This window comes from Oncorhynchus nerka, linkage group LG11 (assembly GCF_034236695.1).
Source record: "Oncorhynchus nerka isolate Pitt River linkage group LG11, Oner_Uvic_2.0, whole genome shotgun sequence".
Lineage (NCBI taxonomy): Eukaryota > Metazoa > Chordata > Actinopteri > Salmoniformes > Salmonidae > Oncorhynchus > Oncorhynchus nerka.
The window spans coordinates 51378686-51522864 of record NC_088406.1 but is presented as its reverse complement, the minus strand read 5'-3'; the positions used below and the strand labels follow the sequence as shown (position 1 = coordinate 51522864).

General features: G+C 44.1%; 5 protein-coding genes and 1 long non-coding RNA gene across 9 annotated transcripts; 5 read left to right on the top strand and 1 right to left on the bottom strand.

Annotated features, from left to right (window-relative positions):
* The first annotated feature begins 5324 nt into the window (after window positions 1–5324).
* On the top strand, window positions 5325–28980 carry LOC115137507 (calpain-9-like). Of its 3 annotated transcripts, none has more exons than XM_065024637.1 (22): window positions 5327–5803; window positions 7737–7806; window positions 8749–8867; window positions 18783–18916; window positions 19235–19406; window positions 19861–19944; window positions 20069–20154; window positions 20229–20306; window positions 22067–22260; window positions 22402–22604; window positions 22702–22713; window positions 22931–23010; window positions 23112–23234; window positions 23318–23354; window positions 23445–23519; window positions 23613–23658; window positions 24250–24311; window positions 24563–24631; window positions 25204–25282; window positions 25485–25601; window positions 27429–27481; window positions 27852–28980. In XM_065024637.1, the coding sequence occupies exons 1-22, from the start codon at window positions 5606–5608 to the stop codon at window positions 27876–27878; spliced, it is 2118 nt and encodes a 705-aa protein (XP_064880709.1). In that variant the 5' UTR covers window positions 5327–5605; the 3' UTR covers window positions 27879–28980. The 3 variants fall into 3 exon arrangements, with proteins under 3 accessions (XP_064880710.1, XP_064880709.1, XP_064880711.1); XM_065024639.1 differs by lacking the exon at window positions 5327–5803 and adding an exon at window positions 6922–7561 and having other exon boundaries at window positions 27852–28979; XM_065024638.1 differs by lacking the exons at window positions 25485–25601; window positions 27429–27481; window positions 27852–28980 and having other exon boundaries at window positions 5325–5803; window positions 24563–24646; window positions 25204–25285.
* Window positions 28981–36798: 7818 nt separating this feature from the next.
* Window positions 36799–69803, top strand: LOC115137099 (calpain-9-like). Its single transcript, XM_065024636.1, has 21 exons — window positions 36799–37147; window positions 45481–45550; window positions 46779–46897; window positions 51221–51354; window positions 51507–51678; window positions 52195–52278; window positions 57438–57523; window positions 57783–57860; window positions 57968–58152; window positions 58667–59004; window positions 59175–59254; window positions 59561–59683; window positions 59772–59808; window positions 59899–59973; window positions 60067–60112; window positions 60821–60882; window positions 65102–65170; window positions 66608–66686; window positions 68536–68652; window positions 68744–68796; window positions 69052–69803. Exons 1-21 carry the CDS (start codon window positions 36950–36952, stop codon window positions 69076–69078), a joined length of 2232 nt encoding a protein of 743 aa, XP_064880708.1. The 5' UTR covers window positions 36799–36949; the 3' UTR covers window positions 69079–69803.
* LOC135573997 (uncharacterized) lies at window positions 54622–97026 on the bottom strand. 2 transcript variants are annotated; one of them, XR_010465100.1, is made up of 4 exons: window positions 95375–97026; window positions 95183–95256; window positions 83492–83592; window positions 54622–54906 (listed from the first exon to the last, which is right to left on the bottom strand). It is a non-coding gene; the product is annotated as an uncharacterized LOC135573997 (long non-coding RNA). The 2 variants fall into 2 exon arrangements; XR_010465101.1 differs by lacking the exon at window positions 83492–83592 and having other exon boundaries at window positions 54623–54906; window positions 95375–97016.
* On the top strand, window positions 78906–85684 carry LOC115137100 (protein FosB-like). The gene is made up of 5 exons (XM_029673152.2): window positions 78906–79531; window positions 79752–79930; window positions 81434–81784; window positions 81976–82083; window positions 82464–85684. Exons 1-5 carry the CDS (start codon window positions 79468–79470, stop codon window positions 83085–83087), a joined length of 1326 nt encoding a protein of 441 aa, XP_029529012.1. The 5' UTR covers window positions 78906–79467; the 3' UTR covers window positions 83088–85684.
* LOC115137101 (uncharacterized protein C19orf47 homolog) lies at window positions 88477–95803 on the top strand. The gene is given in 9 exon segments (XM_029673157.2): window positions 88477–88527; window positions 89778–89865; window positions 91851–91965; window positions 92791–92872; window positions 93079–93204; window positions 93399–93545; window positions 93807–93880; window positions 93983–94221; window positions 94223–95803. Coding segments are annotated over 9 exon segments (1176 nt in total). The 5' UTR covers window positions 88477–88508; the 3' UTR covers window positions 94509–95803.
* Window positions 97027–103554: 6528 nt separating the features above from the next.
* LOC135573996 (tetratricopeptide repeat protein 9B-like) lies at window positions 103555–143251 on the top strand. Its single transcript, XM_065024635.1, has 3 exons — window positions 103555–104321; window positions 138308–138490; window positions 138831–143251. The coding sequence occupies exons 1-3, from the start codon at window positions 103955–103957 to the stop codon at window positions 138923–138925; spliced, it is 645 nt and encodes a 214-aa protein (XP_064880707.1). The 5' UTR covers window positions 103555–103954; the 3' UTR covers window positions 138926–143251.
* The last annotated feature ends 928 nt before the right edge of the window (window positions 143252–144179 follow it).

The following is a 144179-nucleotide window of genomic DNA, read 5'->3' as shown; positions in this document are numbered from 1 at the left end:
TCCTAACACCGGGCTTCCCAACCTCAGTCCTGGGGACCCCAAGGGGTGCACTACCTAGCTGATTCAAATAATGAACTAATCATCAAACTTTGACTATTTGAATCAGCTGTGTAGTACTAGGGCAAAAAAACAAATGTTTTTTGGGATCCCCAAGACCGATTCCTCATGGAACCTTGCACAACGGGCATCAACCTTGTAAGGGCAATTGAGCCTAGTCCGTCACTTATATATGAATAATTAACCTGCGGATTACCTATGCCAGTGTTATGGAACTGAATAGGCTAGGCTACTTAGGGTCAATGGGCCTAGGCTACATGATCAGTTCATGCATGTAAGCCTAGATGAACATAGGCTATAGTCATAGAAGGAAAGAAGAAATAGCTTTGGCCTCTTCGTAGGTATATTCTGCATCTCTCTTTTCCCATTTATGGCTAGCTAATAACATTTGCGGATTACATAACTTTTCTTGCTTTATTGTCTCTTAGTGCTGCAAAATTGTATAGGCCCCAACTCCAGTTCCCTCTCGCCCATCTAGTGGAGACAGACTGCCCTCTAGTGACGAAATGTAGTAGACAACTATCGATTGCAGTCTGGTAGTGCGAGAAAGGTGCTCACATCAGGAGACCCCACATGTGGTAGGCCTGATCACCGACAACGACGAGACAGTCTATAGGGAGGAGGTCAGAGACCTCGCCGTGTGGTGCCAGTACAACAACCTCTCCCTCAAGGTGATCAAGACAAAGGAGATGATTGTGGACTACAGGAAAAAGAGGGCCGAGCGCGCCCCCATTCTCATCGACGGGGCTGTAGTGGAGCAGGTTGAGAGCTTCAAGGTCCTTGGTGTTCAAATCACCAACAAACTAACATGGTCCAAGCACACCAAGACAGTCGTGAAGAGGGCACGACAAAACCTATTCCCCCTCAGGAGACTGAAAAGATTTGGCATGGGTCCTCAGATCCTCAAAAGGTTATACAGCTGCACCATTGAGATCATCCTGACTGGTTGCATCACTGCCTGGTATGGTAACTGCTCGGCCTCCGACCGCAAGGTCGCTACAGAGGGTACTGCGTAAGGCCCAGTACATCACTGGGCCAGGCTTCCTGCCATCCAGGACCTCTATACCAGGCGGTGTCAGAGGAATGCCCTAAAAATTGTCAAAGACTCCAGCCGCCCTAGTCATAGACTGTTCTCTCTGCTACCGCACGGCAAGCTGTGCTGGAGCGCCACCCCCCCCCCTTAACCTGTATATAGTCTCGCTACTCTTTAATTTCTTGTTACTTTTATTTCTTATTCTTATTCATATTTTTAGGGACTCGTAAGTATTCACTTTAAGGTTGTATTCGGCGCATGTGACTAATGCAATTTGATTTGATTTGACTGGTCTGATTGCGAGGACAGTTTTAGCAAAGATTATCTATTATATTGAAAACATAGTCGAGTGACCACTCTAACAATGGAAATGCATGTCCTCAAAGACGGAAGACAGGCGAGAGGAGGCGAGATCAGGTGGCACCATTCTAGCAATGAGAGGGCAGATACGCATGTGAACAACAGGCACAACTCCGATATAAAGTAGTATTTTTTCAAAGTTGACAAAATGCAACATGCCTCCAATTATATCAGTGCATTCCTAACAACCGAACCATTACAAAACTTAAATTAGATCGAATAAGCCTCATGTAGAAAATTAGCTATTACCTTTTTGGTTGAGTTTGACACTCTCATTGACCTACATAAAAAAATGCCCAAACTTCGTGGTCTTATTTTCGTGGACAGGTTTTGGGCCGAGTAAACCCTCTCGCTTCGCCTCTCGCTTGCCTCTTTACTCTCTGGTTTTAGCCAATGATGTGTAGGCCTATAAACGTTGGATGACTGACAGGGGGCGACGTATTAAAGCCACCACACAGCCATTTTGGTACTCCTCCCAAAGTAAAAAAAATATTTTGGAATCTATAGAAATGCATTAAGGTCTACTATCTATTCGTTTTTATTACGGACACCTTAATGCTTAGCCTACTTCTAAATTATATTAGGATATGTGAACTGAACATAAAAATATATATTTGCTTATAAAAACCTATTCCTTAGAGTATGTTTTTAGAGAGTAATAACGTTACTGTCCCCACAACAACAAAGAGGAACATGTACTTTTGAATTCCATTTATTCCTATGGAGGACTGCTACCAAAATGGCTGCCGGTGTCTTCAAAGCCTCTTATTGGCCAAAATATAACATCAGCAATTCAGGGTTTATCAGTGGAGGATGTTGAGGCGAGGACGGACTCATAATAATGGCTAAAACGGAGACAATGGAATGGCATCGAACACAAACCTTGTGTTTGGCATCGAACACAAACCATGTGTTTGATACCATTAGACTCATTCCGCTCCAGCCATTACCAGAGCCCTTACTCCCCAATTATGGTGCCTAAATATAGGCTGTGTGAGTGAGTGAGTGAGTGAGTGAGAGAAAGAGAGAGAGAACGAGAGAACACACACAGCCTGTTCTTCATACTTTTTAAATCAACATTCACATTTAATCGACATGGGATTGCCTGACCACAGAAAATTATGTAAATGAGCTATAAATAATAAGATACAGTTCAAAGTTAGTTCCTGGCACCAAGTAATTACCCAGACTCCAGCTGACTAAAAGATAGTATGAAAAAAAAAAGAATTTACTTCTGAGTAAAATCTATATTCATAAATGTACATTTTCAAAGAAGCCCAGATTTCAAGTCTTAATTTATGAATGTGTAGCCTAAGTTCCCTCAAGTTACATAGTAACAAAAATAGTATTTGCGCTGTAGAATTGTATAATTACATTTGATGTAGCCTACCGGTATGTTGAAATGTGATCTGTCATCTTCTATTTCTATTTATTTCATTTATGTTGGTTCATATTGTACATTTCCTTTACCTATTTATTTATCTTTTTTTTCAAGAAAAACAAAAACAAAATATATATATTTTTTTAAATAGTTGCGGCGACCGTTTTCGTCAGACGGCTGCGGTTCGTGGGATCAAAAGAGTCGCAGAAGGCGTGGGAGTGTCGACATGGGTAGGGCGGGTCGGCGATCTTTGTTATTAGGGATGTGTATAATCCCGGCCTCAAAGACCATACGGAGATAATGGGCAGGCGGATAATGGAGTTAAAAGGGACCATTCTATGGGTTTGAGTCGCTATTCTTTGTGTCTGTTTAGCTCTGGTCATAATCATTCCTGTTCTCATCGTCGATTTAATCAGGCGTGATGGAGAACGGCCCAGTGACAGACTGTAGGGCTCTTTGAGAGTCCGAGTCCTCGTGTGGACAAAACAAGTGTCAGATCCAATGTTCCCTCAAAAAAAAATTGGGGCACTGAGCAAATTTCAGTTCGGCAAAACTTGAACGTTGTGAAAATTCTGTGCAACTTCCGGTGCGCGTTTACTATGAACACTGAGGCTGAAGCCTACCTGCTTTTAGTAACAGTTTTAACTGTGGCTAGGAAGGCTACTGTGGCTATTTGATAATCGTGTAGGCCTATCAGTTGCCTACTATCAAAAACAATGGAGAAAATGCATGCCATAACATTTTAACAAGGAAATAGTAATTTAATTCAGCCAACAGTAATAGCCAATCCGGGGTGTTCAATGTCGACAATCCATTACACCTTTGAAAAAACGTGCAGGGTTTGACGTTAACCTGTTCATTCACTTGTCCTCCAGACTAAGAGGTAACTGAACATGTTATTGTATTGTGTTTGATGCAAGAAACCATTTAATCAAATAAAATGCATTATTATTCCCTTAAAATTATTATTATTACCAGTGGAGATTTTAGCATGTAAATCTTGGTGGGGCAAACTCGGCATTTTTTTTTAGATGCATACCTACACAACACTAAACAATACATTAATTGCACTATAACGGTGACAAACGGTGCCCACAAACTGTTAATGCCTACATAAAGCTGTCCCAGCAGCAGAGCTTTCCTTCAGCACCATGGAGGGAATCCTTACCACTGCTAAACCTGGCTATCAGCAGAGCCTTGTCTGGCAGTGATAACAGTTCATTCAGCCTCATTTACTGCCTTAAAAAAAACATGGCTGATATGGCTGACTTGCTTAAACAAATGTGGTTACTACTGACTCCTTGTGGATTTGTGTAAGTCGATAAGAACTACATTCTCCTTCAATAACAACAAAGGCCAAAAGGATACACAAACATGATTACATTTCTTTTCAGTAAATTCATAATGTTTATACTTATATCATTACAACGTTGCTCTAAGTGCAAGCAAACTAGCTGCAACGAGGTAGGCCTATTTGTTCAGCACTTTCAAAATGGACACCGACAGAAATTCAGATAGATGTTAATTCAGATAAATGCAGCAAGATGTTGAGGCCTTAACTTGACTCTTCTTTGATTAAGTCACCACATACACAGAGAGAGAGAGAGAGAGAGAGAGAGAGAGAGAAACGGTTAGCCTAGCATATGTTATTAGGTCTATGTGATCTAAAAAGGAAGGAAAATACAGTCATGAAGATTCACTTTTATATACAATATGCCGACGTCAGAGTGTATTGTGCAAACAAAACAACCCTCACAATATCAACTGGAATTACATGGGTCTATTACTGAACTTTTTGTTGAAAACAAATATTTTAATGGGAAAAGACGGTCACTGGTAAACATGGTTACAGACCCAACAACATTATATAGTATCTCCTCCTAGTCAAGAAAAGCACATGTGCAAATTATAATACACAAAGTCAGCAAAACAATGAAAACATTCCAACATTGCCTAAAATTATGAATAAGATACTGATGAGATATACCTAAAGAAGCAGTAGGCTTATATCAATTTAGATGTGCAAACTATGGCATAAGGGAACGATGAGAAGATAAGAGGCAATCCTTAATTTCGATTAAGATATTAACTTTGTCGTGAGAGTCGGTCGTTCTCTGGATTTATGGTGCTTTCAAGACAACTGGGAACTTGGAAAAAACAAGGTCGAATCATGACGTCAGTGATTTTCAGGTCGGACACATCTGCATTTTGGAGCTGCCTTACTCAAGAAAGCAAGAAAAATACAGTGTTTGTACGCGGCTTTATTTTGCAAACTGATATGTGACACGAATTAACGCTAAAATAAAATGCAAAACAGGCAACAAAACCGGTGGGGCTTATGATCTCAACACAAGAGTAATCTACTCGCTTGTGCCAGTCAATGCAATTGAATCCCACTCCGATGCGCTCTGCACAATCTCTTGTGTAGGCGGGTATAGTTTGTGGAAAGTTCCATAAAATATATGGAACTTTCCCCCCACACACACACACTAAGTCTGGCATAGTTCGTTTTGTTTCAGTATGTTGCATTGAATGTGGCTAATATTATGTTGATTCGATCACAATTGACGTTGATAGCGTTAAATACATGGGAGCGTTCCAAACTTCCCGGAGGCTCTGCATACCTTGCTGGAATGGTTCGACTAAGGGAGACGCCCGTATGTCTCCATACGGGTGAATGAGTGTGTGTGTATTTAAGAACTGGGATTGTTGTACAAGTCCCCCCAAAATAAGCATAGACATTTGCTATTTTGATCTCAACTTTACCATTGAAAATGGAGACTCGGAGGTTCGCAACTGGTTCCATTGCCAACCCTGTTCAATTTCGGGACCAGCACTATATAGCCCTCCTAGATGCGTGCGTTAAATCCGGTTCACTGTTCTCTGACCCAACCTTCACCCCGGACCAGAGCTCCATCGGTATGCCTACCGACCCAGACCCCAAAAAGGAGATCAAGTGGCTGCGACCCAAGGTAGGCTACCGTCCTATCGATGTTTACATCAAGTGAGTCGAGATCACTTTCGCAGTCAAAAAGCAAGTCGAGATCTACCGCACAGAATGTTTAACCTAATAAAAACGGTTCTGTAGGAATGAGGGTTGTGCAGTAGGCCTAATACATGATCACAGCATATTGGCTATATGCCTGGCCTTTCAATATTGTTCTCCTCTGACCATATTATATTTTAAAACTCGAGGAGTTTTGATAACAAAATAGTTCAGTTTGTGTAGCAACTGAAATTATTAACATTTTTATTTTACTGGAGTGATGCTAGCTGCATCTGGTGGTCATGGTGCTTTCAAATCATGACATCAGTGATTTTCAGGTCGGAAAGTCGGAGTTCTAGATTTTCCGACTTGGAATTCCGAGTTAGAAAACGGTTAAACACGACTTTTCCTAGTCAGATTTTTTTTCCCGAGTTCCCAATTGTCTTGAATACACTGCAGTCGGGAGATTTCCGTTTTCCGAGTTGTTTTGAACCCTGCATTAGTCTTTAGCGGAGGGTGAGAGCAGCAGAGTCCCTGATATCTCACCGCCCATTGCTCTCCTTCCTTTCCTCTGGTGAGACTGACCAGAGAGAGAGGACACCTTCTTCCACCTGATGGCAAAACTCAAGTCACACTGCCTCGGCCTCATGCACACATTCATGTTGTTCCCCAGAACAGAGGAAGTGAAATATTCCTTGAAATTAAAATAGACAGGACGAAATGGTAATAAAACATTTGGCTACATTTGCAGCTGCAGCGCCAGTGAAAGTAGGGAGAAGCACGTTTTGTTTTAAAATAGTGTTACATGAAAAACGTTTTGACACTACTGAATAAACACGTACACGTGAACTCACTCGGAACAGCAGCTATTTGCTGTATTCTTTGACAGTCTCTCTCTGGTCATCGTTTTAAAAGTTATTACATCTCACATAGGCTAATATCAAACGTTGCGGTGGCCAGGGTGTGGGAGCTGTAGGCACGGTGATTTGTGCTATCCGATTGGCCAGCGCAGTAGAGGCGCACTCGATTTAGCCACAGATCTCCCGGTCGCCAGGGTGACGTTGTCCGGCCATGTATTTTCAGACAAATGAAATGTTTCAAAATGGAACACTTTGCCTACCCAGTGCGCAGGGCTTTTGAATCAAGTGCATCTACCATCAACAGCGCAACAGGAATAACACAAAAAAAAGGCGCGGAAGCCTTTATCGTTGGCTTTTCTATAGGAATGTTTGGTTATCGAGTAGGAATACCTTGAAGATGGACCAGTCGCGATCGACATGTTGGTGACCACTGGTCTACATGATAGCCAGCCATGTGGTCACGCTCATAAACATAGCCTACCTGTATATTGCAAGTCCAGTTTCTTACTCATGATAGTCATGCTTATCTTACGGACATCTGCAGCCTATGTTCTAACTTTTATATTGACCTTATGCATTGAGTTTGATGAGGATATGAGTAGATCTCGTTGTGTACAATTGGGATGTTGCTCTTGGACATATGTAGGCTACACCTGTGCTGTAGGCTACACCCGAGCTGACTCACTGTCAGGTGTGGTCTAGTTCCCGAGGAAGGTAGATTGATCTGATGGAGCATGTTCCGAGAGAAGAGAGGGAACTGACAGAACGGATCACGTTGAGAGAAAAGAAAGAGAACTTACAGAGCAGATTCTGAGTCTGAGCCAAACAGCTGGACAGGATATATCTAACAGCGGAACAGAGATGGAATGACGAGATAACAACCTGTGTGATGCAGTTTAAATCATTAACATTGCCTTGTCATCGTCCAGTCAACTGTTATGTGAACGAAATGAGAGTGTTGTATTGGTTTCACATTCCTTCAGACTAAAGGGCAATATGTGCTGTGGGGTAAACTGTAGTCTTGAACTCTGCCCCTTGTCTCTCTCTCTCTCTCTGCAGGAGATCAGTGCCAATGCTGTGTTTGTGGAGGACACGACATGTACCACCGATATCTGCCAGGGCCAGCTGGGTAAGTGTGTGCTGTTTTAAACATCATAGGATGGAGTATCATTTCAGTAACGCGTAGACAATTAACTCCAACTCACAGTTTTCCTGTATAACCAGATTGCCCTCACTTCTCCAAACATATTCTCCTGGGAATGGGCTTGAGAGATCCTGGTTCTCTTCTCTGTATGGTTCAGTTTCTCAGTGATTCTGGAGGATCACTATCAATCACGCTGAATATGTCACCCCTCCACATCGCCCCAGGGCTCCAAACACGTTGCCCAATGGCAGGGGAATCGGGGTCTAAAGGGAGTCGGGACCCTGTGATCACACCCCCTTTCTCCCATAAAAATAACTCTGTGATTTGTTTGTGACCGCTTTTCATGTGATGCCCAGTCTGTTTTTGATTTGTGTGAAATGGTGAGAATGCTCATCTTGCTTTCTTGTTGCTTGGTTCATTTTGTCCTCAAGGTTTGTGTGATGAATCTGATGGCAATGTGGCATTCCTTGTGTGTGTGTGTGTGTGTATGTGTGTGTGTGTGTGTGTGTGTGTGTGTATGTGTGTGTGTGTGTGTGCATACGTGCGTCAATCATCAACACCTCTTTACATTTACATTTACATTTAAGTCATTTAGCAGACGCTCTTATCCAGAGCGACTTACAAATTGGTGCATTCACCTTATGACATCCTTTCTTTCCTCTACATGAATTCACAGAGCAGCTGTTTACGGTTAGAGAGGAATGGGTCTGTGTGTGTACAGGCATGTTTGTGTGTGTGTGTGCATGTGGGTGTGTTTGTGAGGGAGAAAGTGTGAGTGTGGGAACGCTGCAGTGGCATATCTCCCACAAGCCCCAGGAAATGATTTGAAATGAAATATACATGTAGAATCAATTGAAATCAAATCAAACCTATACTGCTAGTTAACATGCATATTGCCTCTGACCTGTCTCTTTCTTTTTCTAATAGGTGACTGTTGGCTTCTGGCTGCCCTGTCCTGCCTTACCATGCACCCCCATCTCTTTGTCAAAGTGGTACCACCTAATCAGAGCCTGACAGAATCCTATGCTGGCATCTTCCACTTCATGGTAAGACGTGTGGAGGGTTCATGAGCTTGCAGTGTTCTGCATACTCACTTTTTGCGAACGCATTGAGAATGTTCCTTACTATCTTATCAGAGTAGCATGTCTTGCAAAAGAGCGAGAATAGTAAAAGCAGGGCTGAAGATTGCAATATGGTGGAAATAAAAAGAGAACAGAGGAGTGTGTTATGACAGAGAGTGTGTGTTATGACAGAGAGTGTGTGTTATGACAGAGAGTGTGTGTTATGACAGAGAGTGTGTGTTATGGGAGAAGGGTGGTGTAACTAGATCAGGATTTCCCAACTGGCAGCCCGTGGGCCAAATCTGGTGAACACATTTTTTTATATATATATTTTTTCATGGTTGGACATAAATTACTATAAAAACAACAGCAAATCAGCTCCAAGTGATTTTAATTTTGGAAATCTTTTCCAAAGTATTCCCACGCATAATAGATTAATAATGTGATCATATACAAGCAAGGTTTGAAAACAAGGTTTGAAATGCTTATGTTTTAGTCAAATACTATATCTGTTTGGGCTTATTGTGGTCAATTTGCAGTCTACAAATGATTTGTAATTATGTTCAGGCCCCCTGACCATGCGCTCAAAAAATCATCCCGAGGCAAAATCTAGTTGATGATCCCCTCCCCCCTCCCCCTACCTCTTCACTAATGAGGGCGATCTTTAATTACCCCCCCCCCACACACACACACACACACACACACAAACACACTCACGTTGTGCACACACCTCCAACCCATTCGCTCTCGTCTCTGCACACATGCCCCTATCGTCATTATCATTTAATAATTTACTTTTGCCTCAAAGGCTTCTTCTCTGGACCAATTGTGTCAGGTTAAAGAGATTGATAATTAAAACATTGTCTCACGAAAAGCATTAAAACATCATAGAGGTCATGAGTTATGCCTTAGTGATGTTCTCTAATTGCTTTACCCCTGGGGGGGGGGGGGGTTCTAAGTTTACATACGGAATTGTTTTAAGATGGTCGTACTATGGATCATTTAGCTATTTGATTTAGAATTTTAAGAATTTTAGGACCCCTTTGTGACCGGTCGGCTCGATTCTGTCATATGTAGCAAAATTTGAAATTGTGTTTTTTTTATACATTGGATAAAAGTAGAGGTTCAGAGATAGAAAATTGTATATCATACACTACAGTTGAGGTACAATATGGTAAAGTAATTCTGCTTTGAAAGTTGATAAACTTGTAACATCACTTTTGAGAAAATGTCCCTTGAATGTTTGGATACACCTACTGGAGAGCTCTTCTTTTCTACACCCATTCAGCATAGTTCACACCCTCTTAAACCTTAGCCCCACCCATCTCTTTAAGGATTCACATGTAAGGCCATGTACTAAACAACCAAAGATTTCAAGACTAAAGGTTGTTTTATACTACGGGTGTGTTCGTGAATTCAATCTGGAGTGCCAGAGTACACTCAGAATGTTGTCAGGTTGTCCATTCGTAAACTCTCGGTGTGTTCCGAGTGCACACCGGACACTCTGGCCGAGGCGTAGAGTTGATCCGAGCGTTCAGACTTTTGAAAAAAAAGAGAACACCACGGTGTTCGTGAGAATCTCCCCTTTCCACGGTGGGGTCACATTAGTTTGTAGGGCGCGGTTCGGACGCTATAGACGTTTTCGTGAGAAGACCGATTTCTGGGATGTCTCATGGTCTGACAAAACATCACTCTAGCTCTGCCACCTTTCACCTCAGATGTGGAAGTGCGACATCGGCAGATGCGTTGGATTGAGACTCAGCCAATGCAAAAAACAAACAGATATCACTAGCTTAAATTGACGGATTTTGATGGGGATTTTTAAAATGATGTTACTTAGATTGATTGTTAATTGTTAATATTTTCTCAGGTGACTTGGCCCTCTCAGTGAAGTATGTGTGGCATGACTTAACGCATTGGTTGGAGAAAAAGGATACATACAGTGCCTTGCGAAAGTATTCGGCCCCCTTGAACTTTGCGACCTTTTGCCACATTTCAGGCTTCAAACATAAAGATATAAAACTGTATTTTTTTGTGAAGAATCAACAACAAGTGGGACACAATCATGAAGTGGAACGACATTTATTGGATATTTCAAACTTTTTTAACAAATCAAAAACTGAAAAAATGGGCGTGCAAAATTATTCAGCCCCCTTAAGTTAATACTTTGTAGCTCCACCTTTTGCTGCGATTACAGCTGTAAGTCGCTTGGGGTATGTCTCTATCAGTTTTGCATCAGTCGAATGAAGCACAGCGACGGGACGCAAACCAAAGTTCGCAGAGCATCAGCACCCCTGTAACTGAGGAGGATAACACAAGCACAGAAATGCCGGTGGATGAACTCACCCAACCACAGAGACCTCTAAAAGAGGAAAAGATCAAAGGGCACAGACCGAGTGTGAAGTGGCCCAAAGCTGTTGAAAAGAGAGAGTTGGAAACAATCAACAACGACCTGACAAAAATCTTGGAACAACAGGTAGGAACAGCAGAGAAAAAGCTTGAAAGGATGGGAGACATTATCTACCACTACGGAGAAGAGCGCTTTGGAATAAACGAAAGGAGAAGTGGCAAGACACCTCCCCCGCCAGCCAAATCTAGGAAGCAGCAGGAGATCGAGATACTTGTCAGAGAGAGAAGGCAGCTGAGGAAGCAGTGGAAGAAGGCCTCTGATGCAGAGAGAGAAGGTCTCATGCTACTCCAAGCAGACATTAAATGTCGGCTGGCAACCTTGCGAAGAGCGGAAAACTTAAGGAAACTTCGTAGGAAGAAGGAACACTCAAGAACACGGTTCTATAAAAAACCCTTTAAGTTTGTCAAAGATCTCTTCGCAAAGGAAAAGTGCGGAATCCTAAAAACTCCAAAGCCTGAACTGGAAGAACATCTGGAAAAGGTCCACCAGGACATGAAAAGGCATGAGCAGATAGTCATCCCACATGACATCCCACCTATTCAACCACCAGAATTCAATCTGGACACTGACCCTCCAAAATGGACGGAAGTAGAGAACGTTGTCCGAAGAGCAAGAGCGGCCTCGGCTCCTGGGCCTAATGGAGTACCATACAAGCTCTACAAGAACGCCCCGGATGTTCTACGCTTTCTTTGGAGGCTCATGAGGATAGTGTGGCAGAAGGAAATAATACCAAAGGCATGGCGAAGGGCTGGTGGTGTGCTAATCCCGAAAGAGAAGGATGCGACAGACATCAGTCAATTCCGACCAATCTCCCTTCTCAACGTCGAAGGGAAGATCTTTTTCAGTATAATAGCACAGAGGCTGTCCACTTATCTGGAAAGGAACAAGTACATTGATACATCTGTACAGAAAGCAGGCATTCCTGGTTTCTCTGGTTGCCTGGAACATACTAGTATGATTTGGCACCAGATCCAAACAGCTAAGAAGAACCCATCACTACACTGGTAAAGGCCTATTTCCAAGACCTGCGATTGTGTTTCACAACACCTGACTTCACAACAACATGGCAGCGCTTGGAAGTAGGCATAATGGCAGGCTGTACAATTTCTCCTCTGGCCTTCACTATGGCCATGGAAGTCATCATCAGGGCATCGAGATGGGTGGTCGGCGGTGAGAGAACTAAGGAAGGGCTCCGTCTCCCACCTATCCGAGCATACATGGATGACATGACTACACTGACCACCACTGCAGCATGCACCAGGCGGCTACTTGCAAAACTGCAGGATAACATCAAGTGGGCCCGGATGAAAATCAAGCCAAGCAAATCTCGAAGCATCTCCATAGTCAAGGGACAGCTTAAAGATGTGAGGTTCTGCATTGGAGATGACCCGATACCAACGGTGTCTGACAACCCATCAAGAGCCTGGGTAGATGGTACAACGAAAGCCTCCGGGATAAAGATCAAGTGCAGCAAGTAAGGCAGGACATCGCCGACGGTCTTGAGAACATCAACAAGACCCTACTGCCTGGGAGGCTCAAGCTTTGGTGCCTACAGTTTGGACTTCTCCCCCGGGTAATGTGGCCACTCACCGTCTATGAGGTCCCAATAACAACAGTGGAGAAGATGGAGCGAACCATTACCTCATACGTGAAGAAATGGCTGGGTGTCCCACGATGCCTGAGTAACATCAGCCTCTATGGCAAAGGGGTCCTTGAACTACCTCTTACAAGTCTAACGGAGGAGTACAAGTGCTCTAAAGTAAGACTTCAGATGACATTGAAGGACTCCAAAGACCAGACCATTAGCAAGGCTGCACCTCCCCTACAAACTGGACGGAAATGGACATCATCCAAGGCTGTGCAGCAAGCAACATCAGCCCTGAGACACCAAGACATTGTGGGGAATATCCAGCATGGAAGAGGAGGCTTTGGCCTGGCAGCAAGCAAACCAACGTTCCATAAGGCAACAACAGGAAGCTGGAAGCTGGTGGTCGAGGAGGTGCGCAGACAGGAGGAGACTGCAAGAAGTGCAAAGGCTGTCTCTCTTGCTAAACAAGGGCAATGGACGCGGTGGGAAGGCCTGGAGAGGAGAAAGATCAACTGGAGTGAGCTTTGGCAAATGGAGGCAAGCAACATCAGCTTCATCATAAGAGCTGTTTATGATGTGCTTCCATCACCAAAAAATCTACATCAATGGTATGGCGAGGACTCGACCTGCCCCCTCTGCCCAGCTCCAGCGACTCTCAGGTCATATAATGACAGGTTGCAAGACCAGCCTCTCACAAGGCTGCTACACCTGGAGGCACAATCAGGTCCTCAAGAGCCTGGCTGCAGCACTTGAGACCAAGAGGAGTGCAACCAATTCATTACTTCCAAAAACAAGCAATCCCGTCAAAACAACAACATTCATCCGGGAGGGACAGAAAAGGCCCAAGTATCCTCCTACAAAGCCAGAAACTGGACACCTAGCCATGGCCCGGGACTGGAAGATGCTTGTCGATATTGGCCAGCAACTCATTTTTCCACCTGAGATTGCTTCTACCAACCTTAGGCCAGACATGGTACTCTGGTCCCCTTCACGAAAGGCTGTGTACATCATAGAGCTCACAGTCCCGTGGGAAAACTCTGTTGAAGAGGCCTACGAGCGTAAGAAACTGCGTTACACAGAGTTGGCAGCAGACGCAACTCAGCGTGGCTGGAATGCAAAAGTCTGGCCAGTTGAAGTGGGATGCAGAGGATTCGTGGCTTCTTCCATCATCAGGTTGCTGAAAGAACTTGGAATCCATGGACAGGCTCTGCGGCAGACCGTCAGAGCAGTTTCTCAAGCAGCTGAAAGAGGCAGCCAGTGGATCTGGATCAAACGGAAGGACCCTTGCTGGGCTATAACTTCATGACCCCCCACCCCCACCTGAGAACTCAATTCAGATCCCTCCAACTTGAGGAGGGCATATGAGGTATGCGGTCAGCTGTATGGCTGGCTCAGGGAAGAGGACGCCCCTGCCTTGCATAGTCCCGTGGGACATCTTAATTGGGCATGGGACACAAGCTAAGGCTTGATCACCCTTTAGCTGGCCACCTTTGATGAGGGTGTTTAGTGATTAATGGCCGAAACACCCACTGATTCGAAGGCACACTACTGAGGATGTGTCCCAAAAATTGACATCTTACCCCAGTCTAAGAAATAAACCTCCCATGCCACTCTGTCAACATCACGGCAAATCTCATGCGAGTGCATTCCATCTATTGGCACAATGGACAGTTTTTAACATCTCGTCCCGTGTTTTATGATTCTGCACATCGAGAGACTGAATTTTTTTTCCCATTCCTCCTTGCAAAACAGCTCGAGCTCAGTGAGGTTGGATGGAGAGCATTTGTGAACAGCAGTTTTTAGTTCTTTCCACAGATTCTCGATTGGATTCAGGTCTGGACTTTGACTTGGCCATTCTAACACCTGGATATGTTTATTTTTGAACCATTCCATTGTAGATTTTGCTTTATGTTTTGGATCATTGTCTTGTTGGAAGACAAATCTCCGTCCCAGTCTCAGGTCTTTTGCAGACTCCATCAGGTTTTCTTCCAGAATGGTCCTGTATTTGGCTCCATCCATCTTCCCATCAATTTTAACCATCTTCCCTGTCCCTGCTGAAGAAAAGCAGGCCCAAACCATGATGCTGCCACCACCATGTTTGACAGTGGGGATGTTGTGTTCAGGGTGATGAGCTGTGTTGCTTTTACGCCAAACATAACGTTTTGCATTGTTGCCAAAAAGTTCAATTTTGGTTTCATCTGACCAGAGCACCTTCTTCCACATGTTTGGTGTGTCTCCCAGGTGGCTTGTGGCAAACTTTAAACGACACTTTTTATGGATATCTTTAAGAAATGGCTTTCTTCTTGCCACTCTTCCATAAAGGCCAGATTTGTGCAATATACGACTGATTGTTGTCCTATGGACAGAGTCTCCCACCTCAGCTGTAGATCTCTGCAGTTCATCCAGAGTGATCATGGGCCTCTTGGCTGCATCTCTGATCAGTCTTCTCCTTGTATGAGCTGAAAGTTTAGAGCAGGGGTGTCAAACTCAAATACCCAGTGGGCCAAAATGTAAAACCTGAACAAAGTCACGGGCCAACATTGAACAAATTAACCTTTTAATATGGACCCAAACAAGTTTTGCTTTAACATTGAATATGGAACAAGCATCACTTATTACCATACAATATATAATTTAATAGTGGAGACATGCAAAATCAAATTTCAAATGAAAAAACACATCAATGGCATTCATTTATTAAATAAATAAAATTTAAATAAAAATTGTATGGCTCTTTTCTATTTGCAGCCTTCTGATTTAAATACCAAAATAAACTTTTTCCACTGGCTAATAATTTTACAAATAAAATGATAATAAATCAATCAACCATTCAAGCCCATGCCTTGTAGCAAGAAAAAGTGCATAAAGAAAACGTTAATTATTGCACACTGGTCTAATCTGATGTGCCCAAGCCAGATACCTGGCATCTCTTCTTGGATGCTAGTTCATCAATGTCTGGGCTCAAGCTCTGAGCTGAAGAAATCCTCAGTATCGAGCGAAGATGTTCATCAGTCAGACGTCTCCTGTGAGTTGTTTTGGTCATCTTCATCGAGGAGAAAAGTTGCTCGCATAGATAAGTGCTGCCGAACATGGAGAGCATCTGAGCAGCTTGGGTGCGGAGCTGAGGCATTGTATCAGGGATGAACCGTGGAAACTGTGCGGCGCCCACAGCATCATACTTTGACTTCAGCGTGTCGTTGCACTGGAGTTCAATCAGCTCCATTTGGATGTTGGTTGGTGCATTTTCCACATTTACATTTACATTTAAGTCATTTAGCAGACGCTCTTATCCAGAGCGACTTACAAATCAACTGCAAAGGGATTACTAAGCAGTTCAAACTTGCATTTCTGGGCATCGAAGTCGGCAAATCGCCGGCTAAACTCAGCGGCGAGAACACTGAGTTTTTCAGCAAACTGTGCGCATGGGAACACGGCGGTAGAGATCTGCGCTTTTATGGATTGGCAGCAGGGAAAATGGCAAGGGTTTCCTTGCAGCATCTGATTCTCCCACAGGCACAGTTTAGTTTTGAAGGCCCTCACTGCAGCGTACATGTCTGTGATGATGCGCCCCCGCCCCTGAAGCTGCAGGTTCAGCGCATCAAGATGGCTCGAGATGTCACAGAGAAAGGCCAGCTCACACAGGAACTTTTGCTCCCGGAGCTCTGCTGTATCCTTCCCTTTGGTTTCCAGGAATTGACATATTTCCTCACGCAGCTCGAAACATCTGTTCAGTACTTTTCCTCTGCTTAGCCATCTCACCTCTGTGTGATACGGCACGTCTGCGTATTCGAACCACACTCCTCCAGAAAAGATTTAAACTGGCGGTGATTTAGACCTTTGGCTCTTATAAAGTTAACTACCTGTGTTACTGTGGTCATAACATGTTCCATCTTTAGGGCTTTGGCACACAGTGCTTCCTGATGTATGATGCAGTGGTAAACAGTTAGCTCACCTGCACAGTTCTCTTCCCGCATCTTCTCCCGAACCATGCCCACCAGTCCACTCTTTTTACCGCACATCGCTGGCGCACCATCTGTCGTTAATCCAACGAGTTTATCCCACGGCAGCTTTATTTCAGTTACACATTTGGAAACCTCCTCAAAGATTTCCTTTCCTGTGGTTGTGCCATGCATTGATTTGAATCCTAATAGCTCCTCCGTAACACACAGATTTGAGTCCACTCCACGGATGAAGACTGACAGCTGAGCAGTATCAGATGCGTCGCAGCTCTCATCCACAGCGAGGAGAACGCAACAAAATCTTTTCCCTTTTCCATCAGCTGGTCATACAGATTGGTGGCAAGATCACATGTGCGATCAGCTACTGTGTTCCTGCTCAGGCTCACGTTTGAAAATGCTTGTTTTTTCTCTGGGCATACGAGGTCACAAACCTTCATCATGCACTTTTTCATGAACTCTCCCTCATTAAAGGGCCGGGCTGATTTTGCGATCTCTGCTGCCACTATATAACTAGCCTTTACAGCAGCCTCGCTTTGTGATGTGGCTTTTTTAAACATATTCTGTTGTGAAACCAAACTTCTTTTCATCTCCTCTACTTTCTGGCTCCTTTGAGTCATGTCCAGGTCCTTGTATTTGTCATGGTGTTTCGTTTCATAGTGTCGTCTAATGTTGTACTCCTTACTTACAGCCACGTTGACTCCACAAACAAGACAAACAGGTTTGTCTTTTACATATGTAAACAGATATTCTGCCTCCCACTTGTCCAGAAAGCTCCTGTTTTCTGCCTTTCTTTTCGCCATTTTTGGGAAGGGTTAGCTCGCTGACAGTTGTAGCGTCTATGTTGCTATGACTACTGTCACAGAGGAGAGAGCATTTCTGGGTCCTGTCCTGATTGGCACGCGAAAACAGCAGAGCATTATGGGATTCGTAGTATTAGTGGTGAATGCACTGTATAATACCGGCGGGCCAGCTCTAGTAGTAATTTGGTATTGTCTCGCGGGCCAAATATAATTACCTCGCGGGCCAAATTTGGCCCACGGGCCAGAGTTTGACACCCATGGTTTAGAGGGATGGCCAGGTCTTGGTAGATTTGCAGTGGTCTGATACTCCTTCCATTTCAATATTATCGCTTGCACAGTGCTCCTTGGGATGTTTAAAGCTTGGGAAATCTTTTTGTATCCAAATCCGGCTTTAAACTTCTTCACAACAGTATCTCGGACCTGCCTGGTGTGTTCCTTGTTCTTCATGATGCTCTCTGCGCTTTTAACGGACCTCCGAGACTATCACAGTGCAGGTGCATTTATACGGAGACTTGATTACACACAGGTGGATTGTATTTATCATCATTAGTCATTTAGGTCAACATTGGATCATTCAGAGATCCTCACTGAACTTCTGGAGAGAGTTTGCTGCACTGAAAGTAAAGGGGCTGAATAATTTTGCACGCCCAATTTTTCAGTTTTTGATTTGTTAAAAAAGTTTGAAATATCCAATAAATGTCGTTCCACTTCATGATTGTGTCCCACTTGTTGTTGATTCTTCACAAAAAAATACAGTTTTATATCTTTATGTTTGAAGCCTGAAATGTGGCAAAAGGTCGCAAAGTTCAAGGGGGCCGAATACCTTCGCAAGGCACTGTATGAGTAGACCTGGAGGGGTTATGTTGGGAGTGTAGTACAGACTTGTAGGTAACTACTACCCTGACACACACACACACACACACACACACACACACACACACACACACACACACACACAGCCTTGCTTATGGGCAAGTGATGCAGGCTTGTACTTGCCCACTGTTATGCAAGATATCAAATGTATATCTCTCTCCATCCCTCTCCCCGTCTCTTCCTACATCCTCCTCCTTACATCCTTCCCTCCTCCCTCCCTGTCCACCCTCTTTATGCCTCCCTCTCCATCCATGTCCCCCCCTTGTGTAGTTCTGGCAGTATGGTGAGTGGGTGGAGGTGGTAGTGGATGACAGGCTACCTGTACGCGAGGGTCGCCTGCTCTTCAGCTACTCCTGTACCCGCAACGAGTACTGGAGCGCCCTGGTGGAGAAAGCCTATGCCAAGTCAGTCAACCGGGGTGTGTGTGTGTATGCGTGTGTCCATGCACCCGTGTGTGTGTGTGTAATGTCGTACATAATTTGAGCGTTCGTGTGTGTCTGGCTGTGTGACTGACACTGCTCTTATGAGGTCTCAGCCTCGTTTGAATGTGTTTATTGTACAGCTCTTTGAGTAGGAGCATCTGCTAAATGACAGAACATGTACATCTATAAAATGTATCTCCCTCATTTCTAAGTCCTTCCTCTCCCACACCACTCTCTCTCCTCCCCCTTTCTCTCCACACACCCCTTTCTCATGCTCCCTCTACTCCTATCTCGGAGCAGGCTGATCGGGTCATATGGAAGTCTGAAGGGGGGTAATATCTCAGAGGCTATGGAGGATTTTACAGGGGGCATAGCCTACTCCCTCCCTGTCTCCTCCCGCGCCCCCAGGGTCATGTGGAAAGCCCTCTCTGCTGCCCTGTCCCGTGGCAGCCTGCTCAGCTGCTTCATACAGGTACAGCACATACACACACACACTCACACCCGATGGGGAGGCAGGTAGCCTGGCAGGTAGGAGCTTTGGGACAGAAACCGAAAGGTTGCTGGATCGAATCCCAGAGCTGACAAGGTAAAAATCTGTCGTTCTGCTCCTGGGCAAGGCAGTTAACCCACTGTTCCCCAGGCGCCGATGACGATTAAGGCAGCCCTCCGCACTTCTCTGATTCAGAGGGGTTAGGTTAAATTCGAAAAACACATTTCAGTTAAATGCATTCAGTTAGGTATCCCCTTGTCACTTTCCATGGAACAAATATGACTCATAGACTTTATGATGAATGCTGTACCAACATAGCTGCATACCTTCCTCACACCTCTCCTTCGTCAATAGCTACTGTGATGGCAAATGTGATTCTTACTGTGTATGCAGCACCTGTGGTGAGTTGCTCTCTATGTGCTGTGTATCTCCACAGGCTAGTAACTATTGTGAGATAGGCACAGTGACTGCAGAGGGACTGGTGAAGGGCCATGCCTACGCCATCACAGACACTGACACGGTATGTATCATACTGTGCTTCACTAAGCTAAAGTCATCAGAAAACAATCCACTTTCTCATTTTGCTCAAATAATTGTTTGTCTGTGTGCGTGTGCATGTGTGTGCGCGTGTATATGTGGTTCAGGTGAAGAAGCCGGCTGGTGAGGCCTTGTTGCTGAGGCTGAGGAATCCCTGGGGCTTTGTGGAGTACTCTGGACCCTGGAGTGACAAGTGAGGAATTGTGTGTGTGTGTGTGTTTCATTTTGTCATTACACAGGCATGTAATCCTGTGTGTGTAATTGCAGGAGTAAAGACTGGGATGATGTGGATGCTGCTGAGAAGAAAAGGATTGATCTGAAAAACAGTGAGGACGGCGAGTTCTGGTAGGTTCTGGTTACAAACACACGTAGACACAAACATACGTAAACACATACATACACATACAGTGCATTCAGAAAGTATTCTTACCCCTTGACTTACTCCACATTTTGTTGTGTTACACCCTGAATTCAAAATGTATTAAATAGCTTTTTTTTCTCAACCATCAACATGCAGTACCCCATAATGACAAAGTGAAAACATGTTTGATTGTTTTTGTGCAAATTTATTGAAAATGAAATACAGAAATGTTGGTGTTGGTCATCGCTAGACAACCATTTTCAGGTCTTGCCTTAGATTTTCAAGCAGATTTAAGTCAACACTGTAATTCAGCCACTCAGGAACATTCACTGTCTTCTTGGTAAGCAACTCCAGCGCAGATTTGGCCTTGTGTTTTAGGTTATTGTCTGATGGAAAGCTGACTGAACCAGGTTTTTCTCTAGGATTTTGCCTGTGTTTAGCTCCATTCCATTTATTTTTTATCCTCAAAAACTTCCCAGACCTTAACGATTACAAGCATACCCATAACATGATGCAGCCACCACCATGCTTGAAAATATGGAGAGTGGTACTAAGTAATGTGTTGTATTGGACTTACCCCAAACATAACACTTTGTATTGAATTGCTTTGCCACATTTTTTGCAGTATTACTTTAGTGCATTGTTGCAAACAAGATGCATGATTTGAAATATTTGTATCCTCTATAGGCTTCCTTCTTTTCACTCTGTCAATTAGGTTAGTATGTGGAGTAACTACAATGTTGTAGATCCATCCTCAGTGTTCTCCTATCACAGCCATTAAACTCTGTAACTGTTTTAAAGTCACCATTGGCCTCATAGTGAAGTCCTTGAGCGGTTTCCTTCCTCTCTTGCAACTGAGATAGGACGCCTGTATCTTTGTAGTGACTGGGTGTATTGATACACCATCCAAAGTGTAATAAATAACTTCACCATGCCCAAAGGGATATTACATTTTTACACATCTGCCCTTCGTTTTTTGCGAGGCGTTGGAAAACCTCCCTGGTCTTTGTGGTTGAATCTTTGTTTGAAATTCACTGCTCGACTGAGGGACCTTTACAGATAATTGTATGTGTGGGTTACAGAGATGAGGTAGTCATTGAAAAGTAATGTTAAACACTATTGTTGCACACAAAGTGAGTCCTTGCAACTTATTATGTGACTTGATGAGCAGATTTATACTCCTGAACTTATTTAGGCTTGCCATAACAAAGGGGTTGAATACTTATCGACTCAAGAGATTTCAGATTTAAATTTTTTATTCATTTGTTAAAATTTAGAAAAACACAACTCCACGTTGACATTATGGGGTATTATAGGCCAGTGACAAAAAAAGATACATTTAATCCATTTTAAATTCAGGCTCTAACACAACAAACTGTGGAAAAAGTCAAAGGGTGTGAATACCCTCTGAAGGCAGTGTACATCGACCAATCTCGCCTTTTATCTATTGTACTTTGTTTTTGTTTATGCATACATGTGTATATATAACGTAATGTATAATAACTGAACGTATTATAGATGACTCCAAATGAAATACTGTACCATGTTTGACTATGACTGCTTTTCGTGTCTCAAAACGGTTTGAGTGGTCCACAATTGTGGCTGTTAAAATCTCTACTGTATCATTGTGAAGTGACACTTTAATAAATGCTTCTCACTCTAACTCAACATCTCATCTAGTTTCATTACTTTGCAACAACAGCACACGAACACATTCTGACAGTGTGTATCCGCTCTGTGTCAGGATCAGTGCGGAGGACTTCAACAAGCTGTTTGACACAGTGGAGCTGTGTAGTGTGGACCCTGACCCCATAGTGGAAGAGGACACATCCACTGACCCCGACTCCCCTGCTGACCCCCCCTCTGCCTGGACCCTCAGCTCCCACAAAGGCTCCTGGGTATCGGGCTCCACTGCAGGGGGGAGCTGTAGTTACCCTCGTGAGTGTGTGTGTGTGTGTTTCCAAAAGCAGAATGTTTGTAATTTCATCCAGTTGTCATTTACCACTTTCCTTATCAACATTCCCTCCTCTACCCCTCCCTCTCTGTGTCTCTCTCTTTCTCTCTCTCTCTCTCTCATAGGATCCTTCTGGAAGAATCCCCAGTTCCAGCTTGTCCTTGCCGAGCATGATGATGATATAGAGATGACCCCGGGGGAGAAGAAGGTGGCAGAGAAGCAGAAGGAGAAAGCAAAGCAGTGCACCGTGCTGGTGGAACTACTGCAGAAAGACCGGAGAAAGAAGGAGAAAATCAACTTCCTCCACATCGCCTTCCACATCTACAGGGTGAGAGAGGGAGGGAGAATGTGTTGTCAATTGTATGTGCTGTGAATGTGAACGTTCTACATTTTCAGTTAATCTGACGTCTTTCCTGTTTCTGCAGGTTCCTCCAAAGGTGAGTATTTTATTGTAAAGTTAATTTTTTTTAACTACATATTTTCATTAGTTAGACAATGACATGGCTTTTAATCTACCAACCATGTCTGCTGCCCCCCTCTCTCCACCACTACCTCCTTCTCTCCCTCTTTTCTATCTCTGCCTTCCCCTCTTCTCTCCTCTCCTCTCTTCCTCTTTCCTTCTCTTCTCTCTTCTCCCCGCTCCCCCTCTCGTAGCTCCGGGGCCTGTGTCTGGACCAGAGCTTCTTCTCTTTCAAGCAGCCTGTGGGGAGTTCTGGGGTGTACCAGCCTTTCAGGTTCTGTACCTCAGCAGCCAGTCTTCACGGCAAATATGTCACATTTTCACGAAAACAGTCAATAGAAGTTCTTCTCTTCTTCTTGCCTTTTGTCACCGTAGGGCTGTGTGGAGGGAGGTGAGGCTGGACCCAGGAAACTACGTGATCCTGGCCTCCACCTACAGTCCCAACCAGCCCGCGGAATTCTTCCTCCGCGTCTACTCCAAGACTGGCAACAATCTGGGGTACAGAGAGGAGGGTGGTGGGGATGATGATGATGATGAAGATAATTAGTAACAGACTGATGGTGCTCCTCCTTGTATTCCAGGACCCAAGACTTCACTTGCTCCACTGGCTTCCTCATGGTGAGTTAAACCTTACTGAAGTCTACTTCTACTGCAGTCCTGCTCTCCAGTTCACCAAGCCAACTGTCTGTGCGTGTGTGTCCTTCACAGGTCATGTCAATGCCACCAGTCTTGCCAGAGGATCGCAAGAGAGTACAGAAGACCTTTGATGAGGTGGCAGGGCCGGTAGGAATTCTCTCATCTCTAAATCTAACTGAACCACAGAAGATAAATGTCTCCCTTAGACAGTCTTAACCTCCTGTTCTCTCTCCCTGGCAGGATGACAAGCTGAATGCTAAGGAGTTCATGAAGCTGGTTAACTCAGGTTAGATCATTCATGAACTCAGGTTGTCATTATAAGGTTAATTTAGTCAAACCATGTTGCAGAACTCCATAAACTGCTGTAATGAAGGGTGCAACTATTGTATGTTGGTCCTTTTGAGGGGAATATTCTTACAGTGCAGTACCAGTAAATGGCTGTAGGGGGAGCAGAGTAGCAAGGTTTCCTCTAGCAGGTAGACACTTTTTGGGGAAACAGAGATGACTTCTCTAGGCGAAACCTAATGGCTATTATAAACTGGGTGCTTCGAGTCCTGAATGCTGATTGGCTGACAGCCGTGGTATATCAGACCGTATGCCACTGGTATGACAAAACATGTATTTTTTGTGTTTTAATTACGTTGCTAACCAGTTTATAATAGCAATTAGGCACCTTGAGGGTTTGCGGTATACGGCCAATATACCACGGCTAAGGGCTGTATCCAGGCACTCAGCGTTGTGTCGTACATAAGAACAGCCCGTAGCCGTTTAATATTGGCCGTATACCACATCCCCTTGTGCCTTATTGCTTAAATATACCATTACAATCCTTTGCCTTGTTCACTCCTCCCCTCTCCCCTCTCTCCCTCTCTCTCAGTTCTGGAGAAAGACTACCAGCTGCCACTGGAGACATGCAGACAGCTCATCTTTGGAGAGGAAGTATCCTTTTATTTGGCCAGTTGTCACAACCTTTCCCCTTACATCTCACTGGCTTTGTTTTTCTTGCCAGGACCACAAAGCATCTAAGAGCAGGAATGCTGATCTAGGATTTGTCCATTTCATCTTATTCATTGTGATCTAAAAGGCTAAACTGATCCTAGATCAGCATCGATTTGCTTTGTGGATACGGGCCCTGGTACTTTTGAGCGCCTCTGTCTGTGTCTGAGAGCTGTCCCTAACCCACGTGTCAGACTGGGGGGCGTAGCAGTCTGACCCGAGAGCAGACAGAGCCTGTGCTGACCTCTCTTCGCAGTCTGCAGGTACGACTGCTATAGGTACAAAACCCAATATGTTAAGCAATAAAGCTCAAAGGGGCGCGGTGGTGTATTGGCCAATATACAGCGGATAAGGGCTGTTGTTTTGCACGATGCAAAGGGGAGTGCCTGGATACTGGCCTTAGCCATGGTAACTGGAATGATGAGATAGATGTTCTTCTTCTCTGTTTTTGTTTGATAATTTCACTGCCGTACTGTGTTGGATCTTACCCAGCCATCTTGTCTCAAGAGGACCACAATGGAAATAAGTCCCAGACTTCATTGTGTGTTATCCTCCATGATTGTATTTATGTGCGTCTATGGCTTTTTCAAGTTTTATGTGTGCTTGTGTTTTTAAATGGTTGAATTAACAAACTAAACTAAATAAGCTATAAACTGGTTAGCAACATAAAAGTGTTCTTGCATCATACCCAAGGTATGTTGTCTGATATACACATGGCTGAAATGCTGTTTCAGCCAATCAGCATCCAGGACCCAAAATACCCGGTTTATAATTAGTGATATTACTTATCTACTGCTACTCAACCATCCTTCATTGACCTCTCTCTCTCTTTCAGTCCATCTTCTTCAAGTTTGATCAGGACTCTTCAGGGACTATGAGCCCCTTTGAGCTTAGTCTGGCCCTCCAGGCTGCTGGTGTACACACACACACACACACACACACACACACACACACACACACACACTCACTCTCTGCCTCTTACACTCACTCATTCACTCACTCACATTTTACCTTCCACTCCACTCTTGAATGGATAATAACACATTTCTCTCTCCTTCCCTCTCATCCCTGCCTCATCATTCTCTCCTCTCCTCTCTTCTTCCTCCTTCCTGCTAGGTGTGCAGTGTGATGGCCAGGTCATACAGCTGCTGTGGGAGAGGTTTGGCTCTGGGGAGCTGCACCTGCCTTTCCATGGCTTTGTGGCCTGTGTCACCAGGCTGCGCAAGCTATTCGGTATTTCAACACACACACACACACACACACACACACACACACACACACACACACACTTAGGTGAGCTATGTTTTGTTGCAGGTTATGATATTCAGCCTTAATATTGTGTGCTTCTACCCCCAAGCCATAGGACTCCTGAACATCTAATCAAATTGCTACTCAGACTATTTGCATTGCCCCCCCCCCCCTTCCCGCTGCTACTTTCTGTGTTATCATCTATGCATAGTCACTTTAATAACTCTACCTACATATACATATTACTTCAACTAACCGGTCCCCCCGCACATTGACTCTGTTCCGGTACCCCCCTGTACAGGGGGGCAAAAAAGTATTTAGTCAGCCACCAATTGTGCAAGTTCTCCCACTTAAAAATATGAGAGAGGCCTGTAATTTTCTTCATAGGTACACTTCAACTATGACAGACAAAATGAGGGAAACAAAATTATAATCCAAAAAATCACATTGTAGGATTTTTAATGAATTTATTTGCAAATTATGGTGGAAAATAAGTATTTCGTCAATAACAAAAGTTTATCTCAATACTTTGTTATATACCCTTTGTTGGCAATGACAGAGGTCAAACGTTTTCTGTAAGTCTTCACAAGGTTTTCACACACTGTTGCTGGTATTTTGGCCCATTCCTCCATGCAGATCTCCTCTAGAGCAGTGATGTTTTGGGGCAGTTGCTGGGCAACACAGACTTTCATCTCCCTCCAAAGATTTTCTATGGGGTTGAGATCTGGAGACTGGCTAGGCCACTCCAGGACCTTGAAATGCTTCTTACGAGTTTTTACCAAAAAGTTATATTTTGGTTTCATCTGACCATATGACATTCTCCCAATCTTCTTCTGGATCATCCAAATGCTCTCTAGCAAACTTCAGACGGGCCTGGACATGTACTGGCTTAAGCAGTGGGACACGCCTGGCAGTGCAGGATTTGAGTCCCTGGCGGCGTAGTGTGTTATTGATGGTAGGCTTTGTTACTTTGGTCCCAGCTCTATGCAGGTCATTCACTAGGTCCCCCCGTGTGGTTCTGGGATTTTTGCTCACCGTTCTTGTGATCATTTTGGCCCCACGGGGTGAGATCTTGCGTGGAGCCCCAGATCGAGGGAGATTATCAGTGGTCTTGTATGTCTTCCATTTCCCAATAATTGCTCCCACAGTTGATTTCTTCAAACCAAGCTGCTTACCTATTGCAGATTCAGTCGTCCCAGCCTGGTGCAGGTCTACAATTTTGTTTCTGGTGTCCTTTGACAGCTCTTTGGTCTTGGCCATAGTGGAGTTTGAAGTGTGACTGTTTGAGGTTGTGGACAGGTGTCTTTTATACTGATAACAAGTTCAAACAGGTGCCATTAATACAGGTAACAAGTGGAGGACAGAGGAGCCCCTTAAAGAAGAAGTTACAGGTCTGTGAGAGCCAGAAATCTTGCTTGTTTAATGAGCAAATACTTATTTTCCACCATAATTTGCAAATAAATTCATTAAAAATCCTACAATGTGATTTTCTGGATTTTTTTTCTCATTTTGTCTGTCATAGTTGATGTGTACCTATGATGATAATTACAGGCCTCTCTCATCTTTTTAAGTGGGAGAACCTGCACAATTGGTGGCTGACTAAAATACTTTTTTGCCCCACTGTATATAGTCTCGCTATTGTTATTTTACTGCCGCTCTTTAAGTACTTGTTACTTTTATTTCTCATTCTTACTGCATTGTTGGTTAGGGGCTCGTGAAAGTAAGCATTTCACTGTAAGGTCTACACCTGTTGTATTCGGCGCATGTGACTAATAACATTTGATTTGATTTGTTTGTGTCCCCTCTCCCCAGCCCTGTATAAATCAGAGAGCAACCCTGAGGTCAAAGACGGAGGAATCAATACTGTGAGTCCTCCTTGATCTTAAAATCAACCAAAACCCTGGACCTAAGCCTAACTTCATGTCCACATCCTGGTTCAACCCTATCCCTACCCTCAACCACAACCCTAACCCTAGCCTAAACCCTAACCCTAGCCTAAACCACAACCCTAACCCTAGCGCCATGTCCAGATCTCGGTTCAACCCTAACCCTAACGCTTACCCTAACTATAACCCTATATGTTAACATGAACCATAACCTGACCCAAACCCGTCCTGTGCCAGACCATATCCTCAAGCTTAACTTGTACAGTATCTTGACCCTGACCCCACCTCTAATACAGACTATACCCTTACTAATGCCCTCTAACCCTGAATAGTTGCTGTTCTTTTACAGTGGCTGCTCCGACTCCTGACCGTGTGAGAGTGCTCTGTAAAGGGGGTTTCTACGTGGGCACTGCAGGGGAATTCTATCTGACCAGGAACATATGATAACATCATGCCTCTCCTGGCGCCCTCGTCCACACACACACAGGCGCACACGTACACCACACACACAAACAGCCCCTGGCCTTTGTCACCATAAGATACCCCGCATATCAGTTAAGTATTTTCAGCAATTGAGTCAAGTATTTTCAGTTCTACAGCCAAGTATTTCTTTAACCTTTCATTATTTGAGTTTTAAATAGTGAAAATGTAGTTGAAGCCCTGTAGTTGAAATGTATCCAAAAATAAAAAATGTTGTAAAAATGAATCCACTTTAATAATGTAAAATGATTTCTGTGTTTATAAATACAGCCCAGCCTCACATACACGGTGAGTACGGCCTGCCCTGGTGAGGGAGTGAAGGTGATGTCTCAACCGCGCAGCACACACGTCTCTATACTTATCATACTGATGCCTCCTACAGCATCAACACTAACTCGCCGCATCCTCCGCTACTTCCCTCGCTCCCTCCCTCCTTTGCTCCCTCCCTCCTTTGCTCCCTCCCTCCTCCTTTGCTCCCTTCCTCCTTTGCTCCCTTCCTCCTTTGCTCCCTTCCTCCTTTGCGTCCTTCCTCCTTTGCTCCCTTCCTTCCTCCCTCGCTCCCTCCCTCCTTTGCTCCCTTCCTCCTTTGCTCCCTTCCTCCTTTGCTCCCTTCCTCCTTTGCGCCCTCCCTCACGCTCTCAATTCAATTCAATTCAAGGGCTTTATTGGCATGGGAAACATGTGTTAACATTGCCAAAGCAAGTGAGGTAGATAATATATAAAGTGAATATATAAAGTGAAACAATAAAAATGAACAGTAAACATTACACATACAGAAGTTTCAAAACAATAAAGACATTACAAATGTCATATTATATATATACAGTGTTTTAACAGTGTACAAATGGTTAAGGTATACAAGGGAAAATAAATTAGCATAAATATGGGTTGTATTTACAATGGTGTTTGTTCTTCACTGGTTGCCCTTTTCTCGTGGCAACAGGTCACAAATCTTGCTGCTGTGATGGCACACTGTGGAATTTCACCCAGTAGATATGGGAGTTTATCAAAATTGGATTTGTTTTTGAATTCTTTGTGGATCTGTGTAATCTGAGGGAAATATGTCTCTCTAATATGGTCATACATTGGGCAGGAGGTTAGGAAGTGCAGCTCAGTTTCCACCTCATTTTGTGGGCAGTGAGCACATAGCCTGTCTTCTCTTGAGAGCCATGTCTGCCTACGGCGGCCTTTCTCAATGCAAGGCTATGCTCACTGAGTCTGTACATAGTCAAAGCTTTCCTTAATTTTGGGTCAGTCACAGTGGTCAGGTATTCTGCCGCTGTGTACTCTCTGTGTAGGGCCAAATAGCATTCTAGTTTGCTCTGTTTTTTTGTAAATTCTTTCCAATGTGTCAAGTAATTATCTTTTTGTTTTCTCATGATTTGGTTGGGTCTAATTGTGCTGATGTCCTGGGGCTCTGTAGGGTGTGTTTGTGTTTGTGAACAGAGCCCCAGGACCAGCTTGCTTAGGGGACTCTTCTCCAGGTTCATCTCTCTGTAGGTGATGGCTTTGTCATGGAAGGTTTGGGAATCGCTTCCTTTTAGGTAGTTATAGAATTTAACGGCTCTTTTCTGGATTTTGATAATTAGTGGGTATCGGCCTAATTCTGCTCTGCATGCATTATTTGGTGTTCTACGTTGTACACGGAGGATATTTTTGCAGAATTCTGCGTGCAGAGTCTCAATTTGGTGTTTGTCCCATTTTGTGAAGTCTTGGTTGGTGAGCGGACCCCAGACCTCACAACCATAGAGGGCAATGGGCTCTATGACTGATTCAAGTATTTTTAGCCAAATCCTAATTGGTATGTTGAAATGTATGTTCCTTTTGATGGCATAGAATGCCCTTCTTGCCTTGTCTCTCAGATCGTTCACAGCTTTGTGGAAGTTACCTGTGGCGCTGATGTTTAGGCCAAGGTATGTATAGTTTTTTGTGTGCTCTAGGGCAACAGTGTCTAGATGGAATTTGTATTTGTGGTCCTGGTGACTGGACCTTTTTTGGAACACCATTATTTTGGTCTTACTGAGATTTACTGTCAGGGCCCAGGTCTGACAGAATCTGTGCATAAGGTCTAGGTGCTGCTGTAGGCCCTCCTTGGTTGGTGACAGAAGCATCAGATCATCAGCAAACAGCAGACATTTGACTTCGGATTCTAGTAGGGTGAGGCCGGGTGCTGTAGACTTTTCTAGTGCCCGCGCCAATTCGTTAATGTATATGTTGAAGAGGGTGGGGCTTAAGCTGCATCCCTGTCTCACCCCACGACCCTGTGTGAAGAAATGTGTGTGTTTTTTGCCAATTTTAACCGCACACTTGTTGTTTGTGTACATGGATTTTATAATGTCGTATGTTTTACCCCCAACATCACTTTCCATCAATTTGTATAGCAGACCCTCATGCCAAATTGAGTCGAAGGCTTTTTTGAAATCAACAAAGCATGAGAAGACTTTGCCTTTGTTTTGGTTTGTTTGGTTGTCAATTAGGGTGTGCAGGGTGAATACATGGTCTGTTGTACGGTAATTTGGTAAAAAGCCAATTTGACATTTGCTCACTCTAGTAACTCCGTCTCACAATCTGCCTCCTTCTCCCACTGTTACCCTGTGTGCTCTCAAAGTCACAAAAACACACACAAGCATGTATGCTCTTGTCTTTTCTCCTGATGCTCCAAAATTAGAAGCTTTGCTCAGACACAGCTTCCTGTTCATCTTTAGGGGACTACATACAGGTTGCCCGCGGCAACAGTCCATCCACCTCGGAACAGAAAGTGGGCATAGTAGACAGATGTGTATGTGACTCTCTCTCTCTGAATAGCCCTTATGGACATTCCATGACTGAACGTTCTAAGCACACTTCCTACCGTTGTGGAAATTTCCGGTGGCGCATACTATAGAACGGAAGTCAGTCTAGTTGTTATCGACGATATAACATTACTACCACTATATCTGTTTGTTGCTATGTGTCTTCAAGACTTGCCTCAAATTAATATTAATGGTGTACATCGAATTGTTAAATCAGCCTCGGAGACTCCAGCTAGCAAGAACTGAAAGGGGTTCAAGATGTATATAGGAAGCTACATAGACAACTATGAAGGTGAGTACCAAGTCAGTGACAGATGTAACATTAGCTAGCTACAATCATATTAGCTACCTAGCTAATTTAACTAGTAAATGTAGCTAGCTAGTTACTTCGTAAAAGTATGTAACGTTGACAGAATCTACTTGAGAATGTGTGTATTTTCGTTAGCTTGCTAGCTATATTTGCAAGCTAAAAATAATTGTTGTTCATTTCGTCTACACGGTATCTAGCAAAGATACATTGACACCGCACAGCATGAGAGTAGGGAAAGGTTAAAGATGGCTACTAGGGACCATGTTAAACATCTCCTGTGGGACACTGTCATCATGCTCCAAATGTGTGTAGACACTACTATGTTTATTGTTATTCATGGGCCGCATCATTCTTATTTCTCACTTCAAGTCATTCATAACACGTATCTTCACTTCACAGATGGAGTTAAAGCGCTCCGTACCAGTGATAGGTCCAAAGCCACTGCTGCTGTGTTGCAGGAAGTGCTATGTGCAATCAGCTGGTGGCCCTTCTTTACCAGACAGCGAACTACTCTCAACTAAACATTCCTGCTGCACCACCAGTTCACGGCTGCACAGACACAGAACAGCGTTGGCACAAGCCAAGAACACTTGTGAGTCTATCAATATCCATTAAAAAAATGCACATGAAAAGTATTCAGCCTATGTAACAGTAAATCCTTGTTAATTAGGGTGTGAAGCCATTTTATAAAACATTTTGTTGTGATTCTTATTCGTATTCTTTGTATCCAGATGATAAGCCTAAACAGTGCCGTTTTTACGATGTAACAACAAATGTTTGGGACAAAGACTAAGGGGAAATATATAATAATCTCTAAATCTCTATATTTGAATCCATTTTATTTGAACTTTCGGGCTTGTGTTGTTTCTGGAAAAGTTACATGAGTCTTTGTCATAGTTATCTCTCTATCCTGATGTTAAGGTTTTAAAATGTTTTGCAGAAGTTCTCTCTACAAAGCACTCAACGGATACAGGCCTGACATGGACCTTCTCCGCGTGCCAACTTTTGTCCACTTACTGCCCCTCTTGTGACAACAATGGAAATGTCAGCTGACGTGCCCCTGGTTGAGTCTGCCTTTGGGCCAGTGCAAGCTGGCAGTGTTCTGTCCTATCAACTTCCACAGCCAGACCTGTGAAATTGTGAAGATTGCCGATGCCCCTTCTCCACCAATACTTCCATTAGATGGCTACAGGCTTCAGTCTTCCCAGTGTGCTTACGTCCTTAACCATCAGGAGCAGTTCCACCTTAAGGCATTAGAGACAACCTACGAGATGTCACACAAAGTCGAGGTTGCTACAAGGGAGCAGAGCAGCAACCCAGAATGGCATCAGCTCAGGACAATGAGAATAACATCCTATCGTTTGAGAGGTTTGCCATGTCCGGGGAGAGACCTCAGCTGACCACCTAGGTGAGCGGATGTTCAAGGGATCATGGAGATGAAGAGGGGGCTCTGGTCCATGGAGCCAGTGGCTGTACAGGAGTACTGCACACTGAAGAATGTTAACTTCTTTCCGTGTGGCTTCGTAGTGCACCAAGATGCTCCGTGGTTAGGATCCTCTCCAGATGGAATCATCTTTGATCCCAGTGTGAGACCACACTTTGGACTCTTAGAGGTCAAGTGCCCAAATGTACCAAGTTATGTTGACTGCCCTTACCTGAAGATACAGAATGGGGAGCTGAAGTTGAAGAGATCTCATGCTTACTACTGGCAGGTGAAAGGTCAAATCCTTCTCACAGGTTGTAGCTGGTGTGACTTTTGTGCACAGGAGGACATCCTAGTTGAAAGGATATATAAAGATCTACAGGTTTCAAAACCTATAAGAGGGAAGGTTGACAACTTATTTTTACCACTACCTGCAGAAGTGTCTTATCTCGCACCTGAATGGATCCCCTGCATGGGTGCCAAGTTTAGTGGTATCATGAAAAAATAAGTATTGATGTTCTTGTGAAAAAAACTACAGTATAATAGATGTTTTAAAAAAAATTATTTCAGCAAATGTTCAACAGTTCAGTTAATCAATTACACATCTCTAACATTGTATTCAATCTTGCATTCTGGCTATTCTGTGTTGACTTGATTTCTTTCCCCCACCCCTGTCACTCATTGCCTAATTAAAGCCAATACAAGCTCTACACAAACTGATATTCACTGCAACACAAATGATTGATACATGTCATAAGATAAACAAATGATTATTTTGCTGCTAGCAAATAGACACATGTACATTTACACTGGCTTGGCCAAAGGTCCGTTTTGATAGTTGGCCAACAGGCACGCCACTGCAAATAATTGGTTGATGCTGCCTGAGATGGTCAGGGGGATGACTGTGTCAAACAGCTTGTGCTCCTTTACTCTGCGGCTCATTCTTTCGCCATGCACTCTCAGCCTGGCAGTGGATTGGGTCTCCCTAACCTCATGCGCTGGCATCTGTGTGCGTCTTGAAAGGCTGTCCTCTTGACCTTGCACAGAACAATGTCATCTACGAAAAAGCCCTTATCCGCCACACGGCCATCGCTCATCCATATATTTATATGTACATATTCTTATTCATCCCTTTACACGTGTGTATAAGGTAGTTGTTGTGAAATTGTTAGGTTAGATTACTTGTTAGATATTACTGCACTGTCGGAACTAGAAGCACAAGCGTTTCACTACACTCGCATTAACATCTGCTAACCATGAGTACTGTATGCGACCAATAACATTTTATTTTTAATGGCCATGTCAGGGGTGAGTAAGGAAATAATTCCAGACTGCTTGAAGATCTCCTTGTCAGATCCAGAATACAACGATGACACAAGTGACAGCTCCATGTGGTGACGTTCCCAACATGCCCTTAAAGGTACAGTGTGACTTGTAGGGAAAAAAACGCCTCACTCTGCAGTAGTAGTGAAGATGGTGTTTGGCAGTGGTGTTCAGTGCAGTCGATCACTACCTGGTGGTCTGGACAGTCCTTGAACTCAGGTGGGCTTTGATGGTTTCCTTGGGGATCCATATCCGTGCTGATCCAAGCAGACAGTAGAGGAAGTTGGTCCAAGAGATGATAATCCGTCTCACTGTTGATTGGTGGAGGCTGAACCAATGGGCCAAATCCTTCTGCTTCAGACCCAGCGACAAATGAGTCATAAACAAGAACAACTCGTCGATTTGATGGCAGTGTCTGAACATAAAGAAAACCGTTTTAGTACAATATAGTCCTTACATTCGGTCCATAACACAAACAGTAAACAATGTTTAACAATTACAGTAAGATCAAATAATATTCTCTAAGTACTGTATTTAATGAAGTCCCTTACTGGTTTTCTTCCAGTAACACTTGTTTCAGATGGATTGGTGCTTGTGACTCTTATTAACTTGGTCTCTGCTGCTCAATCAAGTGGGTGGGTGTAGTTTGCAAATCTGAAGACGGACCCTGAGTATTTGAATACCAAAAAAGCTCATTACTGTTATTGCCAATCTTCTCTAAGCATCAAGTAGCACTAGACATGACCTAGCTGCTATTGTAGCCTGTTTTTCTTGTTACTGAAATTCGTACTGTAATTCACAGCATTGAATTTGTTTTAAAAAATCCTGGGAAGTGGACAAGACCCAAATCTTATTTGCAGCAACGACCTGGGAGCATTTTTTGGGGTTAACTGAAAACTAATGTAAACACAATATACATTCAATGTGCTAGTCTAGTTTTACATTTGTTATTATTTTACCTTTATTTAAATAGGCAAGTCAGTTAAGAACAAATTCTTATTTACAATGACAGCCTACCAGGGAACAGTGGGTTAACTAACTTGTTCAGGGGCAGAATTACATATTTTTTTACCTTGTCAGCTTAGGGATATGATCCAGCAACCTTCCAGGTACTGGCCCAACATTCTAACCACTAGACTACTTGTCACCCCTAAATAATAATGAACATGTTCTTAAAGGTAAGATGGACTTCGGTATAATAATAGTAAATAATAAACAGTAGTAATGTTGGATAATAATAAATCATTACTGTACCTTGTGTAAAAACGTATATCCTCGTCAGAACCAGCAAATCGCTGTAGACCAAAGCCGTGTTAGGCGAACAGTTTCTTCAGCTCAGCTCGAAGCTCCTCAATTTCTCTTACATGCTCATGCTTTTCCATTAGGGCCATGTCCAGGGCTGCGGGTTTAGGGGCTGCACAGTAATCATGTGTCTGGACCGGCTCAAGAGACGGCACAGTCCATAGGCAGCGCACCTTGTACTTCATCCTCCTCAGTCAGGGCAGGAGGTTTCAGTCTTCTTTCCCAAACACCAGGTCTCTTTTGAATGTGCCAGTTCCACGAGAAGACTGTAGGAACAACACCTCTTTTTAGGTATTGTAATTTTTCCCTCAACAAAGTCACTCTCGACAAAATGTTTACTACACACCTGTGTTTGGTGACCATACATTTGTCACAGCATACTGCCATCAACCACCTTTTTCTGAGTTCTACATCGACCGGGAAACTATGGAGGCTCATAATACCATTACATTTTGAGACACTGTTCATTAGCACCTCCTTCGTTGGGCTGTAATTTAAACGTAGTCATTGCGTACAATTTCAGTCAGAAATGCATCGACGACAGTTATCTAATGAGTAAGCTAATGATAAAAACAAGTCAGCAACCCGGTAGGAAGTAAAATAGAGTGTGGGAGGCAGTATAATGCATAGAGCCTATTCTGGTTCAGCTGACTTGAGTTTTCTGTATGAGGTGAGTTAGTGTGACAGCAGTGGTCTAGCCCAGGCTGGGCCCAGCAGACATAATACACAGGTACTCCTCTCTGTTTCTCTTTCCACTAAAAAAGCAAATGCAACACAGGGTCTGTATACGTTCAACCCAGCGAGATAGCTTTACAGGTCACTGTATTGAGTCATCTGAAATTCAACCAAATTTGAACTGTTATTTTACCCGTACCAAATGTATTCCTCTTCTCATTTCATCCTCCCCCTTTCCCATTTTCCTACAGTTCCTTCCTCCTAAAATGTCCCACTAAGCCCCCTATCACCTGCTCCATGCATTCACCCCCTCCCCCGTGTGGTGCTGACTGTGATGCTATAGGCTACATGATCAATTCCTGCATATAGGCCTATAGATGAACATAGGCTATAGTAATATATGGAAAGAAAAAAACGGTCTAGACTTATTCGTAGGCATATATCCCTCCTTTTCCATTTTAGGCTAGTAACATTTGCGGATTATATCACTTTTCCTGCTTTGTTGTCTCTTGGCATTTGTAGTGCTTCAAAATTGTATGGGCCTCAACTGCACTTCCCTTTCGCCCATCTAGTAGAGACAGACTGCCCTCTATAGTGACAACATTTAGTAGCCTACTATCGATTGCAGTCGGGCACTGCGAAGAGGCGCTCACATCACAGACCCCACATGACTGGCTTGATGGAGAGGACCGTTGTAACTAAATACAGGCAATGTGTGGAAGAATAATTGTGAAATAATGTGTTTTAATGGAAGAAGAGTAAAATGTGTGTGTGAGAAAGCAAGACCTTGACGTTTTAATAAACAGCGGTTGTAGGCCATCACACATTTAATCGACATGGGATTAACTAACCACGGAAAATGATGCAAATGGACGATAAACAATAGAGTTCTAAGTAAGATCCTGGTACCATGTCATTATCCCAACTCCAGCTGACTAACTTCCCGGAGGCTCTGCATACCTCTCCCAGATGGTTCGAGTAAGTGGGTGGGTAAGCCTATGCGTGTATTTAAGAACTGGATTTGTTTGTTGCACGATTCCCCAAAACGGAGCTACGACGAACAAATCGAGATAGATTGGTTCAATCTGACTTTATTTGCTAGGCCTATTATTTTCAAATTCATCTAAATTTTAGCATTGAAAATGGAGTCTCAGCAGGTCACACCTGGATCCATTGCCAATCCGGTAAAATTTGGGGGGCAGGACTATGTAGCTCTCCTAGATGCGTGCGTTAAATCCGGTTCGCTGTTCTCTGACCCAACCTTCGCCCCGGACCAGAGCTCCATCGGTATGCCTACCGACCCAGACCCCAAAAAGGAGATCAAGTGGCTGCGACCCAAGGTAGGCTACCGTCCTATCGGCGTTTACATGATAGCCAGTCATATAGTCATGCTCAAAAACGTACTTCTACATTGCAATAGTCCAGCTTTTTACTCGTGATAGTCATGCTCATTTTATGGATATCTGTAGCCTATGTTTTATTTTTTTATGTTGACATTATGAATTGCGTTTGAGGATATGAGTAAGTCTAGGTAGTTCATGGCAGAGTTCAAAGTTGGGTGTTGCTCTTGGACAGATGTAGGTTACACCTGAACTGACTCACTGTCTGTGTTGCCAGGTTAAGCAAACATTTCAGGTCCAATTACCACTCAAAACCCGCCCACAAGGGCTGAAAAATAGCCCAAATTTGTTTTCCAGCAGCAAGAAAGAAGTTCTCACATCTATCCAATAGGTGTCTTCATAATGACAATCTAAATACTTATGGTCAATTTGCTTTACCTTGTTCTTTGCCTTTCTCCCTTTGTTATTGGTTCATCACACCAAATGATTTAATCTGAACTATAGAAGTGATTCATAGTGAATGATAAAGAGGAATGTTTTTTTTCAGAAAACATTCTTCTGAAATGGTGTTAACACAATGTTAATCATTGTGTAATAGGGTTAATACAAGTCACATTGCTCTAAAATAATCGTATTCCTTTAAACGGGAGTATACAAATCTAAAAGCCCCAACAGTTATTTTATTTCATAATAAATGTCAATTAATGTGTGGTTGCAGCCTGATGTCCCAGTCATCCATCCTCTCTCTGGAGTATGATGGAAAGAAAAGAGAAAGGAGATCCATCAGGAGTCCAGTACATCAAGATAGTGTATTCTACTATTAATCAATCAATCACTACTATAATTTGATAGTCTGTCATGGATTTAGAGATAAGGACTCACCAAAACAGCAGTGCTGGTTTGATAGTAGCCCTCCATAGAGGATGGGGTGATCCCCATACAAGTTGCTGCTGCAATTCCCCATATGTTGCTCTACAGAGAGTAGAACAACAGACAGAGCGATAATGAGGGATGAGTTTGAGAAACGGGGGCAATGAGACTTTACAGACAGATGACTGAAGGAAGCGTCTCTCTGTGTGTAGACTCACAAATAACGCTTAGAAAAGTTGCTCACCCTGCTTTTTTTCTTGTGTTCAGCAAACTCCCTGCCCGTATCCAGAGCACTCTCCTACTGCTGTGAACTGCCACTCTGTCTGTTCTTTTTTTGTTCCACCGATCCAAACTATTCACATCAAATGTAACTATTTACAGTCTGTTTCCTCTCTTCTTGTAGAGAAGAGGGTTGTCTCCATTTTACCTCAGCCTGTTGTGCTGAGTAGATGTCAGCGGTGAACAATGAGAGCATCCTTGCTGACGTTCCTTTTGCATGTGGACTCAGACTCTCATGATGTTCTCAAGACATCTTTCCTGCATTCTGTTTCTCAGCTCGACATCTTTCCTGCATTCTGTTTCTCAGCTTGTTTTTAATTTTTTTTTTAATCAATGCCTTCTGGGAGAAGGCACGTTCAACAGCAGCATTGCTGAATGGCAAAGAAAGCACGGCGAGAGCAAAATGTCCATATTCCTGTAAATCTTTCTCCCCCACTGCATCAGTGTGTCTAACCTAACCTCTAACCTTTCTATTTTACTGCCTCCTTTGTTGGTCTATTATTGAGTGTGGATCACTCCACTGTTGGTCAGCCTTTCCGGGGTCTCCTTTTGAAGAGAGGGAAGAAGGAGAGAGCATCTAGACGTGGCTTGACGCCATTGAGCACAATGCTCAGGATGAGAGAGACTCGAGTGCCTCCAGTTGTTTGATGTTATCCGGAAGTCTCTGCTTGATCTCCCTTATCAGAACAACCATGTGGTCTATGCACTGGGTTTTCATGTCCTGTACCATTTGTGGGTCTATTCCTCTGGTGGAACTGAACCCCGGAGTCCACAGCCTCGAGCGGCAGGCGATGCTCATCTGTTAAGTCCATGAGTTCACTCCTGTTCTTGTTGCATCATGACTCGTTCCACACGAGAGCAGTAGAAGGTCATTAGATCAGATATGAGTTTTTCTGGATTGGCTGAATCTAGCTGGAAAAGTTTGTTGATCCTGTTCAACTCTCCCACGATTGGCCACAGAAACTTCAAGTACACAAGTTGGCCTGGGTCAGTGGTAATGAGACTTTACAGGTAAAGTAGCTCTGCAGCATAGTTTCTCTCGCAGTCTTTGGTGATCTGAAAGTGCAGTTTCAGTTCATCATACTGTGACAGTACCTGGTTGACACACTCACTGATTGCAAGCCATCTGGTGTCAGAGTTGCAATATCTTCAGAGGGCTTCACCAACATTGATGGTGGTATATATGTCTTCATATTCCAAGAGCCACGGGTGGTATTGGAGAACCATGTATATGTCTGTGACACCATACAGTGCATTCGGAAAGTATTCAGACCCCTTGACTTTTTCCACATTTTGTTACGTTATAGACTTATTCTAAAATTGATTAAATTAATGTTTTTCCTCATCAATCTACACACAGTACCCCATAATGACAAAGCAAAAACAGGTTTTTAGAAATGTTAGCAAATTTATAAAAGCTAAAAACCAGATACCTTATTTACATAAGTATTCAGACCCTTTTCTATGATTAATCAATCAAATTTATTTATAAAGCCCTTTTTACATCAGCCGATGTCACAAAGTGCTGTACATCTGCAAGCAATGCAGATGTACAATCACGGTGGCTAGGACAAACTCCCTAGGAAGAAACCTAGAGAGGAACCAGGCTCTGAGGGGTGGCCAGTCCTCTTCTGGCTGTGACGGGTGGAGATTATAACAGAACATGTCCAAGATGTTCATACATTCATAGATAACCTGCAGGGTCAGATAATAATAATCATAGGGGTTGTAGAGGGTGCAACAGGTCAGCACCTCAGGAGTAAATGTCAGTTGGCTTTTCATAGCCGATATTTCAGAGTTAGAGACAGCAGGTGCGGTAGAGAGAGAGTCCAAAACAGCAGGTCCGGGACAAGGTAGCACGTCCAGTGAACAGGTCAGGGTTCCATAGCTGCAGGCAGAAACTGGAGCAGCAGCATGACGAGGTGGACTGGGGACAGCAAGGAGTCATCAGGCCAGGTATTCCTGAGGCATGGTCCTAGGGCTCAGGTCCTCCGAGAGAAGAGAGAAAGAAAGAGAGAAAAGAGAGAGAGAGAATTATAGGGGGAGTACTTAAATTCACACAGGACACCGGATGAGACAGGAGAAATACTCAAGATAACAGACTGAGCCTAGCCCCCCGACACACAAACTATTGCAGCATAAATACTGGAGGCTGAGACAGGAGCAGTCGGGAGACACTGTGGCCCTGTCCGACGATACCCCCAGACAGGGCCAAACAGGCAGGATATAACCCCACTGTCATGACGTGGCCCTTTCTGGGTATAAAGCGTGTCATTCCCCTCTTTCTCCCTCCTACACCCAGATTCTGTTATCTCAGGTCGTAAATTTCTGGAGGAGACTCTCTCCTCCTGGCCATGCGGTATAGAGAGAGAGAGAGTTTCACAGTAGAACAAAGGGACTTCTTCTACATCACAGAACTTGAGAACTGAACAATATCCATGTTTTGGAGAATGTGTAAACGGTCGGTGGAGAAGCTAGCTATGACCCGGTACATTTTATTTCATGTTTATGACCTCATGAAAGACAATACCATCACATGACCATAACTATGTTTATACAGGTGCCTATTGATCCCGACAGAATAAGAGCAAATCTTAGATACTAATTACTAGTCTACAGCTACAAATTGTTAACCTGGGATGCGAAGACGGACAACCGCCGAAACATCTATTCTATAAGAACATTTCTGAATGGTACTCTGAAGTGCCCATTCTAACCACAAAAGACTTCAGAAAGAGAGAGACGCGCGGATGAACTTTCCAACAGAAAGACGGACGATTCCAACAGAGATCACGACGACACACTGAGCGTAAGTATTGATTGCAATTATTCCCGAATGAGTGAGCGTTCACGCGCAAAGGATTAGAATTTCAGTTGATATAATTATCAACTGTGTAGTGACTGCTTTTTGTCTTTCCCGCCCTTCTCAGTCCACACCCACTTCCCTTTGTCTACCAAGCCGTCATATCGGCTTAGTCCACTAGGGAACCTCTGCTATCATTTCCTTGTAACCATATCTATGTTTTGTTTGTTTATGCATTTCTGTGATTATTTAGTTAGTAAATAAATGATTAAGACAATTGATGCATGGATGATTCATAGGCTGGGTTCGTGCAGATAACCAACAATTTACGACGTTTGGAATGAGACTAACGTGAGGTAAAGAATAATTAATTCATTAGAAGTCTAATTGATCAGATATTAAAATATCTGAAGGGTTATATTAGTAAAATTATAACTTTATAATCTGAAGATTTTCCTTGGTGCCCTGACTTCCTAGTTAATTACATTTACATGATTAGTTTAATTACGTAATAATAATTACAGAGAATTGATTTGATAAAATAAGTCTTCACTTTAATGATGCCAAAGACACGACACCACCCACTTTGCCAAAGCACAGCCCCCACACCACTAGAGGGATATCTTCAACCACCAACCTACTACCCTGAGACAAGGCCGAGTATAGCCCACGAAGATCTCCCCCATGGCACGAACCCGAGGGGGGGCCAATCCAGACATGAAGATCACGTCAGTGACTCAACCCACTCCGGTGACGCATGGAAGAGCACTAGTAAGCCAGTGACTCAGCCCCTGTAATAGGGTTAGAGGCAGAGAATCCCAGTGGAGAGAGGGGAACCGGCCAGGCAGAGACGGCAAAGGTGGTTTGATGCTCCAGTGCTTTCTGCTCACCTTCACACCCCTGGGCCAATCTACACTCAATCATAGGACCTACTGAAGAGATGAGTCTTCAATAAAGACTTAAAGGTCGAGACCGAGTCTGCGTCTCTCACATTGATAGGCAAACCATTCCATAAAAATGGAGATCTATAGGAGAAAGCCCTGGCTCCAGCTGTTTGCTAGGAGATTCTAGGGACAGTAAGGAGGCCTGCGTCTTGTGACCGTAGCGTACGTGTAGGTATGTACGGCAGGACTAAATCAGAAAGATGGGTAGGAGCAAGCCCATGTAATGTTTTGTAGGTTAGCAGTAAAACCTTGAAATCAGCCCATGCCTTAACAGGAAGCCAGTGTAGAGAGGCTTGCACTAGAGTAATATGATACCTTTTTTGGTTTTAGTCAAGATTCTAGCAGCCGTGTTTAGCACTAACTGAAGTTTATTGAGCAACTGGTATAGAAGGGCCCGATGACAAATAATGGGACAAATTTCCCAAATACAGGTGTGCCAAGCTTGTAGCGTCATACCCAAGAAGACTCGAGGCTGTAATCGCTGCCAAAGGTGCTTCAACAAAGTACTGAGTAATATATATGCAAATGAGGTATTGTGTGTAGATTGATGAGGGGGGGAAACGATTTCATCATTTTTAGAATAAGGCAGTAACGTAAAAAAAAATGTGGGAAAAAGTCAAGGGGTCTGAATACTTTCCGAATGGCACTGTATATTCAACATTTCGTGGAAGAACATTCACTGCTTTGGAGGCACAGAATTGCAGGGATTGACACACATTTAATGTAGACAATATTCGGAATAGTTGCTTGAATTTTTGTCAGGATGGAATTGTTTTTGCCACACATTGTAATGCAGCCATCTGTGGCCAGACCGACGCTGTTGTCAATGGGCAATTTATTGCCATCAAGAAACTTGAACAAGGCATTGGCAGTGGTCAGTGAATCACCAGCTGGAATGTTGAGCATTCCTCCAAATGTGCTTATGATTTGAGAAAGTTTCTTGCGGTGGTATCTTATCACCCCACACAGTTGCCTATTGGTTGTGACATCAGTACATTCATCAATAATTAACAAGTAAGATTCATTCCCAATGTCCTTTATTAGTTATCCATGCGCTGCAGGCCCTATAGCTGCATTTATGAGCACTGTGCATTTTGTTCTGTGGATATTGATTCCTATCTTTGCAATGTCTTCAACAACACATCTCAGGTGATCTACAGTTGCAATGCTGGAGTGGCATGCAATATCTGCAGCCATCTGTAACTCTGATCGTTTAACTGTGTTATTCTCTCTTACAAATATATACTGAACAAAAATATATAAATGTAAAGTGTTGGTCCCATGTTTCATGAGGTGAAATAATAGATCCCAGAAATGGTTCATATGCCCAAAAAGCTTATTTCTCTCATTCTCTGGACAAATTTGTTTATATCCCCGTTGGTGAGCATTTCTTCTTTGCCAAGATAATCCATTCACATGACAGGTGTGGCATATCAAGAAGTTGATTAAACAGTGTGATCCTTACACAAGTGCACCTTGTGCTGGGGACAATAAAAGAACACTCTAAAATGTGCCGTTTTGTCACACAACACAATACCACAGATGTCTCAAGTTTTGAGGGAGCGTGCAATTGTATGCTGACTGCAGGAACATCCACCAGATCTGTTGCCAGGGATTTGAATGTTAATTTCTCTATCATTAGCTGTCTCCAATGTTGTTTTAGAGAATTTGGAAATACGTCCAACCGACCTGGCAACTGCAGACCACATGTTACCACAACAGTCCAGGACCTCCACATCTGGCTTCTTCATCATCTGAGACCAGCCACTTGGACTGCTGATGAAACTGAGGAGGACATTCTGTCTATAATAAAGCACTTTTATGGAAAAAAACGAATTATGATTTGGCTGGGCCTTGCTCCCAAGTGGGAGGGCCTATCCCCTTCAGGCCCACCCATGGCGCCCCTGTCAGTAGTGAAATCCACATGTGCATGATTTATTTATATGAACTGTAACTCAGTAAAATGTTTGAAATTGTTGAGTTTATATGTTTGTTCATTATAGTTCCTGTGTCAAACAATGGTCTTGCATTGGAGCAGCATTTCTCTTGTTTCTCCGTTTGTGCATGAGAAAAAGATCGGCGTCGTGGACTCATTTCTGATTTGCAATTCCTACAGTAAGCTTTTCTGTCATCTCCTGGGATGCACTTAATCCATTCCGTTATACCTGTTCTCTTTCCCAGTCTTTGCAATATTTTCTCCCATGTTTTGCCCAATTTATCTGGCATTCAGACAGTAGAATCGTGTCTAGCCAGTAAACTAGCGTGTGAAATCTGTTCCTCTGGCCTCACCTCTGTGCATCGCCCTCTCATCTGACTTCAGCTTTCTGGCCAATGTTAGCTAGCTAGCTATATAACCAGCACATTGTTCGACTCTCTCCCTTGCTGTGTTGGCTGTAATGATTGGTATGGCTGGGGGTGGTTAGGTTGCAAAGAATGAGACCAAGAATACTTTTGAGGGAGAAGTATGTAGTTATCTAGTGCTGTTCGTTGTTAAATTTCACATCACCTGCCACGATGTGCGTTCTCCTCTCACTGACGTGACTCAGCTGCTCAACAGTACTACCTACATACACACCCCTCCGGCCTGCCCCTCCCTTCCAATGACTGTATATGAAGATCCCTACACGCCACCACTCACTCACTCAGCAACCGCCTCACAGTGAAATTAATAGCTCATTTAAAATAAAATAAATATGCGATCGCAGCCATTACAAAAAAAAGAGCCGTTTTAGAACTGCAGTCGACTGTGGTATTTTGGACGCAGTAATTGTAGAATAACTGCAGTGTCCTGCCTTTATACCGCACTCTAAACTGCAAAGTTACTGCAGTCAAATAAACGTTATTTTGGACGTAGTATTTGCAGCATACTGCAGTTATACAACACAGCATTTGTAGCATACTGAAGTTATACTGCACGCTGACCGCAATCTTTTCTCGTAAGGTATTTAGAATAGCCCAAAAACCTGCAACCCGTGACATTTTCACCCACGACATAGTTTTCAAAGTAGCCCAATTTGCTAGAAAACCGCGAACATGGCAACGCGGCTCACTGTCAGGTGAGGTCTAGTTTTGAGAAATATAGATCGATCTGATGGAGCATGTTCAGAGAGAAGATGGAACTGACAGAACGGACAGAGCATGTTGAGAGAAAAGAAAGAGAACTTACAGACCAGACTCTGTGTCTGAGCCAAACAGCTGGACAGGATATATCTAACAGCAGAACAGAGATGGAATGACGAGATAACAACCCGAGAAGCCATGAGACTTGTGTGAGGCAGTTTACATCATTAACATTGCCTTGTCATCATCCAGTCAACTGTTATGTGGAAATTAGTGTTGTATTGGTTTCACATTCCCTCAGACTAAAGGGCAATATGTGCAGTGGGGTAAACTGTAGTCCTGAACTCTGCCCCTTGTCTCTCTCTCTCTCTCTGCAGGAGATCAGTGCCAATGCTGTGTTTGTGGAGGACACGACGTGTACCACCGATATCTGCCAGGGCCAGCTGGGTAAGTGTGTGTGTGTGTGTGTGTGTGTGTATTTGAAACATCATAGGATGGAGTATCATTTCAGTAACAGTAGACAATCAACTCCAACTTAGTTTTCCTGTATAACCAGATTGCCCTCACTTCTCCAAACATATTCTCCTGGGAATGGGGTTGAGAGATCCTTTTTCTTTCCTCTACATGGACACACATGGCAGATGTTTACTGTTAGAGAGGTGTGTGTGTGTGTGTGTGTGTGGAGGTGGTGGTGGGGGGGGGGGGGGGGGGTGTCAAGGGAAATATAGTATTCTTTCTAACAAAGATATCTACATATATTTCAGGATGTTGTGTATTCCTGGAAATAATCAGAATTCATGTAAACATAGCTTGTCCAAAAAAAGTGGTCTCTTGGCACAACTCATTACGGGTATGGGGTAAGTTGAGCATAGGGACAGGGTACGTTGAGTCGCCTTGGGGTAAGTGGGTGTTGGTATCCTGTGACAGTGGGTGATGGTGCTGGTAGGTCAAAGTTTAATTCATCAAATAAAATAACATTTTGTTGGTCGAGTACACAGTTCAGCAGGTGTTATAGTGGGTGCAACGAAATGTGTTACTAGATCCTAGCATTGCATTAAAATTGTCAAACAAGTACACAACTAATAATTTAAAAAACTACAAAATATCCAGGAATATATAGATAAAGGTATCCCCTGATACTGACCCTTTTCGCCCAGTGTTGGAGTCAACATGGGCCAGCATCTCTGTAGAACACTTTCGACACGTAGAATCCATGCCCGACAAATTCAGGCTGTTCTGAAGGCAAAAGGGGGTGCATCTCAATATTAGGAAGGTGTTCCTAATGTTGGTACACTCAGTGTATTTTAAGATGTCAATGCCAAACTTAACATGGTTCATCATGGTGTTGTTGTTGATGGCCCTAAAACCTTTCAAGCTGACAGGCCATTACGAAGTCTATTTACCAAGGATTTAAATGGACACGCAAAATCTGATTCCCTGATTTATCAGTAACTCAGGCTCTGCCAGCTGGCGATCACCATAATTGCCTGCAGTTGATGTGCTTATAAAGGCTTCCTGGCAGAGCAATGCCCTTGACCTGGTTGGTGCTGCTGCCTGGGGATGGAGTGTGGAAGTGACAACCTGGTAGTGTGTTGCCTGTTTGCTAAAACTAACCTAAACCCCATATCATAACAATAGTTACCATGCATATTGCCTCTCTTTCTTTTTCTAATAGGTGACTGTTGGCTTCTGGCTGCCCTGTCCTGCCTTACCATGCACCCCCATCTCTTTGTCAAAGTGGTACCACCTAATCAGAGCCTGACAGAATCCTATGCTGGCATCTTCCACTTCATGGTAAGACGTGGGGAGGGTTCATGAGCTTGCAGTGTACATGTGTTCTGCATACTCACTTTTTGTGAATGCATTGAGAATGTTCCTTACTATCTTATTAGAGTAGCATGTCTTGTAAAAGAGCGAGAGAAGCAAAGGTAGGACTGGAAATAGTAGTAGAGATGGAGAGGTGGAATTAAGGAGTCCTCAAGGGAACAAAGGGAATGAGAGAACAGAGGAGTGTGTTAGCGTGTGTATGACAGAGAGAGTGTGTGTTATGGGAGGAGGTGGTGTAACTAGATCAGGGTTCCCCAACTGGCGTCCGTCCCGTGGACCGAATTTGGCCAGTGGGTGATTTCTGTTTTTGTAATAGTTGGACATAAGACTATAAAAACTCCAGCAAATAAGCTCCAACTTTTTAAAAGTTTTTGAAATCTATTCCAAAGTATTTCCAAGCATAATAGAGATATACAGTGTCTTACAAAAGTATTCATCCCCCTTGGCGTTTTTCCTATTTTGTTGCATTACAACCTGTAATTTGAATGTACTTTATTTGGATTTCATGTAATGGACATACACAAAATAGTCCAAATTGATGAAGTGAAATGAAAAAAATTCTAAATGGAAAAGTAGTGGTGCATATGTATTCACCCCCTTTGCTATGAAGCCCCTAAATAAGATCTGGTGCAACCAATTACCTTCAGAAGTGACATAATTAGTTAAATAAAGTCCACCTGTGTGCATTCTAAGTGTCATATGATCTGTCACATGATCTCAGTGTTTATACATACACCTGTTCTGAAAAGCCCTAGAGTCTGCACCACCACTAAGCAAGGGGCACCACCACTAAGCAAGGGGCACCACCACTAAGCAAGGGGCACCATGAAGACCAAGGAGCTCTCCAAACAGGTTAGGGACAAAGTTGTAGAGAAGTACAGATCAGGGTTGGGTTATAAAAAAAAGATCAGAAACTTTGAACATCGCACAGAACACCATTAAATCCATTATTAAAAAATTGAAAGAATATGGCACCACAACAAACCTGCCAAGAGAGGGCCGCCCACCAAAACTCAAGGACCAGGCAAGGAAGGCATTAATCAGAGAGGCAACAAAGATAACCCTGAAGGAGCTGCAGAGATTGGAGTATCTGCCCATAGGACCACTTTAAGCCGTACACTCCACAGAGCTGGGCTTTACGGAAGATTGGCCAGAAAAAAGCCATTGAATAAAGAAAATACTGATGTTTGTCAAAAGGCATGTGAGAGACTCCCCAAACATATGGAAGAAGGTACTCTGGTCAGATGAGGCTAAAATTGAGCTTTTTGGCCATCAAGGAAAACGCTATGTCTGGCGCAAACCCAACACCTCTCATCACTCCAAGAACACTATCCCCACAGTGAAGCATGGTGGTGGCAGCATCATGCTGTGGGGAAGTTTTTCATCGGCAGGGACTAGGAAACTTCAGAATTGAAGGAATGATGGATGGTGCTAAATACAGGGAAATTCTTGAGGGAAATCTGTTTCAGTCTTCCAGAGATTTGAGACCGGGATGGAGGTTCAACTTCCAGCAGGACAATGACCCCAAGCATACTGCTAAAGCAACACTTGAGTAGTTTAAGGGGAAACATTTAAATGGCTTGGAATGACCTAGTCAAAGCCCAGACCTCAATTCAATTGAGAATCTGTGGTATGACTTAAAGATTGCTGTACACCAGGGGAACCCATCCGCCTTGAAGAATGGGCAAAAATCCCAGTGGCTAGATATACCAAGCTTATAGAGACATACCCCAAGAGACTTGCAGCTGTAATTTCTGCAAAAGGTGCCTCTACAAAGTATTGACTTTGGGGGGTTGAATAGTTATGAACGCTCAAGTTAGGGACAAAGTTGTAGAGAAGTACTTATTTCTTATTTCTTGTTTGTTTCATAATAAAAAATATTTTGCATCTTATGTAAATCAAATGAAACATCTATTTTAATTCCATAACAAAATAGGAAAAATGCCAAGGGGGGTGAATACTTTCGCAAGCCACTGTATCAACTGTTTTGCCTGCGGCTATGGAACCCTGACCTGTTCACCAGACATGCTACCTGTCCCAGACCTGCTGTTTTCAACTCTCTAGAGACAGCAGGAGAGGTAGAGATACTCTTAATTACTCCTACTGTGATTATTATTATTTGGCCATGCTGGTCATTTATGAACATGTGGACATCTTCTGTTATAATTTCCACCCAGCACATCAGAAGAGGATTGGCCACCCCTCAGAGCGTGGTTCCTCTTTTTTTTATTTTGCTAGGCAAGTGGGTTAACTGCCTGTTCAGGGGCAGAACGACAGATTTGTACCTTGTCAGCTCGGGGATTTGAACTTGCAACCTTCTGGTTACTAGTCCAACACTCTAACCACTAGGCTACCCTGCCGCCCCTCTAGGTTTCTTCTTAGGTTTTGGCCTTTCTAGGGAGTTTTTCCTAGCCACTGTGCTTCTACACCTGCATTGCTTGCTGTTTGGGGTTTTAGGCTGGGTTTCTGTACAGCACTTTGAGATATCAGCTGATGGAAGAAGGGCTATATAAATTAATTTGATTTGATTTTGATTTGATATGTGATCGTATACAAATGTAGGCAAGGTTTGAAATAATTATGTTTTAGTCAAATATTATATCTCTTTGGGCTTCTTGTGTTCAATTTGCAGTCTACAAATTATTTGTAATTATGTTCTGCTCGAAAAATCGGCCCGCGGCTGAATCTGGTTGATGATCCCTTCCCTAGGACAACGGACAGTTTTCTTGTACTGCTGTATAATTACCCCACTAGATTTATGACCCCTTACTCCCCTCTTCACCCCCCCCCCCCCTTTTCGTACCTAACAAGGGTACGTAATTACCACAATAACCACACTCACCCCTTAAAACAGCTGAGACTGATTCCAAACAAGACCTCCCCCCCCCCCCACACACACGCTTTCGTACACACACCTCTAACCCACTCTCTATCTCGTCTCTGCACACTTGCCCCTATCGTCATTATCATGAAATAATTTACATTTGCCACAAAGGCATCTTCTCTGGACTAACATCATCACCTGCTCTCTACTCGCTGTTCCACTGTCAAGGGGGGGGGACTAGGGTTTGGTTTGACTTTTTCCAATGCCCTGCAACCTTGGCCACCCACTGGGCCCTGGTTAGGGACTATATGTTATTGTATTTTCCTCTGTTGGAGTAGATGGTACGTCCAAACGTGTATCTGATGAATGCTTGCAATATCAATTTTGTATGATAATCCATAACATTGGTCACTGGCCAAAACTGACTGTGTTTGTCAGGCAAAGGCGGTGTGTTATCAGTGTCAACAAGACTCCGACAGCTCCCACAAATATGTTTTATTTCATAGCAGCACTTTGAAGTGAATGATTGATGAAGAATTACTCCTGTGTACAAAACATTAGGAAAACATGCTCTTTCCATGACATAGACTGACCAGGTGAATGCCATGATCCCTTATTGATGTCACTTGTTGAATTCGCTTACATCCAGTCAGTGAAGATGAAGGGGAGGAGACAAGTTAAACAAGGATCTTTAAGCCTTGAGTCAATTGAGACATGGATAGTGCATGTGTGCCATTAAGAGGGTGAATGGGCCAGACAAAAGATTTAAGTGCCTTTGAATGGGAAATGGTAGTAGGTGCCAGGTACACCGGTTTGAGTGTGTCAAGAACTGCAACGCTGCTGTGTTTTTCACGCTCAACGGTTTAACGTGTAGCCAGATTTTTTTTTACATGATTTTCTTTGGTCCACCACCCAACGGGAATCCAGCCAACTTGACACAACTGTTGGAATTATTTGAGTCAACACGTGCCATAATCCCTGTGGAATGCTTTTTACACCTTGTGGAGTCCATGCCCCAGCGAATTGAGGCTGTTCCGAGGGCAAGAGGGGGTGCAACTCAATATTAGGAAGGTGTTCCTAATGTTTTGTACGCTCAGTATATGTTACATGGATTCCAATTATTTTTTTAAATCCTGTAAAAGAAAGAGACACCCCACCCCACCGATCTTACTGGACTCTGCTGTTCTGTCCTGCCGATACGTAGAAAAACTTAGCTAGATGTGTCCTTGTTCAGCCATGACTCTGAGACCCACAGTATATTACAGTTCTTAATGTCCCATTTCTCCTTCCCCTCTTTCTCTTTCCCCTCCTCTCTCCCCTTTTCCCTCCTCCTTCCCTCGCTCTCTCCCTACATCCTCATCCTTATGCCTCATCCTTCCTCCCTCCCTCCCTCCCTGTCCACCCTCATTATGCCTCCCTCACCCTTCCTCCCGACCTCCCTCTCCATCCATAACCCCCCTGTGTAGTTCTGGCAGTATGGTGAGTGGGTGGAGGTGGTAGTGGATGACAGGCTACCTGTACGCGAGGGCCGCCTGCTCTTCAGCTACTCCTGTACCCGCAACGAGTACTGGAGCGCCCTGGTGGAGAAAGCCTATGCCAAGTCAGTCACCAGCATATGCGTCTGTGTGTGTGTTTATATATGTGTGCGTGCATGCATCCTTGCAATGTCTTATATCATTTTAGTGTTTGTGTGTCTGGCTGTGTGTGAAAATATCACCTCCCTCATTCCTCAATCCTTCGACCACACCACAGGCTGATCGGGTCGTATAGCAGTCTGAAGGGAGGTAATATCTCTGAGGCAATGGAGGACTTCACAGGTGGCATAGCCTACTCCCTCCCTGTCTCCTCACGCACCCCAAGGGTCATGTGGAAAGCCCTCTCTGCTGCCCTGTCCCGTGGCAGCCTGCTCAGCTGCTTCATACAGGTACACAGACACACACATACACACAAGAACGCATGCACACACACATAGCGAAGAACGCATTCACACGCTCACAGACAAATCACACACACCCATGGCACATGTATGACTTATAGACTTTATGATAAATGCTGTACCAACATAGCTACATACAGTGGGGGCAAAAAGTATTTAGTCAGCCACCAATTGTGCAAGTTCTCCCACTTAAAAGGATGAGAGAGGCCTATAATTTTCATCATAGGTACACTTCAACTATGACAGACAAAATGAGGGGGAAAAAATCCAGAAAATCACATTGTAGGATTTTTAATGAATTTATTTACAAATTATGGTGGAAAATAAGTATCTTTTTAAGTTGGAGAACTTGCACAATTGGTGGCTGACTAAATACTTTTTTGCCACACTGTACCTTCCTCACACCTCTCTTTTGTCAATAGCTACTGTGATGGCAAATGTGATTCTTACTGTGTATGCAGCACCTGTGGTGAGTTGCTCTCTATGTGCTGTGTATCTCCACAGGCTAGTAACTACCGTGAGATAGGCACAGTGACTGCAGAGGGACTGGTGAAGGGCCATGCCTACGCCATCACAGACACTGACACGGTATGTATCATACTGTGCTTCACCAAGCTAAAGTCATCAGAAAATAATCCACTTTCTCATTTTGGATAGAAAATCTTTGCACTTTGCTCACATAATTGTTTCCGTTTCCAGTAACACTACATTTTAAGGGGTCATTATTACAGTTTAATTACATGTGTAATTACATTGTAACAAGCATTGTAGTTAATTGTAATCTCATAGTTGTACTGGTGGTAATTGCAGTCTGTAATTACAGAGGTGTAACAACAAATGCTTCTTACCACGCTTGTTACAAATGGGCAAGTTTCCACTAAATTCACTAATGATTCTTCTCAGCTGCATCCAATTCAGTGACAACTGTCACAAGGTTGTAATCTCTTGTGGCTAGATGCTCTGGATGTCCTTGTGCCTCTTTGCAGTTCCTACTCATTTAAATCTCCTCGTGTTCCTGTGGTTTTGACTGGGCTACTGGTTCTATCCTGTGTTGGAGCCCGTTCTGCCACGCACATTGTGTTAAGGCGGCACAGCCTGCCCCGAGACATCCTCCTGTGGGCTTGGGAAAAGCCTCGGATCTCTCCGCAGAGTACCAGAACCTCTGGGAGGTATTCAACAAGGCTCGCGTCACATCCCTTCCGCCGCATCGTCTCGACAATTGCGCCATTGATCTGCTCCGGGGCACCACACCGCCTCAGGGGTGGCTTTATTCTCTGTCTGGCCCAGAGACCAAGGCCATGGAGGACTACATTGAGGACTCTCTAGCTGCATTCATCCTTCTGAATCCCCTGCCGACGCACAGTTCTTCTTTGTGGAATAAACAGACAAAACCCTGCGTCCGTGTATCGACTACCGGGGCCTCAATGACATCACAGTAAAAAAATCGTTACCCTCTACCACTCCTCTCCTCAGCATTCGAGCCTCTAAAAGTACCTGGTTATGCTGTTCGTACTGACCAACGCTCCCGCAGTGTTTCAGGCCCTGGTCAATGTGACATGATAAACCGGTTTGTGTTTGTCTACCTCAACGACATTCTTGTCTTTTCCCTTTCGACTCAAGAGCATGTCCTCCACGTCCGACAAGTCCTCCAGCGCCTCCTGGAGAACCATTTGTTTGTCAAAGCAGAGAAATGTGAACTCCATTTCTCCACTATATCCTTTTTGGGATACGTCATCGCTGCAGGGAACCTTCAGATGGATCCTGACAAGGTGAGAGCGGATGTGGATTGGCCCCAACCCACATCCAGAGTGCAGCTGCAACGTTTCCTGGGATCTGCACATTTCTACCGCCGCTTCATTTGGGGCTACAGCACCCTGGCTTCCCCCCTCTCTACACTCACCTCTCCCAAGGTTCCGTTCACGTGGTTCCCAGATGCTGACTGGCCGTTTCTGAATCTTAATTATAGTTTCACCACTGCCCCCATCCTAATCCATCAGGACCTGTCCCGTCAGTTCGTGGTGGAGGTTGATGCTTTGGACGTTGGAGTAGAGGCCGTTCTATCCCAACGTTCTGCCCGGGACAAAAAGTTGTATCCCTGCGCTTACCTGTCCCATCGCCTTAATTCCGCTGAGAGGAACTATGACATTGGTAGTTGCAGTCAAGGTGGCCCTTGAGGAGTGGGGGCACTGGCCTGAAGGGGCGGAACACCCATTGTTAGTATGGCACCGACCATAAGAATCTAGAATATCTTCGTACCGCCAAATGCCTCAACTCAAGGCAGGCTCGTTGTGCTCTGTTATTTACTCGGTTCTAGCCGGATGTTCGTCCCTGCTTCGGCCCTTACGGTTGTGGATAGGTTTTCCAAAGCCGCACATATAGGTGAACCTCATTGACTACCATACAGGGGTCATCCAAGGTCATAATAAAGATATTACTTATAATGTGTACAAGATTAACCTCCTTGCCATCCAAGTTGGAGAATAAACCCACTAGTACACCACAGAGTGTAATGTAATTACTAGGTGTTACACTTCATTTTAACTAGCTAAATCCTGTGTATCTTGAGGATAACTTAACTTACTTGTAATGAATGTGTACTTGTGAAGTACATTCCCTATCCTAACAGCCTGGCTTTCATTTGAAAACATCTGGAAGCGACATCCAAGTGAGTGTGCATGTAATATCTGCCTAAGTACAATGTAATTACTAGCTGTTACACAGGATTTAGATAGTTCAAATTAAATGTGTCTTGATGGTTACTTACTTGTAATTATTGTGTACCTACATAGTACGTTACCTACATAAAAAGCTACCTATGAGCAATTGCTGTATAATTACTTAGCACTCATTACCAAGTGAAAACAAACAAAAGATGAGCTTCTACTTTAGTTAACTTTATTGCAACGTGTAAAAAATAGCTTACATTTCTTACAAAATAATAAGGATGTCTATTGTTGTTTTAATAATTTGATTCATTAAAAATAAACAAAGGTATAGACCTACTCAATAACATAAAATAACAATTTTAATAGTGATGACTCAAATGTGTATGGTGAGTAGCCGAGTTAGCTCGCTAGCTATTTCAGAGAAAAAAGGATGGTATTTTTCATCTTCTTTTTAACATTACAAGTAACAATGGAAATCGACAACGTCTGTCTTCTTCTGTTTGCTTCTTGTAAGCATTTCCCATCCTGGAGTATGAGACCTTGTGGGAATCTGTGGTAGAGAAGAATATATGAAAATGTACCAAAGACACTCTACAAATAGCCATCATTATCATGATTTCTATCATTTAGTGTTAATGCCTATAGCTAGGCTGGGTACCTAGTTGTTGTGTTATCCCGTTAGCTAGCACTATACTAATAATGGTGCTTGCTAAAACTAACAATCTAGCTAGCTAGGGTTGTGTGTTGACACAAGTAGCTAGCTTTTTTAAATGTATTTTTTGCTAGCTAACGTTATTATGAGAGATGTGTCTCACGTTATACCCTTGCCTTGGGTACCGTACTATTCACCAGTTTTAAGTAGCTAACATTAGCTGTCAAGGATGGAAAGTATATTCTGTATAGCGTAGTTGGTAGGCCTACCAAACGCCGCAGCTAACGTTTGCTAGCTAGCTAGCAGTGTCGGGGAGAAGTTCAACTAGTAGTTTAACTACAGTAGCTTGGTGGTAGTTTAACTAAATTCAAATCTAGGTAGTGTTTTCAGTAGTTCATAAAAATAAGTTATTTTGGGGTTGCCAATATTTGTCCAGTTACACACAAGTGTGTAAAGGAAATGTGTTTTTTTTGCATATTCCAATTCTCCTTGACACCCTCAGGGAGAATCGTCACAGCCAGAGTCGCTATTATATAGCGTCCCTGAAGCAATTAGGGATAGGTGCCAAAACTCCCCAAGGAGATGTGGGTGTGGAGTCAGGCGCAGGAGAAACAAGTTCCGAATGAAAAGGGCGTTTAATAAACCCGCTCAAAAATCACAGGACACCGGACTACAGCAGTAGCCATGTAACCCCACTCAAACACAGTCCAGGAATAAAACACATGTTAAACATGAACTAGCGAAAACGCAACCCAAACTGACAGTCAAATGAAAACAATCCCACACAAAAACCCCAAATGAAATGTCGAGATAAATACCCCCGCAAATTAACCAAAATGAAACCAGGTGAAACACAAAACAGACACACCCAAAAAGAAAAGGAAAAAGGATCGGTGGCAGCTAGTAGACCGGCGACGCCGAGCGCCGCCCGAACAGGCAGAGGAGTCACCTTGGGTGGAAGTCGTGACATTAGGTGGCTCCGGGATTGGAAACAGCAACCTTTCGGTTACTGGTCCAATGCTCTAACCTCAAGGCTACCTGTCATCCCTAAATCAAGAAAATAGGTATAAAATAGGCAATAATTGTCTTTCTTTTTCAGCTTCAGACCTGCCTAAAAGTGCCCTCATACTACAGAGTTCGTAATCATGAAAATCCAGGAAAGTCATGGAATTTTAAAAGGGTGTATTTTGGGAAATAATACAATTCAAAACGTTTTGGAAAAGTATTGGAAATTATTATTATTTTTTTTTAAAAGTATAAAATATTTTTGACCCCTTTTTCATATTGGAGTAGGAGTAGTTACAGTCTTGTCTCATCGCTGCAACTCCTGTACGAACTCGTGAGAGGTGAAGGTCGAGAACCGTTCGTCCTCAGAAACACAATCCAACCAAGCTGCACTGCTTCTTGACACAATGCCCACTTAACCCAGAAGCCAGTCGCACTAATGTGTTGGAGGAAACACCGTACACCTGGCGACTGTGTCAGCATACACTGCGCCCGGCCCGCCACAGGAGTCACTAGTGTGCGATGGGACAAGGTGATGCTGCTGATGATGCTGTTGGAGTCGTGTTTGGCCATGCAGTCATGAGTAAACAGGGAGTACAGGCGGGGACTTAGCACGCTCCCCTGAGGGGCCCCCGTGTTGAGGATCAGCGTGGACACCTGATGTGTTGTTCCCTATCCTTACCACCTGGGGGCGGCCCGTCAGGAAGTCCAGGATCCAGTTGCAGAGGGAGGCGTTTAGTCCCAGGGTCCTTAGCTTAGTGATGAGCTTTGAGGGCACTATGGTGTTGAATGCTGAGCTGTAGTCAATGAACAGCATTCTCACATAGGTGTCCTTTTGTCCAGGTGGGAAAGGGCAGTGTTGAGTGCAATAGAGATTGCATCATCTGTGGATCTGTTGAGGCGGAATGCAAATTGGAGTGAAGGGAAATCTTAATGCTACAGCATACAATGACATTCTAGACTATTCTGCGCTTCCAACTTTGTGGCAACAGTTTGGGGAAGGCCCTTTCCAGTTTCAGCATGACAATGCCCCCGTGCACAAACCGAGGTCCATACATAAATGGTTTGTCGAGATTGGTGTGGAAGAACATGACTGGCTTGCACAGAGCCCTGACCTCAACGCCATCAAACACCTTTGGGATGAATTGGAACGCCAAACTGCGGGAGGGGCAGCAAATGGGGGAAATGGAGGACCAACTCCATATTAATGCCCATGATTTTGGAATGAGATGTAAGATGAGCAGTCATGTAGTGTAGGAACAAACTTTCTCTGTAATTACAGACTGCAATTACCACCAGTTACATCCTGTACTAACAACATGTAACTATGAATAATCACAATGAATACAATACTTCTTATAGTGTTATTACACTGCAAAAAGGTCCCCTTCAAATGAAGTGTTACCATTGTGTGTGTGGTTCAGGTGAAGAAGCCGGATGGTGAGGCCTTGTTGCTACGGCTGAGGAATCCCTGGGGCTTTGTGGAGTACTCTGGACCCTGGAGTGACAAGTAAGGAAGAGTATGCGTGTGCGTGCGAGGTACGTGCGTGCACATGTTTCATTTTGTCGTTAATAGAAATAGACTTTGATGTTGGAACGTTTCAAAAGGTCCATAAAACGTCGCTGTATGCCTTCCTTGGCACTCGCAACAATGTTTTTTTAAGCGATTGAACTCGTGATGCTCAGACCATTGCGCCACCGCAGTTCACAGTGCTCTAGCAAGCTGTGAGAATACTTGATTGTTAATCGCAAGTTTTTTTAATTATTAGGAGTAAAGACTGGGACGATGTGAATGCTGCTGAAAAGAAAAGGATTGAGCTGAAAAAGAGTGAGGATGGAGAATTCTGGTAGGTTCTGGCATTACAGACACACGTAGACACAAACATACCTACAAAAATAACACACACACACACACACACACACTCTGACAGTCTGTATCCTCTCTGTGTGTCAGGATGAATGTGGAGGACTTCACCAGGCTGTTTGACACAGTGGAGCTGTGTAGCGTGAACCCTGAACCCATAGTGGACGGGGAAACACCCGACTCCCCTGCCGCCCCCACCTCTGCATGGACACTCAGCTCCCACAAAGGATCCTGGGTACCGGGCTCCACCGCAGGGGGCAGTCGTAGTTACCGTCGTGAGTGTGTTTCAAGTTTCACGAGTGATATGTACGGGATACACATGGTATACGTTGTCCAATGAAATGCTTACTTGCAGGTAGGGAGGAATGGGGGGGGAGTGGATAAACTGAACAGTATAATAAGAGTCTGGTAGCAGCAGTTGTGATTTGTGTGTAGCATGAATGTGTGTTTTGTGTGTGTGGGTGAGTGCATGTGTGCTAAGGTTCGGGAGAATCAGAGCAGGTAGTCAGTCCAGTTCAAGTGTTGATGGCTTGTAGATAGAAACGGTCTCTGAGCCTGTTGGTATCAGACCTCGTGCTCCGATACCGTCTGCCAGGGAGAACCGATCCCTGGGAGAGCAGGGAGAACAGCCCGTTCCAATGGCAGAATGTTTGTAATTTCATTTACTCCTTTTCATCAAACCTTTCTCTACCCCCGTTATCTAACTATCCCTCTGTCTCTCTGTCTCTCTCTCTCTCTCTCTCTCTCTCTCTCTCTCTCTCTCTCTCTCTCTCTCTCTCTCTCTCGTAGGATCATTCTGGAAGAATCCCCAGTTCCAGCTTGTCCTTGCCGAGCAGGACAAGGAAGAAGAAGATGATGATAATGATGAAGATGAGGATGAAGAGATGACCCCGGAGGAGAAGATGGTGGCAGAGAAGCAGAAGAAGAAAGCAAAGCAGTGCACCGTGCTGGTGGAACTACTGCAGAAAGACCGGAGAAAGAGGAATAAAATGAACTTTCTCCACATCGCCTTCCATATCTACAGGGTGAGAGAGAGAGAGAGAATGTGTTGTATGTGCTGTGAATGTGAACGTTCTACATTTTCAGTTAATATGATGTCTTTCCTGTATCTGCAGGTTCCTCCAGAGGTGAGTATTTTGTAGTAAAGTATTTGAAAAACACAACTATTTACTTTAGTTAGACTACACTTTTAAATCGACCAACCATGGTCGCTGCTCCCTCTCTCTCCACCATCTCCTTTACTCCATATTTTCTACCTCTGCCTTTTTCTCTCTCCTCTACCCTCCCACTCTCGTAGCTCCAGGGCCTGTGTTTGGACCAGAGTTTCTTCTCTAACCAGCACCCTGTGGGGCGCTCTGGGAAGTACCAGCCCCTCAGGTACTTCAGTAGCCAGTCTTTACTGCAAATATGTCACATTTTTATGAAAACAGTCAATACACTTATTATTAGATTTTCTTTGGAGCCTTTATTTAGGCAGAGGAGTCCCATTGAAACCAATGTCTCCCTTTCAAGAGAGCCCTGCATAACAAGACCAATCAATTACACAGATACTACAATCAAGGCAGGAGTATAGGAAACACACAAAGAAAAATACAAAAACCACAAATATAAAAGGACCTCCATATATACTTTCATTCATTTTTTTACTCCCATAGAGGTTGTCTTCTTCTTTTGTCACCGTAGGGCTGTGTGGAGGAAGGTGAGGCTGGACCCGGGAAACTACGTGATCCTGGCCTCCACCTACAGGCCCAACGTGCCTGCGGAATTCTTCCTCCGCGTCTACTCCAAGACTGGGAACAATCTGGGGTACGGAGAGGAGGAGGGTGGTGGGGGGGTGATGATGATGATGAAGATAATTAGTAACAGACTGATGGTGCTCCTCCTTGTATTCCAGGACCCAAGACTTCACTTGCTCCACTGGCTTCCTCATGGTGAGTTAAACCTTACTGAAGTCTACTTCTACTGCAGTCCTGCTCTCCAGTTCACCAAGCCAACTGTCTGTGCGTGTGTGTCCTTCACAGGTCATGTCAATGCCACCAGTCTTGCCAGAGGATCGCAAGAGAGTACAGAAGGCCTTTGATGAGGTGGCGGGGCCGGTAGGAATTCTCTCATCTCTAAATCTAACTGAACCACAGAAGATAAATGTCTCCCTTAGACAGTCTTTACCTCCTGTTCTCTCTCCCTGGCAGGATGACAAGCTGAATGCTAAGGAGTTCATGAAGCTGGTTAACTCAGGTTAGATCATTCATGAACCCATAAGAGTCTAAGCCCTGTCTAATCCGGAGGGGGGTTTAAGACCCCTTGAAGTATCCCAAAAATATATTCAAAATGAAAAAATATACATTTTTTTAGCCTTACTGCTATTGTTCAATACAAACATGTTGAATAACAGATTCACAACATGAAACAACAGCTAAACGATGAATCTTGTGTGGCCTATGTGTTCGTGAGAGTCATATTATTGGGCAGCCCAAACTGTTTGGACGCTATAGACAGACGTTGTCAGATTGGCTCAGATGAGGATGGGCGACGTAGGCGAATGTGGTGGATTGAGACGCATCCAATGCAAAAACATTTATCTCTAGCTTAATTAAACTGACAGATTTCTATGGGGATTTGTTATTATTATGCTAATTAGATTTCCGTTGACATCAACCTTAGGGGGTTTAATGAACTCAGGTTGTCATTACAAGGTGATATGTTAATTTAGTCAAACCATGTTGCAGAACTCTTTAAACTGCTGCAATGAAGGCTACCACTATTGCATGTTGCTGGGGAATATTCGTACACAGCAGTACCAGTAAAAGCCAGTAGGTGGGAGCAGAGTAGTAAGAGACACATTTTTGGGGGAAACGGATGACTTTTCTAGGCAAAACCTCATAGCTAGTATACCATTACAATCCTCTGCCTCGTTCACCCCTCCCCTCTCTCCCTCTCTCTCAGTTCTGGAGAAAGACTACCAGCTGCCACTGGAGACATGCAGACAGCTCATCTTTGGAGAGGAAGTATCCTTTTATTTGGCCAGTTGTCACAGCGTTTCCCCTTACATCTCACAGGCTTTGTTTTTCTTGCCAGGACCCGTATCCACAAAGCATATTCATAGTAGATCTGCTGATCTAGGATCCGTCCATATAATCTTATTGATTATGATCTAAAAGGCTAATCTGATTCTAGATCAGCGAGGTTGGATGTTAGCTCATTAGAATATTGGCCACATCGAATGGGTGTCACCTCTGTTATATATAGCTTACAGTGCCTTGCAAAAGTATTCATCCCCTTGGCGTTTTTTCCTATTTTGTTGCATTACAACCTGTTATTTAAATATATTTTTATTTGGATTACATGTAATGGACATACACAAAATAGTCCAAATTGGTGAAGTGAAATGAAAAGAATAACTTAAAATGAAATACGGAAAAGGGGTGTGCGTATGTATTCACCCCCTTTGCTATGAAGCCCCTAAATAAGATCTGGTGTAACCAATTACCTTCAGAAGTCACATAATTAGTTAAATAAAGTCCACCTGTGTGCAATCTAAGTGTCACCTGATCTGTCAGATGATCTCAGTATATATACACCTGATCTGAAAGGCCACAGAGTCTGCAACACCACCAAGCAAGCGGCACCATGAAGACCAAGGAGCTCTCCAAACAGGTTAAGGACACAGTTGTGGAGAAGTACAGATCAGGGTTGGGTTATAAACTTTGAACATCCCATGGAACACCATTAAATCCATTATTAACAAAATGGAAAGAATATGGCACCACAATAAACCTGCCAAGATAGGTCCGCCCACCAAAACTCAGGGAGCAGGCAAGGAGGGCATTAATCAGAGAGGCAACAAAAAGAGACCAAAGATAACCCTGAAGGAGCTGCAAAGCTCCACAGCGGAGATTGGAGTATCTGTCCATAGGACCACTTTAAGCCGTACACTCCACAGAGCTGGGTTTTACAGAAGAGTGACCAGAAAAAAGTCATTGCTTAAAGAAAAAATTGTGTTTGCCAAAAGGCATGTGGGAGACTCCCCAAACATATGGAAGAAGGTACTCTGGTCAGATGAGACAGAAATTTTCGCTTTTTGGCCATCAAGGAAAACGCTATGTCTGGGGCAAACTCAACACCTCTCATCACCCCGAGAACGCCATCCCACCATGGTGGTGGCAGCATCATGCTGTGGGGATGTTTTTCATCGGCAGGGACGAGGAAACTGGTCAGAATTGAAGGAATGATGGATGGTGCTAAGTACAGGGAAATTCTTGAGGGAAACCTGTTTGTCTTCCAGAGATTTGAGACTGGGATGGAGGTTCACCTTCCAGCTGGACAATGACCCTAAGCATACTGCTAAAGCAACACTCGAGTGGTTTTAGGGGAAACATTTAAATGTCTTAGAATGGCCTAGTCAAAGCCCAGGCCTCAATTCAATTGAGAATCTGGGGTATGACTTAAAGATTGCTGTACACCAGCAGAACCCATCCAACTTGAAGGAGATGGAGCAGTTTTGCCTTGCAGAATGGGCAAAAATCCCAGTGGCTAGTTGTGCCAAGCGTACACCAAGAGACTTGCAGCTGCAAAAGGTGGCTCTACAAATACTTTGTATTGACTTTGGGGGTGAATAGTTATGCACACTCAAGTTCATTTTTTTGTCTTGTTTGTTTCACAATAAAAAATATTTTGCATCTTCAAAGTGGTAGGCATATTGTGTAAATCAAATGATACAAACTCTCCATAAATCCATTTTAATTCCAGGTTGTAAGGCAACAAAATAGGAAAAATGCCAAGGGGGGTGAATACTTTCGCAAGCCACTGTAGCTGTAGAAAAACGCACATCTGTACGGTTTCACATTGTACATCACTCTGACATTTAATGACATGAGCTTTGAGTTTGAGAAAGACTGTGATGAGAGGGGGTTCCTCTTGCTGTTTGCAGCTCGGAAGGTTGTTTAGGAATCTTTGAGCTTACTCCGAGTGAGGTTGTTGCAAGTCAACACCTTAAACACAAAAACAAATTTGCTGGAGCACCGTAGCAGTTATTGATACAGATTGCACCTCGCCTGTGAGTTTGCCGGTGAGAATTGGGAGAAGGTGCAAATGAAAATGAAAGTTTGGTATGATAGAAAGGCCCTAAACTGCACTTTCAGTGTGGGTGACTAAGTTCTGGTTTTGTTTCCTATTCTGGGGTCAACGTGCAAGCTTGCTTTTCAGGCCATTACTCCATAGTAAAAAAGAAATGGCAATCTGGATTACATCATTGCCACACTGGAGCGCAGGAAGAAACCCTGGCTGGGTCATGTCAACATACTAAAACCATACTACACCCGTTACCATCCGGCGTGAGAAGTCGGTGGAAACCGGTAATGATGTTCTACCTGTTGCCACTGCTGTCACTGTTGACTATAGTCTTCCTCAAGAGCACGAGGAAAGCACAATATACCCTGTGCCCGTGGGATGGCTGAGTAACTCAGATTCTAGATAACCTTGATGTCTTTTTGGCACACTTGTCTCTGGAGGAAAAAGTCAACATTGTTGCACTGCTTTTAGAATATCAGAGTTTATTCTCAGGTGTGCCAGACATTGACATTGACATTGGGGACTCTGCTCCAATCAAACAACATGCCTATTGAGTAAATCCTGAAAAGGGAAAAACTCCACAGTGAGTTGGATTTTATGTTTGAACACGGCATTGCAGATGGGTCTCTGCGGTTTTGTTTCCGACAACTAAGTCGGACAACAACTAAGTCGGACTCCTCCCCTTTGCCCAGAGTCGACGATTGTGTGGACCGTGTTGGCGCTGCTAAGTACGTTAGCAAGTTCAATCTGCTGGAGGGATATTGGCAGGTCCCTCTAAACCGAGCACACCAAAGAGCTGTCCGCTTTTATCACACCTGATGGTTTGTTTTCCCGTTTGGGTTACAAAATGCTGGAGCCACTTTGCAAATGCTCATGCATATTGTGCTACGTGGTCTGGAGAATGAGCACCCTTTTTCAAAGCAATTGGCCTCACATCAAAAACAGTACTTGAGTAATTGAAAAAAGACGCTCGCTTGGGGAACCGGCTTTTCAGCACTTCAAGGTTTATGTATCGGTCTCCACCTCTGGTGGTCTATACCGATTGTAATCCTGTCGTTTTGTTGCAAAATACGAGCTCCGTGAATCATCGACTCCTTCGCCGGAGTCTCATATTGCAGGAGTTTCCTGTTGAAATCAGACAACTTGGTTGCTGATTGCCTTTCAAGGGTAGGCAGTCCATACGTTGTATATTTAGCCAGTGTGTAGCCCTTGCCAACATTTTATTTGACTCCACATTTTGCTGTATTGGAGATTTGTTTTGGTAGAGCTCATTCCAAGGGGATGAGAGTAATAGAAATGCATGTGATTTTTCCTCTGTTTCTCAAAATAATATATATATATATATTTTTTTTTTGGTCTTGTATTTAAGTATTGATAGCCAGTAGATAACATGTTTATATTGGAGAAGGTGACTTGTTTAAGTAGAGACGCATTTAAGTCAATCATGTTGTGATATGGAAGTGGTTTTCTGTTGGTTGTGAGCAAACTTGTCCAACAAAAGGCTTTGGTTTTCCCATTTATGTTTCGAGGTTGGACGTTAGCACAATGGCCGCACCTAATGGTGTCACCTCATTAATCAGTATGTTTTACACCTGTGCTGGCTTGTCATCTTGTTAACCAGGTGTTTCACCTGTACTGGCACAAGTTATATTTAAGAGCTGCTGGCCCAGTACTGCACTTGGCTTGAGAGATGTGGAGGGTTAACACCTTTAGTTGGCACTCTCTATTTTTTTCTCTCCAAATAAACCTATCCTTATTCTGATCTTCCCTGTTTTCGTTTTGCTCCACTTTTTGGTTTGCTTCCGGCCTAAGTTTGGTGTGGGGTTTTATTTTGTTTGCCTCTTCTTGGGCAAATTTAGCGGGCCGCTCATGGTGAGCGTCTTTTCCGTCCCAGTTGTTGCTCGTCAACTTTCAGTGGACACCTCCATGAGTGTCTTTCAGAACCCCTCCTAAAACCCCACCTGTCTCGTTTGGATCATCAGTGACTTTTGTTCGTTCCCTCTTCTGTTTGAGCGACAGTTTTTTTCTTTCTTTTTTTTCCTTTCTGGGACACGGAACAATCGGCACTCATACTCTGATATGCTTTGTGGATACGGGCCCTGGCACTTTTGAGTACCTCTGTCTGTGTCTGAGAGCGATCCCTAACCCACCTGTCAGACTGGGGGGCGTAGCAGTCTGACCCGAGAGCAGACAGAGCCTGTGCTGGCCTCTCTTCGCAGTCTGCAGGTACGACTGCATTGCTTGCCGTTTAGGGTTTTAGGCTGGGTTTTCTGTTAAGCACTTTGTGATATCTGCTGATGTTAAAAGGGCTTTATGAAAAAATGTGATTGATTGACTGCTTAAGGGACAAGCCCCAAGGTGTTAAGCAACAAGTGATTCCGGAACTGAATTCTCAATCCTCGTTACCATGCTGGTATTAAATATTAGCAATAGGGATATTACTGTGCAACGTAGACCTTCTATTTTCTCCCAAGATTGCAAAACCATTCGTATGTTGATGTAGTGCAAATCAGTTTTGAATGTATCAACCTTTGTGCTGAGAAGTCGTGTTTTTACCGTCAGTTCCGAGTTTCAAAGAGCACCAAAAACTACACTAAACATGAGCCTTAGCATTTCTGCCACCACAAAAACAGACCCTGGGTCAGTTCTAACGCGATCAACAACCACGGAACTACCGCGAGAGTTTGGAGTTATGTTTTGAAGCCAGAGGATGAGTCTTAGTTGTATATTTCACTGTTTTACATGTTTTGTACATTTTCCGTTAGTAAAACGGACAATGTTTATTTTTTAAATTAAAATAACTGATGTTGCGTGTATTGTTGCTTGTATGTGTGTGCTTACTGTGACTGTCACCCTTACATTGGCTACACGAGACGTGGGAAAACGACTTTGCGTAGTAAAATGCATCAGTTAGACTCCGGAGTGAGGGTTACAGTCTGGGACAAAACACTGGACCACTTAACTAGCTAACAGAAATTAGAAACACAACACCTCGGCCAATCCCAAATCGACCCTATGCACTTGTGGAGATCTGAGAGGATTTGATTGATAGAAGCAATAAGGTGAATCTTCCTCATAGCCTATCGAAGGGCAAGGTGGTGCCTATACCATATTGATTGCGTCTGTCAAACCTTCTCAGACAATATATTAGTGACAACTCTTTAACGCTGGAAATACATGTCCTCAAAGATGGAGGGCAGGCGGGAGGTGGCGAGATCGGGTGTGTCATGGGTGTGTCGGATCCAGAACAATAACAACAGAGGGGCGTGGCCTGTTGGAGCCCTATAAGGCCAGAGGGGTTGTGGTATATTGGTGTTCTTAGGCACATCGTGAAGCAGAATGCCTGGATACAGCTGTCTTATATTGGCAATATACCACAAACCCCTGAGGTGCCTTATTGCTATTATAAACGGGTTACCAACTTAAATAGACCAGGAAACAATTTTTCTGTCTGATATGCACACTAGTGATGCGCAGATCGACTCATATCCCACTGGCGGGTTTATTGTCATGAAATATTGCGTGGATGAAGGAAGGGTGGGCGAGTTTAATAAAGAGAAATGAATTCATAAGAAAAAAGGGAACTTGTACAGCGCATTTTCTGTATTTGCAGGTTAGGCTACAGCTACTCAACCATCCTTCATTGACCTCTCTCTCTTTCAGTCCATCTTCTTCAAGTTTGATCAGGACTCTTCAGGGACTATGAGCCCCTTTGAGCTTAGTCTGGCCCTCCAGGCTGCTGGTGCGTACACACACACAATCTCTTTCTCTGTCTCTGCCTCTTATCCTCACTCCCTAACTCAATCTCTAACTCAAGAGTTTACTCCGGGATTTTTTAACAAGGTGGTGCTGCGGAGTGCGGGGGGGATGTTTGTGTTTTTGAACATCTGTAACGGCCATTTCCTGCAATCTTAAGCGGAACAATACCCTATGGGTGCGATGCCTGTCCTTAAACGATAACAAATCAAGTTTTACATAGTGGCGTAGCAAGTCCGCAGCGCCACTCATAATTCTCTGTGGAGAGAACCCTGCCATTCCCTCACTACCTCACTTTCATATCCTCGTTTACATTTCACACTCCACCCCTGCTGAACAAAAAACAGCATAGACCAGCACATGCTGCTGGGTTTGCTAGTGACCAGCCGTCGTTGTGTTTTGGACATTTTGATGCTGATATGCTTGGTGACCAGTTTATGCTGATGATACTGGTATTGTCACACCTGCTCCCTCCCTCCGGCGACGTCGGTCTACTAACCACCGGTCCTGGCAACCATCACTGCGCACACCTGCTCCCTGTCGTTAAGAACACCTGACCTTCAATACCACCCTTATTACTCTCCCTTCGTACAGCCCTCAGTAAGCCTCGGTCGCCAAGCAGCAGTTCTCACACATTCGGCACGCTTCTCGCTGTTTTGTATTCTTTCATTATTAAACTCACCTTCTGCACCTGCTTCCTGACTCCCTGCGTGTATGTTGCAGAATGCTGCCTTATTACTCAGGGCTATCTGAAGGGACCGGTGAGGTCGAGCGCTGGAGGGAGCAGGCGTACCAGCATCACAGTGCTTAATCATTTAAGACAATACATTACAGATATCATACATTGAGGGTGTAGTTTTCCCCCATAACACAGTGGCTTCACCCACAATCTGCATTCAGAATGACTGCCAGGGTCAGAAAAATGAATAAATGAGACGACCAAACCATCTAAACTGGAACTAACAGATTGGATTGGTTTGACCGATCACATCAGATCTTTTCACATCAGATTTTTTTCAGAGCTGATCTGATTGGTCAAAAGTTGAGCCAAATAAAGGCTGGTCCGACCCGGACCAAATCTGAACCAAACATGGGCATCTATGATTGGATCAGATTTGGTCTGGACCGGACCAAAAATCTACGTCTAAAACCAGTCAATGTCGGTCCGTGCTCAGTGGGATGCTGGTCAGACCAGCTAGATCAGGGGTGTTCAACTCTTACCCTACGAGGTCTGGAGCCTGCTGTTTTTTTGTTCTTCCTGATAATTGCACCTATCTGGTGTCCCAGGTCTAAATCCGTCTCTGATTAGAGGGGAACAATGAAAAGACACAGTGGAACTGGCTTCGAGGTCCAGCATTGAGTTTGAGGGAGCTAGACCATGCTGGACAGGCATAGACCAGCTTGGTCACCAGGATGGTGGGATCAGCATGACCAGCTAGAACCAGAGATGGGCAACTCCAGTCCGAGGAGGCCGGAGTGGTAGAACACTTGTTCCCCCATTCCTAGCAAATACAGCTGAATAAAGAAATTGCATTCTAACCTGATTTGTGATTAGTTGATTATAGGAGTCAGGTTTGTTCGCTGGAGCAAAAGTGTGACACCAATCAGGCCCAGAGGACTGGAGTTGCCCATCCCTAAGTCAGACCATGCTGGTCAGACCAGAATGACCAGCATCAGAACAGCACGGACCAGCTTGAAATGCATGCTGGTTTATGCTTTTTATTTTTCAGCAGGGACTCCACTCTTGAATGGACAATAACACATTTCTCTCTCCTTCCCTCTCATCCCTGCCTCATCATTCTCTCCTCCCCTCTCTTCTTCCTCCTTCTTGCTAGGTGTGCAGTGTGATGGCCAGGTCATACAGCTGCTGTGGGAGAGGTTTGGCTCTGGGGAGCTGCACCTGCCTTTCCATGGCTTTGTGACCTGTGTCTCCAGGCTGCGCAAGCTATTTGGTATTTCAACACACACACACACAAACACTTAGGTGTGTTCTATTTTGTTGCAGGTTATGATATTGTGTTTGTTTGTGTCCCTTCTCCCCAGCCTTGCTTAAATCAGAGAGCAACCCAGAGATCAAAGGCGTAGAAATCAATGCCGTGAGTCCTCCTTGACCGTAAAATCAACCAAAACCCTGTCCCGAGCCCTGTCCACATCCTGGTTCAACCCTAACCCTAGCCATAACCCTATATCTCGACGGTAACCATGAACCATAACCTGACCCTAACCTGTCCTGTGCCAGACCATATCCTCAAGCCTAACTTATACAGTACCTTGACCCTGACCCCACCTTTAATACAGACTATACCCTTACTAATGCCCTCTAACCCTGAATAGTTGCTGTTCTTTTACAGTGGCTGCTCCGACTCCTGACCGTGTGAGAGTGCTCTGTAAATGGGGTTTCTGCGTGGGCACTGCAGGGTCATTCTGTCTGACCAGGACCATATGATAACATCATGCCTCCTGGGGCGCCCTCGTCCACACAACACACACAGGCGCGCGCACACACACACACAAACATCCCCTGGCCTTTGTCAGCATACGATACCCCGCTGCTATAGGAACTGTCACATTAGCAGTGTCGGAATAACAGCCTCAAAGCAGTATGTGATGACGATGTCACACAGCACATTATATTCTACTATAATGTACAGCGCTGTCACTCTCTACTGCCATATTGTGTAGTGCTTTACATATATTGTGTAGTGCTTTACATATTTACACTACATTACATATAGTGCTTTACATGTATTTACATGGAGTTACACCCCCTCTAACCTGGCACCTACTACCATACCCCGTTCAAAGGCACTTCAATCTTTTGTCTTGCCCATTCAACCTCTGAATGGCACATATTACACAATCCATGTCTCAGTCTCAAGGCTTACAGATCCTTCTTTAACCTGTCTCCTCCAACTAATCTACACTCAAGTGTATATCAACTATTTCAGCTAAATATTTCCAGTATTCCTGTTATATATATTCAGTATTACAGCCAAGTATTCATGTTCCCTCTTTCATCGTTTGACTTTTAAATAGTGAAAATGTAGTTAAACTGTTGAAATTTATAATAAAATGTATCCCAAAATAAAAATCTGCCTCGATAATATAAAATTATTTCTGTGTTTTATAAATACAGCCCAGCCTCACATACACGGTGAGTACGGCCTGCCCTGGTGAGGGAGTGAAGGTGATGTCTCAGCCGCGCAGCACACACCGTCTCTATACTTATCATACTGACGCCACGTACAGCATCAACACGCACTTTCCGCCTCCTCCGCTACTTCCCTCCCTCCTTTACTCCCTCCCTCCTTTGCGCCCTCCTTTGCGCCCTCCCTCGCGCTCTCTCTAGTAACTCCGTCTCACAATCTGCCTCCTTCTCCCTCTGTTACCCTGTGTGCTCTCAGTCACAAAAACACACAAGCATGTATGCTCTTGTCCTTTCTCCTGATGCTCCTATAAATAGAAGCTTTGCTCAGACACAGCTTCCTGTTCATCTTTAGGTGACTACACACAGGTTGCCCATGGCAACAGTCCATCCACCTCGGAACAGAAAGGGGGGATAGTCGACAGATCATACATACATATATACATACATACATACATACATACAGTGGGGCAAAAAAGTATTTAGTCAGCCACCAATTGTGCAAGTTCTCCCACTTAAAAAGATGAGAGGCCTGTAATTTTCATCATAGGTACACTTCAACTATGACAGACAAAATTAGAAGAAGAAAAATCCAGAAAATCACATTGTAATTTATTAATTTATTTGCAAATTATGGTGGAAAGTAAGTATAAGTAAGTGGGAGAACTTGCACAATTGGTGGCTGACTAAATACTTTTTTGCCCCACTCTACATACATACATACATAGGTGAGTTAGTGTGACAGCAGTGGTCTTGCCCAGGCTGGGCCCAGCAGACATAATACACATGTATCAGGATGGGGTACTCCTCTCTGTTTCTCTTTCCACTAAAAAAACAAATACAAAAAACCCACACACAACGTAGAGGCTGAATCAGTTCAAGCCAGCAAGATAGAGGTATCCAGCACTCCCCCCCACCTCCTGTGATGCTATGACATAGGCTTGGCGTCTGTTCTTGGAGGTGCTGTTATTTCTGTGCCGTAGTGGCAGGAGAGGCTACAGGAATAGTGCTGGAGTTGTGGTGCAGTGTGGGGGTGTTTTCGGCTGTGCAGCCGTGGTGGCTGGGGGGGGGGGGGGTGCATACGGAGGCTGCCAAGCTGCTAATTTAGCCCAGGTTCACTCGGTCAGGCATAATGTGATGAGGTTACGCCTATCTCAGTCGTCATAGTGAGGTATTTAAGGATGTGTGTTGGCATGGGACACAGAGTGCATGATTTACCAGACGAGGTGATTTGAGACGCAGAGAGACGTATCTACATTTACTGTACGCCTCCTCTCTGTCTTCTGTTTCTCATCACTCTGTTGCTATTTATTCGTCAGACCGTCACCTATATCCTTGGCAATTTACTAGAAATTGTGCTGTAAAAGTGACCAGTGTGCCACAGTCACTGACTGCTAGTTGAAACAACAACTAATTGTGAAATGTCAAGCAGATATAACATGATTTAACAGTCAGTAAAAAAAGCATGTGGTCATAGATGCTTTCACTTGAGTAAAACTTTGACAAGATCATGTAAATGTTTTGACAACCACATTTGACTGAGTAGCTACAGATGAATGTATTCTTCTTCATAGTCAGGATTAGCCCCTTTTTTTAAATGTTGCATCACAAGCCAAATCAGTATTTCAACCGTACTAAAGTCACATCATTCACTTCACTGGTTTAAACAACCCTGTTACAAAGGGATAATTCAGCCAAATTACATATTGTTTTCCTTACCCTGTCAGCAGTCTATGGACAAGGTAAAACAGTAATCCATGCTTTGGTTTTTGTTTAGCTGACCACTGTCTCCAGGGAGCATTTAGGCCACAGAATTGCTCCCTTAAGCCTTTGTGGGCCAAAACCAATGCAAGTCAATGTCCTAAATATGAACATCTGTTTTTCCCGTGTCTAAATCAGTCGGTGTCTAAAAGGTAAAGATGGAAGGATGCAGACACTGCAGCCCTCCAGGGTTGGAGTCGTGTTTCCCTGCTCAGAAGTAAATGCACTGTCACGTTAGGTTAACGGTTTAAGGTCATCCTTGTATGATTTCCAAGCCCTGGTTTGCATGGCTATGTTGGCCCAGTGAGTAGGTTGATGCAGAAGCAGTGAGACTGTAGCAGAGGAGGAATGGGGGTGAGGATCAGAGATGGGGGGGAGAGGGGTACACTATTAACAAAAAGGGTTCCAAAAGGGTTATTCGGCTTTCCCCATAGGAAAATCCTTTTCGGTTCCAGGTAGAATCATCTGTGGGTTCCATGTAGAACCCTCTGTGTAAAGGGTTCTACGTGGAACCAAAAGGGGTTATTCGATGGGTTCTCCTGAGGACAGCTGAAGAACCCTTTTAGGTTCTTATTTTTTAAGTGTGTAGGTGCAGAGTTGTAAGAGGGGTGAGTCGTAAAAGAGGTTGGGTGAGGAGTATAATGCAAAAGCAGTGTGTGGGTGAGGAGCAGAGGGGAGTGTGTGGATGAGGGGTGAGGAGCAGAGGGGATTGTGAGGGATGAGGCCCAGAGGGGAGTGTGTGGGTGAGGGGTAAGGAGCAGAAGGGAGTGTGTGGGTGAGGGTTTAGGAGCAGAGGAGTGTGGGGGTAAGAGGGGTGAGGAGCAGAGGGGATTGAGGGTGAGGGGTGAAGCCCAGAGGTGAGTGTGAGGGGTAAGGAGCAGAAGGGAGTGTGTGGGTGAGGAGCAGAGGAGTGTGGGGGTAAGGGGTGATGTGCCGAAGGGAGTGTATGTGTGAGGGGTGAGGCCCAGAAGGGAGTGTATATGTGAGGGGTGAGGAGCAGAGGGGAGAGTATGTGTGAGGGTTGAGCAGGAGAGGGGAGTGTATGGGTGAGAGGGGTAAGGAGCAGATGGGAGTGTGTGGGTGAGATGGGTAATGACGGTGAAGATGGGGTGAGGGGAAGAAGGAAGAACATGCAGAACTCTTTGTCTTGACATCTCTTTCTCTCCCATCCAATCTCATTTGAACTATCTTTCCTCCAATGTCTCTAAATTCTTATTTTCTCTCTCTCTCTCTCTCTCCCACTCACTCCCTATTTCCCTCCGTGTAAAGTGCCTTGAGAAATAGGGCATCCCTTATATAAGTAAGAAGGGGAGGAGGTAGGAGAATTTGGAGATCAAGAAATAGGTTGAAACAAAGACATCAGGAGAAAATGAAATGGACGAAGAGACACGGTGAGCGAGAGAAAAGTGAGTGGGGGGAATAATCATTTTGGCATTCGACCCTCTCCTCCATCTCTTCCTCCCTGTCTGGCAGTTGGCCTGTTGAAAATAGGCTAGGTTTGACGTGCTGTCTGAGTCACGAAGAGCTGCGGAATACTAAAACCCACTGATTGCATTTAACTTTGGGTACCCAACTCATTTGCAGTGCATGATACAATAGATCAAGCCATGTTCATTTCTGCTGACGGCTAAGGATTCACTCAGACAAAAAAAGGAAGTCAATTGAAAAAAGAAAAATTACGCAGTCGACCATTATAGACACAGGAATGTATTGACAGGCATCCCGTCTATATTTATTGTATATGCTCTTACAAAAACGTATGTTAGCAATTAAATAGATAGAACCTACAATTAGTTGCAAATACTTGACGTACCCAGTTGCGGCCCAATTTCTGGAAGCGAGCCACACATATTTTGTCACTTTGCTCTATCAGCATTAAACACGTCACCCTCCCTAGGAAAGAGACAATTTATTGTTAAAACGAGAGGCTGCCTGGATCTTGCTCCCTTCGGTCCCAACGTAGACTTTGATCTGAAGCAATTCTTGTGTTTATTGTGTTTTTGCTATCCATTGTAAATGTTTGTGAGCCCATGTAGCCACATCGTATCTATGATCGTATGTTATCCATTCATGGTCTTTATATGTTATAGTTATATCTGTAAATCAACCAATGAAATCAAGCCACACCCTGCCATGATTACAGACACCTGTGTGTGTCCTTTCAAAGTATATAAATTAGTGACCCGCAGTGTTTGTCATTATATCCTGATGAAGACAGCTTGTCTGTCGAAAATTGCATCTGAGTTCCTAGAGTGTAAGGCTCTCCTTTTCTTTGTCAAGAACCTACAAGCTATCCGCAATATTAAAGCTGATCCATTTCCCCATTTTGAAAGTCATATTGTTTTTGTGCATCTCTGAGCCATGTTCTATCGATTCCCGGGGTCGTACTATACAAAACTCGTCATCCTGGCTGTATTTGTGCCTGCTTGAAGGGTGAATAGCTCGGATACACATGAAAACAGGAAATTACCCCGGTAATCGATAGAGCATCACTAAGAGATGCACAAAAACGATATAACATTCAAAATAGGTGAATATTTGCTTTAACACTTGTCTCACTCCAGCATTCTGAGTTCATTATCTACCACAAGAGAAAGTAAAAGTTAATGACCCTGGCTGTCTGTTTATTTGTCTGTCTGAACACACTGACCACAGAGCGACGCAGGAGGAGCAGAGGAAGGATAGGTCTAGTTAATCAAGTTATTTCAGTCCTAGCCCTTGCAAATCCTTTGTTTTACACTCCCTGGTCTGTGGTCCAAGTATAACACAACCCAGACAGCTGTACAGTGAGAGAGAGAGAGTGCAGGAAGGAGGTAGCGGTATGACCTCATTCTGCTCCCAGGCGTTCCAGATGTTTCCAGGCACGACTGAGTGTTTTGCGAGATACCGCCACACAGAGGTGGACAGGGGTTCCCCGTCTCCCTCCCCAGATAAACAGAGTGTGGAGACATGATACCTACTTAACTGTAGTTATGGAAGTGTGAGGTAGAGACGTTACTCTTTCCAGTACATACCTCCGATAGTTGCAACGTTTTAATAATAGGTCAACACTAAACAGGGGGAGTGTTCAACATAGTGGTAATATATCATAGTTTGACATATGTATTAAAGCAACTAGCCAGAAAAAGGGGGAAGTTAACAGGTTTTAACAAACAGAAAAAGGAGAAGTCCACAGGTTCAAAAGTTTGAGGGTCATTGTGAGCTCATAGAAGTTTCGCTCAAGCGGCCAATGGTATTCATTTCTGCTATATCCCAGTTAATATAACAAATACAAGTCATGTTTGCTTAGGCTGAGGCAATGGCCCATCTATGCTGCCAAGAAATAATTACTGGATTTGACGGACTAGGAACGGAGAGAAGGAGAGGTTGTAGGGGCAGAGTTTCTCCCTTATATCAGAAAAATACTTACTGCCATACAACTGTGTAGCCAAGAGCTAACCCCCAAAGCAAGCAATAGCCCTGTAACCTGCCTGCCTCAAAGTCCTGAACTATTCTGCAGAACTTTTGTCCCGCAAAACAAGTGAGTAGCTGCAACAGACAGAGAAGGAAAAGGTTGAGAGAGCTTTGGAGATAAAGTTAGCTATATTTATGTGGTTAACAGGAGGGGGTGGGGGTTGTGGTGTGTTGGAGAGCAAAAAAATCCAGGTCAAACTTATTTCAGTGGGGAAAGTCTGTGAGAAGGATTATGCAATGTTGTCGGGGTGAGCAGACAGAAGGGGTGTAAACAACACCATTCTGGAGTGGGACGGGCCTGGCTGTTGCCTGGTAACAAATATTTGGGTCAGGAAGACTGGGGAAAAATGCCCCGCCCCTCAAGGAAACAGGCACAGGCCTCATGTTAGCAAATTAGCAGCTTCCCGAAAATACGCAGGGACAAGCGAAACAAACCACACTGAGGCACAAGACAGATCTACTGGTTCATTACAAATTTAGTACCTCTGGAATGCAAAATGCATGAACTCAGACACTGATTGAAAATGTAAAATCTCAACAGTTATGCAGGTTTATATAGCACTTGTAACACCCCTGTGGTGTATATTGCTATACATTTGGCATTTAGGCTACCTGATATCAATGAGACGGTCTCAAATGCTTTTGGTACACTAGATACCAAAAGGAGTATACTGTAAAACTATAACATTAGGAGAATAATAAAAAGTAAACTGCATGGTGGTTCATACTGATTTGTTTTCCACGTTGCAAGTCTCTAGTGCACACAAACAGGTCATAGGCTGATCCAAGGTGTGTGTGTGTGTGTTTTAGAAAACTCTTTTAGACTGTTGTTATGGGTCCATAAAAGAACCATACTAGATCGTGGGACCAGGCTAAACAGGGCACATATGAGAAACAACTAACAAAAATGTGGGTAATTTTCTTATCAAATATATTTTGAGATTTGTATTTTATTAAGAACCGGTTTCCCTGAATAGCTTACAATACCAGTTCAGCCTCAGTCATTTGCTTAAGAAAATGGTGAATGATAGTCAAATAATATAGCCAACTATGACCTTGTGGTATAGCAGTATTCATATGTTGGATAACAATATTGTGCAATAAGTGGCAGTCAATGTAGTAAGACCTCAGTAATTTTGCACCACGTAGACTTCTAGCAGATTTTTATTCGACACTTCTGCATGAACTTCAAAACCACCACATCTCTATAAAGCAGGAGAAATGTCCCTAACATATTTTATTGCATGAAAATTAGTATTAACAACTCTTGGATGCAGATGACAACTGAATGGCTAACTTCCTAGGCAGAACAATGTACACTATTTCAATGTACACTATTTTGCAGAAATTAATTCCCGACCAAACCAATTAGCCACGAGTTGCAACCAAGAGGAATCTCGTGAAAAGCAAGTTGGGGGACAATTTAGCTTGCTGTAGCTAGGCTAGCTAGAATGCTTGCTATGCTGCGTTGTTGTAGCTAGTTTCTCCCGACGCTTCACACGACTACAAGTTAGATGTATGCATGCAAAACCATTAACGTATTTGTAAACGGAGATGGCAGGGCTATAACACAAACTTTAAAACACGCAAAATGAGCTGTTAAACGAGTGGTTGCGAGGAAAAGCTCAATTTCAGTCAGCCATGTTATTCCTGCCTCAACTACTGCTCTGCCCCTGCCCTGTCACTCAATAACTGGTTACTGCGGAAACCGGTTGCCAGGCAACAAAAACAAAAAAAGACAACAGTTCTACGTCTCTACGTCAGGCGTGTTGGAACTGTATCTCCACGGCAACGCAACGCTGTACAAACATGCAGCAGACGTGGTGAGAAAGGGATTGTGGTGAGAAAGGGATTGTAAGCACATGGTTGGTCTGTAAAACCGATGTAGTCTTGTTTTAGCCGTTATATAACATAGACAAGTCTCGTTGATTATATATGTATGCATACTATACACAGCTTGGCTTTTCTTGTTTATGTCTAGCTAGCCTCAGCTTGCAGTGCAGATGTGTTTATGACAAGGGAATTGCTGTTTGCAGATGCTTTTTATTTATTTAACTAGGCAAGTCAGTAAAGAACAAATTCGTATTTACAATTACGGACTAGGAACAGTGCAGCCTATGGCACTGCCTTGTTCAGGGGCAGAACGACAGATGTTGACCTTGTCAGCTCGGGGTTCGATCTAACCACTAGGCTACCTGCCGCCACAGTCCATGCCAACTATCCCTCAATTCAACGACCTTTTCCTTTCTTAAACAGCTTAATGGTAGTTGTGGTTGTTGTCGTTGTTAGTCAGTGCAATAAGAATGTGAAATGTAAGGTATGCTATTGATCTCAATAATAGCCCGCCAGTCCTATCTTCTTGATCTTCTTTTTTCTGGATTATGAACCTCCTTCCTCTAATATAATACAAAACTTGCTGCTCTCCTGTGTAGGTAGGTACATGTACGCGGTATTGTTATGACCTCAGAGTTTACCATGGACCATCTGTACGGATTATTCATTGCGATTGAGCACCGACAGAGTACAGAACGTTCCTCATCGGTGACGTTGTAGTGCTGACTAATTGTTGTTATCCCCACTATTCCCAGTCATTTTACACACCGATGTATTCTACAACATGCCTGCCTCGGTGACATTTTACGACATTTTACCCCCCCACACACACACACTCCCTCACACACCTCCTCCCACCTGCCATATTCCCATTGGGGTCTTTACGTAGAGAGGAGCAGGCTACAGAAACGAAAATCAATCATGTTTATATACAGTTCGACAGAGGATGATGTTTGCAGTGACAGCAGTGTATTTCCGTCACTACTGCCCACGATCCGTGTCGGAACGCTCTGCTTCAATCTGTTTACATATTTTCTGGTAAAACGTTTGGAGACTCTCGAATAAAGAATACCCCTCGTTGTTATTCTGGGAACTTGTGTGGGGAAAAAAAATTGACAACAGAATCATTGATCAGCGACGCCCTCTGCACATTTCACACACCACGCTCATGAATAACACATAGTCTATCTTGCCATCTTCTAGATGAGTGCATAGACTCACCGTCCATAGATGAGTTGCCTGAAGATGCTCTACTCATAGAAACACATGTCGGATGGAAGTCCAAAAACACTTGCTTATTGCTTCACATGCTTTGGCTCGACCTTCTCCATTTCAGTCTAAAAGACCAGCTCATAAACTCATATTGATGATATTTGATGCAACGATAAAGAACAATAAATGTATGCGTTCAAACTTGCCAGCGCGAAAAACCTGTCGAAATCCCAGCAGCAGATGATCCCGTTCTAGAACGAGGGATTCCACGGCCTCTTCAAGAAAGGGAACTCCCGAGGGCGTGTCCGTGAGAAAGTTTATCCGAGAGGATTTCCTCTCTTTGCCTGGTGGGTTTCCTTCCTCTTGTGAGCGATGTCAAACCAACACAATTGCGTAAGAAATCGACAATGGAATGTGTATATGTTTATAATGGACAACCGGTCTAAATACGCCTACTTGAATAGTGCCAGCACGTTCATTGATGTACCTTTAGAAGTAATGTCAGTAATATCCCATTTCATTGTCACTAGGCTTTAGCCTACAGTATATACTAGGCTATATATCTGCTAACCTACATGCAAGATCTATATTCATTTATATATTTATTCATCTCTTTAGGCCTATGCAAAGATGAATGATATATATATATATATACGAGGCAGACAGTCTGTACATTAATAATCTTGCCTGTCTTATTCATGAACATATTCATTAGGCAATGGGCCAAACTAGCCCTCAAAGTTTTACCTGATCTGGAGCTTAACTCTACAATATTTAGGCTTTTTTACTGAGTAGAAAATAATTATTAGTCTACATGAGCAGACACCTCCAAAATACTAAGAACAAGTGCATTTGGATGATCATTTCATCTGCTTTTACAATACATCATTTGGCTACGTGCACACTAAAACTTGTTGTTTCATTAAATTTACTATCCGAAAATGTTTACTGGTTAGAAATATTTCGTGGCTGTGTTAGTAACATTTTCTATTCTCGTCTGCTGTACCGTTTCTGTGGGAGAGGGAATCCCTAGCTAAACGTCATTACCAAGGATACCAAACAAAAACATAACCCCATAAATGGGCACGTACGTCAGCGGAACTCCGAGGCGGGACTTCGTGTCCTTTACAATGCTTCGCTCGTACTCCATGGATTCATTCATAAGACAAGACTCGCTTCTGTGGGCCGAGACTTTATATCGCTGATCAGTTTATCCATAGTGGACTTTTACATGGATCTATAATTGCACATTGGAAAAACGGACAAAGGACATATTTTAGCGGACTCTGAATTGGATCAATGAGTTTTTAAAATCCGGAACGTAAGGACTGTTTCCATTGCAGCGAACTGGATTTTCTTCTTCATGCAACTTTTTTGGAAAGAGACCAAGAGCATCTTACCGGAGCAGAATAAGGAACACATTAACGGTAAAATACTTTCTTAACATGAATGTTAGATAATGCAGCAACACGGTTCTTATTACGTTATTTCCGATATACATGTAGGCTACACGTAAAGCAAGGTTTCCAGTTATGCATGTTTACTGTTGACCCTATCTTAGATACATGAGATTGCATTTCAATGACAGCAAACTGACAGCTGTCTCCCCTCTCTCCCCTTGCCCATGTGTGTGCGCTCGAACTGCAGGTGACGTCACACTCATTCCGGGAACTATAGGTTTTTCACTCGGCTCCTCCGGGGTAATGTTCCAAGGGTTCCCCGGTGACTTTGATACCATCTCCCGCGGAAGTTCGTCCCCGTCTATTGAGTCTCAGTACCTTTCCTCCGTGGACTCCTTCGGGAGCCCGCCGGCCAGTGCCTCACAGGTAGGTCCAATAAGTCCAATGTCTTAACTTTGAGCAAGGATTCGAGAAAGCGAGCTTATGTGTCCTTTCCGCCCACTTTCCGAAAGTTTATCATTATAATATTGAGGCAACATTTCATTTGACAGATGTTTATATAATAATGCATGAAGTCTGATGTATGTTGTTTATGATGATGGTGCCGTGGGCTGTATTCCAGGAATATGGGTTGAGTTTCGAATGATTTCATATGATGCTTTACAGTTCAGTAGCATTTGCAAATGCTGGTGCAGTTATACCTTGTCGCATTAGAGTTCAACCATGCAGAGTTTGGATTTATCAACCTGAGTATCATCATTATTATAAGCTTGTTATTACATAGGTTCTATGATAGGGAAAGGCAAGAACATTTCCCTTTCACGTCGCATCAACAATGCTAAAGATATGCTGCTAATGTCCTGGAAAATTACAGGGACTTGAACTTAATTGAAATAAAGGCTGCCGACCGGCATGATCTCGGACTCAGGCTTTGCCAATGCTACTAGCAACGTGTACTGTCTTTGGTGGTTGGTTTACAGCGCCCCGCGCAACGGATGACATCGTTTTGGCACTCTCCTACGTATGCACAAAAATACCCCGCCTTTGCTCGCTTCTCTCCACGCTCCCAGTTCAGGGCTTGCTGTGACGTAAATGCGTTCTATTTTGGAGTGTTACGTTGCGTTGCTAAGGGAACGCCGGGGAGGAGGAAGGAGGAGGGGGGACTTTTTTTGAGCGAGTTGATTGGTTTAGGCGGTCTCCTCAAAGCTGCATGCCCCCTTGCCTTACACGCTTTGATATGAATATTAATGTATTCCGAGTTTACTACGGCATCACTGCTCGTCTCAGTTCTAATTAAAGCAGAGAGCCAAGGATAGATTTGGGCACCTAAATCTATTATTGCAGTGATCTATTTATAACGTTGTTCTGCAGGGATTTTGGGAGACTCCAACTCTCACTGGCATTCAATCATTCCATAAGAGTGAAATTTCCTGATAAGCTTTATTACTTATTGTAAGCTTGTATGAGCCTTCATGATGTTATTATAAGGGTTATACATGTGTTACATTTTAACACATTTAAATGAATTGTTGTTATTAAGTTAGGATCATAATGAGATCATAATAAGACATTATAAGGGGGACATACAATGCATTTATAACAGTATCATAATGCATTATACCAGTCAGCTTCTTATCCACATGGTAAATGTTTGCAATGGTGGAATTTTATTCAACGTTTGTTTATAGATGACTTGCAATTAGAATGGGTGCGTCAAACTGTGCCCTAAAGGGTGTGTCTTATGGACATCAAGGCTATGCCATCTTCTGCTGTGATATCTACCCTCTTATGTTCAAGGAAATCAACATCTAAGTCGTTCACAAAGCAATGTTTAAAGAGCAAGACACTTTGTTGTCGTTGCATTGTATAGCAGCATCACATTTCTCTGTCTGTGTTCAGGCCTAACCCCTCCATCTCTGTGTGTTCCAGGATTGTGTGTCTGCTGGAGGCGGGGACGGGGTAGGCAGTGGAGGAGTGGATATGCCAGGCTCCTTTGTGCCCACAGTCACAGCCATCACTAGCAGCCAGGACCTGCAGTGGATGGTGCAGCCAACTCTCATTTCGTCCCAGGCCTCTGGCCAAAGTGGGACCCAGTCTGTGTCCCTGGTAGACCCTTATGATCTGCCAGGGCCCAGTTATTCCTCTGGCTCAGGTTTTACTCCCGCAGGCTCTGAGACCCCGGGGCAAGGCCCAGCCCCGGGCCCCATCCGCCAGTCTAGGACTCGTAGTCGCCGTGTACGAGACGAGTCTGTGAGTGACGATGGAGATGTTGGTGTGTTTGTAAGTGTGTGTGTATGCCCTGTGTGTCAATCTTTATATGTAGAATGGGTAGACAGCAAGAGTTAACACATTCACCACATTTTTTTTAACGATACTGTATCTGATGAGATATCTGTTATTCTAAGCTAGCGAGATAGAGGCAAAGACCAAGTTTGGGTTTGTTTTAATCTCTCCTTATTCTTTTCCTCCAGTTGACTCCAGAGGAGCAGGAGAAGAGGCGTGTTCGGCGCGAGAGGAACAAGCTGGCAGCCGCCAAATGCCGAAACCGCCGACGCGAACTCACTGACCGACTGCAAGGGGTGAGCTTGGCTGGGGTTCTTACTGTCAAAATGACTTATGGTAATAATTATATACAGTGTGTTACGCTACATTACTAGGCTTATGGTAATGACTGTGTATGTGAGTAATAGGAACACAATGTTATTTAAGTGGCTGGTTATTAACAGAAGTTGAAGTGAGCAAAGATGATTATAGTGCTTGTGAAAGTCTATTGTGCCTACAGTTGTTATAGTCTAATTTACCAGTCCTAGCATAGGCTATGCTATCTATTCCAAGGAGGAAACATGTAGGCCTATCTATATCTAGAAAGATAGCCATGCATCCATCTCCATAGACATAGAGGGTTAGACAATACAGCTCTTTGAATCCTATCTCTCGCCTGTCCTCCTTCCCTCCACAGGAGACCGACATCCTGGAGGATGAGAAGTCTGAGCTGGAGGCTGAAATCTCTGAGCTGCAGAAGGAGAAGGAGCGCCTGGAGTTTGTCCTGGTGGCTCACGAGCCCAGCTGCAAGATCCCCTACCAGGAGCAGCAGGCCTCAGGCTCCACACAGCTCCAGCATCAGCCCCTACTGCCCCAACAGGCCCCCGTCTCCATTGTGGGCTTGACTGTGGAGGACACTTTCTACCTGCCTCCCGCCTACAGCTCGCAGCCTTCTACTTCGCAGCATCAGCAGCAGCGACAACAGCAACAGGTTCAACCGCAGCAGCAGGTTCATCCGCAGCAACAGGTTCAACCGCAGCAGCAGGTTAATCCGCACCCGGGGATGATGCAGGAGGTAGCATTTTCTAGTTCTTTCTATGGCTCAAGCGAGCCTGCGCCGGGTGGGCCGTGCCTGGTGGCCGACGGTGGGGGTGGTGGTCACCATGATGGCGCGGCCGCTGGCAGCTACAACCCTTCATACACATCTTCATTTGTGTTCAGCTACCCAGAGGGAGCCTGCGGGGTCAGCGCTAACCAGAGAAACAGCAGCAGCGAGCAGTCCTCTGGTTCCCTGAACTCGCCCTCGCTGCTCGCGCTCTGACTGACCGACAGAGACACACACCATGCGCGCGCGCCCCTACGCCAATCACTTATATACGGCAAAAAACAGTTGCTCATGGTAGACGAGGTCAACAACATGGATGAACATACATTATATAATGAGCCATACAAAAATCGCACACATTCAGACCAAGTAAACATGACATCAAGCAAAGTTTGACCACATAGCATTTAGTGCACACCATTGTCCTCATGAGGAAACTAAATATAACTCATCAAGTATTTAAAGTGAATTCAAATTGAGTCCGAAACTCTGGGCTCTGAGTTGTCAGTCGATCTGTGAAAACATTCTCCGACATCATACCCAGGTTAATTCACAATGAATCTTTCAACGTCTTGTGACGTGCACGTACAGTGCACACAGTAAATAGAAAACATGCTCACCTGCGATCCAACAGGCACACTTGTCCTCCCCGTCGTTCCCTCTGTCGGTTATTCCTCTCTCACTGCTCCTGCTCTCATCTTCTTCACCCCTCCTCTTCATGCTGAATGTATTTGTGCAAGCGGAAATAGGGAAGAATGACTTAGGTTTGGGTCTTCTTTTGTGAGGCCAGACTGCTTGAGCTCTTGCTCTCCCCTCCTGCCTTCCTCATCCTCTCGGTTCCTCTTGCTTCTTCGTCGTTAGTTGTGACTTGGAAAGGGGAGGGCGTCACAGCCTCCAGCTATTTGGCTCTCTCTCTTTTTATCCTGCCGTCTACTCTTCGTCCATCTCTCCATCTTTGTTTCTCTCCTCTCTGTCTCTCTCTCTCTGAAGTCTTCGAACCCTGAGAGCACGCAGAGCCCTTCCAGACCCTGGGACCTTGACTGAGCGCCGGCCCACCTCACACGTCCCCCTCGTCCCCCCCACATGGACACGGACGCACCCCCCACTGAGGAGCCCTGGAGTGTTTCGCTCAAAGTAGAGCTTTAAAAAAAAACAAAGCAACAAAACAAAACAAAAAAACACATTGAAAAGACACAAAATAGGATGGACACAAATGCAAAAGGGTTGTGACTCTTTTCATTCTTCTCCTGAGCCATTGTTGGATGTTGAAACGATGGAGATGAAATGAGACTTGTGTTGCGCTGGTGAGATGAGGACGGCAGGAGAGTGAGAGAAGAGGCTTTAGCCGAGGTAGAGGTCTAGAGGGAGAGCTGAAACTTTGGCAGAGACAAAGGATGAGCCCCCTGTACTCTTAAACCTAAATTGAATTTTAAAACGCCCCCCCAAAAAATCCAGCTCTTGCCAACTGTGTGGATGGGTTACCTCTTACTGGCATAGTACCGCTGCCATACTGCAGAGTCTCTTCACCCTGGGCCCACACAAATACTCATACCGTCGCTTTCAAGCATCTGAATTGTCCTTCATTCGTTACTGATACTATTGTGTACAATGTTCTTCCCCCCTCCTTTATCACCAAGTATTCTCTGTTGTCGTTTTTAAGTCTTACCTTTGACAGCGAAAATGTCATGATTGAAAAGAAGAAAAAAAAACATTGAGAAAGGCATGTCCTTTTGGTAAAGAGCTTTTTGTCAGACATGAGTTTATTGGTATCAGATGTGAACCATTATGTTTTTTAAAAAAAATTTTAAAGATACTTTTAAAAGGAATATTCAACCAACCTCTGAACATTGGGATGAGCGGCCTCTCTTCCTCTCCTAGTGGGAGGTGCATTTATTGTGAGTGTATCCCACTCTGAGCCACTTGGCCCGCTTCTTTCTTTCTTTTGATTGAGGTTGACACGATGTTAGAGCACAATATACAGAGGCCGGACACACAGAGGAGACGAGAGGAGGGGGTGTTTGTGAGTATGTGTTCTTCATTTGCCTGTGAATTTGTTCCTTTTCATTTTCAAGTGACACTTGTTATGTTTTATGTATAAAAAAAAAATAATGTTTGGTTTTGTCCTCCGCTCTTACCTGTGTTGCCGAAGCCGGATGTTTTTGTTCTTTCAGGGGTGGTTTCCGCCTTAATGTTACTATTATTATTGTATTGTGTTGTTATTTGATTTTTTAAATATTATGTTTGGCAACTTCAGAGGCATGTGCACTATCATAAAATGTTATATGTGTCAAAAGTATACTTAAAAGCATACGCATATACATACAGAAGATATGTATATCGAAGTGTATGTACAATGATTGTAAAGTATGAATGTTTGAAAATATAAAAATTGGATATTTTTGTCAAATGAAGAAACAGAGGTGGTTGTTGAGGCTGGTTTTAAAATGGATATTTTTCTAAAAGAACAAAGAATTATAATAGATGACTGTACTTAACCATTCCCTCAATATGACGCACATTACCACTGCCTGTGCTCATATGTTTTATATATAAAGCACATTATTCATGATAACTATATCTAACACGTGATACTGCATGTACTGCGGCTCGTCAGTATGATGAGATTATTGAGGTGGTACTATTGCCTTTTTGCTTTTACATTTGCCTGTGCGAGGTCAGTCCCAATGCCTACACCACCAAAGCTTAATGTCACCACTTAGTCCCCTTCGGACCCAAAATGAGGAAACTAATATGAATTGAATGTAAAAAATACATATTAAAGTATTAATGATGCAAATCATTTTTTAATTGAATGTTTTTTGTTGAGAAGTTTGTTAGAGTCTAGTGTGCATTTTTGTTCAATAAAGTAGTTATCATGCGATTCAAATCGACAGACATTTCTGGAGAGCTTTTTGAGAGTTGCTCTCTTTAAAATATTCACCTCATAGTAGTTATTGTTGAAATATAACAACAAGAAAATATGTTTGGCTTATCATTAGACGGGCTAAAGTCTTAGTTGTTGAATTCAAAAGAGGGCCCCTCCAAAATAACTGACGTGCCAGGCTTCAACTGGTAAGACAAGGGACAGGCCTCGTATGCCCTTTTTGAATGACGAACGTCATTGCCTTTTCATTTCCTTCCATGAACCTACCATGGCATTGTTGATGATGTGTGAAATGGGTTTTATGCTGATAGATGGCACGTGTACGGAACGGTTTTGTGCCGCTACCTGTAGTACATCAGATGAACTTATAAACTGTACCTCGAGCTTTCATTCACATAGCCCTGTACATCCTATTCTGGCAGGTTCACTTACAACAAGTCTTATCAGTGATGAGGTCCATGGGTCCTATTCCATCAACAGCGCTCACAGAGTCTCCAGAGTTGGACAAAAACAACAATGCCGTGGTTCTTTCACTGAACGAGAGCATGTTTTGAATATTCATGCCGACGATATTCTTCTTATTTCACACCCTTAAAACAGGTGTCGCATTGATTTCTTGAATCCCAACCGTGCATTCTCTCAGAGAACGTTATGTCATTTTTGTCTGAGCCTGGAAACCCGGTTAGGAAGAGGAATACGCTCTTATGTCAGCACTGGACAGATCAGGAAATGAGGTCCAGTTCACATAAGACTCGTTTTCTAATCTGTACCATCTAAGGTGTCCGTTATATAGACCCCAAACACACACACACAGACAGAGAGAGTGTCTGTCCGCACTGCAGATGCTTGCTCACTGTCAAACCCCCCCTTCTCTTCTACCCTTCTCTCATCTCCGGAAATGGCATTTTATGCAGTGTCTAGGCTGGTGGCCAATACTGCCTTCACACCACCTCCCTCGTGTGATTTGTTTATTCACACCGTCACTGGAGGCCTACAGACAGAGGCAGAGAGAGAACGAAAGGTAAAGACAAGAGACATAGAGAGAGGAGGATTGAGGGAGAGAACTGAGAGGATTAAGTCATTTTGGACGTTCCTTTCCTAACAATCCAAGTAGAGATGGGCCATGGACACATGTAGAAACGATGACATAAACTCAGTAACTTTGTCACATCAGTGAACCTGCCTTCATACAAATACCTGATATAAGACTGACTGGAACAGACAAGAGGTCTTTGACCATTTTTGTGAATGACAAACAATTTGTTTTCCCCATGGGTTGCAAACGTACGATGTTATGTACTGAAATGGAGACTCTGAGAGGCAGCAGTCATATCGTCGGAGGCAGACATGTAGCAAATCATCTGAAGAACTTAATTTACGCAGAAGTCTTCTGGCACTCTCTTTCTGCTACGCTATGTGTCCAGTGTGACCATGTATTGCTGTGATTTTCAGCCCCTGTTATAAACTGTACCGCGAGCTTTCATTCACATAGCCCTGTATCTATGTTTGGGCCAAGAGGTCTTGACCTAATTGAGTGGAGGTTGAGGGGTGGACCTTGATTATAAATATATGAATCTTAAAGAAATATTTCAAAACACTCCATTTCTTAGCATTTTCCTTTGATGCCTTATTTCTGTTATTTCCTTCAATAGAACCTTCGTATTTTCCTCGAATGCCTTCTCTAGAAAAAGAAAATCAAACTGTATATGTAAACATATGTTTGTATTTTTCTGTGAAACAACGGTTGCATTGTTGTGATCAGCAGTGACCAATGAAAATGGACTCAGAAATTTATACTCGAGACATTGAGACTATTTGTAACAGCTGAGGCCCTAAACTAAATGGGTTTTATTGGAGGATATTGAGAGGGTGCTGCATCAGTGGTACAAACACTTTTACTCAACTGATCGATCTAATGATGGTGCTTTCATAACTACACACTTGTCCAATGCATAAAATAAGTATAATAATTGATGAAATGTAATACTCAATAGCCTTCTCTTGCTTCTGTTTCTGAATGAATCAATTTAACCTCTGATTATATTATACAGTACTGTCGATCTTTTTCAAATGGACCAGATGTTATGACAGTCCACCGGTCATATTTCTTTTTCTCGCTCTCCCTTTTCTCTCTCTCTCTCTGTGTCCACCCCATTCTAACTCCTTTCCTCCATTCTCTCTTATTGTACTTGAGGGGGGGGGGCGGCTTTACTCATCGTTGTTGTTGATAGACTGTGAAAGCTGAGTGAACGATCCCCTCTGTAACTGTTTATATTACGCTCCAAATCTTTATTGTCGAAAATGGCATTCAATAAACAGCAACATATTGTTAAGGTTATTTGTTGTGTGTGTGTGTGTGTGTGTGTGTGTGTGTGTGTCCCAGTGGAGGCTGGTGGGAGGAGCTATAGGAGGATGGGCTAATTGTAGAGGCTGGAATGGTATAGATGGAACAGAGTCAAACGTGGTTTCCACATGTTTGATCTGTTTGTTACGGTTCCATTTATTCCATTCCAGCCCTTAAAATGAGCCTGTCCTAAAGTTCCTCCCACCAGACTCCACCGGTGTGGCCCCATTCCTCACCTCTATCAGAAAATGTAACGTCACTGAAATGTCTCCAAAAAATGAACAATTTATGGCAGTAGATTGAAGGCTTACACTGCACTCTGGTGGTGAAAATATGCCACTTCAGAAACGCAACGGAAATTACGTCACGAACGGAGCTGTCTCCTGGATGCAGCTGTTCTTCTGTAAACATGGCGTCCGTAACAACAGGTGAGTGATATAAAAGGACCCAGATAATGTAGAAGATCGCTTAAAAAGACTCCTCAAATATTTAATTGTTATCAATTATTCTTAGAATAGTGATGAAGGATATTTATTTTTCGGAATGTAGAGAAACTGGTGTATGTGTCTAGCTAGCATTGTGTGTAGGTCTCAAGTGCCGACTAGAATGTAGTAGCTAACGTTAGCCGTTTAGCTAGCTAGATAACGTTAGCTATTCAAAATTGCTCGTGCATCATTCTTGTTTGTGGTTAAAACATTTTTTTTTTTACCACAAACAAAAGTGGGACTGATGAGTAGTTTATCATTGGCACCACCGAGTTGACTGATAGGTACGAAGTTGAAGTCAATCTAGCTCACATTTTCATTCACATGAACGTTAGCTACTGTTAAATTGGCTAGCTAGCAAGTCAACTAGTAGCTAGTTAGCTAGTCCACAACTACACATGTATCGTTCTAACATTAGCGTAATGGGAGGGGAGGTAGATCACTAGTCTAACAACTAACGTTACCGAAAGGTCGCCTAGTTTCATTATCATACGTTTCGTGCAGGCCATCGTGAAATGAATCCTAGACAGAACGGTTGGTTAATTAGTTTAGTTAGCAAGTTATGTTATATGTTCGCGACGAGTAGCCCACTCACTGCAACCAAGTCCCTTTATATCATGTTGGGACTGACTTTAGCTGCCTGTTATCTCCCTCTAGTTAGCTAACCAGAGACCACTCAGTTTAATTAAATAACTATGTTGTTTTGCCTGATACTGTAAAATGAAGTCCTTTACACATCACTGATCCGCTTTGACGGCAACATTATCGTTCTGGTGGAAACACTGGCAATATCAAATGTGTCTATGAACCCCAGTGGAATTTCGCTGTCACCAGAAGGCGATCCATCATGGTTTTATAAATAACACCTAACTGGCTGGTCGAGCATGTGCTGTCTGACTTCTGCACGCGGTCCTGTCACCAGGGTTTCCACTTGGAATGTTCCATTGGAGCGCACTACTATATGGATATAGCCAAATCAGATGGCTTTGAATTTTAACTTTGAAGGTCAGTGTAGTATGGCTTGTAGTATTGCCAGTGAAAAATAGGTTTGTCAAAATACGTTTTAAGATCATCACTTTTGTACAAGTATCTTTTAAGAGCTATATTAAAACACAAAAGCAATTCAAGTCAAGGTGTTTGTTTTTAATCAGCTACTTGAGCTGGTTTTAACGCTCCTCCCTCTGTCTTTTCAGCCACCTCGGAGTGGATCCAGTTCTTCAAAGATGCCGGGATACCTGCTGGTCTGGCTGTCAACTATGCCGTGTCTTTTGTGGACAACAGGTAATTAAGGCTGTCTTCACTCGCGATAGTATTAACTGGTATATGACTCCTTGCCGTTCCTCAAGTTATAACTCGTTAGTTGCTTAATGGACCCTGGCAATCTGTGTGAAATGTTAACTAGCTAAAGAACTATCTGAACTAATGTTTTCCCTCTACAATATGTGGTTAATTTTCAGAATGAGAGAATTAGGTGAAAATGAGGCAATGTTTTAAACAAGTAGATTCAGGGATCAAGTGTAGCTGGAGCTGGGCCTGGCTTATGCCAATAGCTGTGAAAAACACCACACACACTTTCCCTCTTTCAATACAGTGGATAAAAAGGGGTATGCCAGGTGTACTCTGGCTGAAATTATGCCAACTCACCATGTCGCTGAATCAGTGGGAGCCCTGAGCTTGTTTCCCGGCAACAATACGGTCCCATCTAGGGGTGATGGGAGACAGTGACACCCTTGTTCCTTATGTCCAGTCTACTCCGTAATTTGTTTTTTTGTTGCCGTCATTGCGGAAAAGCTCGCTTCACAGAGATGGGATGTTGGAAATGGAATCAACGTTTTCAATGCTTTTGTCGATGTCAGGATATTCAGCTTTGATTGTAAATCCAGAAGGTCGGCAGAGATGAAGTTCTCTCAAACATACTTTTAAGGCCACCGTCATTTGCAACCTCAAGGAGTTGATCTTCTTTCTGCACAGACATGGACGATTCACCTGGTACATTCACAAATGGGTCGCGGATCCATTCCTTCGCACTTCGTGGGTCTTTTGGTGGTTGGGAAGTAACGCTCGAACTCCATTGACAGCGAAGCTAGGGGATCGCGCACCAGCTGGGAGAAAGACGGCCCAGTCTGTCTCCCAAAATCCCCGCTCATTTTTGGAACATGTCAAATATGCCCCTGTCCACTCGCCTTCCCCACAGTTCCAGTTTGGCTTTGAATGCAGCCACGTTTATCTGCCAACTTAAAGACAGTTGTCATTCTCCCCCGGAAGTGACAGATTGAGTTCGTTGAGCAGGTTAAATATGTCACACGGGTAAGCGAGTTTTGCGGCCCATTCCTCGTCATTGAAATGTGCTGCCAGTGGTGACTTTATTTCCTGAAAGAATTCTCTGCAGCGGCTCTCGTAACTCAAACACTGGCAGGCGATCTCCCCCCGGATAGCCTATATCCACGTACTACGCACAGGGGACTGCGAGTCACCTGTCGCAATAAAGCCATATTTTAGGTAGGACATCATATTTTCTATTGAATGAGGCTTCTTTTTTTTTTTGCTGTCTCGGGCTCTGCTGTCTCTGCTTTATCGACATCGTCGTTGGGCCTTTTATCTTCCTTAGCCCTTCCGAAGATCTCGACGTTTGCTTGTTTTTATTCACGTCAACTAACGTAGTTGGTGAGCAACACAGCTCACGCAGACGGCGATGTGCGCTCGCGTTACTCAAGTCCAGAATCGGTAAACTGTTGTGGGCGTGACAGATATTAGAGTGGTGAGAAAAGGACCAACAGACTGCGCCAAGTTCAATGTAATTACTGCACAAATAGCCTCTAATTGTATATAATTATTATTTTATTTGACAGATTAAAAAAAATATATATATACATTATAATGAATTATCCTTTCCGTGCGTGGGCCCGGTGGTTGGGAACCGCTGATGTAGATCATATTCTTTGTTGTTTGCTTTTGTTAAAACCTGTATTTCCCCACTTGGAGAGTTTTAAAAAAAAAAATTTTTTTTTTTTTTTTTTTTGCATGTTTCAGTGCAAAAAGAAAGTGTCACCTTTTTGGGCACTCACCTGTTTGCATCCCTGGAAAAAGTATGTACTGGTTAAGAGCATCTGCTAAATGACTAAAATGTAAATGTAAAAATTTGTTATCGAAGTCGTGAATCATTTCCATTCATTTCGAATAAATTCTCGTCCATTCTTCTATTAGAAGGAATTAAATATCTATTTTCTCTCGCAATCCCACCTCCTTCTCTCTCACCCTCTCTGCAGGGTCCAGAAGAACATGCTGATGGACCTCAGTAAGGAGATCATGATGGACCTGGGCATCACTGTCATCGGTGACATTATTGCCATCCTCAAACACGCCAAACAGGTCTACCGACAGGTAAGGAGACGGCTTGTGTAGATCATGTTCGACCAGTCTAGAGAAATGATGGCTGGAAAGATACAATCACTGACCTGTTGCATCATTCATTCATTTCACCCTCAAAACCAATTCTTCCTTTGGCTGCCTCTCCTTCCAGTTCTCTACTGCCAATGACTGGAAGGAACTACAAAAATCTCTGAAACTGGAAACACTTATCTCCCTCACTAGCTTTAAGCACCAGCTGTCAGAGCAGCTCACAGATTACTGCACCTGTACATAGCCCATCTATAATTTAGCCCAAACAACTACCTCTTCCCCTACTGTATTTATATATTTATTTTGCTCCTTTGCACGCCTTTATTTCTATTTCTACTTCGCACATTTTTCTCCTGCAAATCTACCATTGCAGTGTTTTACTTGCTATATTGTATTTACTTCGCCACCACAGCCTTTTTTTTTGCCTTTACCTCCCTTATCTCACCTCATTTGCTCACATCGTATATAGACTTATTTTTCTACTATTATTGACTGTATGTTTGTTTTACTCCATGTGTAACTCTGTGTTGTTGTATGTGTTGAACTGCTTTGCTTTATCTTGGCCAGGTCGCAATTGTAAATGAGAACTTGTTCTCAACTTGCCTACCTGGTTAAATAAAGGTGAAATAAATAAATACAATTTAAAGAGCTTTTCGGGCACATGTTGGGAGCACTTCCTCCAATGCAGCACTACAAGTCATGCGATAGAGATATGGTGCTTTGCCAGAAGACTTGCTGTTTTTAATGCTGTTCTGACAGCAGTTACTCCAATACTGCCTCTCTCCCACCTCCCCTTCCCGTCTCCAGGACATGTGCAAAATGGCCACACAGGCCATAACCTCAGGACAGTCCAGCGTTCAGACCGAACTCCGAAGAACTGCCAACACCCGTGAGTATTTTGGTTCAACACAATGAACCGTTATGAATTTCATACCAGTGATTTGCCTTTTATGTATCGCCTTTCTCAGCATGCTTAACAGTGTAAGTCGCCCCTTCCACCGCCAATGAGTAGCGTCACCCTCTTGGGTAATGCACGGGAGCCATTCTGTGCCAGAATCCTCACCATATGTTTCTAATCCTCCTGTTTCTCTGCAGCCGCCACACGTATGATTGCCAACGCCTTGAGCCGCGACTCACCGCCAAACACACCAACCCATCACCCTGACAACCGGGCAATCTCTGTGACAGTGTCCAACAAACAGGCCAAAGGTGGCAAAGCAGGTAGCTACCCCCCTTTTCCACCCTCTGTGTGGACTGGCCTCTCACTCTCAATCTGCTGTAGCTGGAGGCAAAATCTCCCTAGCATAGATGTCACACTTGACTCTCTCTGTCTCCATCCCACAATATCTCATTCTTTTTCTTCTCTACCTCTTTCCACCTCCTCTCTCTCGCCATCCTATCTCTCTTTTTCCCAGTGCTGAGCCGGCCTGCTGACGAGGGGAACGGTCTGCCGGTGAAGCGTCGGCGCGTGACTGCAGAGATGGAAGGCAAGTACATCATCAACATGCCCAAAGGCACCACGGCACGCACCGCCCGAATCCTGGCCCAGCAGGCCAAGAAAGGTAGGGCCTCACCTTCTGGCCACGGTGAACCAAGGAAACTAATCATTCAACACCCTTTAATGCTCATCCCACTAACATTATGGTCTGACGCATCTAAAGGAAATGGGTCTTGGAATGTCTTTATCTCTTACCATGATAAAGATGACCCCTATCCCTCACTAGAACCCCCCCACCCCCACACACACACCATCCCACTCTTTCAATTTCTGTGTTTGACAGTATATTTATCTTTTTAACTCTGTTTCTCTTACCTATAAAAAGGGAGCAAGCGGATGTCTGTGTTTGAGCGACTGGGAGCCGAGTCCAAGGCAGATACCACCACGGGCAGCAGCAAGGTGAGCCCTCACTTTTGACACATTACATGTGTGTCTGTGTGACGGACGTTGATTGTTAGTCAGGGCATGGCCTCTCTGCTCTCATGGCCCGTCTCTCTCCAGGCCACGGGTGTGTTCAGTCGTCTGGGCCGAGCAGACGGCGCGGAGGAGGAGCAGGGAACGGCAGGAAGGGTTGATGTAGACGGAGTGGAAGAGGAGGAGGAGGATGATAGTGACGGAGAGGGTTCGGTCCTACAGTACGCTGGTGTCCTCAAGCGACTCCCATCCTCCCAGAAGAAAGAGCCTGTGGCCCCCAAGCTGGCCCCCACCACCCTCCGCCGCCTGGGAGGGAAATTCAAACTCCCCCACTGATTCTCCCTCCTCCTCGTCCTCTTCCTCCCCCGATGGCCTCCCCCCTGCCAAGCTCAGCGTGCTTCAGAGACTGGGCAAGCCCCCTGCCTCCCCACCGCCTGCCGACACCCAGGACAGCCGGGTGACCAGCACCAGAAATAAGGCCCGGCCAGGCCTGGCCCTGGCTAGCCCCAAAGTCAGCAGCAGCACCAGGGCTGGAGGAGGAGAGAGTTTTGGGGCTCAGATGGACGTAGGATCAGTCAATGTCTTTAAGAGACTAGGCAGCAGGAGGACCTAACACATATCAGGTCATGTCTAGACTTAAACCGTACCTTTTTATTATTTGGTATTATTCCCCTTACGTGTTGGAGTCATGAAAAGCATTGTGTTATTATATCCAACCTTAGAGGTTTGAGACGACCACTGCAATCAGCCTGGGTGAATGAACATTTTGGATGTTTCATCAGGTTTTGAAAGGTAAGTTTAGTTTCTATAGGCATAAATTTGACCCATCCGAGCGAACTACATTTTTAGGTTAGACACATTTTCTCCACGCTGCTGTTCCTCTGCCAAACAAGGAGATTAAACGTTCTGTACCCATCTACAGCTTTTAGTTGTATTGTTTTATACTATTGTTATGGCATGGAACCAACACTGGCCTCTTGACCTCATATGCCTCCAGTTGGGGATGCCATCCGTTACCCCCCCCCCCCCCCCGGAAGGCTAGTTATTGTGACATGTTGATGACATCACATAAAGAGCTAACCAGGGTACCAACAGAGACCTGTTTGTGCTAACGTTCCACTCCTTGTCATGCTATGTTTGTTATGTGAGGGGTGGAATGTTAGCACAAAACAGGTCTGTATTGTAGGCTTTTACGGAGAGCTGCTTCTAGTGAAGCTGGCTAAGTGACACAATGGATTGTTGGTATGCACAATGTAACGTTATTCCCCATATCACGTAAGCACTCACCTCATTTGGGCCGTGATGACCTGGAGAAGTACAGTCCACTGCGAAGACTTTAATGCTGTAACTCTGGCCCTAGACTGGCAAACAGCACATCAATGAACCTCTCAACCCACAAGCAAGAGCATCTCATCACCTCATTTTATATGAACTGTATCTGTAGAAATGCGTAAATGCATATTGCTTGATGATGTCTACCTTTTTTGAAGGCTCCACCGTCACATTGATCCTCTGGTTGTGTACAGCCATCTGCTTGAAAGCCAAGAGATTCTGAGTTGTCTGTTCACGGAAGAGGAAGTTACCCACCCTTGACCTGGAAGTAGATTTTATTGTGAGTCCGGGGCTTATTCAGTACGTAGAAATGTAACGTATAGAGCTCACATTACATGATGCTTTAGTTGACTAACAAGAGAAGCATGTTAGAAAGGGTATGGTGCAGAACTATCTAAATGTGTAATGTGCTTTCCTCTATAAGACCCTGGTTTTTCATAATTCAGCATGGTATAGGAACTGATATGTAATGTCCCCTTGATATCGATGCAATACTTAGCAGGTGTTCACCCAACTCAATGTCATTTTGAGACGGTCTTTTATTTATTTTTTATTAAACTTCACACTGGAACTTTGCTACACTGTGTATATATATATATATATTTTGAAAATCATGACAAAAAAAAAACACCCAAGGTTTTATTGTTTTTAAGATGTAATGGAACAAGGCACCCTGCCTGTGAAAGTGATCTTGAAGATAAACAAGAAAATGTCGGAAAAGTCTTGCCTGATTTATTTTCATTCTGTCTTTGAGCTAGCTACTCCAGCCGTCCCGCCCCCCAGGATTTCAGTCCTACAGGGTGCTCTTGAACTTTGGACCTTTCTCTTTTAATGAGATATCCTATTATTGAAAATGCGGGTGTGAGACCAGAGTCAATATTTGGCTTCTCGGTGGAATAGACATTGAGCTGATCATTTATCGAGGAGTTCAATAATATGTCTGGGAGTGTTGTGTGTTTGTCTGGGAGTGTTGTGTGTTTGTCTGAAGGAGTGTTGTGTGTTTGTCTGAAGGAGTGGTGTGTGTTTGTCTGGGAGAGCTGTGTGTTTGTCTGAAGGAGTGGTGTGTGTTTGTCTGAAGGAGTGGTGTGTGTTTGTCTGAAGGAGAGTTGTGTGTTTGTCTGAAGGAGTGGTGTGTGTTTGTCTGAAGGAGAGTTGTGTGTTTGTCTGAAGGAGTGGTGTGTGTTTGTCTGAAGGAGTGGTGTGTGTTTGTCTGGGAGTGTTGTGTGTTTGTCTGGGAGAGTTGTGTGTTTGTCTGAAGGAGTGGTGTGTGTTTGTCTGAAGGAGTGTTGTGTGTTAGGGGTTGAGTCAGGGAGCTCTCCATCTTGTCAGTGTTACCTCCCTGGAGATGGGTGTCTTAGCCTCCCCCTCACACACAAATGCGCTGCATCGACAAACACAGGCAGGAGCACAGCTGGTACCACTAACCAGGCTTTGACAGTGACAGACAGATGGGAGGGATGGTGCAATGTGACAGCCTGTCCAGTCTTCTCCCACTCACTGTTTCAGACAGACATAATACATGGAAGAGCGAGAACTCTCATCGACCTTCACTTCACTGCTTTCACCTCTGATTTGTAGTATCAGTGGTGGGAAAGGTACCCAGTTTTCATGCTTGAGTAAAAGTCAAGGTACCTTAGTAGAAAATGACTCAGGTAAAAGTGAGTCACCCAGTAAAATGGTACTTGAGTAAAAGTCTAAAAGTATTTGGTATGCATGAATAGAACCATGTTCCTGTCCTGCTTAAGCATCCAAAATATAAGGAGTACTTTTGGGTGTCAGTGAAAATGTATGGAGTACATTATTTTCTTTAGGAATATAGTGAAGTAAAAGTATTGAAAAATATAAATAGTAAAGTAAATTACATATACCCCAAAAAAACTACTTTAGTACTTTAAAGTATTTTTACTTAAGTACTTTACACCACTGTGTAGCACCCACCTAGCCTGAAATCCAGAACCTGTTTAGCTAAATTTCCACTCCTTCAAATCCAATCACATCAAATTACATTTTTAACATGCAGAAACAAACATCTTTCTGGTAAGAAGAGCGGCGGGGGCGTATGCCTCATGACTAACGAGACATGGTGTGATGAAGGAAACATACAGGAACTCAAATCCTTCTGTTCACCTGATTTAGAATTCCTCACAATCAAATGTAGACCGCATTATCTTCCAAGAGAATTCTCTTCGATTATAATCACAGCCGTATATATCCCCCCCAAGCAGACACATCGATGGCTCTGAACGAACTTTATTTAACTCTTTGCAAACTGGAAACCATTTATCCGGAGGCTGCATTCATTGTAGCTGGGGATTTTAACAAAGCTAATCTGAAAACAAGACTCCCTAAATTTGATCAGCATATCGATTGCGCAACCAGGGGTGGTAAAACCTTGGATCATTGTTACTCTAACTTCCGCGACGCATATAAGGCCCTGCCCCGCCCCCCCTTTCGGAAAAGCTGACCACGACTCCATTTTGCTGATCCCTGCCTACAGGCAGAAACTAAAACAAGAGGCTCCCACGCTGAGGTCTGTCCAACGCTGGTCAGACCAAGCTGACTCCACACTCCAAGACTGCTTCCATCACGTGGACTGGGACATGTTTCGTATTGCGTCAGATAAAAATATTGACGAATACGCTGATTCGGTGTGCGAGTTCATTAGAACGTGCGTTGAAGATGTCGTTCCCATAGCAACGATAAAAACATTCCCTAACCAGAAACCGTGGATTGATGGCAGCATTCGCGTGAAACTGAAAGCGCGAACCACTGCTTTTAATCAGGGCAAGGTGTCTGGCAACATGACCGAATACAAACAGTGCAGCTATTCCCTCCGCAAGGCTATTAAACAAGCTAAGCGTCAGTACAGAGACAAAGTAGAATCTCAATTCAACGGCTCAGACACAAGAGGCATGTGGCAGGGTCTACAGTCAATCACGGACTACAAGAAGAAACCCAGCCCAGTCACGGACCAGGATGTCTTGCTCCCAGGCAGACTAAATAACTTTTTGCCCGCTTTGAGGACAATACAGTGCCACTGACACGGCCTGCAACGAAAACATGCGGTCTCTCCTTCACTGCAGCCGAGGTGAGTAAGACATTTAAACGTGTTAACCCTCGCAAGGCTGCAGGCCCAGACGGCATCCCCAGCCGCGCCCTCAGAGCATGCGCAGACCAGCTGGCCGGTGTGTTTACGGACATATTCAATCAATCCCTATACCAGTCTGCTGTTCCCACATGCTTCAAGAGGGCCACCATTGTTCCTGTTCCCAAGAAAGCTAAGGCAACTGAGCTAAACGACTACCGCCCGTAGCACTCACTTCCGTCATCATGAAGTGCTTTGAGAGACTAGTCAAGGACCATATCACCTCCACCCTACCTGACACCCTAGACCCACTCCAATTTGCTTACCGCCCAAATAGGTCCACAGACGATGCAATCTCAACCACACTGCACACTGCCCTAACCCACCTGGACAAGAGGAATACCTATGTGAGAATGCTGTTAATCGACTACAGCTCGGCATTCAACACCATAGTACCCTCCAAGCTCGTCATCAAGCTCGAGACCCTGGGTCTCGACCCCGCCCTGTGCAACTGGGTACTGGACTTCCTGACGGGCCGCCCCCAGGTGGTGAGGGTAGGCAACAACATCTCCTCCCGCTGATCCTCAACACGGGGCCCCACAAGGGTGCGTTCTGAGCCCTCTCCTGTACTCCCTGTTCACCCACGACTGCGTGGTCACGCACGCCTCCAACTCAATCATCAAGTTTGCGGACGACACAACAGTGGTAGGCTTGATTACCAACAACGACGAGACGGCCTACAGGGAGGAGGTGAGGGCCCTCGGAGTGTGGTGTCAGGAAAATAACCTCACACTCAACGTCAACAAAACTAAGGAGATGATTGTGGACTTCAGGAAACAGCAGAGGGAACGCCCCCCTATCAACATCGATGGAACAGTAGTGGAGAGGGTAGCAAGTTTTAAGTTCCTCGGCATACACATCACAGACAAACTGAATTGGTCCACTCACACTGACAGCGTCGTGAAGAAGGCGCAGCAGCGCCTCCTCAACCTCAGGAGGCTGAAGAAATTCGGCTTGTCACCAAAAGCACTCACAAACTTCTACAGATGCACAATCGAGAGCATCCTGGCGGGCTGTATCACCGCCTGGTACGGCAACTGCTCCGCCCTCAACCGTAAGGCTCTCCAGAGGGTAGTGAGGTCTGCACAACGCATCACCGGGGGCAAACTACCTGCCCTCCAGGACACCTACACCACCCGATGTTACAGGAAGGCCATAAAGATCATCAAGGACATCAACCACCGAACCACTGCCTGTTCACCCCGCTATCATCCAGAAGGCGAGGTCAGTACAGGTGCATCAAAGCTGGGACTGAGAGACTGAAAAACAGCTTCTATCTCAAGGCTATCAGACTGTTAAACAGCCACCATTGAGTGGCTGCTGCCAACACACTGTCATTGACACTGACCCAACTCCAGCCACTTTAATAATGGGAATTGATGGGAAATGATGTAAATATATCACTAGCCACTTTAAACAATGCTACCTTATATAATGTTACTTACCCTACATTATTCATCTCATATGCATACGTATATACTGTACTCTACATCATCGACTGCATCCTTATGTAATACATGTATCACTAGCCACTTTAACTATGCCACTTTGTTTACTTTGTCTACATACTCATCTCATGTATATACTGTACTCGATACCATCTACTGTATGCTGCTCTGTACCATCACTCACTCATATATCCTTATGTACATATTCTTTATCCCCTTACACTGTGTATAAGACAGTAGTTTTAGAATTGTTAGTTAGATTACTTGTTGGTTATCACTGCATTGTCGGAACTAGAAGCACAAGCATTTCGCTACACTCGCATTAACATCTGCTAACCATGTGTATGTGACAAATAAAATTTGATTTGATTTGATTTGCCCCGAATACAACAGGTGCTTACTTACAAGCCCTTAACTCTATTTCTCAAACTACATCGTTTGGTTAAGAAAATATTTACTAAATAAACTAAAGTTTAAAAAAAATCTAAAATGTGACACAAAATAAAAATAACGAGATTATATACAGGATATACCAGTACCGAGTCAATGTGTGGGGGTACAGGTTAGCTGAGGTCATTTGTACATGTAGGTAGCGGTAGAGTGACTATGCATAGATAATAAACAGCGAGTGGGGGGACAGAGAACAGTCTCACTATACATTTGTTCGGTCTCCTGAGGGGGAAAAGGCATTGTCGTCTTCGTGTGTTTGGACAATGATAGTTTGTTGGTGATGTGGACACCAAGGAACTTGAAACTCTGTGTCATGTGATCATGACAAGAAGTGGAATGATAACTCAAACCGACTGGTACCCACATAGATGATGAACAGAAACCATTTTTGCAACAGAGTCCTCATCAGATCTTACAGTGGAGAAGTGATTTGGTGTAATTACGTGTCCGTGATCTTTCAGGGCCAGAGCAGCTTTGTCAGATGGAAAGTCCTCTGGGTCACTGCTGCTTAGTAACCAGCACAGTCCCACAGCAGGTGATGCTGTTCATTAATGTGAACAGTGGAACATGGGCACAGTACATTCATAATAGAGGAGTGTGACCGAACAACAACAACCATGGATTCTATACCAGTGTAGGTTTGTGTCCTGTGGAATTAATGCAGACTAGGCTATACAAAAGGGCACAACACTGGTATTTTTGTGGTTCCAATGGAATCTGGTCACAGATCATTAAAATGGACACCATTTGCCCCGAGAAAAATAAGTGCCACCGAATTAGCCGACGTAGGTACACTACACAAATAAACGCATGTGGACACGTGCACGTGCAAACATCTCATTACAAAATCATGGGCATTAATATGGAGTTGGTCCCACCTTTGCTGCTATAACAGCCTACACTCTTCTGGAAAGATTTATACTAGATGTTGGTACATTGCTGCAGGGACTTACTTCCATTCAGCCACAAGAGCAATAGTGAGGTCAGGCACTGATGTTGGGTGATTCGGCCTGGCTCGCAGTCTGCGTTCCAATTCATCCCAAAGGTGTTCGATGAGGTTGAGGTCAGGGCTCTGTGCAGGCCAGTCAAGTTCTTCCACACCGAACCCAACAAACCGTTTCTTTATGGACCTCGTACTGGGGCATTGTCATGCTGAAATAGGAAAGGGCCTTCCCCAAACAGTTGTCACAAAGTTGGAAGGACAGAATCCTCTAGAATGTATTTGTGTATTTGTACAGTGCCTCTGGAAATTATTCAGACCCCTTGACTTTTTCTACATTTTGTTACGTTACAGCCTTATTCTAAAATGGATTAAATTAACAAGTTTCCTCAGCAATCTACACGCACTTCCCCATAATGACAAAGTGAAAACAGGTTTTTAGAAATGTATAAAAACATTTTAAAAACTGATACCTTATTTACATAAGTATTCAGACCCTTAGCTATGAGACTTTAAATTGAGCTCAGGTGCATCCTGTTTCCATTGATCATCCTTGACATGTTTCTACAACTTGATTGTAGTCCACCTGTGGTAAATTCAATTGATTGGACATGATTTGGAAAGAAACACACCTGTCTATAGAAGTTCACACAGTTGACAGTGCATGTCAGAGCAAAAACCAAGCCATGAGGTTGAAGGAATTGTCCGTGAGGGTGAGGGACATGGGCTACTAACAGCTTACTACACAACATACACTTAGTATTACTTTCTTGGCTACAGTATAAGTATCTCCCTAGCATATTACTTGATTTATGCAGCAGCATAGAATACATTTTTGGACTCACCTTGTTGTGCTGTGCTCACTTGAACAGGAAGGTGGCGCAGGGGTTCTTCTTGTATGCTCTAGAAAGAGGCAAGAGTTCTCGATTTGGAATTCCGAGTTGGATGACCATTCAGAATCATTTTCTGTATTTTCCTAGTCGTCTTGAACTCACTGAAGTCTGAGATTTTCCAGTTCTGAGTTTCCAGATGTCTTGAACGTGGCAGAAGTCATGCTGGATTGACAGCATGGCCAATGTACTCAAACTTTACCAATTGGATATCACGAAATTGGGGAGAAAAAGGGGGTCATTTTTTAACGTTTTATTTCAAAGGATAAACATTCAAATGCAACGCCATGGACCAGAACTTATGATCTTGTCACATCGCTGCAACTTGTTTTTGTCCAGTGGCCGATAAGCAATGATACGTTTTATTGATAATTTTTCATCAAATGACAAGGATTGAAAATGATTTGCCATTAGATTGTCAAATTGATTCATGATGATGACTGCTTGTCTAGCTTGCTAGCTAACATTTTGAAAGTATGATGTTGACATGTCCAGTACAATCAAAGCTACGGTAGATATAATGTGATTTGACGTTATTTTATCTGTGGCCAATTACCTTGAGTCTTCTTGGATGGACACTTCTAATGTAACTCTATGGCAGCACCCAAGGGGTCTGAATGTCTAGCTCTACCTGTAGATTTTGCGCTGACGTAGTGTCCCATGAGTGACAGAACACTGAGCCAATCACGGCACAACGAGAACATCACCAACCCCTACGCTCTGTATTTTCCGCTAGCTGCCCCACCACCACGGAAAGCACTGAGCTAGGCTGAAACACCTGCATTTTGGAGCTGCCTTACTCAAGAAAGCAAAAAACGAAAAGGCAAATGAGATGCCTAGTCAGTTGAACAACTGAATTATTGCAACTGAAATGTGTCTTCCACAGGCTACCTGTCAAGACCATGTTTGTATGCGGCTTTATTAACTTTTTTTAAATACATTGTTTACAAATGATATGTGATACGTATTAATGCCAAAAAAAACTCTGCCCCACCTGCCCTGAATGATGAGTCGCCACTGGATGGCTGTGTGGCTGAAATAGCCGAATCCACTAATTTGACGGGGTGTCCACATACTTTTGTATTTATAGTGTATATGGAATAGTCTTGAGTTCATTGATTTCATTTGCGCAATTGACAAGTCTTGCCATTTGGATCAGAGCTAGAGCACATAGGCTTACTACAATCATGTTGTTGATTACAGGTTTTAAAACGACAGATTTGTAGAATAGATTTAGTCTCTACCCCCGGCATATTCATACAGTAATTTCAACTCCTGGTAATAAATGTTGGTGTTGTTTTTTTAGTTTTATTTCCCGTTTCTTTGCATACATCCATCATGACTCTTGATTGGTCATATGAATCAAAGTGAAGATTGCTTACAACTTTAAGGTGAAAGATCCGATTGAACTCCGCACGACTCCTCGATTTCCCCACAATGCATCACGCGCGAGCCTGAGTCCACTGGCTGTGGTGCTGAAGCCGCGCATGCCGGGGGCTCGAGCGCAGACACACAATCGAAGGCATCCTCTCGCGCGATGGTCAAAAATAGATAGAAGAGGGTTTGTAAATTCAGGAATCAGTTCATTTCAGCATTGTCATGTCTGGCCAATTATTTGTGATTTTTATATAAAATACAATTTACGGTTGTCTGAATTTGTGTAAGCTGTTTTGATAGCTTATTGCCTATTTGCGCGGTGCGTGCTAGGTTTTTATTATCTCGCTCTCATCTGTATTGTTGTTGCCTGCCTGTCTCGCGCGTTCTTTATGCACAGCACGCCGCTCCAGTCCTCTCGGAGTAAATAGACCTTCGTCGGAACAGCATGGCCCGGTCCAGTCGCGGCCACTGAGCGAGATGGAAGCAAAACAGCACTCCATAAAGAGCCTGAAGAGCTACCCAGAGGCGGGGGGCCGGAGCCTGGCGGGGGACGTCGGCGTTGGAGGAGGGTGTCTTGCCGGCTCGGCACAGATGGAGATGGAGGCAAACATACAGAAAGCCATTGACTTCAAGGTGGAGGGCCACCGCTGCTACAAGGAGAAGAAATTCCGGGAAGCGATAGGGAAGTACCACCGGGCTCTGCTGCAGCTGAAAGGGGTGCATTTAGTGGATGAAAGCACGGACTCCGAGGTCAACCTCCTGAGCCAAGCCGCGGTCAAGCTGACGGAAGAGCAGCGGAGAACCGTGGAGATCACGGAGATCGAGTGCTACGACAGCTTGACAGGTGAGGAGTAGCTAGCCTAGTCAGTGTTGTTGTCGCGGGTCTTGAGCATGGACAGCTCGTATACTGAGATTCTGCCATTGTTCGTTCCGGTTCACGGGGTTAGGAAGGAACTCGTTTAGACAATTAGCGAGTGTCAAGCATAATTTCCGCTGCCGTGAGGCCTGTATGAGGTTGGGTAATAAGAACAGGCTTAATAATACATTAATAGCTGGCGCTTTGCACGGTGGACAGCGCAATGTAGCTGAATAAAGACGGGTAGATGGCGAATGTGTCCATATTTTTCATTGTGATATTCCTGTCCGTTCAACGTGAAATGTATTGCCATTCTCGATTAATGCAGAAATGTTTATCTCAATATAAAATCATTTCCTTACTGTGATTTTTTTCAATAAAAAAATTGTCAAAAATAAACTAAAATAGCTTCTTAGCATAGAGGAATTCGTCAAGCAAGAATTTTGCTAGGACTGTCTGGTAGTGGTTTGAGTGGAGTGGAAAAAATTAAAACTAGCTGTTATTGACAGAGAGGTTTGGAACTCTGTTTCTTATTGTTCTATTAACTAATGTACCGTCTAACGATGTCACCAGGCAGGCCAAAACTCCATCCCACCAAAACAGGCTGTCATTTCAGGCAGTCTTTTCGAACAGCTCTTCCACTATAAGGGCTTTATCATTTTCTAAATGTGACAGTATTATTCCAACCTCATAGTGTGGAAATGTATATAAAACACAGGAAAATTACATCTTTGACTGCACTGGGCCCTAATCATTATTTTATTAGTAACCGGCACAAAGGTTAATTATAATACATTTATAGAGTTGTTTTTGCCTCAAGCCATGTCTTCCTCTTGTGATTCTTATCAAGTTTTTTTCCCACTGTCTATCTCTCTTTGTTGTGCTCCATTCAAGTACATTTTTTTTTGGGGGGACTAGTGATTTGATGGTAATCAGCTGTAGTCAGTGGAAAGGCTATATTAGCAGGAGTGAAGAGGTGTACATCCTGTGGAAAAGGGACACAAATACACAGTGGGAGCCTGGGGGTTATATGCTGCCATATCATCCAACACATGATTCCTCCCACAGTGTAGCTGTGTTGTTGCAAAAACAGTTCACATGCTCTGAGGTGGAAAAACATTGCCTGGACCATCCCAGTTTACAGGTGAAATCTGTCTAAATGGATCCTAAAATGACCTCACAAATACAAGTAATATGCCACTATGGCTGCATTTCCACAGGCAGCCCAATTCTGATATTATACTCAATTATTGACAAAAGAGCTGATCTGATTGGTCAAAAGACCAATTAGTGAAAATATCAGAATTGAGCTGCCTGTGTAAACACAGCTAGTGAATTGAAACTCACAACACTTTTTATGGTTAGAATAATTGACAATATTAGTATTTTCACGTCAGCATTGTCATGTCTGGTCATCAAGGTTAATCCCTCTATCAAACCATCCACAAGTGTCAGTTAAATAGGCTATGTATGTGTAATGTAATTTGAAAAGATAAACTGATATTTTACTCAGAATCTTAAAATCTCTAACAATGAGATTTGAGTAAAGCTGAGCTTACAGATATTTGTTATTGGTAGTGCTTTGAGTAGGAAACAGGATCATCTATTCAATAGATGTGAGATTAAGAGATTGCCTACTGCCAGATAATCTATGAAACAGATGTATGAGATTTGATTTTTAACAGATACAGTAGTCTGTCTGGCACATGTGAGTTGGCCTATAGGAGATTAGATGTGTCTGTGGGTCTAATGATGACAGTATAAATATTGTTTACCACGGTGACAGTAGTCTGTCTACATGAGAGTATGGCTAAAATGTTACGTAATGCATTGTGAAATCTATTTATTTATTTAAATAAAAAATAATAATTTTAGGGGTGGATCAGCTTAATATTGTGGAAAGATTGTTGCTTCCATCAATGTAATTGTCTGCAACATTTCCAATCCCCCATATCTTTTTTGGTAAATATATATATCCATATACATACATGTATGCATACATATACAGTTGGAAGTTTACATACACCTTAGCCAAATACATTTAAACTCAGTTTTTCACAATTCCTGACATTTAATCCCAGTAAAAAATTCCCTGTTTTAGGTCAGTTAGGATCACCACTTTATTTTTAGAATGTGAATTGTCAGAATAATAGAAGAGAGAATGATTTATTTCATATTTTATTTCTTTCATCACATTCCCAGTGGCTCCGAAGTTTACATATACTCAATTAGTATTTGGTAGCATTGCCTTTAAATTGTTTAACTTGGGTCATCCGTTGGGTGAATTTTGGCCCATTCCTCCTGACAGAGCTGGTGTAACTGAGTCAGGTTTGTAGGCCTCCTTGCTCGCACATGCTTTTTCAGTTCTGCCCACACATTTTCTATAGGATTGAGGTCAGGGCTTTGTGATGGCCTCTACAATACATTGACTTTGTTGTCCTTAGGCCTTTTTGCCACAACTTTGGAAGTATGCTTGGAGTCATTGTCCATTTGGAAGACCCATTTGTGACCAAGCTGTAACTTCCTGACTGATGTCTTGAGATGTTGCTTCAATATATCCATATAAAGTGCACCAGTCCCTCCTGCAGCAAAGCACCCCCACAACATGATGCTGCCACCCCCGTGCTTCACGGTTGGGATGGTGTTCTTCGGCTTGCAAGCCTCCCCCTTTTTCCTCCAAACAAAACAATGGTCATTATGGTCAAACAGTTCTATTTTTGTTTCATCAGACCAGAGGACATTTCTCCAGATAGTACAATCTTTGTCCCCATGTGCAATTCAAACTGTAGTCTGGCTTTTTTATGGCAGTTTTGAAGCAGTGGCTTCTTCCTTGCTGAGTGGCCTTTCAGCTTATGTCGATATAGGATTAGTTTTACTGTGGATATAGATACTTTTGTACCTCTTTCCTCCAGCATCTTCACAAGATCCTTTGCTGTTGTTCTGGGATTGATTTGCACATTTCGCACCAAAGTAAGTTAATCTCTAGGAGACAGAATGCGTCTCCTTTCCGAGCGTTATGATGGCTGCGTGGTCCCATGGTGTTTATACTTGCGCACTATTGTTTGTACAGATGAACGTGGTACCGTCAGGCGTTTGGAAATTGCTCCAAGGGATGAACCAGACTTGTGGTCTACAATTCTTTTTCCGAGGTCTTGGCTGATTTCTTTTGATTTGTCAAGCGAAGAGGCGAAGATGTCAAGCGAAGAGGCACTGAGTTTGAAGGTAGGCCTTGAAATACATCCACAGGTACACCTCCACATGATGTCAATTAGCTTATCAGAAGCTTCTAAAGCCATGACATCATTTTCTGGAATTTTCCAAGCTGTTTAAAGGTACAGTCAATTTAGTGTATGTTCTGACCCACTGGAATTCTGACCCACTGGAATTGTGATACGGTGAATTTTAAGTGAAATAATCTGTCTGTAAACAATTTGGCTAAGGTGTATATAAACTTCTGACTTCAAATGTATATACATACACATACCTATATAAATATACATATATTTTTTTAGAATATACCTTTATTATTGTGAAATATATTTGGTGAGTGATATACTTAAGCAATAAGGCCCGAGGTGGTGTGGTATATGGCCAATATACCACAGCTGAGGGCTGTTCTTAGGCACGATGCATCGGGGAGTGCCTGGACACAGCCTTTAGCCGTGGTATATCGGCCATATATAAAAAAAAACCTAGGAGCCTTATTGCTATTCTAAACTGGTTACCAACGTAATTAGAGCTGTAAAAATACATGTTTTGTCATACCCGTGGTAAACGGTCTGATTATACTATGGCTGTCAGCCAATCAGCATTCAGGGCTCGAACCACCCAGTTTATAATATGATATAATTTATGGTGCTGTATTGTTAAATTTGTTGACTATCTACGAGGATTCAGCACCCTATTATTTAGAAGAATCTATAAGATATTCTAACAAACAGTTAACATGAAAACATAAAATGGGTTAAAGGCAGGCTGGGTTGCTCTGGTGCTGGCTGTGTCTCCCTGTGGTCTGTCTCCGCTGGGTCCTGGCTCAACTTGCGTGACAGGCTGAAGGTCGCCTCTCTCGGCCCCGTCTTATGACCCTCTAGCCTGGGCCCTGTGGGGGAGCTACCCTGGCGGAAAGGAGAAATAGAGAGGAAGGTAGGAGGATGGAAAGAGAGGTTAAGAGACAGGGAGAGTAAACGAGAGCAGGAGAGAGAGAGAAGTAGAGGAAGAAGGAGAAGGAAGAGGGAAAGCAAGGTCAGTGGGTGATGAGGGGCATATTTACCATGGCAACTATCACTGGGCCTTTTCCTGTTGTTATTCTCGTGTCCATCACCGCATTCTGCTCTCACCTCTCACAATAACAAAGATTGTTTGATTTATTTTGTGACCTCTCCCTCAATCTCTGTTTAATTTTAGATTTGGGAAAAAATACAATATGCGTACACATTTCATAAGACTGGAGACCTCTCCACCCTACCAACGGTCTGGCTACCCAGAGTCCTGCTGGACAGAAGGGGGCCCGTGTCGTGTTGAGTTAGGCAGCATTTTGATTGGCCAGCTGTCTTAGTTTCAGACACATGATACAGGGGCAACAGAGTGGGCAGCCTCACCTCCAGCGCCTGTGTGTGTGTGTGTGTGTGTGCTTGTGGGTGATTCTTTTTGTCCCAGCGATCGTTCCTCTGAAGAACAGCAGCTAACCAAGGGGCTGTCTGATATGGAGAAGGGTGGGGGTACACAGATTGCTTCTCGCCCTGCCATTATCACAGTGCCAATGCTGACATTGCTGTGTGTGTGTTGTCTGTTTTATGTACAGGGATGTGCAAGCTCATTTTGCGTGTGTGCGTGCTAGACTTTTGTTATGACAAGGACAGGACTATTGTCTGTCTTGTGCCAGCCACAGCACCTTTTTAAATGACTTGGCTACCCGGACAAAGGCGGCCCAGAAATATTCACTAAATGCAGCGATTTTCCGTCCGCATGGCGCAGACAGCGATTGTGTTTGAGACAGAGATCCAAGACAGGTGATGGGAGAGAAGCCGACATCAAAGGAGACAATTAATGATAGAAAGAGACAAGAGGAGGAAACTGTGTGCGAATGACAAAAACAATAAAGAACTGCATTCGGCTGTGATGGCGGTTTGGGAGGAAGAATATATACTGAAAAAAGAGAGGGAGAGAGAGTATCAGAAAAATGGAGGTGTGTGTTGTTACCTGATTCTTGTATGAGAGAGAGCTATTGAGATGAATGGCCTATTTGCCGTCGCCCTTGTTAAAAGAGCTAACATGCTGTTTCCCCATGGGGCTGTGGTACTGTTTCTAAGTGGGTTACACCAGGCTGTAGATACTCTGGAAATGGTGCTGCAACACGTTGTCCAGAGGGAGACCGTCAGCAGGTTGACCGTTTTTGGGATGAATCATGTTCCGCAGGCAGCACACCCACCCACCCAAACCACATGCTGTGCTCACAGATACATATGATAACAGCCAATATACTAACAGTTTTCCCACTGTTCTTTTCGTACATGGCACTCAGAGCAATTCCCTAGAATGAGATCCTATGAGCGAAAGACGTTGAAAATAAGTCTTTTCAACGTCTTCTGCTGACTGGGGAGGAAGACTATGAAAACAGCAGGAAGCAGTTGCTGGATTATTAGATCATTTGAAACATTACAGATTGCTTATTCAGATAAAGAGAGATCTGCTGTAGAGAACAGACGTCAGTACTAACTCCTTTTGTTGGGGAGATTGAACCGTCTTTTTTCTCCCTGGCCCATTTCCTCTGATCTCTGACTCAATTATTCCTTTGTTCCGCGTGATTGGCTGCGATCGGTGCGTGAGTCATGAGTCACAGCCTCGGGTTGCAGCAGCAGCGGCACGACGTTATGAGCGGAACCGCTTGTTTCCTAACACCCAGCACCTTTTATTCACCCATCAGGATGTTTCCTAACACCCAGCACCTTTTATTCACCCATCAGGATGTTTCCTAACACCCAGCACCTTTTATTCACCCATCAGGATGTTTCCTAACACCCAGCACCTTTTATTCACCCATCAGGATGTTTCCTAACACCCAGCACCTTTTATTCACCCATCAGGATGTTTCCTAACACCCAGCACCTTTTATTCACCCATCAGGATGTTTCCTAACACCCAGCACCTTTTATTCACCCATCAGGATGTTTCCTAACACCCAGCACCTTTTATTCACCCATCAGGATGTTTCCTAACACCCAGCACCTTTTATTCACCCATCAGGATGTTTCCTAACACCCAGCACCTTTTATTCACCCATCAGGATGTTTCGTAACACCCAGCACCCTTTACTCACCCATCAGGATGTTTCGTAACACCCAGCACCTTTTATACACTGTTCTCAAATGCTCTTCTTATTGCCATGATGTTCCAACTTGTGTGCGTGTGTGTGTGAGCTCTACCACTCAGCAGCAGATCCACCCATAGTCCTTTCAGGAGATTGGCTTTCTTTTAGAGACAATGCATTAAGCCAAAGAGCTGCGACGAGGGCATGATGGACACTTTAGAAGGTTTAGGCTGTGTGTTATTTCATCGATGTCCATTAACATTTCGCCGCGGTATGTTTACACTAATCCATCAGGCTCCTAGAATGCTCATGGGGTTCATTTACAACTAACTGAAGGTAGTGGGTGTACCAGCACAACCTCCCTTAGTTCCATCACTGGCCAGTGTGTATGCGTTTGTTTGTGTGTGTGTACGCCTGCATGTGTGTATCCGCGTCTGATGCAAAGGGTCAATATTTCTCACCACATCCATTTCCACTCAGGGCTATTACATCGAGACCGTCGGTGAACTCGTGACCCTTGACTTGCAATCACAGGCCCCCGTAGCAACGAAACGTCAATGAGTGTGTAGATACAGTATCATCAGCATCCGTTTCTCCCCAGAAAAGGAATAGACAGCCAAGAGTCTTAGAAGAAGACTCACAGTACCGCTACACTTCCCCAACCATCTTGAGATGCATGACATCACCCTCTAATTTTAATCTCATTCCAGAAGGGAACGGGGATGTAATACTGTCAGAGCCTGTGCCCAAATGTCACCCTATTCGCTATACAGCGCACTACTTTTGATCTGGCCCTGGTCAAAAGTAGGGCACTATATAGGGAATAGGGCGCCATCTAGGACACAGACTTAGTCCTCAGAGCTATATAATACTGCAGAGGGGGTGCTACCTGTCACGAGGCCTAGCCTACGATACAGTCCAGTCAGCCCCCTCTTATAAAACCAGAGTGGAGCAGCAAAACGCCTCCCTTTTCACCCACTGCCAATAACGTCACTAGAGGAGGAGATGGAGAAGAGGATGTGTATAGTGGAGGAAGAGGTGATGGAGAGGAGGATGTGTATGGGGGAGGAAGAGGAGGTGATGGAGAAGAGGATGTGTATGGGGGAGGAAGAGGAGGTGATGGAGAAGAGAATGTGTATGGGGGAGGAAGAGGAGGTGATGGAGAGGAGGATGTGTATGGGGGAGGAAGAGGAGGTGATGGAGAAGAGGATGTGTATGGGGGAGGAAGAGGAGGTGATGGAGAGGAGGATGTGTATGGGGGAGGAAGAGGAGGTGATGGAGAGGAGGATGTTTATGGGGGAGGAAGAGGAGGTGATGGAGAAGAGGATGTGTATGGTGGAGGAAGAGGAGGTGATGGAGAAGAGGATGTGTATGGGGGAGGAAGAGGAGGTGATGGAGAGGAGGATGTGTATGGGGGAGGAAGAGGAGGTTATGGAGAGGAGGATGTTTATGGGGGAGGAAGAGGAGGTGATGGAGAAGAGGATGTGTATGGTGGAGGAAGAGGAGGTGATGGAGAAGAGGATGTGTATGGGGGAGGAAGAGGAGGTGATGGAGAGGAGGATGTGTATGGGGGAGGAAGAGGAGGTGATGGAGAGGAGGATGTTTATGGGGGAGGAAGAGGAGGTGATGGAGAAGAGGATGTATGTGTATGGTGGAGGAAGAGGAGGTGATGGAGAAGAGGATGTTGAGGATGCCTGGTCATTCTTTAAAAGTAACTTCCTCACCATTTTAGATAAGCATGCTCCGTTCAAAAAATGCAGAACTAAGAACAGATATAGCCCTTGGTTCACTCCAGACCTGACTGCCTTTGACCAGCACAAAAACATCCTGTGGCGGACTGCAGTAGCATCGAATAGTCCCCACGATATGCAACTGTTCAGGGAAGTCAGGAAACAATACACGCAGTCAGTCAGCTAAGGCCAGCTTCTTCAGGCAGAAGTTTGCATCCTGTAGCTCCAACTCCAAAAAGTTCTGGGACACTGTGAAGTCCATGGAGAACAAGAGCACCTCCTCCCAGCTGCCCACTGCACTGAGGCTAGGTAACACGGTCACCACCGATAAATCCATGATTATCGAAAACTTCAACAAGCATTTCTCAACGGCTGGCCATGCCTTCCGCCTGGCTACTCCAACCTCGGCCAACAGCTCCGCCCCCCCGCAGCTACTCGCCCAAGCCTCTCCAGGTTCTCCTTTACCCAAATCCAGATAGCAGATGTTCTGAAAGAGCTGCAAAACCTGGAACCGTACAAATCAGCTGGGCTTGACAATCTGGACCCTCTATTTCTGAAACTATCCGCCGCCATTGTCGCAACCCCTATTACCAGCCTGTTCAACCTCTCTTTCATATCGTCTGAAATCCCCAAGGATTGGAAAGCTGCCGCAGTCACCCCCCTCTTCAAAGGGGGAGACACCCTGGACCCAAACTGTTACAGACCTATATCCATCCTGCCCTGCCTATCTAAGGTCTTCGAAAGCCAAGTCAACAAACAGGTCACTGACCATATCGAATCCCACCGTACCTTCTCCGCTGTGCAATCTGGTTTCCGAGCCGGTCACGGGTGCACCTCAGCCACGCTCAAGGTACTAAACAATATCATAACCGCCATCGATAAAAGACAGTACTGTGCAGCCGTCTTCATCGACCTTGCCAAGGCTTTCGACTCTGTCAATCACCATATTCTTATCGGCAGACTCCGTAGCCTCGGTTTTTCGGATGACTGCCTTGCCTGGTTCACCAATTACTTTGCAGACAGTTCAGTGTGTCAAATCGGAGGGCATGCTGTCCTCCTCTGGGGGAGGAAGAGGAGGTGATGGAGAGGAGGATGTGTATTTTTATTTATTTATTTCACCTTTATTTAACCAGGTAGGCAAATTGAGAACAAGTTCTCATTTACAATTGCGACCTGGCCAAGATAAAGCAAAGCAGTTCGACAGATACAACGACACAGAGTTACACATGGAGTAAAACAAACATACAGTCAATAATACAGTATAAACAAGTCTATATACAATGTGAGCAAATGAGGTGAGAAGGGAGGTAAAGGCAAAAAAGGCCATGGTGGCAAAGTAAATACAATATAGCACAATAAAACACTGGAATGGTAGTTTTGCAATGGAAGAATGTGCAAAGTAGAAATAAAAATAATGGGGTGCAAAGGAGCAAAATAAATAAATTAATTAAATACAGTTGGGAAAGAGGTAGTTGTTTGGGCTAAATTATAGGTGGGCTATGTACAGGTGCAGTAATCTGTAAGATGTTCTGACAGTTGGTGCTTAAAGCTAGTGAGGGAGATAAGTGTTTCCAGTTTCAGAGATTTTTGAAGTTCGTTCCAGTCATTGGCAGCAGAGAACTGGAAGGAGAGGCGGCCAAAGAAAGAATTGGTTTTGGGGGTGACTAGAGAGATATACCTGCTGGAGCGTGTGCTACAGGTGGGAGATGCTATGGTGACCAGCGAGCTGAGATAAGGGGGGACTTTACCTAGCAGGGTCTTGTAGATGACATGGAGCCAGTGGGTTTGGCGACGAGTATGAAGCGAGGGCCAGCCAACGAGAGCGTACAGGTCGCAATGGTGGGTAGTATATGGGGCTTTGGTGACAAAACGGATTGCACTGTGATAGACTGCATCCAATTTGTTGAGTAGGGTATTGGAGGCTATTTTGTAAATGACATCGCCAAAGTCGAGGATTGGTAGGATGGTCAGTTTTACAAGGGTATGTTTGGCAGCATGAGTGAAGGATGCTTTGTTGCGCAATAGGAAGCCAATTCTAGATTTAACATTGGATTGGAGATGTTTGATATGGGTCTGGAAAGAGAGTTTACAGTCTAACCAAACACCTAAGTATTTGTAGTTGTCCACGTATTCTAAGTCAGAGCCGTCCAGAGTAGTGATGTTGGTCAGGCGGGTAGGTGCAGGTAGCGATCGGTTGAAGAGCATGCATTTAGTTTTACTTGTATTTAAGAGCAATTGGAGGCCACGGAAGGAGAGTTGTATGGCATTGAAGCTTGCCTGGAGGGTTGTTAACACAGTGTCCAAAGAAGGGCCGGAAGTATACAGAATGGTGTCGTCTGCGTAGAGGTGGATCAGAGACTCACCAGCAGCAAGAGCGACCTCATTGATGTATACAGAGAAGAGAGTCGGTCCAAGAATTGAACCCTGTGGCACCCCCATAGAGACTGCCAGAGGTCCGGACAGCAGACCCTCCGATTTGACACACTGAACTCTATCAGAGAAGTAGTTGGTGAACCAGGCGAGGCAATCATTTGAGAAACCAAGGCTGTCGAGTCTGCCGATGAGGATGTGGTGATTGACAGAGTCGAAAGCCTTGGCCAGATCATTGAATACGGCTGCACAGTAATGTTTCTTATCGATGGCGGTTAAGATGTCGTTTAGGACCTTGAGCATGGCTGAGGTGCACCCATGACCAGCTCTGAAACCAGATTGCATAGCAGAGAAGGTGGGGGAGGAAGAGGAGGAGATGGAGAGGAGGATGTGTATGGGGGAGGAAGAGGAGGTGATGGAGGGGGAAGAGGAAGAGCGAGGGAGAGACAGTTGGTTTGAGGTGTATGGAAGAAGAGGTGGGTGGAGGAGAGAGGAAGATGAGGGTGAAAAGGAGGAATGGGGGATTGTGTTTTTCCTTGGTTCGTATGTTGGCAGTTCAGGGGTTGCGTGGTTGTATGAGAGCCATGGGCACATTATGTCAGGTCTGCAGATGGCATAGCTTCACTGTGGGGGCTCGACTGGGCATTCTGTACTCTCCTCTTTACCATTTCCGTTGCTGCCAAGAGAGAGGGAACAAGAGCGAGAGAGGGAGAGAGAGGGAGAGAGAGAGAGAGAGGAGGAGGGTCAAGGAGCCAAGAGAAGGGGCGCTGAGCGTGAAGAGGGGGAGGGTGGGGGAAAGAGAGCGAGAGAAACTGGACAGGATGTTAAGGGCACTGTTAAATATGAAGAGATTCGAAGAGGAATAGAGATGGAGAGGGGGGGGGGGGGAAGAGTGAGGTGACTTTGGTGGACCTTTTTGACCTCTGGGAGGAGGATGTTACATTGTTCTTCATTGCTGCATTTTCATATCATTTGTCATTGTAAGTAAGGAGATGAGAAATCACGTCCAAGGCTAACGGTATTATATCATCGCCCTGGCAGAGCTGGAGTGCTCTTGTCATGGCAGTAAAATGATCCAGTCATCTGTGAAGGAGGGAGGGAGGGCCTTTTTTAGTCCTCAGTTGAAAGTCACGCCATTAGCTTAGAGGAGACTGAAACAGATGCCCTCTCTGACACTCACAGACAGAGAGACAGAGAGAGAGAGAGAGAGAGAGAGAGAGAGAGATATGCACTAAGAACATACAGAGCGTTTTTGGTCAACAGCTACAGTAATGAGAATTTGTAAGAATAATTTGTGCATATCTAACTCACTGTGCTCCAGTGACCAGGAGAGACAACTTGTTATTTATCCAGAAAGCTGCATGTTAATATAGGCGGGGACCACACTATGTTCCCTCAGCCCTATGTTCCCTCAGTATCCACTGAACCAAATTCAATCAAAATTGGCACAAAATATTGTTATAAGGTAGAAAATGCTGTTTATTTTAATATCTACATATGTAATGGTATAAACTGAGTATACAAAACATTAAGAACACGACATACAGTCCATTCGGAAAGTATTCAGACCCCTTTACTTTTTCCAAATTGTTTTACTTTACCTCCTTATTCTAAAATGGATTCAATTGTTTTAATTTCTCATCAATTGTCAAATCTAATTCCATCAGTGTAGATGAAGGGGAGGAGACAGGTTAAAGAAGGATTTTTAAACCTTGAGACAATTGAGACATGGATTGTGTATGTGTGTCATTCAGAGGGTGAATGGGCAAGACAAAAAAGTTATGTGCCTTTCAATGGGGTTTGAAAGTACCAGTCAAAAGTTTGGACACCTACTCATTCCAGGGTTTTTCTTAATTTTTGTACTATTTTCTACATTGTAGAATAATAGTGATGACATCAAAACTATGAAACAACACATATGGAATCATGTAATAACCAAAAAATATATATTTTATATTTGAGATTCTTCAAAGTAGCCACCCTAGGCCTTGATGACAACTTTGCACATTCTTGGCATTCTCTCAACCAGCTTCATGAGGTAGTCACCTGGAATGCATATCAATTAACAGGTGTGCATTGTTAAAAGTTAATTTGCGGAATTTCTTTCCTTATTGCGTATGAGCCAATCAGTTGTGTTGTGACAAGGTAGGGTTGGATACAGAAGATAGCCCTATATGGTAAAAGACCAAGTCCATATAATGGCAAGAACAGCTCAAATAAGCAAAGAGCAATGACAGTCCACCATTACTTTAAGACATGAAGGTCAGTCAATCTGGAAAATTTCAAAAACTTTGAAAGTTTCTCCACGTGCAGTCGCAAAAACCATTAAGCGCTATGAGGAATCTGGCTCTCATGAGGACCGCCACAGGAACGGAAGACCCAGAGTTACCTCTGCTGCAGAGGATAAGTTAATTAGAGTTACCAGCCTCAGAAATTGTAGCCCAAATAATTGCTTCACAGACTTCAAGTAAGAGACACATCTCAACATCAACTGTTCAGAGGAGACTGTGTGAATCAGGCCTTCATGGTCGAATTGCTGCAAAGAAACCACTACTAAAGGACACCAATAAGAAGAACAAACTTGCTTGGGCCAAGAAACATGAGCAATGGACATTAGACCGGTGGAAATCTGTCCTTTTGGTCTGATGAGTCCAAATTGGAGATTTTTGGTTCCAACCGGCGTGTCTTTGCGAGACGCAGAGTAGGTGAACGGATGATCTCCGCATGTGCAGCATGGTTACCACAGCATTTAGCAGTGATACGCCATCCCATCTGGTTTGCACTTAGTAGGACTATCATTTGTTTTTCAACAGTACAATGACCCAACATACCTCCAGGCTGTGTACGGACTATTTGACCAAGAAGGAGAGTGAAGGAGTGCTGCATCAGATGACCTGACCTCCACAATTACCCGACCTCAACCCAATTGAGATGGTTTGGGATGAGTTGGACCACAGAGTGAAGGAAAAGCAGCCAACAAGTGCTCAGCATACTGTATGTTGGAACTCTTTCAAGACGGTTGGAAAAGCATTCCAGCTGAAGCTGGTTGAGAGAATGCCAAGAGTGTCCAAAGTGGTCATCAAGGCAAAGGGTGTCTTAGAAGATACAATTTGATTTGTTTAACACTTTTTTTTGGTTGCTGCAAGATTTCATATGTGTTATTTCACAATTTTGACGTCTTCACTATTCTACAATGTAGAAAATCGTAAAAATAAAGGAAAACTGTTGAATGAGTAGGTGTGTCCACAACTTTTGACTGGTACTGTAGGTGCCAGGCGCACCGGTTTGTGTCAAGAACTGCAATGCTGCTGGGTTTTTCCACACTAAACAGTTTCCCGTGTGTTTTAAGAATGGTCTACCACCCAACGGACATCCAGCCAACTTGACACAACTGTGGGAAGCATTGAAGTCAACATGGGCCAGCATCCCTGTGGAACGATTTCGACCTGAGGTTGTTCTGAGGGCAAAAGTGGGTTGCAACTCAATATTAGGAAGGTGTTCCTTTATGTTTGGTGTACTCAGTCTATATGGAACCTACTGAATATGTTCAGTCACAATGACCTTGACCTTTTGTCAATATTACAGCAGCCTAAATGGCCATTTCTGAGATTTGTATTTTTATTTTATCTTAGCGTCTACTCAAGTATTTTTTATGATGATTGGCTTTCATATGTGAAATTATATGGCCTAGCCACTGAGCAACAACTGGTTGAATCAATGTTGTTTCCACATCATTTCAACCAAACAAAGTCAATGTGATGACGTTGAATCAACCTGGGAAACTGATTGGATTTGAAAAAAGGCATCAATGTAAGGGAATTTCATATTTGCTTCACCCAACTTTTTACCTAAATTCAATGACATGGTGACATGTTTTGTTGGATTCACGTTAGTTGACAACTCAACCAAATGTAAATCAAACCTAAACGATGAACTGACATCTGTGCCCACTGAAATATTGAATCATTAGTGACCGGAAACAAATTTCTCAGATGAATAATATAATATTTATCTCCACATTCTTCGATCATATATTTGGCACAAATAAGCAAGGCCATTGGACGGACAAAAAATGAAGGTCAAGGTCCCGGTGTCCGGAAATGTACACTGAACAAAAATATAAACTCAAACTGCAACAATTTTACTATTACAGTTCATATAAGGAAATCAGTCAATTTAGATAAATGCATTAGGCCCTAACCCAGACATGGGCAAACTACGGCCCGCGGGCCACATACGGCCCGTTAGGCTTTTTAATCCGGCCCGCCGAACTTGTCCAAATTATAGTAAAAACCTCCTTTTTTCCCCTTTCCCTGCAATGCCCACGTTTCCCCAATAGATGGCGCACTCAAAACACATTGACCGTTGTTGGAGTGGCGCGTATTTCTCTTTATTTCACTTTAATTTTCACTTCGTTTCACGTCACCATTAAGCCCTTCTGTGAAAATGAGCGGACCAAAGAGAAGGAAAGTGGACAGCGAATGCCGAGTGTTTAATAAGGAGTGGACAACAAAATACTTCTTCACTGAAGTCCGATCAACGGCTGTATGTCTGATATGCCAAGAAGCTGTTGCGGTTTTCAAAGAGTACAATATCAGCCGTCACTTTGCCACGAAGCATGCAAACTATGCTAGCAAGCAGTCAACACAAGAACGGGCGGCTACTGCTCAGAGGTTGGCAGCTAATTTACAGAGTCAACAGAACTTTTTTCACCGACAAACTGCAATTCAAGAGTCAAGTACCAAGGCAAGTTATTTGCTGGCATTCAAATTAGCAAAGGCTAGCAAGCCTTTCTCCGAAGGCGAGTTTTTGAAAGAGTGCATGGTAGAGACAGCAGGTCTCTTGTGTCCGGAGAGCAAAGCCAAGTTTGAAAAAATCAGTTTAGCACGCAGGACAGTGACTCGCTGCGTGGAACTGATTGACGAAGATATAGTCAGCGAGTTAAACAAAAAGGCGGAGTCCTTTAAGTTATATTCACTAGCACTGGATGAAAGTAACGACATAAAAGACACTGCTCAGCTCCTAATTTTTATCCGAGGGATTAACGACAGTTTTGAGATAACGGAGGAGCTTTTGAGCATGGAATCACTGAAAGGGAAAACGCGAGGAGAGGACTTATATGAACAGGTGTCTGCTGTCATCGAGAGAATGAAGCTACCTTGGAGTAAACTTGCCAATGTCACCACGGATGGATCGCCAAATTTAACTGGAAAAAACATCGGGCTGCTGAAAAGAATCCAGGATAAAGTGAAAGAAGAAAACCCTGACCAGGATGTTATTTTACTTCACTGCATCATTCATCAGGAGTCTCTGTGTAAGTCTGTATTGCAGCTTAATCACGTTGTGGATCCAGTTGTAAAACTTGTTAACTTCATACGAGCAAGGGGACTTAATCATTGTCAGTTCATTACGTTCCTGGAAGAAACTAATGCGGATCACCAGGACCTAATTTACCACTCTCGCGTCCGCTGGTTAAGTTTGGGGAAAGTGTTTCAACGAGTCTGGGAGCTCAAAGACGAGATTCGCTCATTTTTTTATTTAATGGGGAAATCCGAAGAATTCCTCGAGCTGAGCGACACAAACTGGCTTTGTGACTTTGCGTTTGCTGTGGACATATTTTCACACATGAATGAGCTGAACGTGAAGCTACAGGGGAAAGATCAGTTTGCGCACGACATGTACACAAATGTGAGAGCCTTCAAATCCAAGCTGGTTTTATTCTCCAGGCAAATGTCAAACAAATCTTTCGCACATTTCCCCACACTAGCCGTGCAGAAAGAGGCCGCCCGAAATGCGAAGAAATACTGCAAATCACTGGACGATCTGCACAGAGAATTTTGCCGTCGGTTCTGTGATTTTGAAAAAATTGACAAGTCACTTCAACTGGTGTCCTGTCCCCTGTCACAAGACCCCGAATCAGCACCGCAGGAGCTGCAATTGGAACTGATCGATCTTCAGTCTGACTCCGTCTCAAAGGAGAAGTTCAAGTCTCTTAAACTGAATGACTTTTACGCTTCACTTAACGAGACCGCGTTTCCAAACCTCCGGAGGACGGCGCAGAAGATGCTGGTGTTGTTTGGCTCGACCTACGTGTGTGAGCAGACGTTTAGCGTCATGAAAATCAACAAAGCCCATCACAGATCCAAGTTAACTGACCAACACCTCAGATCTGTCCTGAGAATTGCCACAACAAAACTAACTCCAGACTTTGATGCACTGGCAAAAAAGGGAGACCAACAACACTGTTCCCACTGAAATGGTGAGTTTTTCTGCTGTGTTATGAAAAATGCATATGGAAAGTTTGGAAGTGCGTCTTTTAATTAAGAGCAATGCGCATTTACGCACAGCAGCGGTACAGTAGCTTAATTAACACGCCGCACACATCGCTCTTAATTTAAATTTAAATTTTCAGCTGCAGGTAGGATATTTAATACAGCCTATGTCTGTGTGCTTGGCAACGATACACGTGTACTGTTTGCGCGTGAAGGCGAGGGCGTCCGTGGCGAGTTTGTAGAGCGTGCGGTCAGGACAATCCATCCATGATTTTGCGGAGTTTAACACAAGTAGATATTATTGCGCTTGAGTATTTCGTTGTGTAATAATATGTTTTGAATGTTGAAAGTGATTCCATTTTTCAATAAATGTTGATTTCTTTAACTTTGCACCTTCGATTGAAACTTATTAAAAACAGACGCAATCTTGATAAATCACAGTGCGTATGTTATTTTAATCTATTTACATTTTCCCCTCCCAGTATCTGCGAAATAGTATGTAAATGCCATATCTTGCATATTCCTTGAGACAAATTTATTAACTGATAAGGGCTATTTTTCACATTTGAAAGACAGTTAATAAATTGGGTTGTAGTGTTCTTACTGTGCTATGAGGTTTGCACACACTACATTTAATGCTTTAGTATATCCGGCCCAAACACTCCCTCCAAATGCTCCTGGCCCGGCCCCTCTGTCAAATTTTAGAACCCATTGTGGCCCGCGAGTCAAAAAGTTTGCCCACCCCTGCCCTAACCTATGGATTACACATGACTTGGAATACAGATATGCATCTGTTGGTCACATATACCTTAAAAAAAACGAACTGGCAAGGATCAGAAAACTAGTCCGTATCTGGTGGGACCACCATTTACCTCATGCAGGGCGACATCTCCTGTATAGTTGATTAGGCTGTTGATTGTCCCACTCCTCTAACGGCTATGTGAAGTTGCTGGATATTGATGGGAACTGGAACACGCTCCCGTGCACGCCGATCCAGAGCATCCCAAACATTCTCAATGGGTGACATGTCTGGTGAGTATGCAGATCATGGAAGAACTGGGACATTTTCAGCTTCCAGGAATTCTGTACAGTTCCTTGTGACCTGGGGCTGTGCATTGTCATGCTGAAACATGAGATGATGGCGGCGGATGAATGGCATGACAATGGGCCTCAGGATTTTGTCACGGTATCTCTGTGCATTCAAATTGCCATCGATAAAATGCAATTGGGTTCATTGTCCGTAGCTTATTCCTTGCCCGTACCATAACCGTGAGGCCAGTCGGACGTACTACCAAATTCTCTAATATGACGTTGGAGGCTGTTTGTGGTAGAGAAATGAACATGAAATGATCTGGTAACAGCTTTGGTTGGACATTCCAGCAGCATGCATGCCAATTGCACGCTCTCTCAAAACTTGAGACATCTGTGGCATTGTGTTGTGTGATGATCTGATGATGTCCAGTTCATTTTGTGCGTTCCTTACTGCACATTTTAGAGTGGCCTTTTATTGTCCCCAGCACGAGGTGCACCTGTGTGTGTAATGATCATTCTGTTTAATCAGCTTCTTGATATGCCACATCTGTCAGGTGGATGGATGTTTTTTCATTTTTTAGATAAATTAGGTTTTTGTGCGTATGGAACATTTCTGGGACCTTTTATTTCAGCTCATGAAACATAGGACCATGTTTAATTTCTATATTTTAGCCTCTCGTCTGATATGAGCATTTGAACACCTGAGTACGCTCCACTCATTGCACTGGCGCTGTCCTAGCCTTGACCACGACATATTTCACCAATGCCCCCCTTGTACTTTCAATCAGTTGAATTTGAGCTTTTTCAAGACCAGGGGCCCTTTTTCAGTCACATTTCTGGAGCCCAAGAAACAAACACTTAGCTTCCTAGAACATATGGAAATGAAAAATGTTTATGAAGGAATTACTTTTTGGAGGGTTACTCTCAAAAGGATTTATTACGTTTAAAAATGTTTCGACATGGATGCCAGGCGCATGGGCCTCCAGAGCGGATCTGTTTTTGAAGTTCCTTACTTATTCATTCATACAACAGTGGATCAACTCTTGGGGGAGGGGGGGAGTGACGCAGCGGTCTAAGGGCGTCACTACAGTGCTAGAGGCGTCACTACAGACCCGGGTACGAGCCCGGAGCTGTGTCACAACCGGCTGTGATCGGGAGTCCGAAAGGGCGGCGCACAATTGGCCAAGTGTCATCCGGGTTGGGGGAGGGCCGCAATCTTCTGCGCTAACGGCAAAAGTTAGCGTCTGTCTGTCTGTCCTCAGTGACATCATCCACCTTGCCAGGTCATCCTTCTCTCTCTCTTTCTGCTGCACACTGATGTCCAGTTAATTTGCTTGCTGAAGGCCACAACAACATCACAGTACCACACAAGGGACCCAGACATACAACATAGTCCCCTCTGTCTGGAGAACACAACAACACTTCAACACACACACACACAAACACTGCTTGTAACCACATGCAAATGGAGAAATGGGCGATGGGCATGGCACTGATGCACAGTAAAGTCATATGAGTAGGGCAGTGACCGTATTACCGCCACACTGGCAGCCATGAGTCATAACCTCAGTAAAATTCCATGTGAGTCAAGGTAATCTCCTCTTATGCTCTCTGGACATGCGTTGTTAGTATCCAACTATCATCAGGTCACTAATGGCCTGGTACTCAGGGTACTATTGTCCCTCTAACCACTCTGACATATTTTTGTTTTGTTTATCAATGCAATGCTATCAAAAATCACATCAAACACTTATCGTCGAAACAGTATGTGCCTTTAATAACTCACCCTCACTGTGATGATCAGTTTGAAGAAAACAGTTCAATGGGATGAAACTGAGTGGAAAACATGGTCATTGGAGATGTTGTTTCAAAGCCTATAACGCAACGAAATGGACAGCGCTTTCTGATTATTTCAAAACATCCCATATGCGTATTATAGCTTATGCCTAGGGCTGTTGCGGTGACCGTATTACCACCACGCCGGTGGTCACGAGTCGTGAAGGCAGTCAAATTCCACATGACCGTTTAGTCACGTAATTAGGCTTCTCCAAGCTCTGATGCTGCTGCTGGTCATTAGCAGCCTAACAAACTTGCTAACTGCCTGGTACTCAGCACTCTTTTGTCCCTCCAATCTCTCTGACATCGATGCAAATGTATTCGAAAATCTAATCAAACCGTTAATGAGAGCCCATCAGCTCATGTTGTGCGACATTTCTATAGGCTATGCAATTGCGGGAGAAAACAGAGTGTTGGCCTCTATTAAGAAGAGGAGGATCCCATCAGTTTTCTTTTTTGGCTAGGCCTACTAAATGTATTTCTCAACCTTCCTAATATTAAGCACATTGCTTATATTTAGATCAGGAGTATAGCCTAGCTGGCTGCCATGAAAATAAACCACGGGAAAAGCGTCCTCCAAGCACTATTTAAGTGCATAGATGACATGTATTTTTCCCGCTGCCCCTGTTTCAATACAGGTGCATGTTAATGGTCCATTCTAAATTCAGACACGATTAAATGAAGAATAGTCTGATTGGGGACAATATAAGCCTATCACTTGTGAATTATATCTTATCACTTGTGAATGATGCCCAGCATAAGAAACAATGCCTTTTTTTGTGACTTGTTCGATTCATAGTCACACACCTCATGTGGCCTAGCCCGTAGGCCTATATGTTTTAATAAGGTTTGTATCACAACTAAAGTGGCCAAATAACTTCTTAAAATTAAGCACATTAATCCACTTTACAAGGGGTGTAGAGCCTAACTGGCATATATAAGCAGCGCATGAGTTTCAAGTTTGGGGAAGTTAATTTTCACCATAAAAATGCACCTTCATAATAAAAGTATTACATGCATAATTTAATTTTTGGTCACTTTTGATAATGGTGTTTTCTGCTAATGGAACATTCATGCTTATAGTCTACTACCATGTGCGCATTTCTGTGCTTATAATGTGAAGAAATAACCTAATAGTTTATCAACATTTTAAGCTAAACGTTCTGATCTGTTGTGTCAGCCACATTGCATTTTTTTTTAAACTAGCGTTGTATTCATTTGGGATCTATCACATCCCACAACTGTCCCAGACTGTTTGGAATATTTATTTATTGCACAGAATAGAATAGGGACGTTTGTACTATGAGGGATAGTAGATTGACATAGGCTAGTGCTTTTGCTTTTCGTTAGGCCTACTCATCTTGTTGGCTGACGAAAAGTAAATATGGACAGTTCATCCAATATCTTCAATACGCACCTCGGAATTGGATAAGGATGCGAGCAGTTCTGTCCCGGATGTGTCTGTCTTAACTTGTAGCCTGTGAGAGAGACTCGATCACGTGACGAAGAGCGGTGCGAGTGAGAGATGCTTCGAATTGCGTAGCACACTCGAGGAGAAGGGCACAACGTAGCATCCGGGCCACAAAAGGCCTGGATTTCTTTAGGGTGCATTGCGGTCACAAAGGGGATGCTGCGTGAAATTCGAGCCATTATCAAATGATTGTCAAATTGTGAATGATAGACTATTGGCGACTGTACAGCCTGCGCCCAAAAAACAAAGCAGAGCTCATCCCTTTCAAGTGACTTTTTTCAAATCATCACTAGAGTCTAATCATGTAGCCTTACAATGTATTAAAAAAATCAAAGCATATATCCCAACGTTTGTAGAACAACTAAAGTTAAATCAACAACTCTAAATGAAGCATATAGGAGTCCCTATTTCTTTATTATTCACTCAATACAGACTAGACGCATGTGCGCACTCCCTCAAATCATTTGGAGAAAATATCATATATTTTATTGAGCTTTGTTCAATTTTATTCTTCATACTATAAAATAATGCCACGGAATTATAAGCAAACATTGTCTGCAAAATGAACTAGTGTAGCCCACAGCCATTTGGCAATAGCCACATCTGGACCTAACATAAGGACCACTCTGTATGCTATTCTTGTCTTCGGAAGTAGGCTACATTTTCTTCATATCATGCTTCTTTAAGACCTGTCTAAAATAAATCATGTTTTTTTTTGTGAAGGTGTATGCTATATTCCATGGTTTATAATTAGACTTCTTAAAATGGTTTGTGTATAAGCCCGGAGACGCGAAATGTGTTTATGTTAATTAACGGTCAATTACCATGAGACCGGCAGTTATTTGCTTGACAATCACCAGCTGATGAAGTTTCGTGACCACCGCAGCCCTACTTTTGCGTAGGACTATATATGAGCCCAAGATGAAAATAACCCTGAATTAAAATAATGATTGTGCGTTAAATAACACATAGCCTACCGAATATTACTCATGGCAGAAAAACATTTAAAAAACATAATTTAAAATGTCTTTGGTACATAATTGTTCTAGCCAATACTCCAAAATTCAACAAATTAGCCTAAAACTATATTGAAGTTCTATTTGATTTTGAATAGCCTAGTAATAGGGAATTTCTTATATTTTCGTAATTAATATGCTGACACATTACCTTTACATTTACATTACATTTAAGTCATTTAGCAGACGCTCTTATCCAGAGCGACTTACAAATTGGTGCGTTCACCTTATGACATCCAGTGGAACAGCCACTTTACAATAGTGCATCTAAATCTTTTAAGGGGGGGGGGGGGGGGTGAGAAGGATTACTTTACTTTTTTTTTAGCTACAGAATATCTCACCACTGCGCGTTGCCATCTCCTCCGCTCTCACCTTCATTGCTTTCTGCAGTGCCATAGAGAGGGGCTGTCAACAGTTTAATGAAATATGTTTTGTTGTGATTTTTTTTTTTACTATCGATTTTCGCGAACAGATTTCACTTGGTTTCCCAAATTAAGCGCTGGGTCGCTGCAGGAACAGGGTTGTAGAGCCCATGGCAGAGTTTGGGAGGAATACCCCCAGTCGCGTAGCGAGAGGCTGCATGTTCCTCAAAGAGTGGTTGATGTGTCGAGTGAAATGACTGGAGAAGCCTATGCTGCCATGACTGAAAAACTAACCTGCGGGAAAGTGGCCTCCATTCGCTTTTCGAGTGCGTACAGATGACGTCTTTTCCCCCCTACCCCTGTTCCTGCCCATTCGATAATGAGACATTCTAAATCGACACTAATTTGACATATTAGTAAAGACAAGATTCAATTGAGAGTCGTCTGATGGGTGAAAATATGATCACTTGGGAGAACAGCGTGCGCCGCCTGAGGCAAAGAACAGAGCGCACGTTTTCTTCTTTTTTTGCGACCTTCTCAAATCATCAACAGCCTGTAGTCGCATCATGCAGCCCATATATGTTTTGATTTGAAAGATGTTATAAGGTTTGCATCATTCACAACTTAAGTTGCCAAATAACTCTAAATGTATTGTATAGTCCCTGTTTAAAATGATCACTTTTACGCTCAACGTAGCCACTTCATAGGCACACTTGCTCCGGAATAGGAATATAAACGTTCTATTTTATTCAGCCAAGTTCAGTTATATTCTTCTTACTATAAAACCATATAATATAAAAAAATAATGTCACGGGACTTATTAGCATATCTTGTCTGCTAAATGAACAAGCCTACATCCTATGGCATGGCGCGTAGCCAGATAACACACAGTAGGCCAACTCATCTTCTGTTCTTCTGGAATACAATAAAGAATGGATTTATTGTGATGGTGTATATTCAATTGATTTATTAGACTTTTTAAAAAGTAGATCAGCGCATCAACGACTTGTAAATGAGGCTTGTATGCAATGGAGCCCTGGAGATGCTAAACGTGTTTATGTTAAATTAACGTCAATTATCGCGAGACCGGCAGGCTTTTGCATGATAATCGGCTGACAAAATGTCAGGACCACCACAGCCCCTACATCTGAGAGCACTAATTCACATTGGGCATGCTGAGGTCATCTTACTGTCGATGAAGTCATTACAAGGATAGCTATTTCAATCATATGAATATTTCAATAGATGAGCTATGAATTGAATCCGCTACTATTATGGGTGATGTAGCAATGCAGTGGTTGAGGTTTGGGGCGTTAGGGGAGGGAGGGAGAGTGGCAAGAGAGAAGCGCTGTGGCGCCGTCCGGGGATGGCAATTAGAGAGGCGTGGAGGAAAAAAATGGTTTCTCTGCTCGTTTGGCAGTTTCGTCTTCAGCACTCCATAGACGCATGGAAGCCTCCGAGGGTGCTGTGGATGTCACCGAGGCATACACATGCACAGAGGCTCATATTGAACCACTCAGGCGAGCAACAAGAGGGTCTAATGATAAGTGATGATGTGTGTGTTCTAATGACGATATGGGTCTGCATTTGTCTCACTACTGCAGGGACACAGCAACCCAGGAAGCTCATTGGTATAACTGGACCAGGGGATGTAAATGATGCCCCTCAGTCCTATCAATCAATGAGCATTCAGGACTATAATAAATTAATTGAGTTTTTTTTTCATGTTGAAATTCTCCCTGAAACCTTGACAGGGATGTTGGGGATTACATCTGACGGGGGTTTGAATTAATGCTTGCAAGTGAAGAAATATCAATGTGATCAACTTCATAGGTAATATATACACAGTTGAAGTCGGAAGTTTACATACACTTAGGTTGGAGTCATTAAAACTTGTTTTTCAACCATTCCACAAATGTCTTGTTAAACCTCTCTGGGATATGTGGGACGCTAGAAAATGCAGAGCGCCAAATTCAATATAAATTACTATAAAAATCAAACTTTCATTAAATCACACATGTAAGATACCAAATTAAAGCTACACGTGTTGTGAATCCAGCCAACATATCAGATTTCAAAAAGGCTTTTCGGCGAAAGCAAACGATGCTATTATCTGAGGATAGCACCTCCGTAAACAAAAGAGAGAAAGCATATTTCAACCCTGCAGGCGCGACAAAAAACACAGAAATAAAAATATAATTCATGCCTTACCTTTGACGAGCTTCTTTTGTTGGCACTCCAATATGTCCCATAAATATCACAAATGGTCCTTTTGTTCGATTAATTCCGTCAATATATATCCAAAATGTCCATTTATTTGGCGCGTTTGATCCAGAAAAACACCGGTTCCAACTTGAGCAACGTGACTACAAAATATCTCAAAGATTACCTGTAAACTTTGCCAAAACATTTCAAACTACTTTTGTAATACAACTTTAGGTATTTTTTAACGTAAATAATCGATAAAATTGAAGACGGGATGATCTGTGTTTAATACAGGAGGAAAACAAACTGAAGCATGCTTTCTGGTCACGCTCCTCTATCTAACAGTACACTTCAAGTGACCCTCGTTCAATATGGCCGTACTTCTTCATTACACAAAGGAATAACCTCAACCAATTTCTAAAGACTGTTGAAAAGAGAGTGACCTCAAAAAGAAAAGTCTGAATGGTTTGTCCTCGGGGTTTCGCCTGCGAAATAAGTTCTGTTATACTCACAGACATGATTCAAACAGTTTTAGAAACTTCAGAGTGTTTTCTATCCAAATCATCTACTAATAATATGCATATCTTATCTTCTGGGGATGAGTAGCAGGCAGTTGAATTTGGGCATGCATTTAATCCGGACGTGAAAATACTGCCCCCTGTCACCAAGAAGTTTTAGCTAATTATAGTTTTGGCAAGTCGGTTAGGACATCTACTTTGTGCATGACAAAAGTAATTTTTCAACAATTGTTTACAGACAGATTATTTCACTTATAATTCACTGTATCACAATTCCAGTGGGTCAGAAGTTTACATACACTAAGTTGACTGTGCCTTTAAACAGCTTGGAAAATTCCAGAAAATGCTGTCATGGCTTTAGAAGCTTCTGATAGGCTAATTGACATCATTTGAGTCAATTGGAGGTGTACCTGTGGATGTATTTCAAGGCCTACCTTCAAACTCAGTGCCTCTTTGCTTGACATCATGGGAAAATCAAAAGAAATCAGCCAAGACCTCAGACCTCAGAAGACCTCATCGTCGGGAGCAATTTCCAAACGCCTGAAGGTACCACGTTCATCTGTACAAACAATAGTACGCAAGTATAAACACCATGGGACCATGCAGCCGTCATACCGCTCAGGAAGAAGACGCATTCTGTCTCCTAGAGATGAACATACTTTGGTGCAAATCAATCCCAGAACAACAGCAAAGGACCTTGTGAAGATGCTGGAGGAAACAGGTACAAAAGTATCTATATCCACAGTAAAACGAGGCCTATATCGACATAACCTGATAGGCCGCTCAGCAAGGAAGAAGCCACTGCTCCAAAACCGCCATAGAAATGCCAGACTACGGGTTGCAACTGCACATGAGGACAAATATCGTACTTTTCGGAGAAATGTTCTCTGGTCTGATGAAACAAAAATAGAACTGTTTGGCCATAATGACCATCATGTTGTGGGGGTGCACCTCGCAAAATAGATGGCGTTATGAGGAAGGAAAATTACATGGATATATTGAAGCAACATCTCAAGATATCAAGTCAGGAAGTTGAAGCTTGGTCGCAAATGGGTTTTCCAAATGGACAATGACCCCAAGCATACTTCCAAAGTTGTGTCAATATGGACTAAGGACAACAAAGTCAAGGTTTTGGAGTGGCCATCACAAATCCCTGACCTCAATCCTATAGAAAATGTGTGGGCAGAACTGAAAAAGCGTGTGCGAGCAAGGAGGCCTACAAACCTGACTCAGTTACACCAGCTCTGTCAAGAGGAATGGTCCAAAATTCACCCAACTTATTGTGGGAAGCTTTGTGGGAATGTGATGAAAGAAATAAAAGCTGAAATAAATCATTCTCTCTACTTTCTCCGAGTTGGGCATCTCCGGCGCGGCCCACGCTTGGATTGCGTCCTACCTGACAGGTCGCTCCTACCAGGTGGCGTGGCGAGAATCTGTCTCCTCACCACGCGCTCTCACCACTGGCGTCCCCCAGGGCTCTGTTCTAGGCCCTCTCCTATTCTCGCTATACACCAAGTCACTTGGCTCTGTCATAACCTCACATGGTCTCTCCTATCATTGCTATGCAGACGACACACAATTAATCTTCTCCTTTCCCCCTTCTGATGACCAGGTGGCGAATCGCATCTCTGCATGTCTGGCAGACATATCAGTGTGGATGACGGATCACCACCTCAAGCTGAACCTCGGCAAGACGGAGCTGCTCTTCCTCCCGGGAAGGACTGCCCGTTCCATGATCTCGCCATCACGGTTGACAACTCCATTGTGTCCTCCTCCCAGAGCGCTAAGAACCTTGGCGTGATCCTGGACAACACCCTGTCGTTCTCAACTAACATCAAGGCGGTGGCCCGTTCTTGTAGGTTCATGCTCTACAACATCCGCAGAGTACGACCCTGCCTCACACAGGAAGCAGCGCAGGTCCTAATCCAGGCACTTGTCATCTCCCGTCTGGATTACTGCAACTCGCTGTTGGCTGGGCTCCCTGCCTGTGCCATTAAACCCCTACAACTCATCCAGAACGCCGCAGCCCGTCTGGTGTTCAACCTTCCCAAGTTCTCTCACGTCACCCTGCTCCTCCGCTCTCTCCACTGGCTTCCAGTTGAAGCTCGCATCCGCTACAAGACCATGGTGCTTGCCTACGGAGCTGTGAGGGGAACGGCACCTCAGTACCTTCAGGCTCTGATCAGGCCCTACACCCAAACAAGGGCACTGCGTTTATCCACCTCTGGCCTGCTCGCCTCCCTACCACTGAGGAAGTACAGTTCCCGCGCAGCCCAGTCAAAACTGTTCGCTGCTCTGGCCCCCCAATGGTGGAACAAACTCCCTCACGACGCCAGGACAGCGGAGTCAATCACCACCTTCCGGAGACACCTGAAACCCCACCTCTTTCAGGAATACCTAGGATAGGATAAAGTAATCCTTCTCACCCCCCCCCTTAAAAGATTTAGATGCACTATTGTAAAGTGGCTGTTCCACTGGATGTCTTAAGGTGAACGCACCAATTTGTAAGTCGCTCTGGATAAGAGCGTCTGCTAAATGACTTAAATGTAAATGTACTATTATGCTGACATTTCACATTCTTTCCAGATAAGGGAAAGAAACCCGCTGAATGGAGAACGGAAAAAGACACAAAAACACTGGGTGAGAAGTGGACGGAGACAGAGAGAGGTAGACAAGTGCAAAAGGGAGAGGAGGAGAAAGAGAAAAAAGAGAAAGAGTAGAAGGGCGGAGAGGAGGACAGTGCTGTGTCACCTCGTTGGAGCCAGTCTGCTATTAAAGGCAGCGAGCAGCAGCAGCAGCTCCCTGCCCTGTCCTTCTGAATGACGGAGACAAACATTCACCGTAGACTGGCGCTTAAGGGAGCTATTATTAATGGGCCTGGAGAGAATCTGTGTATGCAGAGAGTAGCCATGTTGAAGTGTGATGGCACTGCAGGCGGTATTTTCACACACGCAGGCTAGTGTGTGTGTGTGTGTGTCTGTCTCTCTGTGTGTGTGTGTGGTTGTGTGTTGATTGGGCTGGTAGGACTACGAGGGCTGGAGTGGAGTACCCACCCTTTGTACCTCCAGATACCAGATATCCAAACTAATGAATACTGGGTATCAGCTAGGTACTAGATCCTTATGGCTGCCAACATACTACATTTTCTGACGTGCAGATACCAGATACCCAAAACATCAGCGTGTTCTTGTGGAGTTGGGTTTTATCACGTGTTCAGAGGCAGGCTCATAGCTCTAGGCAGCTGGTAGCCTAGCGGTTGGAGCTGTGTTTCGTTAAGTGAAATGTTGCCCGTTTGAATCCCCGAGCTGACAAGGTGAAACATCTGCCGATGTGCCCTTGAGCAAGGCACTTAACCCTAATTGCTCCAGGATTGCCGTTGATGAAGATTGACTCCCCCACTGGGCTCAGATGTAAATGCAATGTCTATTCCCACTCTTGGAGGGTGTGTGAGGGAGTGTGGGAAAAACACATTTCCAAGTCACGCGTGTGTATTAATACACGCTTGTACAAGTGTAAAATATGTGAGAAGAGAGAGAGAGAAAGTCAAGGCAGTGTGTCAGTGATTCAAGGGAGGCAGCGGTCACTATATCCGCTCTGGTCAGTGAGTATCAGAGGTCAATGATGACACAGTGGAGAGGAGATGGGGAAGCGGCGGGATGACAAATAGATGGAGTCCGAGATTGATGCAGTTAAGGTAGCGTGAAAATGGATGTGTGAACTAATTATAAAAGGATGGACAGCAAACTGATCACCACCATCATCGGTGGCTTTAAATTAGCCAGCTCACAGCTGGCCCTGAGAGAGAGAGGGAGGGGGGCAGACAGAGAGTGTGAGGGGATCGAGGAAAACAGAGTGAGATGGGAGGAGAAAAGAGAGAGGCCTCCTCATCAGGCAGTGGGAAGAGACAGGAAGAGTGAGCGCTGGCAGTCGATCGATGCAGAGCTTTCTCATACTTTACGCTGTTTGACATGTCTCTCCACCATTTCTTTCTCCGCCCCTCCTTACTCCTTCATTTACACTAGAGTATCTCTCCCTATCGCTATTAACCATCACCGTATGTATTCCTCTCGTTGTTTATCACAACAGAGCTTATTTCTCTCTCTCCTCCTACACTCTAAATGCTTCTCGCTCTTTTCTCGCCCTTCTTTTGTGGTCTGATCTTTTTATTTCGATCAGGCTCCTTTGTCCTCTCTATTTAATCTCTTCTCTCTCTTTCTGACATCTATTCTCCCCATCTCTGACTCCCCCGCTCTGGGATAAAAGGCAGTCTTCTGTTTTTCAGACAAAATGCTCCAGGCACATTAGTGTGAGGATTCCGAGAATGTGATAAACTGCTCGCTTCATCTCTCTGTCTCTCTCTCTCTCTGTCTCTCTCAAACGCACACTCACTTTCACTCAGAAGCTGTCATTTGCACCTGTTAGGTTTCTCCCAAAAAAGATTTAAGAAGCTGGTAAATTCCAGCATTTTCCCAAGTATGTCGCACCATCATTCTCCTCCCTTCTTCTTCTCCTCTTCTTCCTCCTGCTTTGAGTCTGCTCAGTATTCCAGACCGGTGTGGTGCTTAGCGATATGAAAGAGAGAATCCTTAGAGAGAGGGTGTTTTCAGATCACTGACACTGACACTAACTCAATGTGCACAAGGTCATCACCAAACCACTTAAAGACTCAGCTCTTTCCTGGCTTCTCCCTAGATAGCCTCTCTCTCTCTATCTCTCTGTCTCTGTCTCTCTGTCTCTGTGTTATTCTCTGATGAGAGCTAGAAGAGTGGATGGGCGATGATAACAATGGATTGAAGTGAGAGTTTATTTTGATGCTACCATTATCACACCGTGTCCGGATGCAGCCCTCGATGCATTTCCCCTGACAGCCCATCCATCTGTCTAACGGCTCAGTGGGGTGTGGTCAGGGTGCAGTGTGTGTGTGCTTTTGTGCGTGTGTGTGTGTGTGTGTATGCGTGTGTGTGTGTGTGTGTGTGTGTGTGTGTGTGTGTGTGCATGCATATTTCTACCCGTGTTTGTTCAGGCCCATGTTTTTACACTGTTTAATCATGTACATTTCGACACATATTTCTGTGTGCCCGGGCACTCGCGTGCACGTGTCTGTGTGTACGAGCTTGTGTGTTTGTGAGAAAAGAGAACACTCTAACAGCGTTAGCCATTATATAGGCCATTATGTGCTGGAACTGAATCCGCTGAAAGCTTTCCCGTACTCTACTGGCTCCCTTACCCCTGTAGGATGATGGATGGACGGGAGGGATGGAAGACGGAGGGGGGGGTGCGCTGGATGGAAAAACGAACATGGTTCATATCTAGAGTACACAGAGGGAATCCGATGTGGCTGGCAGGAAGACTGTTTAGAAAATCAGCTGAGTTTGAGGAAACAATTTGACCTTTGGCCCCTCTGTTGTGATCTCAAATCTGCTGAGTCATATCCACTTATCAAACGTGAGAGTTCTCCATCCCCTAGCTTTCTATTTTAGCTCCCTGGTGGCTCGAATAACTTGAACTCGCTTGAACTACGCGCGCGTGCTTGTACGCGCGTGCGTGCGTGTGTGTGTGTGTGTGTGTGCGCCAACCCCTCTGCTCCCCCATCTCGTCCCTCCCAACCCGCCTTCTCATTGCATGCGAAGGAACAAGGTCTAGTGTCATGAAAGTGTAGGCATACATGTCTGGAGGCATTGTGGGTTTAAAAACAGAGTAGATCAACAGCGGGAGGGAGGGAGGGAGGGAGGGAGGGAGGGAGCGAGGAGGGAGGGAGGGAGGGAGGGGTAGAGAGGTTTTTGTAGAACAGCAGAGGTAGGGTCGTTCCACGACCCGTGTACATTTTGCTTCCCTTTTATATTTGAAGTAGAAATTGTGCACCAATATTGCATTTGAAATGTCTGTCATATTAAATGAAGTTCCCTTTAATATAGACCACCTGGGACATTTTATAAATCAGATGTTTAATATGAATAAAGACTTAACCCCCAAACATCTCAGCGTTTTCACCATCATTATCATTTATTTCGTGTGACTAGCGATTCTTTCACGTCTCTCTCCCTCGTTTTGAGGTCAACCATTTTGACGTGAACTGAACTCTCGTTTTAATGTGATGAAACTCTTCCTTTCTTCATTCAATAGCCTCTCTCTCTCTCTTACACAGAACATGCTTTCATTCCCCCGTCACAGGGGGATTTATGGCGGATTTAAGATGAAAACCTCAACCATGATACGGTCAACACTGTAACTTTAATAGCACTTCATTGGCACTTACTATATTCATCTATTTTATTTAACCCCTTGAGATGGGAAAACGTGCGTTTTATGAAGTTGAACATGTGCTCTTTAGGACGAAATCTTACAATTCGGTAATATGTGTAGTTATTTACTAAGTTACACTATCTACTACATTCGTGGAACGACCCAGTACTTGACGTCGGTTGACTCTGGAGAGGACTGAAATGAACTGTGTAGCAGGTCTCTACCGACAGTCTGTAGACAGTCTGTAGACAGTCTCAGAACACAAACCGGTAGAGATCTATTGGATGGGATCTTGCGTTTCTTAGAGTGATGCATTTGTGTTGCAGTCAGACACCCAAAGCTAGATGTAATCAACATGGCTCCATTTCCTTATCCTATCTTGTTGTCAATTGGCGTATTGGCAGGACACAAACACGCACGCACGCCACGCACAAACACACACACTCTCCCAGAGACCTCTTTGAGTTACAGGAAGGTGACAAGTGCTGGAACACATACAGTCTCCCAGTGTAACCCTCCCCCTCTCATCTCCCCCCCCCCCCGTCCCCCTCCCACTGCGTCCCTGTCCCCCTCCCTCCCGGTCTCTCGCTCCTGACTCACCCTGGCTCCCAGCTAATAGACCCTGACTCATGCTATTCACAGAGCTGTCTGTGTGTCAAGGGCAGAGACAGAGGAGGGAGGGAGGGAGGTGGTGAGGAGGAGGGGGGAGGGGGGGGGGGGTAGAGAGGGAAAGGTTAGAGGAGACTAGTACAAAGTGGTGGAGAGAGAGGGAGAGATGTTCTTGTACTGACACAGGCTTCAGTATGACGGGGGAGGGTATAACTATAACTGTGTGTGTGTGTGTGTGTGTGTGTGTGTGTGTGTGTGTGTACTAATGACGTTACAGACATTCGCTGGTGAAAGGTTGCTGCTGTAAGACACACCCATACGATTAATGACCACAATGAAACACAGTGTCTCCAAAGTGCTATTGTTCATACTCTACCTTTCCATATCTCAATAGTGTCATCACTATCTCCTGCCGCATATATCACCTGTATCTGTCTTCTGTTCCCTGTGAACCTGTCTCCTCACCTTCAACTCTCTCTTTCTTCTCATCTCAACCCTCTCTCTCTCTCTATCCCTAACTCTCTCTCTTTCTCATCTCATCCCCCTCAACCCTCTCTCTCTCTATCCCTAACTCTCTCTCTTTCTCATCTCATCCCCCTCAACCCTCTCTCTCTATCCCTAACTCTCTCTTTCTCATCTCATCCCCCTCAACCCTCTCTCTCTCTCTCCCTTTCTCATCTCATCCCCCTCAACCCTCTCTATCCCTAACTCTCCCTTTCTCATCTCATCCCCCTCAACCCTCTCTCTATCCCTAACTCTCCCTTTCTCATCTCATCCCCCTCAACCCTCTCTCTATCCCTAACTCTCTCTTTCTCATCTCATCCCCCTCAACCCTCTCTCTCTCTATCCCTAACTCTCTCTTTCTCATCTCATCCCCCTCAACCCTCTCTCTCTCTATCCCTAACTCTCTCTCTTTCTCATCTCATCCCCCTCAACACTCTCTCTCTTTCTCATCTCATCCCCCTCTACCCACTTCATGTCTGCCCTGTCATGAAATAAAACTTCACAGTAAATATCCTTCACTCTAAAGGTGTGCAAAGTTAGCTAGATTCCCCCCTCTTTTTCCGGGGCCAGTTCATCAGCAGTTATCTCTTTTTAAATGTACTCAACAGCATAAGCTATATTCTCTATTTGAATGTGTAATACATTGACCAGGTTTATTATTTTATTTATTTTTGCAGCGTCCTAGTTTCTAGCTATTTTTATCTCCCTGTCATCCTGAAGGAGTAGCGCGCTAGCTGAATTGTACACTGTTTAAAAGGCCTGGCACATCAGCTCTCTCTCTCTCTCTCTCTCTCTCGCTCGCTCTCTTTCTCTCCTCTCTCTCTCTCTTGCATTCTCTCTCTCTCGCTCTCTCTCTCTCTCTCTCTCTCGCTCGCTCTCTTTCTCTCCTCTCTCTCTCTCTTGCATTCTCTCTCTCTCGCTCTCTCTCTCTCTCTCTCTCTCGCTCGCTCTCTTTCTCTCCTCTCTCTCTCTCTTGCATTCTCTCTCTCTCGCTCTCTCTCTCTCTCTCTCTCGCTCGCTCTCTCTCTCCTCTCTCTCTCTCTTGCATTCTCTCTCTCTCGCTCTCTCTCTCTCTCTCTCTCGCTCTCTTTCTCTCTCTCTCTCTCTTGCATTCTCTCTCTCTCGCTCTCTCTCTCTCTCTCTCTCGCTCGCTCTCTTTCTCTCTCTCTCTCTCTCTTGCATTCTCTCTTCTCTCTCTCTCTCTCTCTCTTCTCTCTCTCTCTCTCTCTTGCATTCTCTCTCTCTCGCTCTCTCTCTCTCTCTCTCTCGCTCGCTCTCTTTCTCTCCTCTCTCTCTCTCTTGCATTCTCTCTCTCTCTCTCCAACCTGTCCAAACTCTTTAAAAAAAAAAAATAATGTTTTACCCCTCTCTCTGAATTCAGTCCGATGCCGACAAGCTATACGGGCACGAAAAGAGCAAACCAAGCAACATTTTTCAAAAGAATGCACAATAGTCCAGAAGTGACTGATTCCTTTCTCCCCATCCCTGTTTCTGTGCAGCGTGCCTGTTGCAGTCCGAGCTGGTGAACTATGAGCGTGTGAAGGAGTACTGCCTGAAGGTGCTGGGCTACCAGAGGGACCACTTCAAGGCCATGTACCGCGCTGGCATCGCCTGCTACCACCTGGGAGACTACGACTGTGCCCTGCGCTACCTGCGTGACGCCAAGCACCGCGAGCCCTCAGGTAGGCTGAGACAGTACTGCCGGTCAGTAAAGTCTGTCAGTAAAAGAGAGAATCTGGTTTACTCATGTCGCTTAATGCCAGCAGCAACACTAACAATTATCTCCCTCTATTTCTCTCTCTCTCTCGCTCTCCTTCTCTTTCTCTCCTCTCTCTCTCTCTCTCGCTTTCTCTCTCTCTCTCTCGCTTTCTCTCTCTCTCTCTCTCTCTCTCTCTCTCTCTCTCTCTCTCTCTTCCTCCTCTCTCTCTCTCTCTCTCGCTTTCTCGCTCTCCTCTCTCTCTCTTTCTCTCTCTCGCTCTCTCTCTCTCTCGCTCTTCCTCTCCCTCCCTCTTTGTGACACAGACACAAACGTGCTGCGGTACATCCAGTTGACGGAAATGAAGATGAATAGGGAGGGTCAGCGGGAGCGGGAGAGCGGCAAAGAGGCCCTTGGCTAACCTTTGACCTTTTGGCCTCTCTATCACTATGGCCTATGCTATGACCCATCCTACGTCACCTCTCCTCTCTGACCTCCTCTCCTCCTTTATGGAGCCCAGTCCCATTTATGACTGGCCCGAGCGATGCGCCTCAACCATGTAAAAGAACAGGGCAGAAAAAGCCCTGTCTCTCTCCCTCTCTTCCCCCTCCCCTCCAGGCGCTGTTGTTCTGTACCCCAGATGCAGACTGTCAAACCAAGAAAAAACGAAGCAGAGGGAAATACTATACTATACTCATACAAAACAGTCATGGTTGTCCGAATGAAAAAAAAACTGCTTAAAAAAATATATGATCAAAGACAATTGCGTAATTTAGAGAAGGTGTAAAAAAAATGTAAAATAGAGTAGAATTTCTTATTTATTCTTTCGATGTGAGGACTGAGGAGAGGTCCAGGGTTGGGAAAGGGACCAGGGGAGGGCAGGGGAAGGAGTTTAGGAGAAAGGAAATGGTGTAACACATATCAAGACCTTAGGCCAATTCAACTGTACACCCTGACCCCTGCCCTGTCACAATGGAGGGAGGTCTGAAAGCCACTGACCCAGACTTGTCCCGGAGAGAGATTGTCCCCCCAGTACAGTACAGATCAGGCTAGCTAGCAGACTACATCTCTGTCTTTTTAATACGGAATAGTCTTCAGACAAGCCGACCTTTGCGCTCATGTTCAATCAATCTTCTTTTTAGTTTTCAGCTTGTAGTACCTTGTCTCTATTTCTGGACGCTTTTTAAATTCAAGGGCTAATTCAAGTGTTTGTAATTTGTCCTTTGATCATTTTTTTTGTCTCCTGTTTGATTTTCATTTGCACTTACGACTATCGGTTGTTATGAAGCAAAATGTGAGTCCTTCCTCTTTCTAAGGAACAGAACAAACTAACTCCCACCGGACTCACTGTTCCTCTGTTTAACAGGTGTGTTTTTGTGAACCGGTGTCTTGAATCTGTTGTCCAATCCCCCCTGGAATGTGTTGTGTTGTCAGACTGTTACCCCCCTCTCTGCTTTCTAGCTAATGATGTCACAATGGAAAATAGCCAGTGGAACTGAGGTTCCATCAAGCACCCTTGGCTGCACAGAGTTCTCAGATTTTTTTACTCTGAGATCTACTTCCAGGCCCTTGATCACCCGTGCTGAACCTTTCCAGGCGTCAGTGACATCACAAGACACTCTTGGCAGTGTTCGTGCAGGGAATCCCATCCCACATGCTGTATCCGTCTGAGGTGTAATTCAGCCATCTCAACCCAGTCAGATAAAAACATCAACCCGAGTGTGCCATTTGAGATTCCGAATTTTGTTGTGCATATTTTAATAGATATCAGTGTTTGCGACAAACAAAGAAATCGGTTCAGAAAATAAATGAGTACAAAAATCGCTGTCTCCGTAGGCAGATTACACAACAGTAGTGGTAGACCAAGACAAGGGAGGATTGTGATTGGGGCAAGGCCAGATAATGGACATATTACACATACAGACCATCATACCACTGCATACTTTCTAAATACCAATCCCAGTGATGCTGAAAAAGCCTGAAGGGTTTCTAGGATTTATAGAAATACGTAGACGTACCTGCCCTGTTCTAAAGGAGAGGTTTGAGTTGACCTTAATTCCGCCATCTATTACCGTGTAACCCAGTTTCCTTCACCCTATGTGCAAGCCAAGCTCCTGCATGGTAATGTGTGGCTCAAAGGGGAAGCCATTTTGGATGTCAGGGATAATGTCTGGTTCATTGCTTTCTATAACAGGGCAGGTTGCTCCCCCTATCCAATGTATCCCGCTAATACCCTCTATGCTCCCTGCAAACGTAGAATGGGTTAATGGAGTAGTCGGCGTCATAGCCTGAAAAGGACCTTGGTATCTTGTGTCTCGCATCGGGTAATTTTCTGAGACTTATATGGTCCCATGCAGAAAGAAATTAAGGTCAGCAGCAGTGGTCTGCCTTGGCCAATGCGAGGAGACGAATTCCAAAAGGACTTCAGAGGAGTGGATAATACAAGATCAAAACGATAACAGATCTCATCATTTGCCTGTGGCCTAATATGAGGGACATTGGGACCAAAGTGCATCAATAAGAGGAGGCTGTTGAGGGGAGGACGGCTGATAATGATGTCCGGAACGGTGGAAACCATGTGTTTTGACGTATTTGATACCTTTCCACTATTCTGCTCCGGCCATTACCACGAGCCCGTCCTCCCCAACTCAGGTGCCACCCAACCTCCCGTGGTGTCAATGGGACTCTGGAGAGGCAGCAGCGCGATGCCTGGAGCAAATTTGTGTGATCCAGAGACGCGCTCCACTGTAGAGGGAAATGGGCCAGCAGCACCAGTAACACAGCAGGAGTGCAGTGTCACTCTGAAACTGTGGAGATGGGATTATGGTAAAGCAGCGTTGTGAAGAGGTTCGGGGGAGGTTTACACCTTGGTACAGAGACACGGTGTGGAAAAACACGGCGTGGAAAAACCCAGAGGCACCAAGAACTCTCTTTCTTTCTCGCGCTCTGATTCTCATTCTCTCCACCTCTTCCCCTCTCTCCAGATCTCTCTCCATACCTCAATCTCAATTTAAATTCAAATTGCTTTATTGGCATGACGTTTCAATGTCCATATTGCCAAGCCTACTTTGCAAATGGATATATATTTAACAATATTAACATCATAAACAAAATGTAATAATAATAATCGGGATTGTCAATGAAATATACACTGAGTATACCAAACATCGGGGCATGGACTCTACAAGGTGTCGAAAGCGTTCCACAGGGATGCTGGCCCATGTTGACTCTGCAAGGTGTCGAAAGCGTTCCACAGGGATGCTGGCCCATGTTGACTCCAATGCTTCCCTCAGTTCCATGTCAAGTTGGCTGGATGTCCTTTGGGTGGTGGACCAATTCTTGACACACACAGGAAACTGTTGAACCTCAAAAATCCAGCGGCGTTGCAGTTCTTGACACAAACCGGTGTTCCTGGACCTACTACCAAACCCCGTTCAAAGGCACTTACATTTTCTGTCTTTCCCATTCACCCTCCGAATGGCACACATACACAATCCATGTCTCAATTGTCTCAATGCTTAAAAATCCTTCTTTAACCTGTCACCTCCCCTTCATCTACACCGACTTGAAGTGGATTTAACAAGTGACATCAATAGCTTTCGCCCGGATTCACCTGGTTCCGTCTACGTCATGGAAAGAGCAGGTGTTCTTAATGTTTTGTATACTCAGTGTATATCTCTCTGTCTCTTACTCTCTCAACCTCACCACTGTGCAGTAGTGTTGTATTGGTCCCTATGGCTGGCTGAGCTGGGCCTACTCCCACATGGCCCCATAGGGAATCTCCCCATGGTCCTATCTCCAAGGCATCCATCCACCATCCTGTTGTTATCCCAGTGTGCTGAGTCATTATCGCTCTGTGTCTATGGTTACTGTCTACACATAAAAACAGGTCAGGGCTAAGTTCTTCCCACCCCTGCCCTAACATGACCCATTATGAGATAAACAAAGGAATGACCCTGGACCAGTTATTGTGGGAATAATGTTACAACGTGCTGTCTGTGCAAATATAGATAGAGAGAGACATCGTCTCTTTAGCCGTCTAGTTCTGAAAAGACACGGCAAAAGCACAAACTAAAGTGGGGAAGTAAATACGGGCCGTTTTTCTTCTCTTTCCTTTGATGTCATTGAGGTACATGTTTGTCAAATGTCAGTCGTTTTTTGTGCTTACGAAACAATTGTGAACAAAATACGAAACTGAAAAGAAAAACGAATGGCTGTTAAAAGCTTTACCTTATTGAGTAATTTTATCAATTGATGAGAACGCAAGTGAAGGGGGAAGTGAGTTTGGTGTAGCTACACCACAGGCTCTCTGTCACGGTGTCTCTGTGTGTAGATGTTAAGTAGGATTTGTTGTCCCCTGTTTTTGGGAAAGTCCATACCCAACTCTTAAGAGTTTGTGAACCCCACAAAGTGACAGTGGATCTCGTTGAAGAAAGTGGGCGTTGGAGAACCGAACCAGTTACACAGTAGAAGTTATGTATGAGCTACAGCAACGAAGAACTCCGCTAATCTGTTTTCCTTTCCTTTTTCCTCGTTTGCTTGTACCGGAGAGTAGGACTTGATGATGAGTACATCGTGGTTAGAACTACATTTTTTTCCCCATTGGACCATGTGAGGAAACGTCCGTTCAATATTCCAAATCCAAAAACATTGGAGGACGTGATAACTGGTTACGTTGAACTGCTAGCCCGGGAATGCCCTATTGATTGGTAAATTAAGACTATAAATAAAGTTGAAAATGAAATTGTGCCTGCGTGATCGTCTTCAGGGTTGTCCGAGTGTATGGTGATACCTCAATGTAGGAGGTAAACAGCAACAGACACACACACACACACACTTCTCTCTGCCCACCTCCCTCGCTCCCCCTCTCTTCTTCCTCCAAAGGTAATAATCTCTGTTACTACTGACTGCCCTGCTTAATTGCTCCCTGAGCTCCAGAGAGGGGGGGGGGAGTAGAGGAGAGAGAGGTGCTGAGAAAGGCATTGGAGGGGGAGAAAAAGAGGGATGGTGCGAAGAGATATCCCACTGGGCACACTGGTTGAATCAACATTGTGTCCATGTCATTTCAATGAAATGACGTTGAACCAATGTGGAATAGACGTTGAATTGACGTCTGTGCCCAGCGGGGCAGACCTGCTGAAAGGCGCTAGGGGGAAGATGCTGAGCTATAAAAGAGCAAGATATGGAGGAAGCAAGAACGCACATCAAAGGAGGCAAAAGGGGAACAGGGATATGAACAGACATATAGAGGCACTGTGACGCAGCTACCTCGGCACAGGTGAAACCCAGACCGGCGTCTGTAGGTGAATTGAGGATATACATGAGACCTTGCTAAACAAATCCTTATTGAGTCTAAAACACCTGTCCATTTCCTCCATCATCCCATTTCCCTCTTTCCTTTGCTGTTGCTTTTAATAGCGTTGCCACGGATGTGAAGGGTGGTTGCTAGGCAACTGGCAGGCGTCTGGAACTGAGTTGGCTCGGCGGATAGCACTGACAGACAGAGCAGTGAAGTGGATCGGGACTGCGTGTGTGTGTGTGAGAGTTGTTTGTCCCTTCTAATTGAACGCCTCTCATTTGGTTTTCAGTTTCGATGCATATATTCATGAGAGCCGTGTTTTTATTCATTAATTCCATGTTACAGATTAGAATGAATGAACAGCTGACGTTCTTTC

What these genes read in the sequence shown, in the direction of transcription:
- LOC115137100 (XM_029673152.2), top strand. Translation starts at nt 79,468, where the DNA reads ATGCAACTTTTTTGGAAAGAGACCAAGAGCATCTTACCGGAGCAGAAT. An exon ending in GAATAAGGAACACATTAACG is followed by an intron (nt 79,532 to 79,751) that starts GTAAAATACTTT and finishes CTCGAACTGCAG; the next exon opens with GTGACGTCACACTCATTCCG. An exon ending in ATGGAGATGTTGGTGTGTTT is followed by an intron (nt 81,785 to 81,975) that starts GTAAGTGTGTGT and finishes CTTTTCCTCCAG; the next exon opens with TTGACTCCAGAGGAGCAGGA.
- LOC135573996 (XM_065024635.1), top strand. Translation starts at nt 103,955, where the DNA reads ATGGAAGCAAAACAGCACTCCATAAAGAGCCTGAAGAGCTACCCAGAG. An exon ending in GTGCTACGACAGCTTGACAG is followed by an intron (nt 104,322 to 138,307) that starts GTGAGGAGTAGC and finishes GTTTCTGTGCAG; the next exon opens with CGTGCCTGTTGCAGTCCGAG. An exon ending in CAAGCACCGCGAGCCCTCAG is followed by an intron (nt 138,491 to 138,830) that starts GTAGGCTGAGAC and finishes TTTGTGACACAG; the next exon opens with ACACAAACGTGCTGCGGTAC.
- LOC115137507 (XM_065024637.1), top strand. Translation starts at nt 5,606, where the DNA reads ATGGAGACTCGGAGGTTCGCAACTGGTTCCATTGCCAACCCTGTTCAA. An exon ending in AGTGAGGACGGCGAGTTCTG is followed by an intron (nt 20,307 to 22,066) that starts GTAGGTTCTGGT and finishes GCTCTGTGTCAG; the next exon opens with GATCAGTGCGGAGGACTTCA. An exon ending in GGGGTGTACCAGCCTTTCAG is followed by an intron (nt 23,011 to 23,111) that starts GTTCTGTACCTC and finishes TTGTCACCGTAG; the next exon opens with GGCTGTGTGGAGGGAGGTGA.
- LOC115137099 (XM_065024636.1), top strand. Translation starts at nt 36,950, where the DNA reads ATGGAGTCTCAGCAGGTCACACCTGGATCCATTGCCAATCCGGTAAAA. An exon ending in TATCTGCCAGGGCCAGCTGG is followed by an intron (nt 45,551 to 46,778) that starts GTAAGTGTGTGT and finishes TTTTTCTAATAG; the next exon opens with GTGACTGTTGGCTTCTGGCT. An exon ending in TTGATGAGGTGGCGGGGCCG is followed by an intron (nt 59,974 to 60,066) that starts GTAGGAATTCTC and finishes TCTCCCTGGCAG; the next exon opens with GATGACAAGCTGAATGCTAA.